This window comes from Pteronotus mesoamericanus, unplaced genomic scaffold (assembly GCF_021234165.1).
Source record: "Pteronotus mesoamericanus isolate MK-2021 breed Mesoamerican mustached bat unplaced genomic scaffold, CSHL_Meso_final scaffold_31, whole genome shotgun sequence".
In the NCBI taxonomy this organism is placed as follows: Eukaryota; Metazoa; Chordata; class Mammalia; order Chiroptera; family Mormoopidae; genus Pteronotus; species Pteronotus mesoamericanus.
The window spans coordinates 34,900,699-35,022,594 of NW_026555312.1; the positions used below are offsets into that span (position 1 = coordinate 34,900,699).

General features: G+C 38.2%; 1 protein-coding gene and 1 pseudogene across 1 annotated transcript; one reads left to right on the forward strand and one right to left on the reverse strand.

The window, feature by feature from the left end:
* The first annotated feature begins 11,653 nt into the window (after window positions 1-11,653).
* Window positions 11,654-111,006, forward strand: GCC2 (GRIP and coiled-coil domain containing 2). Its single transcript, XM_054592012.1, has 23 exons — window positions 11,654-11,797; window positions 12,163-12,219; window positions 13,212-13,296; window positions 14,752-14,819; window positions 21,264-21,368; window positions 22,872-25,334; window positions 26,011-26,083; window positions 28,724-28,824; window positions 28,921-29,019; window positions 38,817-38,936; window positions 39,382-39,546; window positions 39,844-39,948; window positions 40,599-40,761; window positions 60,790-60,890; window positions 60,981-61,058; window positions 62,444-62,581; window positions 64,390-64,511; window positions 66,191-66,367; window positions 72,299-72,516; window positions 83,589-83,783; window positions 85,090-85,229; window positions 104,127-104,328; window positions 109,457-111,006. Exons 1-23 carry the CDS (start codon window positions 11,792-11,794, stop codon window positions 109,525-109,527), a joined length of 5,052 nt encoding a protein of 1,683 aa, XP_054447987.1. The 5' UTR covers window positions 11,654-11,791; the 3' UTR covers window positions 109,528-111,006.
* Window positions 105,614-106,423, reverse strand: LOC129085605 (40S ribosomal protein S12-like; annotated as a pseudogene).
* Window positions 111,007-121,896: the final 10,890 nt, after the last annotated feature.

Consider the following 121,896-nt stretch of genomic DNA (forward strand, 5'->3'; position numbering starts at 1 on the left):
TTTAATAGGAATTGCATTGAATCTATAGATTGCTTTGTGTAGTATGAACATTTTAATGATGTCAGTTCTTCCAATCCATGAATGTGGTATATGTTTCTATTTCTTTTTATCTTCCTTAATTTCTTTCTTCAGTGTTCAGTAGTTTTCTGAGTACTGGTCATTTACCTCCTTTGTAAAGTTTATTTCTAGGTACCTAGCCAGCCTATGAGAAGGAGAGGGGGTTCCTAGGGTATGCAGTGCACTACAGTTAGGTGGAGTTCTCTGAGCACTTTCTCCAGGCTGCCCTCAGGTGAGCATTTCTTCAGGACAGTCCTCTGGGTTCTGCTGAGACCACGTTTTGTGAGACCTCTTCTGCATAGGGTTTGGGAGTACACTACTACTGAACAAATTGATGGAACAGAATAGGAGATTTAGTAATAGACCCCAATCCATAGGTCAATGATTTTCAACCTTTTTTTTATCTCATGGCACAAATAAACTAATTCCTAAAATTCTGTGGCACACCAAAAACTGTTTTGCCAATCTGACAAAAAAAATGTATGATTTTGATTCATGCATACCAGGTGGCTATTGTGTTGCTGTTCTCATTTCTTTATTTGACAATCTAAAAAGAGGTCAGTGAACCTGACTAAATAGTCAGGTATTGCATGTTTTAAAAATTCTTGTGGAGCACTGGTTGAAAAATCACTGCTTTTGGTGTATTTTGTATGATAAAGATGTCTCCTTAGGTCAGTTTTAAAAATACGCACTATATAATAAATGGGATTAGGACATGAGGTAATGAGCAGGTCACAGATAAAAGTCTAGCAGCAGGGCTCCTTCCTGAGTCAAGAAGTGGGGCCAGGTTGGAGGCAAGGGTTGTGGTTGAGACTTAAGGCCAGAGCTGAGACCAGAAGTGACGTAAGTGATCTGGCTAACCGGAAGTGGTATGTGTAGGAAGCAGAGGGCCTGACTTGAGGGAGAGGGGAGTTGAACCTGAGGGAAGCAGGTTTGTGGACAAGAGGAGAGAAATGTGTTCCAACTTGAGCCTAAATAGGTTTCCAGCAAAAGCTGCCAGACATAAGTTAGGTAGCAGCCTGGGGGTAGTGGGGCCGGGGCCTGAGGTATGAGGCAAGCAGTGGAGAGGAATGGAGGTGAGCGGAGGGTCAGATATGAGGTTTGGGGCAAGGGCCAGGATGAATGGCTAGGGTCCCAACTGAGGTCACCAGTGGTGTGAACATGAGGTGAGCACTCTCTGTAGGACCACTTTTAATGAGCACATACTTGAGAACAAAAACCATATTTGGGAATGCGCTAGGTAAGGTCCCAGTTTACTTGAGCCCTGTGAAGTCCAACCTCACAACTTATTGAGGAGACCCAAGGCCTAGGCCTAGGTCTTTTAGCAATGCATGCTTAAAAATGGGGAATGTTACAAGAGTCAAAACAAAGACCTGAGAGGTTAGTCCTGGGTTCAAAAGAACAAAGCTTATAAATGGCTAACCCAGGCTCAGATACATTCCAGACACCAAAAGCTTAGGACTTCCCTCTATCAGAACTGCTACAATTGCACATGAACAAATGGAAATTAGAGATGGAGCGACCCTGGGGTAAACAATTAGAAAGCAGCTTTGCCCTGGTCAGATAACTCAGTTGGTTAGTGTCATCTTGATACTCCAAGGTCGAGGATTCTACAAACCTTGTGTGATTCTTGTATGACAGTATGACAAGATGTATGTCAGGACACATACAAGAATCAACTAATGAATGAATAAATGAGACAACAAATTGATGTTTCTCACTCTCTCTCTGTCTGTCTCTCTCTCTAAAATCAGTAATTTTTTTAAAAATTAAAAAAGAAAGAAAAAGAAAGCGGTTTTATTCCTCTCTAACAAGAGACCAAGCTGAGAAAGAAAAGTAAAGGCTTCAGGTGTTGTCACCACAACAGTCTAGATTATTATTATTTTTTAATTATCCCAATATTTTCCTCTTGTACTTTTTTTGTCCAAAATGTAAAATGTTTTTTTGGTTGTTGTTGTTGTAGCTTAAATAAAAAAAATTGAAGTATCTCAAAATCCTATCTAAACAGGTAAGAACTGCTGTCATTTCAAGCATATACCCTTCCAGAAAACTCTACATGCACATTCTCTTTCTTATACTTTCTGTGGTTCTTTTAATACTCTGGGTTCTTAAGAAAGATGCAAGCCTTGGGAATTTTAAGTTTTCCTCCCCTAATATGTGCATTTAAGACTGTACATTTTTCCATAAGTCTTGGTATGTAGTATTTTCATTTTCATTTAGTTCAAATTATTTCCTGACTCCAATTGTAATTTATTTTGGGGGTTATTTAGGAGTATATTTCATAACTCTTAAATATTAGAGGTGTCTAGTTACCTTTTGTTCCTGATTTCTAGATTAACTGCGATGAGAACAAAATATATACTGTTTATAATCCTTTGAAGTTTGTTAAAACTTGCTTTATAGAACATGATCTTTTAAAAAATGATCCCAGTATGCTTTTCTGCTGCCATCTTGTGTGCATCTTGGGAAAAGTTGTTGTGTATAGCAGATTATCTAAGAATGTTGAATCTAATGTTATTTAGAAGTGTACTTTATAACTTTGAAGTATAAGGACTTTATAGTTACCTTTCGCTACTGATTTCCAAATTATCTGAAATTAGAGCAAGAAACGTATTTTAAATAATTTAAATTTTTGAAGTTTTTAAAAACTTGCTTTATAGTACAATATAGTCAGTTTTTAAAATATTCCAAGTGTGCCTCTCTGCTGCCATCTCAGGAGCTTCTTGGGAATAACACCCTGGAGCATGCCGACAAAACTTGGGTAGAGTGGATTGTCTAGGAATGTTGAATACAATTTGTTGCTTCATGTTAACTTTTTTATATCCTTACTGAGTTTTCTGAAGGGGTCTATTGTTTCTAAAGAGGTATGCACTATCCATGAATGAAATAGGTGTGTTAAATCTATTATGATTATAAATTTGTCTCTTTTTCCTTGTAGCTCTGTTTTATATCATTTGGGTTTATATTTTTAAGTCCATTTGAATTACAAACTTCCTAGTACATTGAACTTACTGATATGATATTCTCTTCATTTCTAGTAATGCCTTTTTGCTTTCAAGTCTATTTTATGTCATTTTTTTCATTTGGTTTATGTTTGCATAATACAGGGTGGGGTAAAAGTATGTTTAGAGTTGTTCATATGGAAAATAACACAATAATTAATAAATAATAATATGACAATAAACTGTTTCTCACTGTGGGGTTATACTGGTCATGGCCCATCTTTCTCCCATGACTGAGTGCTTGTCAGATGGCTGCTGGCCAGAAGGAATGTGTACTGTTTTGTGAATGTATTGTAACTCCCTCCTTTTTGGAGTGGATTCTTATCCTGTGACTGCTTCTTGACCTCTTCTTTTTGTATGCACACACTGTGGTACTGTAGTTTAAAGTCACAAGTAGGACAAGTGATTCCTATATCTGGGACTCTTTAAAATGAGTGTCAGACTCAGGAATGCAGTCCTACTTCACTGACATGCTGCTGCTGTTGGTGCTCCCTGTAATATGAGTAGTAAGGGCTATGTCTGCTCCATCAGGTCCTCCTTGTGGTTTTTTGGATTATCTGAACAAGTGGTCAAGATCCCTGGGCTCCACCTCCTGTTTTACACTCATACTCACAACTGTAAACATACTTTTGCCCCAACCTGTATATTTTTTCCCCTTTAATCACTTTCAATCTCTTTGTACCCTCAATGTTTTAGGTAATTCGGATTTTCTCTGTTTGTGCTTTGTCTTTTTATTCTCTGAACTAAGCTACAGAACAACCATTATTCAGAACCTCCAAAAAATTAAGCTGAATGGAAGCCCTACAACTACAGAATTAAGGAAGAAACCACATCAAGACTGGCAGGAGGAGCAGAGATGAGGAACAGGCTGGTCCCAAACCCATATGTAGTACATAAAAATCAGGAGGGACAAATATCTTGGCTTTAGGGGTCCCCTTAAAGAAGCAAGGGGTCCCAGCCCCACGCCAGGCCCCCCCAGCCCAGACAGGATTCCAGTGCTGGAAAGAGAAGTCCCTGTAACTTCTGGCTGTAAAAACCAGTGGAGATTGAGGCTGAGTGAGATGAAACCTTCTTGAGTCCCACGTAGTTCCTCTTAAAGGGCCCACACATGAACCTACTTGAACCACCCCCCTCCAAACTCCATCTTGGGGGCAGCAGTTTGAAAGGCACAAGAGACATTCAGGGAGAAACTGAATTGTTTGGCCTCAAGGCAAGAACTGGAGGGCCAGCTTTCTCCCAGAGAGAATCGCTGCCATAGGCCATTGGTCCTTGGATGAGCCCTTTCCTGACAGAGTCGCAGAGCCACAAAGCCACAGAGCTAGCAGGTGGGAGCCATATCTGAGACTCCATCAACTAGACTTGCACTGTTTGCCCCACCCTGGTGCTACCCTATAGCTCTGCCCCACCCAAAAGGACAAATAAAGAGCTTCTCAGACAAGAAAAAGCTAAAGGAGTTCATTACCACCAAACCAGTATTATGATATGTTAAAGGGTCTTTAAGAAGATCAAAAGTACGAACAATAAAATGGCAATAAATATATATCTATCAACAATTGAATCTAAAAAACAAAATAAACAAGCAGAACAGAAACCATGATCGATACAGAGAATGGTTCAATGGTTGCCAGATGGGAGGGGCGTTGGGGGAATGGGTGACAAAGGTGAAGGGACTAAGAACTACCAGTTTATTGTTACAGAACAGTCATGGGGATGTACAATGCAGCATAAGGAATATAGTCAATAATAGTCTAATACTTATGTATGGTGTCAGATGGGTATGAGATTTATTGGGATGGTCAGTTATTAAGTTATGTAATGTTTAATCACTGGAGTGTACACCGGATACTAATATAATAATGTATGTCAACTGTAACTGAAAATTAAAAAATGATGAAAAGATAAAAATTAAACAAAAAAGAACACAGGAAAGAGCTTGAAAGGTCTCCCATTGATCAAATCTAGTACAATTCAACCATCAAAATAAATAACACAATAAGCAAGCATAACCCTTGTAATAAGAACCCATGAATCTACAATTTTAGAATAAATAAATAAGGGAGAGATTTTTTTCTCACAGTAGAGTGACCAAAAAATGTAGGAAAAATAATGGAATTAGAAACCCCCATAGAAGTAATCAGTGTTTCAAGCAAGAATTGTCACTGGGTGGTAAAATTGGTGAGTGAAAATTTAATAAGATGCAGGTTATTTACATAGTTTCAAAGCATCTCCCGAAATATTTATCAATTACAAAGGGAAAAAATAGTAACTTTCCAAATGGTCAAAGTTAATGTCACTAGCAATGAGACATATCAACATCATATGACTCACAGTATGACACACATGGCTTTATTGATATTCCTTGCAAAACTGCACAACCTGCAAACCCAAATTCAGGGAGATCCTACAAAACTACTAACCTATAATCTTCAAAAATGTCAAGGTCATGAAAGACAAAAAGCGCCATCATCACTTCTGTTTCCTCCCGTTTCCTTAGAAACATAATTTTTCTGAATCTCGTAAGTTTGGAGTTTGGTATATGTGCCTTTTTAATTGTTAGAGGATGATTGTGCCCCCAACCCCAAATTCATATTAAAGTCCTACGCTCAGAACCTCAGAATGGGACCTTATTTGGAGAAAGGGTCTTTACAGAGGCAATCGACTTAAAATGAAGCTTCTTACGGTGGGCCCTGATACAGTATGACTGGTGTCCTCATAAACAAATGGAAATTTGGCCACTGAGACAGACATAGAGGGAACACATTGTGAAGAGACACAGGGAGAAGATGGCCATCTACAAGCCGAAGAAAGGGGCCTAAAACGCATCCTTTCCTCACTGCCCTCAGAAGGAACCAACACTGCTGACAGCTTCATTTTGGATTTCTAGCCTCCAGGACTGTGAGACAATAAGTTTCCCCTATTTAAGCCATCCTGGCTGTGGTACTTTGTTACAGAAGCCCTAGAAAAATCCATGAATTGTATAATCTGATACACTAAATGTATTGAAGCTCACCTTAACTTAAAGTACAATCAAGATTTACCAACAAGAATCACCCAAATATCATGATAAGTTGTTTTCAGAATTTTTATAAAAACTTAATAAATTAAAATGTAATGCTGGTTGGCTATAGTATATTCATGTGACTCTATAATGTAACAGCATGTAGGTAATATTTTTGTGTGATGGAGGAAACAGTATTGGACTAAAGGCCAGGAATCCTCAGTTCTGGTAGTTGCTCTGCCACTAACAACTTTAGGGCCTTTAACAAGTACCTTAAACTCTGGCCTAGATTCTCATCTGTATTATGAATAACATAATACAGCATGTATTATGAGGGGGCAAGATCCATACTTAAAGAGCTACACTTGAAGCTCTAAAGAGCCAATAATTGAGTTTCCTGAACAAACACTTGTAAATAAACTAACAAAAAATGTCAGGTGTCTCTCAGGACTCAAAGTAACAGATGCATTGTATGAGGCTTTTCTGGGGATAATGCCCCACCTTATTCACATAAGGAAGGAATGGTGGCACCATGCCAAGCTGGCAAAGATATTTTCACTTAGGCAGGGCTTTGTAACATCCTCAAACTATATTATGTGAGTCCTACTGGTTAACACAAAGCAGTCTCCATCTGGCACACAATGTATCCAGCAACATAGCACACTGACAAGTGTTCCTATTTTCTGTTTCTATAAGGTGTTCAAAGTTTTTTTTTAATTTTATTTTTGAGATCTCCCTCTATTTTCCAGATGTTCTACAATGAACCTGTGTTACTTCTACATTTGGGAAAAAACATATTCATTCAACTGGTCATAGCTCGGCTCATTACACTAATATAAATCTTAAAAACATGAACTAATGAATTAATCAGCAGTTCAAAGAATGTGAAATATAAAAAAGATAATCTTCCAAAATCTAAATAAAGGTATATTTGTAATGGGGCACAGCCAGGCCCCCCCGCCAAGGGTATTTGTAACAAGGTCCAGAGATTGGGGTGTCCAAGAAAAATATATTCTCCCCACCCCAGGGCGGGCCGCCATGGGGGATGGGAGCTTTGAGCAGGGCCACTGAGAGTCATTTTGCATGTCAATAACAGGATGGCATCATTCCTCATATGCAAAAATGGTTATTTTGCATATCACCAAAGCTAATCAGGAAGGTTTAAAAGACTCCACGAAGAAGGTAACTGGAGAGGAGGGAAGGAGGAGAGACTGGTGCCCACGGGAGAGATAGAGAGACACAGGGAGATCGCGGCAACGCAGAGGATGGTGCTGAGAACCGCGAGAGACCTACCCAGCCGAGTCCCGGACTTCTGTTCTTTTTTCTTTCTGAAGGACGGTAACCCTGACAGGCCTGACTGGCCTAACTGGGCAAAGCCGGGGAAGGCAGGACGGTGTGTGTGCTGGTGATTGTTATAAAGGGATTTTGAGGTTTAAGGGTGACATTTAGCCATTAATCAAACCTGTATAACTTTTGAATAAATAGTTCCTTTCCTTTTCACCAAACTCTGCCATTCAGAGCCATAATTCCAAGGGTGGCAGGCAAAGGACCTACAACAGAGGGACCCGGGGGAAGGGGGGTGTCGTTTCGGTAATAGCATCTGGGCACAATCCCCCCACCCCCTTGGGTCCGTTTGTTCGGTAACATTAGCTATAAGTTTAATAATATCAGGAGGCCGCACGGTCTCCTGATATTATTAAACTTATAGCTAATCAAGTCATATATATTCTTTAATTTACTTATGAAAAGAAGACAATAAATATGTTTAGGGGACTTCAACGCTCACTGTAATTAGTGACATAAGAAATAAAATAATTTTATTTTTTGATGAATGATTTTGTTGATGAGAGGCTCTAGGGAAGCGAAGCAGCCCTCACCTGGAAGGACCCCTGAGGGTTTGGACTCAGTGCATCCCTGGGATAGTTACCAGATATATCACTTTCGAAAAGCAGTGATCAGCTTGCTACAGAGCTCTTTTATAAAAATTGAGAGATAACTGATCTATGTAGGCCTTGTGAATCTCTGGCCTGATATTCCCATTTTTGGGTGGCTCAGCTCAGATTCTGTGACTGATATGTAAGGGCTCACAAAACCTTGCTTGTCGAATGAAAATAGGCATCTGGGCATTACATGAAAAAGAGGCAGCTATCTCTCTGGGGAAACTTTTGCCCCTCACTCAGCCATTTCAGGCATTTCATAGATTACCCTAAATCATGAACCTAGTTGGGCTAAGCTAAAACTTGGTTTCACTGGACTGCAGCAGTTGTTCAACGTCAGTGCCAGCTCTGCAACATTGAAAACAGACACAGCACCTCCACTCAGAGGAAAGAATTCAAGGCCCTTCTCAGAGATGTGGTTAATACCTGCCTTGATGAACCTTACTATGTGTTTACTGACTACTTGGGCTTTTCGCCAGTGACTTCACTATTTGATCTGCCACTTTCAAAATTACAGACTGGCTGACTAAAGACAATTGTCTCAGGGGCCGTAAAATGTGGAAACAAATTACAGCTGCTGACTAAACTTTCTGGGGCCTCATGTAGATGCCCACAAAAAAGACCCATTCTCTGATGAAACTGACTGGAATCAAACTATTCATTGAGGCTACATTGCCCTAGTTGCTAATAGCCTGTTGCCTGGATCTATCATCACATCCCACAGGACAATACTTCCACCATCACAGAAAAAAAACAAAGTGAAGGGCTCTGATACTGCAGAGGCTGCCATTGCATTGCAGACTTGTGACTCCTGCCCGAAGTCAGTCTGGTCTCTCCTGGCAGACTACTGACCACCTCCCCCAAAGCTATTTATTGTTGGTGCCTCATCACTTTTTCAGGTTACAGTGCTATTGTTTCAGTCCAATCAGCCAACTGTAGTTGCACTCTTGTGGGCCCTGAAACTAATGTGTCATGTGTTTGGTTTTCTGGAAAATTTGCAACCAAACCATAGTATACCTTTTATTAAAAAAGCTATTCAATAGTGGACTGATAAGGTATTCAATGGGATTTCTATACTCCCTGCCATCTGCATTTGGTTTTGTTAAGCACTGAAATAACCTCCATAAAGGTCAACGCAAAACTGTTTATGACTGCCTCCCTCATATCCTGTTCTGCATACCTTACTAAGGCAGTTGGTCACTAAATGTGACTGTCCCCAGAAAGAACACTTATATTCACCCAAAAACCTGTGCATCAATGTTTATAGTAGCTCTATGCATAATTACTCTAAACTGGACAGAAACCTAAATGTCTTGCAACTGGTAAATGAATAAACAAATGATGGTACAGTACATCTATATGAAGTATGGTACTTAGCAGTACAAAGGAACAAATTTTTTTTTATTGTTCAATTACAGTTGTCCAACATTTTTCCTCATTGCTCTCCCCTGCCCCCCACACCCCCACAACTTGGGTGAATCTGAAAGGCATTTTGCTGAGGAAAAGAAGTTAGTTTCAAAAGGCAACTATATGTTTCCATTTATATGAATTCATGAAAGGACAAAACTACTGTGACAAAGAACAGATAGCGGTTGCAGGTTACTAGGCATAGGACAAGTGTCTGGCTACAATGGAGCAGTATGGAGGAGTATTCAGGGGATAATAAAACTGTTCTAAAACCGGATTATGGCAGTGGCTACATGAATTTGCGTATGTATTAAAATTCAAAGATGTATGCCAAGTAAAAAGTCAATTTTACTGAATGTTAATTGAAAAAATAAAATATAAGGTAGGAAGGACTATGTAATTTTCAAAAATGTCCATTTTTTAGTTCTTTTTAAAAAATTGATATATAACTGACATATAACATTAGTTACAGCTGTAAAATATAATTATTCAATACTTGATATATTGAGAAATAATCACTGAAAGGACAAAGTCAGCCCCATTTGTTATTATGGCATCATTTGCCTAGCAGGCCCATGACTGTCATTTTACTCTTCTGAGCTTGTCCCCAGGACTGGAAATTACTGGCATCAAGTCCAGAACTAAGTACACCCTACAGCCACAGGCAGAATATAACACTGGAACAAACTGCAGACTTGTGTTACAACGCGTCAACAGCCCAGTGGACATACAAGTGTGACCACCCCCGCTCACCCTATTTTAACCCAATTATAATCCAATAAAAATTCAAAGCTCCCACCCCTCAAGGCTGGTGAATCTCTCTACACCACGCCCCTCTCCTTTCTTGGAGAGTGAATAAAAACTTTATTCTCTACACTTTATCTTCTTTGTGAATTCTTTCACAGGCTGTGTCACTGCCCACCTTAACAATCACCACAATAAGTCTAGTTGATATCCATTGCAACAGTTACAAAAAAATTATTTTCTTGTGATGAGAACTTTTAAAATCTACTCTTATTTTCAAATATTCAATTTTCAAATATTCAATACAACATTATTAACTATAGTCACCATGCTGTGTATTACATCCCTGTGACTCATTTATTTTATAACTGGAAGTTTGTATCTTTTTGACCCTTTCACCAATTTTGCCCCCTCCCCCAACTCTGCGCTTCTGGCAACCACCAATCTGCTGCTCTCTGTACCTATGAGCTCAATTGTTTGGTTTTGTTTGTTTGTTTGGACAAAGTATCAAAAATGTCAATTTTATAAAAGGCCAAGAAAGGCTCTGGAAATGTTCCAGATTGCACAAGCCTAGAGAGATAGGAAAATTAAATGTAATATCTGATTTCAGACTGGATCCCATACTGGAAAAAAATGCCATAAAGTCATTTATATTAATAGATAGAACCAAATATCCCTGTAGCTTCAGTTCTAAGCTAACTCCAAACCTCAAATAATTGACTAGCGATGTGTAATACTGATGGGGAACTCAAATGTTGGAAAAACCTTAGTTTCAGGTTAGCTAATAAGCTTAGTAATCAATGTATGTAAAAAGCTACTGTTTTAGGCACTGAGGGTATGACCCACCTTGACTCCAGGAGGCCATAAGCTGTTCCACCTTTGTGCCTCAGGAGAACTGCAAGCAACCAGGATGGTATCTGAGCCATTCATGGTACTCCAGGATCAGATGCCCACTGCCCAGGACACAGATGCAAGAATGCTGCAGCTTTTTCTCTGATTAACTTTTTCCCTGAATTCCAAATCCCTCACCTACACTTTCCTTCTCCTTATAAAAAAGGTCAGTTTAAAATGGAATTTAAGACGTTCAGTTGGGGTTCATAACCCGCCATCTTCTCAGATCTGGAGGGCCGTCTGAATGAATAAAGCGCCCATAGAGATGCAGTCTCTGTCACTGTTTATCGGGTCTGGTAGGTGACAGCACAAAAGTTGACTTTTCCGGTTTCAATACCATTACAAGCAACAGCACCCCCCTGTGCTAACTGGCTAACTTACCGAAGGGAAATTATTGACTCACTCGCCATGTTGAGCAGGCCCCCGGCTTCTTTCCTCCCTGACTGGGCTCTACAGCGCGCTCCTCCTTTGTCCTGCAGCAGGACCACGCACTGCTGCGGGAGGAGCCTGACCGACAAGGAACTGCCTACGGCTGCAGGAGCGGAAGCGGAAACGCTGGGCGGTAGCCATGGAGACGCGTGAGCTGGGGCCGCAGGAGAAGCGCCACCTTTGACCTGCAATTGGGGCCACGTCAGAAGCAGCCGCAGACGCAAGTTAGGAGGCGACATCCGAGCTGTGGGCCAGCGGGCTGTGTGGTTGTAGTGGCCTCCGGGCTGCCAGGCTGCGGACTACGGGGCTACAGTAGGCTAGCTGCCATGGAGGTAACGCGGCCGGCCGGAGCGGCGGTCTGGGGCTGAGGCCCCACCATCTTCCCCGCGAGTCTTCCAGCACCGGGGTTAGATGCGGATATAGGCCACATTGAGAGCTCAGCACCGTAGCCTCTCGCTGCCTCTCGCTGCCCCGTCTCTCCCACCTTCCCCAAATTCCGTCCCTCGCCAGTACCCGGCCCCTCAGAGCCACTTATATAAGCTTGGTCCCAGTGACAGACACCTCCTCCCCCAGGTCTCTTTGGCATGTTGAAGGTTTCCTGCACTTGACCGCAGGAAGAGTATTTACCTCTCAAGTTTCCGCGTTCTGCTCGGGGCTAGGAAAAGGGTTCTTCTGACATCCTGGGTTTGTTTTGCAGGATCCTGTTCAAGATGGGGTGGCTTCATCAGCAACCTCTGGAACCGGGAAATCTAAGGTGAAGCGAATACTTGACTAGCATGCTCCCTGAAGAGTGGAAGGGTGATGAATTGGAGAACTTCGGCATAGGGAAAGGGGTGACCTATTTTTTTTTTAAATAGCCTTTCTCCAAGGAATCTCACTTTTAATTTATACAGTGGCCCATTTATTTCCTTTTTAAGTTTCCTGGTATGAAAAAAAGATTGACTTTTTGTTTACCTTCTGCTGCTTGTTAGCACAGCTGATTCTGCAATTTTTCAGACATGAAACAAATCAGTCTTATTTATGAGGATTTATATAGTGTAGTGGAAAGAGCAAAGACATAAGTTGGTAGGAATTAAGAGACTCTATTCTGAGTGCTTCTCTTCTATACTGTGAGGATAGAATTGAATCAGGTAATTTTTATGACCCTGTATGGCAGTTTACAATTAAACAGTACTCAAAGATCGTGGTGTACTGCATGCATTTCAAGTTTCAGGCACTTTACTAAACACGCAGTTACTTCATTTCAGCTTCATGGTAACTATGAGATAACTACTATTGTTATCCCAATTTTATAGGGGAGAGCAGTAAGTTAAGTATTTTACCTGACTTTTTAGCTAAAGCCTAGATGCAACATGATTCATCTTACTGCTGTAAGAATTATGCTTACTTATTTGCATGTAGCCAAAGACTTGCCTTGGATAGAGTGAAATAATTTTAGAGCTCTAAAGAACTTGAAGTGAAAGTAGTCTCAGTTCCTTACTGTTTCAATTAATGAAATCAAAACCTAGAAAGTGTCAACAATATCTGACAACAATATCTGTAAGAGGATATGAGCTATTTTTACATTTCCTAGTAGTTGCTTAACTAATAATTGAAGTTGCATTTTCTATTTTCTAAAAATGTGGCGTTTGGTTGACATAAAGATTTATTCAATAGGATTTTTATATTTTGGCAGACGTGATGTTCATTTTTTGCAATATAGTAGAAATATGAGTTACAACAAATTGGTATCACTACATCTTTCAGCTGGAAACATTGCCCAAGGAAGAGCTTATCAAGTTTGCCAAGAAGCAGATGATGCTAATACAGAAAGCTAATTCAAGATGTACAGGTATTGGGTTGAAAATATTGATCTTGACCATAATATCATTTAAGCATGGTTAAAAATTAGTTTTTTAATAGTACATTGACTTATTTTGTTTACTGGTGAATCCACTATAATCTTAGTGTAGTGGAATCTATTATTATTTAGCATTCTAACCATTTGCCTCTGCATTATTAAAGTCAGGGAGGAGGATTTTTAAAAAACAATTTGTTAAAATTAAGCACATTTTTTAACTTCATTTAGATTGTATGTTCTTCTGAATCAAGCATTTTTTCTAGGCTAGTTAACTGAAATGTTAATAGTCATAAGGTTGTAAGCCAAAGAAGTAAAAGAGGTCTAAGTAATAAAAGATTTCCATTTCTAGGATTTTGAATTATATTTATTTGCTGAAGTTGACTGATTCCCTAGTTTCCCTTTCTTTATATTCCAAAAGGATGAAGATATTAGTATCCTATTTACTATGTGTGGGTTAGTGTTTGAATTTCCAATGACTTAACGAATGTTAACTGCCCATCCTAAAAGCCAAGACTGGCTTTTTACCTGAAAGGTCAAATTGTATTTTGGAAGGTTGGGTCAGTTTGTAATAGGTGTTCTAGGACCCAGACCTAGACAGGAGTTGATGAAATGAATGAGGTTAGCTGTTGCTCTAAGATTCTACAGTAAGAAGTTGTTTACAGCCCTGACTCTGTGGCTTAGTTGGTTGGAGTATCATCTTGTACTCTAAAAGTTTGTGGATTCGATCGCCATTTGGGGCACATACAGGAGGCAACCAATAGATGTTTCTCTTTCACATCAATGTTTCTCTCTTACACTCTCTCCCTTCCTCTTTCTCTAAAATTAATGAACATATCCTTAGGTGAGGATTAAATTTAAATGAAAAATGCCCCTGGCCAATGTGGCTTAATTGATTGGAGAGTAGTCCCATAAACCAAAAGGTCATGAGTTCAATTCCCAGTCAGGGTACATACCCAGAGTACAGGTTTGAGCTCCAGTCAGGGTACATACAAGAAGGCAACTAATTCATCATTTCTCTCACCCCAATTCCCTCTCTAAAAGCACTGGAAAAAAAAAGTGTCCGTGGATAAGGATAAAAATTTTTTTTTTTAAATGTTGCTTATAACTGAAATAACATAATTTCTGGTATTTGCTTCAAAATTTGAAAGAAAGGAGAAAGTGAGTACAGGTCAGGATGAAACAAGACTGGCCTTATAACAATTGTTAAATCAGGGTGATGTGTACATGCAAACTACTTATATTATCTTTTATTTGTTTGGAGTTTTTCATAATGAAAAGGAAAATAAAAGGTAATACTGGGTGAAGTTAATGCTTTCATAAAATATCGGCTGCTTCTTAAATGTATTCTAAGTTATAGTGGGGTTTTTTTAAAGAATGTACTTACAACTTTAGCCAGTTATTTTTCATTTCTCAAATGGAATCCTTTCTTTTTAAATAATTGTTTAGAATTAGAGAAAGAAATTGAAGAACTCAAATCAAAATCTGTTGCTGGAGGAACTGATGAAATTATTAAGGTAATGAAATAGTTGTGGATACTCCTTTAATTTTCATTTATTTACTTAGAGGGAACGTCTAATGGTAAATCAAATTTCCTTAAGGGCTGTCAGCCTCCTAGAGTGCTATCTCGCTTTTTGTCCCTGTTTTTTTTTTTTTTATTTTTCTTTGCCCTTAGATAAGTTTTCAGTCACTTTGGTTGACTGTAAAAAGAGAGGATTAAATGACTTCGAGGTCCCTTCAGTTCTGAAATGAGTATTGTTGTCTCTCCTTTTCATCCAGCACACTCTATAACTATGGTTATTGGCTCAATCTCAGCCCTGCTCTTCCCTCTTCTCCTCAGAAAACCCAGCTATGCTCAGGACTTTGATGATGATTTGGGGGCTGATCATTTATACATACATATAATCTACACATCAATATGTATTTCTGGACATGACTACCAACCCCGATCTCACAGTTGAATTTCTAGCTATTTGGGGGAAAAATCTTTACCCATTACTTTTGTCATCGCCTCAAAATGACCAAATCCTCTTCTCTGGACAACAAGAAGCAGCACTATTTTTCAGGCCTTTAACATGAGAGACTATTCACCTTTCCTGTGTCCTTTATCATCTGCGTGTGTCATTCAGTCACCAGAGACCTGTTGTTTTCTCAAGATAATGCTGCAGTTTATCCTCATCTCTATTTCATGGCTCTGTGAAATGCCGCACGTCATACATGACTTATCTTAATAATAAACCCCAGCTAGGCTTCCTTTCTCTTTTTACTCTTCAATCCAAATACCAGATCACAGAATATTATTTTTGTCTTGTTAATCTGTTGAAGATCCTGAGTTGCTTATTCTTACATGCCCTTAAATGCTAACTAAATGCTTTTTCCTTCTCCCACTTGACCTAACCTTATTGAAAATTTCTTTTGCTTCACAAAACTCTAAAATAATTTTTTTCTTGTTTTTTCATATTTATTATTTGAGTTTTGTGATCTGTTCTTTTACTATGTATTGTCTTACACTCTTATCAGTTGTCTCCAAACTTAGGAGCATTGGACAATTGAAGGACTCAGGAAGTTACTACGCGGCATCTCAAATCCCTGTGCAATATCATTTTGGTTTTTTTTTTTTTTTTAGCTAAAATAGTATATGAGGCATGAATGGCATGCACAAATACCATTAGGATTCATAATGAATTGATTTATTTAAGCATCACTGAATTTACAGTACTTTTCTTTGTTTATTGGGTCATTGTGTATTTTCTTGATGAGTTCTAGTCAGAGTACAACTACCTGATAACTAAATACTGACTCTGGGGCCAGATTTCCTGTTAGACCTTCAGATCTCTGCTCTGCCACTTACCAGCTAGCTATGTGACCATGGCTAAGTTTCTTCATTCTCCGTGACTCCTTTCCTTCATCTGTGTAGTAGAGATAATAATTCCTACTTTTGCCCTAGCTGATGTGGCTCTGTTGGTTGGAACGTTATCCTGTAGACTGAAAGGTCTTTGGTTTGATTTCTAGTCAGGGCCAATGTCTAGGTTGTGGGTTCAATCCCCAGTCAGGGCACATAGGAGGGGCAACCAATCAATGTTTCTCTCTGTCTCTAAAAGCAATCAAAAAATGTCCACAAGTGACGATAAAAAAATTAAATAAATAACAATAATTATAATTCCTACTTTTCATAGGGTTTTGAGTATTATGAGTAAATACGTGTACAGCATTTAGAACTGGGTCTGTCACATACATGCTCAATAATTGTTCATTATCACTGTTATTACCATAATTTGTGGGGATATTTTATACACATGCATATATACACATTCACGTGCAAGTGCACATGAACACATACACACCAGAAGGAAGCTTTTGTTTTTGAAAAGAAAACCACAAAGATTCTTTTCTAATTTGGTATCAATCCTTAGCCCTTAAAATGCTTTTCATACAAATCCATTTCAGAATATATAAATATCTGCCCTTTATTTCTTATCACCAATCAATGTATTCTCCCATTCTGTCAAATCTCCTAAGTATGAGATTAGAAAGTTTCCCTTAAGTTAGCCAACTTGACCTTTCAGGTTATTAGTTTAATATTAATGCCTGTTATCCTAACCACTCAAGTCTCAGAAACTAAAGGTTTGGTAAAATTAAGTGAGAATGATATCTTTGATTTCCAGTTCTGATGAGGAAATTACTCTGGGGAGTGACTGGGAAAGATGTGCATCAGTTATTCAACTGTTGTAAGTTAGTTTACTGTTATAGGAAAATCATGTACTATAATATAATAAGTCCTCTACACTGCTGGAAAACTGAAAAGACATTCTTGCTAAATTTTCTTTAATTGGAAAACTATACTGGGAAAAACATGGCTTTGAATATAAAGTTTTCTGTTCTTAATATAACATTAAAAATTGATGACTTTTTACAAGTGTTAATTACAATAAAAATTTCTGCTATTCATTTTCTAGTGCATTGAAATACATCTGAAGTTTTATTGCAAAACTTACATATTGACTATTTTTGTTTATATTTTTACACTTATTTATCTTATAGATTATGCTATTACAGTTTTCCCATTTTTTTCTCCCCTTTATTCCTCTCTGCCCTGCACCCTCCCGCTCACCCACATCCCCTCTGACCCCACTTAATTCATGTCCATGGCTTGTTCATATAAGTCCTTTGGCTTATCCACTTCCTATACTATTCTTAACTTCCCCGTCTATTTTGTACCTCCTATTTATGTTTCTTATTCCCTGTACCTTTCCCCCCATTCTTACCCCCGCCCTTCCCCTCTGATCTCCATTTCTGTGATTCTGTTCCTGTTCTAGTTGTCTGCTTATTTTGTTTTTGTTTTTTTTAGGTTCAGTTGTGGATAGTTGTGAGATTGTTGTCATTTTACTGTTCATAGTTTTGATCTTCTTTTTCTTAGATAAATCCCTTTAACATTTCATGTAATAAGGGCTTGGTGATGATGAACTCCTTTAACTTCACCTTATGTGGCAAGCACTTTATCTGCCCTTCCATTCAAAATGATAGCTTTGCTGGATGCAGTAATCTTAGATGTAGGTCCTTGCCTTTCATGACTTTGAATACTTCTTGCCAGCCCATTCTTGCCTGCAAGGTTTCTTTTGAGAAATCAGCTGACAGTCTTATGGGAACTTCTTTGTAGGTAATGGTCTCCTTTTCTCTTGCTGCTCTTAAGATTCTCTCCTTATCTTTAATCTTGGGCAATTTAATTATGATGTGCCTTGGTGTGTACTTCCTTGGGTCCAACTTCTTTGGGACTCTCTGAGCTTCCTGGACTTCCTGGAAGACTATTTGTTCTCCAGGTTGGGGAAGTTCTCCTTCATTATTTTTTCTAATAAGTTTTCAATTTCTTGCTCTTCTTCTTCTTCTGGCACCCCTATGATGCAGATGTTGGAATGTTTAATGTTGTCCCAGAGGTTCCTAAGCCTCCTCATTTTTTTGAATTCGTGTTTTTTCATTCTATTTTGGTTGAATGTTGATCTCTTCCTTCTGCTCCAAATCGTTGATTTGAGTCCCAGTTTCCATCCCTTTGTGGTTGGTTCCCTGTATGTTTTTCTTTATTTCACTTTGCATAGCCTTCACTTTTTCCTCCATTTTGCAACCGTACTCAGTCATTTCTGTGAGCATCCTGATTACCAGTGTTTTGAACTGTGTATCTGATAGGTTGGCTATCTGTTCATTGCTTAGTTCTATTTTTGGTGCTTTGATCTGTTCTTTCATTTGAGCCATATATCTCAGCATTTCTGTTACGTTGGAAGGGACAGAGCCTTATGTATTCACCAGGGCGGGGCAACATAGGTTGCTGCGTTGTGACACTATATGTGGGGGAGGGGTCCACTTGCTTAGCTCTCACCAGCTTTTTGTCACTTCCCCTGCTACCCTCAAGCAAATTGGGCTGTTCTAGTGCTGAATCCCAGGTGAGTGGGTTTGTGTACATTCTAGAACCCTGTGGGTCTCTCCAACAGACTCTCATGTGAGACTGGGAGTTTCTCCCATTGCCACATTCCCCACAGATTTTTACAGCCAGATGTTTGGAGGCTTTCTTTTCCTGCACTGGAACCCTGGATTGCGCAGTTTGTCTCACTCCCCTGCTTTTCCTCCTGGCTTATCTGCACGCAAATGTGAGACCACCCAATCCACCAACTGCCACATTTCTGTAAGACCTTTCAGCCCAGCTGTCTGTCTCTACCCCTCCTTCCAATCTGGATGAATGTTTCTTCTTTAACTCCTTGGCTGTTGGTCTTCCTTAAAGTTCAGTTTTCTGGCAGTTCTGGTAATTTTTGTTTTTAAATTTGTTGTCCTTTTGTTGCTTGTGCGAGGAGGCAAAGTGTGTTTACCTAAGCCTCCATCTTGGCTGGAAGTCCCTGACTTTTGAAAAAAGAGTAATAAAAAGCCATATTTCCCATGTCAAAATTTGAGGTATGTGGTATTACAGTGAATTTATATCCTGCTTCCAAATGCAAGAGAAAGGTGAAAATTGTGTGTTAAGATGCTAGAATTTCTAATACATATCACTCTTGTCATTTTTACTTTGCTGGAATCAAATTTTTTTCCTAAGAAATAACTGTCCATTCTGTGCCTCTTATCTATGAGGTTTTTTTCAGTTAATGACCTCTATTATGGCTCCTAAAATTAATTAATGTTTTGAGTCTACCCCTGATATTTACCAATCAGAAGTTTATATTGTAGTAATGTGAAAAAAACTAATTTTAAAATTAAAATTGTTTAACCATTTGAAAAAATAAATAATTTTTTTTTAAAAAAACTAAAATTGTTTAACCAAAGCAGTATATGCCCATGATTTAGAAATAATACTAATGACTAAATAGCTTATTATTATGCTACATGACTTCTGGAAATTATCTCTGTATTTCTAAATAATATGTTTATCGTGGTATTTCTTAATTTATCCATTTTAAACATTTAGGTATTAACTTCCAGTTAAAGCAAGCAAAACTTTAGCCATCTTTCACAATGAGTTCTTCTTTACAAATGGTCAGATTTGTGCTCTCCTCATGCTCTAATTTGTTGTGGTTGTTCTCTAGTAGGTTCATTGCAGTTTTCTTAAGACATGGCCTTTTACCCTGGTCCTGTGAATTTCTATACTGCTTTTCTGTGTTGGTCCCCCTGTTTGCCAGGTCCTGTGTCATTCACCTTTTTGGTTAACCCTCTCATTTTGGTGGTATAGCATGCCCTTCTGTAGCTTCCTAAGAATGGATGCATGGGAGGAATGTTTTTGTCATATTACATATTAAAATCCCTTTGTTTGAATAATAGGTATAACTTATATAGAACTAAACTTTGTGCATCTGTGTATTTTTTAAAGCAATAAAGTTTTCCTTTGTGATTTCACATAAGTTTATTGGTAGACAATTCAAGGGGATGGTGGACTAATGTTTACTTAGGATTTTAACATTCATCTACACTTTAACATTAAGGATTAAACTTATATTTGTGATTAAATGGGTCTGTGATTTTCCTGTCTGTGAAGTCCCTGGGTATGGGAATCAAGTTATACTAATTTTGTATAATAATTTGGAAATTCTTCTTGCTTTTTGTTTTGTCTGACAAGTTCATATGTAATTGGGATAATCTATTCTTTTAAAATGTGATGCAACTCACCAGTAAAACTATCTGTTTCTCCTTTTTCTTTGGTAGACAATTTTAAATAACTGGTTTTATTTTTAAGTAGATATAATGTTAATAATGCTGTATAATTATTTTTCTTGAGTTAGTAAAGTTATATTTTTCTAGAAGTTTTTATTTCAGTTTTCAATATTATTGCCAAATAATTGTTCATAATACTCTCTTTATTAAGCTCTGATTTACATGTAGATACTTTTCCCTTTTTATTTATAATGTTTTTATTACTTCAGGCCTCCCTTGAACAATCTTGCTAGAGGTTGTCTGCTTTGTTAGCTTTTTTAAAAAGAACTGACCCTTGAATTGTTAATCTTCATTTTATTAACTTCCTTTCCTATTTAATTTCTGCAGAGAATAAACCTGTCTTTGCGGGAGACAGGACAACAGGACATGGGTAGATTCCTTACCTATTATTCTAACCACTCCCTATTCATACTGTCACCCAATCTCCAGTTTTTGAACACCATATATATCATACCTTCCTCAACAATATCTTGTGCCTTTAGTTCCTATAATTCTCTAAAAAGTATTTCTAGTTCTCACAAGTGTTTCTCTGTGTAGGCCCTTAGGTTGTAGCTTTCTTCCTCTAATTCAGTTTCTCCTTTCACTTTCAGTTTTCCAAAAATATGTTGAAATTTCTCTTATTCTCATATCTTTTCTCCCTTCTCTTTGTTCTTATCTATATACCTTCTTAAATTTGTTATTCTTACTTTAGTATTGTTTGGGAAAGATGAGATAATTATGCATATGGTCAATCCACAATTTTTAACTTGAGGCAAACAAATCATCTTGTTTCGAAACAGGCATTGACTGAACGTCTAGATACTATTCTTCTGGAAAAGGCAGAGACTGAACAACACTGTCTTTCTCTGAAAAAGGAAAATATTAAAATTAAACAACAGGTTGAGGTAAGGCAATATTTTAATTTTTTTTATTAACTTATATAGTGTGGTCATGAGTTTTAGACCTAAGACCTTAGAAAGCTGATTTTAACAATTTACAAATAAGGAAACAAATTTATATTTAAAAGGAAAAATAACATAAATCACTCAGCTGCACATAGACAGAGTGTGGGGGACCCCATCCCACGAAGTCCCCTGGTTTGCTGTGGATGAAATAACGAGTCATTCCATACACCAATTGCCTGTCAAGTAAAGAGGGGGGCAATTCCCTCTAGTGGGGAATTCCCTGAGCCCTTCTCTGAAATGGCTTTTATTGAGAATGATATGTGCAGGGGTATACAGCATACATGCAAAGCTTATCAATCCACATCAGAGGGCTATAGATAACAATAAGAGGAATACATGGATCAGCCTTGGGTTAGGGTCTGTTAGACATACTGATGCCAGATGATTATTAAATTAAGGTTCAGGGGCTCGGGAATATTTTCTCCTGCTTTAAGACTAAACACTTGATTTTTCCTTATCAGGACAGGGCGAAACAGAGCAAGCTTCAGTAAATATAACGCATTCTTTAGGCCAGATTTCCCAGGGTACCCCCAGTGCCAGTATGAGGTCCTGTCTGCCACCCAGCATTTCCGGTTTTCCAGCCAAGACTTTCAGGCCCTTTCAAGGCCTGGCTCACGCAGGCCTACAATTCCCAATACCACAGAAAGTGGTCCCCAACAGCAGAGCTAACATCTCTTTGTAGCATTGTTTAATCTTCCTTGTTGCTAATGTCATTCTTTAATAAAAATGAAAGAAAAATAGTTATTTTATGGAAAAGTGTTTATTCAAGTAATTAGAGTCTCACAAACACTCTGTATACTCTATATACTATTACCTGCTCAGTTTGAGGATATTCAGTTGCCTCTTGGGACTGGGCAAATTTCTCCGAAAAGTGTTTTATTAATCTACTCAGAAGATAGTCATTAAAACCTTGTGACTTAATACAACTTACATAATTTGTCCTTTAAAAAAAATTCAGACGTTTCCGCCCTGGCCTGGTGGCTCAGTTATTTGGAGTATTGTCCTCAAACACCAAGGTTGTGGGTTCAGTTGCTAGTCGGGCACACACGAGTCAGCAAATGAATGAATAAATGAGTGGAACAACAAATTGATGTTTATCTTTTCCCCCCTCCCTCCTTCCCTTTCTCTCTCGCTCTCTCACTCCTTCCTTTCTCCCCCTCTACCTTCCTCCCTCTCTCTTGCAAATAAATTTCAAAAAAAGAAAAGAAATTTCCTAGCTTTTAGTTATTACTTTGGATAATATTAGTACTGCTGATATATATTGCCATACTTAAGGTAGTCAGAACCTAAGTAGAACTCTTGGAATATCAGTATCCTGTTTCTCAATGTATCTTTCTGCTCATTTCTCTTTCTCTCTAGATAGCTTGTGGATAATACTTTTTGTGAGGGTAGGGGTTTTTTTAGTCTTAATTAAATAATTTTGTGTGCTTATTTTTATAATAGGATTCTGTAACTAAGATGGAAAACATGCACAAGGAATTTGAACAATCACAAAAAAACTGTATGAAACAAATTGAAAATTTGAAAAATGAATTAATGGAAGTACATTTCAGACATAATGAAGATAAAGCTAGATTGAAAAAGGAATTAGAAGAAGCAAAAAAACAATTAGAACAACTTAAATTTCAGAGTGACTGTGAAGATAATGTTAGAAAACTACAAGAAGAGATTCAGAAAATTAGGCCAGCCTATGAGGAGCAAATTTTATATCTACAAAAGCAGTTAGAAGCTGCCACGAATGAAAAGGAGCAAGAAATTACTCATCTCCAAAATGTCATTGAGGCTAATTTTCAACATTACCAAAAAGATATTAATAGTTTACAAGGAGAACTTATGCAGCTCAAAGCTACATACCAAGAAGAGGTGAAAAAATTAATGTGCCAGTTAGCAGCATCTGCTGAAGAACATGAAGCAGAAGTAAATAATTTAAACCAGCTAAAGGAGAACTTAGTCAAACAATGTGAGGCAAGTGAGAAGAACACACAGGAGAAATGTGAATGTGAATTAGAAAACTTAGGGACAGCCTCAAATGCAAACCAAGAAAATCAGATGTGTTCTTTGCTCTTACAGGAAGATACTTTTGTAGAACAAGTAGTAAACGAAAAGGTCAAACACTTAGAAGATACCTTAAAAGAACTAGAGTCTCAACATAATATCTTAAAAGATGAGGTAATTTATATGAATAATCTTAAATTAAAACTTGAAATCGATGCCCAACATATAAAGGATGAGTTTTTTCATGAACGGGAAGACTTAGAATTTAAAATTAATGAATTATTACTAGCTAAAGAAGAACAGAGCTGTGTAATTGAAAAATTAAAATCTGAGCTAGAAGATTCAAATAAACAATTTTGCTATACTGTAGAACAGCATAACAAAGAAGTACAGCATCTTCAGGAACAACATCAAAAAGAAATATCAGAGCTACATGAGACATTTTTGTCAGATTCAGAAAAAGAAAAATTAACATTATTGTTTGAAATACAGTGTCTTAAGGAGCAATGCGAAAACCTACAGCAAGAAAAGCAAGAAGCAGTATTAAATTATGAGAGTTTGCGAGAGATTATGGAAATTTTACAAACAGAACTAGGGGAATCTGCTGGAAAAATAAGTCAAGAATTTGAATCAATGAAGCAACAGCAAGCATCTGATGTTAATGAACTTCAGCAGAAGCTCAGAACTGCTTTTAACGAAAAAGATGCTCTTCTTGAAACTGTGAATCATCTCCAAAGAGAAAACGAAAAGTTGTTATCACAAAAAGAACTTGTACCAGAACTGGAAAATGCCATAAAAAACCTTCAAGAAAAGAATGAAGTGTATTTAGTTAGTCTAAGGCAGAGAGATTCCATGTTACAAGAATTTGAAGCAAAGATAAGTTCTCTTGCTGAGGAAAAAGATGATTTCTTAAGTAAAATAAAAAATTCTCATGAAGAGATGGATAACCTCCACATAAAATGTAAGAAGGAAGAAAGATTAATTACAGAACTTAAGGAGAAAGTGCAGCAAACTACCCAGTACAACAGTGAACTAGAACAAAAGGTAAATGAATTGACAAGAAGACTAGAAGAAACTTTAGAAGAAAAGAATCAAAGTAACCAAAAACTTGAAAAGCTTCTGGTTCAATTGAAAACTCTCTCTGAAGACCAGGAAGCACTGTCAACTGAAATGAAGTCTCTTTATGAGGAAAACAATAGACTAAGTACAGAAAAGAATCAGTTGAGTAGGGATTTGGAAGATCTCCTGTCTCAAAAAGAAGGATATTTTATGCTTAAGGAACACATTTCTGAATTAGAAAAGAAACTTCAGTTAACACTTGAAGAGAGAGATAATTTAAGTAAACAGTTTGAAAGTGAGCAAGTTCAGAAGTTATTTGTCATAACTCAGTTGTATGGTTTTCTTAAGCAAATGGAGTCCGAAGTTTCAGAAGAAAATGAAGAGCAAGATGTTGCAAATGTCCTACAAGCCGTAGGTAAATCCTTAGCTAAAATAAATGAGGAAAAACACAATTTTCTTTCTCAATATGATAAAAAGATAGTAGAGTTAGAAAAAAATATTAAGTGCCTTCAAGAGGTAAATAAAGTTCAGTGTGAGGAACTTAGGTCTTTACTAAGAGACTATGAACAAGAGAAAGTTCTCTTAAGGAAAGAGTTAGAAGAAACCAAATCAGAAAAAGAGGCCCTGCAGTCTGATATTCTAGAAATGAAGAATGCTAATGAAAAAACAAGGCTTGACAATAAGGAACTTTCAATTCAGGTTGAAGAAATGTCGAAAAATTTGCATAGCAAAATTGAAATTCATAATGAAAAAGAAAAATCTTTTATAAAGGAACTTGAAAACCTAAGGGTAGCACTGCAACAAAAAGAGTCTGAATTGCAAGAAGTAAAAGCAGAGTTGATATTATTAAAGGTACTATTAATTTGTATTATATTGATTTAAGTAAATTCTTAGTTCCTGTTATAAACTCTAGAAAATTTGTAAAGTTGTTTATACTTTGATGTCAAATAAATTATTAGCATTTAAGCTCAAGTGGGAAATTTCTGGAAAAATACATTAAACTTTTCCATGCTGTGTATTCTGTTATCACATTGATGGCTTTTGGCTTAAGATCATTTTAGAATTATGATCTTACGTAAGATTAAATGATTAAAGAGTTAAATGTTTTGGTCAGTATTGTATAACTTAACAGCAAAACTGCAAGTAAACTTGAAAAATTTGAATTTCATTCTTATGTGATGGACATATTACCTTAAAGAACACTATTGAACAAAACAGGCAGTAGTGGTAATTAGCTAAAATTTTAGATTTTTCTTAAAATTTGTGACATGATAAATTAATCAGTTAATCTTTTTCTTATGTATTTGATGTGTGTCAGGTTGTCTATCTTGGCTTTGGACGCTACTGTTTGTTTATAGTAAATGCTATTCTGTGTAAGTCAGTATTATCTGGTCTATCAAGGGAAGAAAAAGACTGTACACCAAACTGCTTTTTGTATGAATTCTTCAATAATTATTTTCTCATGCTTAACATTATGGCCAGTTCATCATCAGAAATGATTCTGTTTTTCTCCCCCTATAAAACCTAGGATTGCTTAGAGAAATCACCTTTGGTAAAAAATGACCAACCACCTTCGGTAAAAGAACTAGAAGAAAAAATAGGTAAGTAGTTTTGCATATACTGTCACAATTATACAAATTCTTAGTGTTAAAATAGATTGGGAAATAGTAGCCAATTAATGAGTCTTTAAATCATAAAGCTGTCTCTTAATGTCCCCATTCTTGCCTCTCTGCCATCTGTTTGCTTTTCCTTTTAAAACTTAACTTTCTTTCTAATCCAAGCAGAGGACTGATGTGATTTTATGTATGAATAATTCCATGATTGTTTTGGATATTTTACTTTGCAAAGTATTTGAATGCCCAGATACCTAGGCACTAGTAATAGAAAGGTGATAAAGATACAGACCATGTCTTCAAAGAGCTTATTGCCAGAGGGGACTGTTAATACAGTAGTTTGATGCGTGCGCATGGTACAGTGCCAGTACAAAAAGTAACTACCTGTTTTAAGTTAGTAAAACATCACAGGATAGGCTGTACTTTTCTTCTGTCTTAAAGAATGAAAAATTTGTAACAAGAGGAAAGATATTTTAGCAACAGGAAATGGCAGTTACTTGTATGTTAACATATATAACATCCAGTCCATTCTGGAAAGATCCTGGAAAGGCCGAAGTCTGAGCATAGAAGCACCAGTATCACATGCAGAGGAGTTGGGACTTTATTTTACCCATTTATTATTCACAGTAACATTATAGGGTAGCTTTTTTAAAGATGAAGAAACAAATACTTAGCATTATGTAATATGCCCATAATTCTTCATTTTAGTGCCCACTTAGATTGGCAGAGGAAATGGGAGAGAGTAGTTGAAAGAGTTTAGAATGACTCCCAATTTTCTGTAATGGATGATTGGGGCAAGTCAGGTTAGGGAGATCATCCACTCAGTTTTAGATAAACTAAGTGTAAATACTAATGCAAGTGGAGATGTCAAACAGACTGCTAACTATGCAAATCTGAAACTGAGAAAAGCTAGCTCAGAGATAAAAAATTTGTAATCGACATAATAGTTGGCATTAAAAGCCATGAGATTGAGATCACCAAGGAAATGAGTGTAGGGGGAAAAAAAAAATGAGGACCAGAGACAGTTCTCCATCGTTTAAAATCAGAAAGATAGAAACAGCAAAAGAGATTGAGAAGGATCAGCCAATGAGGCAGGAAGACCCAGAGTACAGAAAGTCTTGGAAACTAAGGCAAATGAAGTGCAAGTGAAGGAAATATTTCAAGAGGGAAAATGGTTGACCATAGTGAATGTTATGATAGGTCAAGTAACATCGGTATGAAGAACTGACCATTGGACTAAGCAACCTAGATGTCAGTAATAACTTGGCAGTAACAGATCCCATGATATGCCAAAGCCAGAGCCTGATTAAAATGAGTTCAAGAAGCAAATGGAGGAAGAGAAATTTGAGAGCATGTATAAGCAACTTTTACAAGGCGTTTTGCTGTAAACCAAAGATGAGATGGGACAATATCTAGAAGGAACATGTGGTTTGCCTTTTTGCATGTGTGTATGATGTTTCACCTATCCTGTTGTGATCTCTCTGCAACCCTCTTTGACTGTTTCCGTTATGTATTCCTGACCTTGGTCTCTTGATATTTTTCTTGTTGTATGTTTATAAATTGGAAAAAAACTAATAGAGAAGGAGATATGCTGCACAAAAAAAGGGAATGGGGGGAATTGCTAGACTGATGCCTGAGTAGGTGAGAAGATATAGAATGAAATGCAGAATATAAACAGTTGGCCTGTGCCAGACACACACACACACACACACACACTCTCTCTCTCTCTCTCTCTCTCTCTCTCTCTCTCTCTCTCTCTCTCTCTCTCTCCATCTGAAGCAGCCAGACAAAGAGTGTATATGGGGACAGGTGCAACTAAGTTAATAAGTGGGAAAGTAGGGATATAACTTCAAGTCATAACTGAAGTTAAGCAATGATACCATCAAGAAGTAACATGAAACAGTGGCATTTATATAGGGAAGACAGATGAAGCTTTTAAGGGGAGAGATCAAGATTGGACCTATAGAACATACTATAGGTTTAGTCATAAAACTAAGACCCACCAACCAAGAGGAGTGTGCCTAGGGAGCATAAATACCTAACTTCATCTGGTATCTCTTCTATTTGATCCTTCTTTCCAAATTACCACCTAAAATCTTGGCATACTTGTGTTTCAGTGAGTCTTCTCAGGTTAAAAGTGTCCCAACAGCGTCTCCAATTCCTAGACACTTTTGAAACGGGTTTTTATTTTAAAGGCTATTTTGGAGAACTGAAGAAAATGGAAATTTTTTACATTGTTTGCCTCACTTAGATAGGGAATAATTAAGCTGTCACTTAATAAAAATACATACTGCCCTGTCCCAGTAACTCCACTGGCCAGAGCATCATCCAGATGCACCAAGATTGTGAGTTCAGTCCAGTTGGGGCACATTCAAGAGTCAACCAATGAGTGCACAAATAAGTGGAACACCAAATTGATGTTTTTCTCTCCCCCTTGTTCTGTCTCTCTAAAATTAATAAATTTTTTAAAAATAGATATTAATGTTTTTGGTACTTTATTTTAATTACAAATTGCAGATTTTGTGTTCCAGATTAAAGATCAATTTCTAAGGCTAAAATAAATAATTTGAATGTTTTCCCTTTTTTCCTTTTGAGTTCATATATAATCTATTCATTTTATGTTTTTAGAATATCTAGAAAAAGAATCCAAAGAGAAAGAGGAGAAAATAAATAAGATAAAACTAGTTGCTGTGAAAGCAAAGAAAGAGCTAGATTCCAGCAGAAGAGAGGTAAGGTGACTTAAAAATTCAAGATTAAAGAACCTTATGTTTTAGAAAAACAAGTTTTTCAGTTCATAAAAACTTTCTATTGTATATTTAAAATAGACCCAGACCCTAAAGGAGGAACTCCAATTTGTTCAATCAGAAAAGGATCAGTTGTCTACTTCCATGAGAGATCTCATTCAAGGTGCAGAAAACTATAAGGTAAAAAGTTATTTTAATAAGAATTTATATTTGTGACCTCTAAGTTAGGAAATATACTAGAAACATGAAACTTTTGTACATAACACAATTACCTTGTGTTTTTTAGTAAGTAGTTTTTACTATGTTTTTGTATGATGTGTTATCATTCTAGGGTCAATATTTTAAACAGCTAAGCTTTAAATAGTGCCTTATTTTTTTTAACTAAAATTCCATTTTGAGGTTTCATAATAAAATTGGTAACAATAAAAGATGGCTATTATTACTGTTATTATTTAATATTGTTTTGGCCAAAGGAATAAAACTGAAGCTTAAATAGCAGGTCTGACAAGAAAATGAAAGCATTATTACATGGAGGTAATATGCCTCTCTACCTAAATAACCTGAGACTGTATTTAAAAAATATAAGAATTAAAAATGGGAGTACAACAAAATTACCGAATGCGAGATAAATACCATTGTATTTCTGTGCCTATTTATTCAGTAAATATCTTTACAGCTGGGCTGAGTTTTGAGTGCTGGTGAGATGGTGGTCAACCAAATAGACTAAGTTACTGCCCTCTTAGGACCTACATTCCAATGACAGTAACAAACAGAAAAAAAACCCCACAAAATACAAACTATATAGAAAAGTAAAGGTAGATAGGGAGAAGAGAGTGAGCCATAATCAAGTGGGATTTAATTGAAAGAAAAAAACCCCAAAATAGCCTAAAATAAAATTTTCGGAAGAACTTTAGTGAGAAAATTTGGTACTAAATGAGAAAACTGCAAAACATACAGGGTCTAGCACAAATAACACCCCTTTTTCATTACAAAATCATCACCATGTATTTCTGTAACATAATATCACACTCAGGTACACCATATGATAGGTGAAATGTTCAAATTAAAACTATAAATTATTATACCCATATTATTGCCCTACCAACTACACTCAAACAGGCCTTACTTCTGCCAGACCCTGTATATAGGATGACTGAGTATTATCTGAAATATTAGTTCTCAGTTTGGTTTACAAATTTGAAAACAATTTCGCTAAAAATTCTAGGGTTTTTTGGTAGGGTGATCCTGACAAGCTAGCAAAAAGTGAAACATGACATCTTGCTCTAGCAGACAATAAAATTTATTACAAAACTACAATAATGTGATATAGTTCTTATGTAAAAATAAAACAGATTAATGTAACAGAAAATATAGAGGCTTATGCATAACAACAGGCACTTACAGGACAGGCTTTTTTATGCACTTTACATATCTTATGGCACTTAATTGTCAAAAAAAACCCCAAAAGGAAGTATGTTATTAACATTGCCAATTTACAAGTGATGAATCTGAGGTTCAAAGAGATTAAGGGACTCAAGGTCACAGAACAGGTAACATAGCAGAGGTAGGATTGGATTCAGGCAGTCTGATTTTAGATCTGTTCTTTCACCAAATAAGCTATACTACTACGGTGAGATTTGAAAACACAGAAACCAATGAAGAGAGAATTAAAAAGCTATTTCAGAAATATCTACTTAGATTTTTACTTAATTCCGTACACCAAAGTAAATTCTGGATAGGTTAAAGAGTATTGTCAAAATAAAAATGATTTTTTAAAATATAGAATAAAATACTGACTCACTAGACTTCAGAATATGAAATACTTTTCTAAACTTAAAAGCAATTAAAGAAGTTACAAAGGGAAAAATACTGAACTATACAAAATATAAAATTAGCATGAAAATATGATAAGGGATTAGTTTCCTTAATATATACAGATATCTCATAAATCCATTTTTAAACACACTTATTTGAAATTTATATATGACTTATCTTTTATGAGCTATTAGGAGCTTGCTTCTGTACATACCAGTTTATTAATTTTCTCCAGAGGTAGATCAGGTATGCCAATATATTTGTTTAAAATGTAGATTTCAAAAGACTGAACACAAGAAGAATGAATATTCAATAACTATGAGATAAGTATAAAAGGTATAACATGCGTAATGAGAATGCCATAAGGAAAGGAAAGAGAGAAGGGAACAAAAGAAATATTTCATACCGTAGTGACTGAGAGTTTTCCCAAATTAACATCAGATACCAAACCTCAGATCCAGGAAGCTTGGGAACACCAAGCATAATAAACACCAAAAAATTCACACCTAGGCATATAATTTGTAAACTTCAGAACATCAAAGATTTTAAAAATCCTGGAAAAAGCCATAAGAGGAAAAACACCTTACCTGTAAGAATTGCATCCAACTTCTGGTCAAGATTCCAGCACAGGTAACGGTGGCACTCATATCCTCCCACAGCCACATCAAAATCACAACTAAATTATAGAACAACCATCATTTAGAACCACCTGAAATCTGGCTGAATGAAAGTCCTGCAACTGGGGAATTAAAGCAGAAGCCACATCAAGACTGGTAGGACAGAGACACGGAATCAGCTGGTCCTTCACCCACATGTGGTGGATAAAAATCGGGAGGAATATCTCAGTTTTGGAGGTCCCCCAAGGAGCAAAGGGTTCCAGTACCAAACCTGGTCCTCCAACCCAGGATTCCAGTGCCGGAAGAGAAGTTCCCCTAATTTCTGACTGTTAAAACCAGTGTAGGTTGAGGCTGAGTGAGACAGACTTCTGCAGTCCAGGGCAGTTTCTCCTAAAGGGCCTGCACATACACTTACTCAGACTTATTTGCTCTGAACTCTAATGCTAGGCAGTACTTCAAGATGCACCAGAGACATACAAGGAGGAACTGCATAGTCTGGCCTCAGAGTGAGAGTCAGGGGGCCAGCTTTCTCCCAGAAAGAAGAGCTGGCAGAGGCAATTATTCCTTTAATGAGCCCCCCTCCACCACAGAGCAGTCAGGTGGGCTACATATCAAGAGTCCATCAAGCTGGTTCATACTGTTTGTCCTGTCCTGCTAATTCCCTTAGGACCTGCCCCACCCAACTTTTGGACCCACCCAAGTGGTTGCCAGTGGCTTTTCCATAAGAATGGCTTGTCTCCTGCTTCAGATTTTTCTAAAATCTCTCAAACACACAGCTCCTGGCCTTAGCATGCCCATACCTCTTACTAAGTGACCCCAACCCTGGAACTAGCAGCAGACAGCCTTGTTTCATAGCTTGGCCTCACCTTGGCAACTCCATGCCCAGCACAAGAAGTAGCCATCTGCAGATCTCTTTGTAGCTTATGCTGGGTGGGCTCAGCATACAGAATACCAGAACACCGGTGGAGGCTGACTTTGGCCTGCACCTCTTGGGCAGCCTCAGAGCCAGTGCACCCAGTCAACAGCTTCAGACCACATTGAAGCACAAGCAACCAACCACCTCCACAAGTGACACACTCCAGGAGAGGATTCAGCAGGCACCAGAACCCAGCTGAAATAAGTCCTGCTCTGTGGGATGGGCCCCTGCACAGGTGATCCTATATGGCAGTCCACCTGGGACAATGCCAAACATACCAACATTCACATGATGGAGGTGCCAGAAGGAGAAGAGAAAGGCCAAGAAATTGAAAATCTATTTGAAAAAAGCACAGAAGACATTCTTAACTTGGTGGGAAATAGACATACAAGTCCAGGAAGCACAGAGAGTCCCAAACAAAATGAACACAAAGAGGCCCACACTAAGACACACCATAATTAAAATGTCAAAGGTTAAAGACAAAGAGAGAATCTTAAAAGCAGCAAGAGAAAAGCAGTTAGTTACCTACAAGGGAGCTTCCATAAGAGTGTCAGCTGATTTCTCAACAAAAACTTCACATGCTGGAAGGGACTGGCAAGAATTATTCAAAGTAATGAAAAGCAAGGACCTAGAACCAAGATTACTCTACCCAGCAAAGCTATCATTTAGAATCAAATGACAGATAAAGAGCTTCCTAGACAATAAAAAACTAAAGGAGTTCATCACCACGAAATCAGTATAGATAAATAGACATATCTCTTCTTTAAGAAAAGATTAAAATCTGAACAATAAGAACATCACTCAGCAATTGAATCTATAAACCAAAATAAAGAAGCAGAACAGAAGCAGACTCATAGATACAGAGAACATTTTGACAGTTACCAGATTGGAGGGGGTTGGGAGGATGGGTGAAAAAGGTGAATGGATTAAGAAGTACGTATTTGTTGTTGCAGAATAGTCATGCAGATGTAAAGTGCAGCATAGGGAATATAGTCAATAATATTCTAATAACTGTGCATGGTGTTAGATGGGTGCACGATTTATCAGGTTGACTACTTAGTAAGTTATGTAATGTCTAATCACTGGAGTTTACACCTGAAACTAATATAATAATGTATGACACCTATAATTGAAAAATTCAGAAAATTATTAAAGATAAATTTAAATGAAGTATTCCATCCAACCTCTCAGAAACCATACAAGAAATGAGTGTGGAATGAAATAAATTGTTGAGAGAAAAATATTCATTAACTAGACTTCTGTGCCTGCAAAATTATCCTCCAATAAGTGAGGCTGAAATAAAGACTTTATCAGATAAACTGAGGGGATTAGTCGACATACCTTTCAACAATTGTTAAAAGTTCTTTAGAGAGAAGGAAAACAATGCATGTCAGCCCACAACAGGCATACTGAAGAAGAACAAAGTGGGAGAATTAACACAATATAATTTCAAGACTTATAAAGCCACAGCAATTAAGATTGTGGTACAGCTGAAAGAATAGATAGATCTATGGAACAGAATAGAAAGCCTAGAAACAGACCTATATGGATATAGTCAACAAATCTTTGGCAATGGAGGAAAGATAATCTTCAACAAATGGTGCTGGAACAAGTAGACATCCACATGCAAAAAAAAAAAAAAAAAAAGTATCTAGCCCTGGCCACGTAGCTTAGTTGGTTAGAGCATTGACCTAATACACAAAGTTTGCACGTTCAGTCTGGTCAAGGCACATACAAGAAGCAACCAATGAATGCATCAATACATAAAACAACAAATCAATGTTTTTCTCCTCTCTCTCTCTTCCTCTCTTTCTCTTTCTCTCCCCCATCCTTCTCTCTCTCCCTTCCCACCTCCATCTCCTTCTCCCTCTCCCTCTTCCTTTCTTTCTCTAGATCGAGTAAAAATTTTTTAGAAAGTCAATAAATTTATTAAAATAAATCTAGACTTTTAACCCCGCAAAAATTAACTCAAAATGGATCAGAGAGCTAAATGTAAAACATAATGCTATTAAACTCCTCGAAGATAACACAGGAAAAAACCTAGATGACCTTGGGTATGGCGATTGCTTTTAAGATAGATTATTATAGGCATGACCCATGAAAGAATTAATAAACTGTACTTAATTAAAATTTTTCTGTGTTAAAGTTAACATCAAAAGAATGAGAAGCCACAGACCAGAAGAAAATATTTGCAGAGGACAGGTGTCTGATAAAGGACTATTCTCCAACATACATAAAGAACTATTAAAACTCTACAATAAGAAAACAAAACAAAACAAAAAAACCCTGATTTTAAAAGTGGGCTGAAGTCCTTAACAGACACCTCACTAAAGAAACTAGACAGGTTGCAAATAACAATATGGAAAGATACTCCATGTCATATATCATCAGGGAAATGCAAATTAAAATGAGATACCAATTAGAATGGTCCAAATCCAAAAAGACAACACTACCAAATGTAGGCAAGGATATGGAGCAACACAACTCTTTTGTTGCTGGTGGGAAGGCAAAATGATGCAGCCACTTTGGAAGAAATTTGGCAGTAGCTTACAAAACTAAACATACTCTTACTATATGATTTAGCAGCCATGCTCCTTGGTATTTACCCAAAGGATTTGAAAATTTGTATCCAAACAAAAACCTACACACAGATGTTTGTAGCAACTTTATTTATAATTACCAAAACTTGAAACTAATCAGATGGCCTTCTAGATGAATGGATAAATAAACCATGGTACATTTAGACAATTGAATATTACAGTCATGCACCACATAACATATGATGATGGTCCCATAAGATTATAATGGAGCTGAATATCCTGTAAGAAATAGAAGAATATGTGGTTCAGAAGGATTTTTTTTTTCCCTGATGGGAGCAATATTGTGGGGCTTGGCATTAGATTTACTCACAGCACCTCAATTTTGAGTGCACCAGTTACTCCTAGTGACTAACCTGTTTCAGATAACAGGAGCCTATCCTCCAAATGCTATGTATTCAGGGGGCATTACAGCTCTCTTAGATCTAGCTTGATGGTTTTCAGGGCCTACTGCTGTAAATTCTTTGTTGAGGACTTAAGATCTTGTACAGTGACAGAGATCCAGAGGAGCTCTGGATTGACAAGGATTGAGTGCCACTCGCACTTTAGGAAAAGCTTTTGGTGGTAGTGTGGAGCCAGCCTGTCCCTGTTCTTTGGAAATATTTTCAGGTCTTAATGATGTAAAGCATAGATAAATTTTATTCTATCAGTTCAATCCCAGAAAGAGCTCTTTGTGCTAGATTGGGTTGATGGAACTAAAAACAAACTTCCAGAGTCAAAATACTGAATCCTCAGTTCTATGCCCTCTCCATGTTAAATACCCTCTTTTTTTTGTTTTTTTTTTTTATGGATACCACAAAGCTACTTGACCCGACCACTGCTCCAGCATGCAATAGCCAAAACCACATTGCCATGACAATTCCTATGTTCCTTTATCTCCCCATCTTGATTTCTTATTCCTACTGATCTTCAGGCCATCTTTCCTTCCTGACGTTATTATGGCCTATGCCTTTACTAGCCAGCTTTTCCTCTGTATTTCCAGTCATTACAGCACATATCCCTGTTCATGGAGCAGCACTGACACCTTTATGTTTTAGTTTTGACTCTCCAGTGGAAACAGGTAAAGGGCTTTTGGGACAGTATTTATAAAGTCTACCAGATTTTACAGTAATGTCATAGGACTTCATATTCACTTACCATTCACTGACTGACTCACTCAAAGCAACGTCCAGTCCCCTAAGCTCCATGAGTGGTCATGGTAAGGACCCTGTACAGGTGTAACATTTTTAAATCTTTTATACCATATTTTTATTATACCTTTTTTATGTTAGATACACAAATATTTACTATTGTTACAGTTGCCTACAGTACTAAGTACTGTAACATGCTATACAGGCTTATAGCCCAGGAGTCCAAGTGTACAGTAGGTTAGACCATCAAGGTTTAGGTAAGTACCTCCATGATGTTCCTGCAGTGAAAGCACCTAATGCATTTCTCAGAACATATTCCCATCAGTAAGTGATACATGATTGTATTCAGCACTAAAATAAGCTATCAAGCTCTGAAAAGACTTTGGAGAAACTTAAATGTGTATCACTACTAAATGAAAGAAGCCAATAATGACAGATCTATATAATGTATAATTCCAACTCTATGATGTTTTGGAAACAGCAAAACTATGGAGACAGTAAAATAAATAATCCATGGTTCTAAGGGCTTGTAGAGGGAAAGGGATGAATAGGTGGGACACAGGATTTTTAGGGCAGTGAAACTGCTCTGTAATAGTGAATACATGTCATTATACATTTGTCCAAACCTATAGAATGTACAGCACCAAGAATGAAACCTAATGTAAACTATGGACTTTGAGTGAGGATGTTGTTCATCAATGATGAGTCAATGTAGGTTTATCAGTTGTAATAAATTTATTACCCTGGCAGTGAATGTTGATAATGAAATAGTTCTGCATTGGAAGGAGAGAGGGAGGAAGGGAGGGAGAGTGGTAATGGAAATTCTCTATACTTTACCCTCAGTTTTGGAGAGAACCTAAAACTGCTTTTAAAAATAAAATCAGTTAAAACATTTTTTAAAGTAGATTTTATAGTTATAAAATTTTTCCCAATATTTTAGTAAGTTGGAGATCCCATTTGTGATGAAACAACAGGATTTAGGTCAAAACAGAGGTACTCATATGTTTAAGAATGATGATCACTTTTAGTAAAAACAGTCATATAAATAAGCTCCATTACATTCCTCAGGGAGCATCACTGTTAAGATGCTGAGTAAATTTGTAGGTTACTTATGAATTTAGCTAGATAGTTTCTTTTCAGTGTTTATATTACTTACAATAATAAGTTTTACCAGTATTTTTTAAAGAGATCTGAATGTGCAACAGTTCTGAAGTTACAGTAATCAGTTATTATTCATTTGCTTAGAAGTATCAGCATACCCATCACAGAAAGAAGATTGTTGCATGTATGGCATAAATTTTTTGTTCCAAAGCTATTGTTAGGAATAATATATGAGAATTTCCTGTAGGGGTCCATTATTTACTAGAGTCAGCCTTGGTATAGCAATTCAATATTTGCAGCTATTCACAGTTATTAGAACCATATGAGTAAAAACAAAAATGACCAGTCTAAGAGGTCATTTTTGTTTTTACTCATTAGTCTTTGATTTTTGGAGTTAGATCCACATAAATAAAAAACAAGGATGGCATCTATGGAAAAGAAGGCATGATTTCTCAGCCCCATATTTATCTATGCCAGGAAGTATCAGAATCCTCAAATAAACATGGACAAATTTACGAGCTAGATTCTACATGCCCAGTTCCTGCCTTTTGCCAATTACTAAATGGGTAGAATGTAAAATAGAAATTAAGATTCTAACAGTAACCAGTGTAAACAATAATTGATAATGCATAGGCCCTGGCCGGGTAGCTCAGTTTGTTAGAGTGTCATCCTGATATACCAAGGTTGCGGGTTCAATCTTGGGTCAGGCACATAAAAGAGTCAACCAACGAATTCATAAATAAGTGGAACAACAAATCTCTCTCCCTCTCTCCCTGTGTTCCCCTCACCCTCTCTCACCCTCTCCTTCTCTCCCCCTCCTCCCTCTTTCCCTCCCTGAAATCAATAAATAAAACAATTTTTAAAAAATAATGAACTATGCATAAATCAGAATTAGAAACAAAATTAGATTTGGTTAAGAGTAAGAATTGGCAAGGAAAAACATAAAATTGCCATGCATGAGACCACCAGAGGAGCCTGAGAAGGTGGATCCAAGGATTCAAGAGGTCCAGAGCTGGATGAAGGTCACTTTTCTGGGTTCCCAAAATAAACTCTCAAAGAAAACCCAGAAATATTTTCTTAGTTATTTTGCATACAAATTCATTTATGTGAAGGCGAACAACCAGTAGTTGTCCAGGAACAAAGGCAACAAAGGATTTAGAAAATGGGTGAGAGAGGAAAAACTATAGATAATCTGGAAACAGTGAGTCTCATTTATGTGTTTTTGGAAGTAACCTGATTGGCTGGTAGGTAGCAAAAAGGTCAGTCTGGGCATTCTGTCCCTGAATAGGGGGCAACTGGGAATATCAAAAAAAATTCAGTTGGTTTCCAAGTATTTAGAAAATACTGAATTTTTTGCCATAAGATTAGAGTCTGTATTTATATAACATCTTCTCATGGTTTTCTGTTAGCACCTCTACTTTATATTAGAGTAGGCCTGAAACATTTCATCATCAGGCGGAAATAATAAGTGACCATGTTAAACTTTTTCTCCTTAAATTTTGTTTATACTTCAGAAGTTTATTTTTGTTGATGACTCAAGTATTTGACTTGGAAATATATCGTATACATTTAAAATCCTCTTTCCCTTTCACAGATCACCTCCTACTTAAAATCATCTGTATTATACTTATTTTATTATATAATGCCAGTTAGATATTCTGTCAAATGTTGAATTGAGACAAATATTTAAGCTTCAAGAATGGACTCATAAACCTTATATCAAAATGGCTTGATGATTTAGTGTGACTGGTTGAATGTATCATAATATCCTAAAGGTAAATTATTTTGTCTTTTATTGAAGAATCTTTTACTAGAATATGATAAGCAATCAGAAAAGTTGGATATAGAAAAAGAGCGTGCTAATAACTTTGAGCATCATATAGAAGAACTTACAAGACAATTAAGGAATTCAACTTTTCAGGTAATGTGCAGACATGAACACTTTTTTTAGACATGAAAATTTTAATAAGTAAATTTCAATTTCAGTATTTTTGTATAAAATAAAATTAAATACAGAGACAGAAACTTAATTTCATTTTCTTTTCCCGCCCTGTTGGGGCAAAAACTAGCAATTACTCTATCTTACTTATTGCTCTAATCTGAATGCCCCTGGAGTTTTTGTATTATTTTTGCCTTTTCCTCTTCCAGTGTTCCTGGTCCCTTGTAATGTTTGCCAAATTAATATCAATGACGATCATGTCTAAAACTTATCCTCAATTTAACACTGTCATTCTTTGGAATATATTTTGAAATCTTCTTTGAAATTTTTTTATACTATACCAACATTCTCATTAGTGTATCATTTTCTTCTTCCACTCCTGTATATTTTATGTGTGTTTATAGCAATGAATCATTTGTCATTTTAGTGTGAAAAATTAAATTCTGATAAAGATGATCTCCTGGCTCTTGTTGAAACACTGCAATCTAATGCCAAGTTATTAGAAGAACAGATTTTAGAAATCCAAAAAGCAAAAGCAATGGCAGACAAAGACTTGGAAGCTGAAAAACTTAAGAAAGAGCAAAAGATAAAGGTAAAAACAGTCTAGTGGGATTAATTTATATATTAATGTTTTTTTGTCAAGGTATTATTTAAAAGATGGAAAGATTAACCAGCAGCATTTTGTGAATACAGCAGCGTTCATTAATTTCTTAATGTGTGCTATGAATTTGAGAATCCAAACAATGATTTTTGAGTGTAGATTGTTTTAATATTGAAAGATTTCAAGAATTTTGTATTTTATTATGTCAGATTTATAATTTCCTTCAAATACCTTTGTTTTAATGTTGGTTGTCTTGGGGTGGGGTGGCATTTTTATTTCTAATTTTAGGAGCATGCCAGTTCTGTAAAGGAACTCGAAGAACTTCAGCTACAACTTCAAAAGGAAAAGAAACAGCTACAGAAAACCATGCAAGAATTAGAGCTGGTTAAAAAGGTAAAATAAAACATCAGACTCAAAACTGAAGTCAGTATTTATATTTGTTAAACTATTCTATAAACATTGAAAAGAAATGTTCCAAAAACAATATTAGTTGGTACTAAATTAATCATTTATAAATTGCTTGCCTCAAAATACTAAAAATATAACTTACTTTTTTGAGTGCCTATCCCACCAGAAGAATCTAAGCTCATGAATTACTAGATTTTGGTGTGATATTTTATTTTTGTATCTGGTCGTTTTATGACAAATGAAGGTTTCATATCAAAAGTTGAAATTTATAATTACAACTTCGGCTTACTTTTCTCAACTTTTTTAAAGAGGAGCCTAAAATAAAAGGTACTATACAAGCTGCTTAAAATATTAGTGTTTGTAAATACGAGCCTAACAAGAGAAGAATTACCAATTATAATGAGATATGATGAAACTGAGGAAATTGGATTAAACTATTAGAAAGTACTTTGAAATTACAAAATAGAAAGTACCCGACTTCTTGTTTCATTATTATATAAACTTTATTTCAGAAAAGCATAATAGAATCTATTTATTCCTATGGCATCATTTTAGCAATTTTACAAATGAAATTAACTTATCTAGTGTTTTGTGGATCTTTTTATAATATTAAATTTATATTATAATACATGCAGGATGCGCAACAAACTACGTTGATGAATATGGAAATAGCTGATTATGAACGTTTGATGAAAGAACTAAATCAGAAGTTAACAAATAAAAACAGCAAGGTAGAAGATTTGGAACAAGAAATAAAAATTCAAAAACAAAAGAAAGAAACCCTGCAAGAAAAATTGAGTGAGTAAAATACAGTTCATTTTAACTGAACAATAATTTCATCATAACAGAATATAGTGGAGCAACATTAATTTATTTCACCAGTTTTTGACTGCCAGCCAGATGTTTCACACAGTGCTAACCATTATTAAGGACCTGAAAGGTTGTAAAACCATTTGTGGTTCAGACGTTTACAGTCCATTATGGTGCATAATGTATTCACTTAAACTTTTAAGTACCTGCTGTGTGAGTAATACAAAGATAAAAAAGGGTCTTTGTCAATGATTTTTTGATTGTCAGCAGAGTGGGATAATTTAAATAGCAGTGAAATTTTTTTTAAGGTGTCTATATTCAATTTTATCCATAAAGTAATTTCTAATATAAGCATCTAAAGCTATAAGTATCCCTGAAAACCTAGCTTGTTCAGCTATATCCCCCAGATTGATGTGTTGTGTTTTTATTTTAATTCAGCCCAGAATATTTTTTAATTTTCTCTGCATTTTTCCTTTGACCCATGGTTTATTTAGAAGTGTGTTGTTTAATTCCTGACTACTTAAAGGAATTTTTAGATGTTTCTGTTAATGATTTCTCATCAAATTCTTTTGTAGTTAGAGAACATACTCTGTATGATTTTGTCCTTTTAAATTTATTGAGTTTTGTTTTATGGCCCAGAATATGATTTCTTTGCATAAGTATTCCTCATCCACTTGAAAATAATGAATTAGACTGTATTAGTCATTAGATTGTTCTATCTAATTAATGTCAATTAAGCAAGTCAGTTGACAGGGTTAAGTTTTCTATATCCATAGTGATTTTCTGACTACTGTTCTACCAAGTACCGAAAAAATTATATTGAATTCTCTGACCATAATTCTGAATTTCTTTTTGGTGCTATCAGGTTTGCTTCATGTTATTTAGAAACTCTGGAATTAGCTCCATATACATTTAGTATTGTTAGTCATTTTTAGTGATTTGATCTCTCTATTGTGAAATGTTTTCTTTTTTATCACTTTTTTGTAGTCCTTTTTCTAAAGTCCACTTTGATATTAATATTAATATAACCATTCCTCCTTTCTTTCGTTTCCTATTTACATGGCATATCTCTTCCCATTCTTTGGCTTTCAAACTGTGTAAATCTGCAGTGTTTCTTTTATTTATTTTTCCTAGCTTTTGCATTTTTTTTTAAGATTTTATTTATTTATTTCTTAGAAGGAAGGAAGAAAGAGAAGGAGAGAAACATGGTTGTGTGACAGAAACATTCATCGGTTGTCTCCCGCACGCCTTCAACTGGGCATGTTGACCAGGGCAGCATGCAACCCAGGCATGTACCCTGACCAGGAATTAAACCCACAGCCTTTCAGTTTACAGGCCAGTGCTCAACCCACTGAGCCACACTATCCAGCATTATTTAATAGACCAAGTTATTTTTTTATTCTATTTATTTTAACTTTTATTCTATTAACTTTTGTATTGTTTTTGCTGTTACAGTTGGCCCAATTTTCCCATCACCACCCTACATCCCGCCTCCACATTTCCAGAGTCAGTCCCCACACTGTTGCCCATGTCCATGGGTCCTTCATATATGTTCTTTGACTAATCCCTTCCCCTTCTTTGCATCATTACCACCTCCCCCCTTTCTTCTGGCAGCTTTCAGTCTGTTCCCTGTTTACATGTCTCTGGTTTTGTTTTGCTTGTTAGTTTATTCTGTTCATTAGATACCTCTTGTAAGTGAGATCATATGGTATTTGTCTTTCACCGACTGGCTTATTTCATAGAGCATAATACTCTCTAGTTCCATCTATGCTGTCAGAAAGGATAGGAATTCTTTATTCTTTCTTTGTGCTGAATAGTATTCCATTATGTTTACGTACCACAGTTTTTCAAACCATTCACCTACTGATGGGCACTGAGGATGTTTCCAACACTTGGCTATTGTAAACAGCACTGCAGTGAACATTGGGGTGCATAAATTCTTTTGAATTGATGTTTCAGGATTCTTAGGGTATATTCCAGGCAGTGGAACTGCTGGGTCAAAAGGCACTTCCATTTTTAGTTTTTTTGAGGAATTCCGTACTGTTTTCCACAGTGGTTGTACAAGTCTGCATTCCCATGAACAGTGCACTAGGGTTCCCTTTCCTCCACATCTTTGCCAGCACTTGTTTGTTGACTTACTAATTAAAGCCATTCTGACAGATGTGGGGTGATATCTAATAGTGGTTTTAATGTGCATCTTTCTGATGGCTAGTGAGGTTGAGCATTTCTTCATATATCTATGGGCCCTCTGTATATCCTCCTTGGAAAAGTGTTTGTTTAATTCTTTTGCCCATTTTTAAATTGGATTGTTTGTCTTCCTGATGCTGAGTCATATGAGTTCTTTATATATTTTGGAGATTAAACCTTTGTCCGATGTATTATTGGCAAATATATTTTCCCATACATTTGGTTCCCTTTTCATTTTGATGATGGTTTCTTTAGGGTACAGAAGCTTTTTAATTTGATGTAATCCCATTTCTTTATTTTTTCCTTTAATTCCCTTGCCCTAAGAGACATATTAGCATAAATATTGCTACATGGGATGTTTGAAATTTTCATATATTTTTTGCTCAGACTTTTTATGGTATCACAACTTAATATTTAAGTCTTTTATACATTTTAAGTTTATTCTGGTATATGGTGTAAGTTGGTGTTCTAGATTCATTTTTTGGCATGTACCAGTCCAATTCCCCAAAAACCATCTGTTGAAGAGGCGATTTTTACTCCATTGTATGCTCCTGCCCCATTTATGAAAAATTAATTGGCCATAGAGACATGGGTTTATTTCTGGCCTCTCTAGTCTGTTCCATTGATCTTATGCCAGCACCAGACTGTCTTGATTACAGTAGCCTTGTAGTATAGTTTGGTATCAGGTATTGTGATCTCTCAAACAGTGTTCTTGTTTCTCAAGGTTGCTGTGGCTATTCTGGGTCTTTTTTGATTCTATATAAATTTTTGAAGTATTTGTTCAAGATCTGTGAAATACTGCTTTGGGTAGTATGGACATTTTAATGATGTTAGTTCTTCCAATCCATGAACTGGGTATATGTTTCCATTTGTTTGTGTCTTCCTTAATTTCTTCCTTCAGTGTTGTATAGCTTTCCGAGTATGGGTCTTTTACCTCCTTGGTTAACTTTATTCCTAGGTACTTTATTTTTTTGTTGTTGTTGTTATAGTAAATGGGATTTTTTTCTTAATTTCTGTCTCATTTTATTGTTGGTGTACAAAAATGCCATCAATTTCTGAATGTTGATGTGATATCCCACTGCTTTGCCAAATTCACTTATTAAGTTGAGCACATTCTGGTGGAGCCTTTAGGGTTTTCCTTGTGCACTATCATGTCATCTGCAAACAACGACAATTTTACTTCCTCCTTTTCAATTTGGATGTCTTTTATTTCTTCTTGTCTGATCACAAAGGTTAGGACCTCCAGTATTATGTTGAATAAGAGAGGTGAAAGCAGACTCCTTTGTTTTGGTTCTGATTTTAAGGGAAATGCTTTCAGTTTTGCTCTTTGAGTATGATGTTGGCAGTAGGTTTTTCATATATGGCCTTTATAATGTTGAAGTATGGTCCCTCTATTCCCAATTTGCTGAGTGTTTTTATCATAAATGGGTGCTGGATTTTATCACATGCTTTTACAACATCTATTGATGTGATCACGTGATTTTTGTCCTTCATTTTGTTTATGTTATGTATCACATTTATTGGTTGGTAAATTTTCTCCCATCCTTGCAACCTGAAATAAATTCCACTTGATCATGGTGTAAGATGTTTTTAATGTTTTATTGGATTTGGTTTGCTAGTATTTTGTTGAGGATATTAGCATATATGTTCAACAGAGATATTGGCCTATAATTTTATTTCTTTTTGTGTCATTACCTGGCTTTGGAATTAGGATAATACTGGCCTCATAGAAAGAGTTTGGGAGTCTTCTCTGTTCTTGAACTTTTTGGAATAGTTTGAGAAGGATAGGTGTTAGTTTTTCTTTGAATGTTTGGTAAAATATGCCTGTGAATCCATCTGGTCCAGGGCTTTTGTGTGTCTGTAGTTTTTTGATTACTGCTTCAATTTCGCTAGTTGTTGCTGGTCTATTCATGTTTTCTGCTTCTTCATGATTCAACTTTAGAAGATTCTGTGTTTCTAGAAATTTATCCATTTCACCAAGATTGTCAAATTTCTTTACATATATTTGTTCATAGTAATTTCTTACTATCCTTTGTATCCTATAGTCAGTTGCTACCACTCCCCTTTCATTTCTAATTTTATTTATTTGGATCCTCTCTTTTTTTTCTTGATGAGAGTGGTTAAAGATTTGTCAATATGGTTTATCTTTTCAAAGAACCAGCTCCTGGATTCTTTGATCCTTTGAATTGTTTTTTTTTTCTTTAAGCTATGTGTCATTCGGTTCTGCTCTGATCTTGATTATTTCCTTCCTTATACTCTCCCAGGGCTTGCTTTGTTGTTGTTTCTCTAATTCTTGAAGCTGGAGGGATAGGTCATTTATTGGAAATATTTTTATCTTTTTGAGGCAGACCTGTATTGCTATGAACTTCCCTCTCAGAACTGCCTTCACTGTGTCCCATAGGTTTTGGGTTGTTATGTGTTCATTTAAATTTGTTTCCAGAAGCTTTTTGATTTCTTCTTTGATCTCATTATTGACCCATTCATTATTTAATAGAATGCTATTCAATCTCCATGAGTTTGAATGCTTTTGAGTTTTTTCCTTGAGGTTGGTTTCTAGTTTCAAGTCATTGTGATCTGGGAAGATACTTGTTATGATTTCAATTTTCTTGTATTTGTTGAGGCTTGTTCTGCGTCCTACCATATTGTTTATCTTTGAGAATGATCCACGTGCATTTGAGAATAATGTATATTTTGCTTCTTTGGGGTGAAATGTTCTTTAAATATCAATTAAGGCCATTTGATCTAGAGTGTCATTTAATGCCACTATCCTTGTTGATTGTAAAGTGTTTCTTTTACATAGTATGTAGTTGAGTCTTGCTTTTCTCTCCAAGCTGACAATCTCTGCTATTTAATTGGAATGACTAAACCATTTATTCTTAACATAATTATTTATGTAATTAGGTTAAATCTACCACCATACTGACTGTTTGCTATTTATCTTGTAACTTCTTTCCTTTTTATTCTCTTTCTCCCTTTTTTGAATTAATCGGTTATTTTATTTTTAAAATTTTTATTTATCTATTTTTAAAGAGCGGTAAAGGGAGGGAGAAAGAGAGGGAAGGAAACATCAGTGTGTGGTAGACTCTCACACGCCCCCTACTGGACACCTGGCCCGCAACCTATCATGTGCCCTGACTGGCGAGCGCACCCTTTGGTTCGCAGGCTGGCACACTCGATCCACCAAGCCACACCAGCCAGGGTTAACTGGGTATTTTATATGGTACCATTTTATATCCTTTATTAGCTATACTGATTTGTTTTTATTGGCTGCTTTATGGTTTATAGTATATATCTGGAACTTAACAGAGATTACTTTCAGGTCGATTATACCACTTTATATATAGTATAAGAATCTTATAGTATAAGAGTCTTATTTGACTCCCCTTTTGTCCTTTGTCATATATTTTACTTCTAAATGAGTTACAAACATAAATGTTGTTATTTTTGTTTGAAGCAGAGGTCAGTAATGGCCCACAGACAGCTGTCCATTTTTATAAATAAAGGCTTTGTTCAAACACAACCATATTCATTTGTTTGTATCATTCATGACTACTTTCATGCTACAAAAGCATAGTTGAGAAGTTGTAACAGAGACTGCATGGCTTACAAGCCTGTAATATTTATTATCTGACCATTTTAAGTGTTTACCAACCCATTTTAAAGATATGAAAAACCAGAGAATTTGTATTTCATATTTACCAACATGTTTATCATTTCTGGTGCTCTTCATTCTTTCATGTGTATCCAAATTCCATGAGGTATGATTTTCTTTTTGCCTGAAGAACTTCTTTTAATATATCTTTTGATATAAACTACATGCATTGAATTCTCTCAGTGTTTTGTTTGTCTAAAAAAGTCTTTAACATGCCTCCTTTTTGAAAGATATTTTTGTTGGGTATAGTTTTATGATGAGGCTTTCTGTATTTTTTCCTTGTTTGTATCTTGTTTGGGGTATGTTTAGCTTCTCTAATGTATGGAGTTTTGATAGTTTTCTTCAACTTTGTCATATTTTTCACAATTTCCCTTAGTATTTCATACCAAAACCTCCCTTTATTTCCTTTCCCAAGGACTCTAATAATACACATTAGACCGCTGATACAGTCCTAGAACTCAGTCATACTCTTCTTTTTTTCAATTGTCTTTTTTTCCTTTTTTTTTACATTCTGAGCTTCTTTATGGATAGTTTACATTACTATGTCTTTAAAATCTCTCCTCTGCAGTCTAATCTGTTAATCCCACCTGGTGATACCCTCACTTTAAATAATGTATTTTGTGTTTTGGGGTTTTTTTTTTACTCTCTAGAAGCTAGAAGTCCCATTTGCCTTGTTTGTTTTTTAATTTTTAGTTTTATTTTTTTCTTTATGTTCATGTTTTTCTCCAAATCCTTAAGAATATATTGTAGCTATTTTAATTTCATTGTTTACCAGTTTCACTACTTCTATAATTTCTGGTTCTGTTTATTGATTGGGTTTTTTCCTTCTGTTTATGAGAAATATTTTCCTGAATCTTTGCATGGGAAATAACTTTTTAATTGGATATGAATTTGACATTTTGGAATGCTGGGTTTATTTTTTTAGCTCATTAATAAGTTTTTATTGTGTACACATTAAATAGATAAAATTTTGTGTATGTTGGGTTAAATATATTATTAAAATTAATTTCATCTGTATCTTTTTTTTTTTTTAATGTGGCTACTAGAAAACTTTAAGTGACATTTGTGGCTTGCATTCTGTTTTTGTTGGACAGCACTAAGCTGTAGTTTAACTGTTAATCTTGTATCAGGCATTAGTTCCCAGTAAACCACTTGATTCAAGTTATTTTTTTCCCTGTTTTTTTTTTTCTTTCTACCCTGTACCTTTTCCCCCATTCTCTCCTCACCCCCTCCCTGCTTCTAACCCTCCATGTGATCTCCATTTCTGTGATTCTGTTCCTGTTCTAGTTGTTTGTTTACTTTGTCTTTGTTTTTGTTTTCTAGGTTTAGTTGTTGATAGTTGTGGATTTGTTGTCATTTTACTGTTTATATTTTGATCATCTTCTTTTTCTCAGATAAATTCTCTGAATGTTTCATATAATAAGGGCTTGGTGATGATGAACTCCTTTAACTTTACCTTATCTGGGAAGCACTTTATCTGCTCTTCCATTCTAAATGATAGCTTTGCTGGATACAGTAATCTTGGATGTAGGTCCTTGCCTTTCATGACTTTGAATACTTGTTTGCAACCCCTTCTTGCCTGTAAGGTTTCTTTTAAAAAATCAGCTGATAGTCTTATGGGAACTCTTTTGTAAGTAACTCTCTCCTTTTGCTGTTTTTAATATTCTCTCCTTATCTTTAATCTTGGGTAATTTAATTATGATGTGCCTTGGTGTGTGTTTTCTTAGATCCAACTTCTTGGGGACTCTGAGCTTCCTAGATTTCCTGGAATTCTATTTCCTTTGCCAGATTGGGGAAGTTTTCCTTCATTATTTTTTCAAATAAGTTTTCAATTTCTTGCTCTTCCCCTTCTCCTTCTGGCACCCCTATGATTCAGATGTTCGAATGTTTAATGTTGTCCCAGAGGTTCCTCAGCCTCTCCTCATTTTTTTGAATTCTTATTTCTTCATCCTCTTGCAGTTGAATGTTTATTTTCTTCCTTCTGTTCCAAATCGTTGATTTGAGTCCCAGTTTCCTTCCCCTCACTGTTGGTTCCCTGTATATTTTCCTTTATTTCACTTCATTATAGCATTCATTGTTTTCCTGTTTTGCGGCTGTACTCAACTATTTCTGTGAGCATTTTGATTATCAGTGTTTTCAATTCTGCATCTGGAAGGTTGGCTATCTCCTCATTGCTTCGTTCTTTTTTTTGGAGTTTTTATCTGTTCTTTCATTTGGGCCATACTTCTTTGTCTTGGCGCACCTGTTTCGTTGTAAGGGGCAGAGCCTTAGGTATTCACCAGGGCCGGGCAACCCAAGTCACTCTGTTGTGATGCTGTATGTGGGGGAAGGGTCAGAGAGGGATAAATGCTACTTGCTCAGCTCTTCCCCACTTTCAGTCACTTCCCCTGCTACCCACAAGCAAATTGGGCTCTTTTGGTGCTGATTCCCAGATGGGTGGGTTTGTGTATGTTCAAGGACCCCTTTGAGTCTCTCTAGCAGACTCTTCTGTGATACTGGGAGTACCTCCCTCTGCTGTAACCTCCACAGGTTTTTACATCCAGAGGTTTTTAAGCTTTAGTTTTCTGCACTGGAGCCCTAGGTTATGCAGTCTGTCTTGCTCCCTAGTTGTTCCTTCCACCTTATCCACACGGAAATGTGGGACCACCTGGTCCACCAGCTGCTGCCTCACCCACCTGGTCCACTGCCTTGCCACTGACCTCTCCGACCCTGCTGCCCATATCCATCCCTCCTACCAGTCTGGATGACTGTTTCTTCTTTAACTCCTTGGTTGTCAGACTTCCTTACAGTTTGATTTTCTGGCATTCCTGGTTGTTTTTTGTTTTTAAATTGGCTGTTACCCTTCTTTTGGTTGTGTGAGGAAGCAAAACATATCTACCTGCATCTCCATCATGGCCGGAAGTCATGAAAACTTTTCTTGCCCAGTTGGCTGTGGTCATTGTCCTGGAATGCTAGATTTTTTTTTAATATTCTTTTGAAGAGTTAAACTTTGTATGACAGGAAGTCCAGTTATATTTGGATGAGTTTTATCTTTTGTGGCTTGTTTTTCATCTCCTTTAAGATAAGTGTAGAGTAGCCTTTCCTATAGATCTAGTTCAGTCCCACTGCTAAGGTAGGAATCTTCTGAGATCTACTGAGTGCCCACGTATTCACCAAAGTGTCTTACTGTATCTGATGGGAATATGAACAATTTATAGTCCTGTGTAAATACTGGGAATTGTTCAGATTACAGCTCTGTATGCATTGTTCTTTTCCCTATTACTTTTTGCAACTTAGTAAAAACTCTCCTCTGTTTGGGATTCCCCTCCTGCAACAAGTCTAAAAATTGCCTTCAGTCCTAGACAGATATCTCAGTTGGTTGGAGCATTGTCCAGATACACCAAGGATGAGGGTTCCTCTCTCAGGACACAAACAGGAATCAACCAATGAATGCATAAATAAGTGGAACAACAAGTCGCTGTTTCCCTCTCTTGCTCTTTCATCCTTCCTCTCTAAAATCAATAAATACTTTTTAAAAATTTAAAAATTCCCTTCATGCAGAAAGCAGGGGCTGTGGAGCTCACTTCCTTCCTTCCTTCCTTCCTTCCTTCCTTTATTTATTTATTTATTTATTTATTTATTTAGAGAGGAAAAGGGAGAAAGAAAGAGAGAGAAACAGCAATATGATAGAGAAACATCGATTGGTTGACTGTCTCTTTCAGGCTTGACCAGTGACCAGATCCACAACCTTGGTGTGTTCGCTGACCGGGAATCAAACCAGCTACCTTTTACTATGTGTACAATGCCCAACCAACTGAGCCACACTGATCAGGGCTCACCTTGTTTGTTTGTTTGTTTGCTTACCTCCTTTCAGGGATCACAAATACTGTACTGTTTTACTGTCCAATGTCAGAGGACAGTTTTTTTCATATATTTGTTATTTTTCTTCTCTTTTTATTTAAGAAAGAAATTAAAGTTATTAAATGTCATTGTCTCATTTTTTTCCCCATCACTCCATCCAAACCCTTTGCAATTATCAGCTTGTTCTCTATATCTGTGTGTCTGTTTATGGGTCTTTTGTTTACTCGTTTGATTATTTTTTATATCACATATAAGTGAAATCAAATGGTATTTATCTTTCTTTGTCTGCCTTATTGCACTTAGCACGACACTGTCTAGGTCCATCAGTGTTGTCACAAATGACAGAATTTTGTTCCCTTTTATTGCTGAATAATATTCCATTGTAAATATAAATCAAATCTTCTTTATCCCTTTATGTAATGATGGACATCTAGGCTGCTTCCATATCTTAGCTGTTCCTAGTAATGCTGCAGTGAACATTAGGGTGCATATATCTTTCCAAATTATTGTTTTTGTTGTCATTGGAGAAATACCCAGAAGTGAAATTGCTATATTGTATGACAGCTCTACTTTTAATTTTTTAAGGATTTCCATACTGTTTTCCATAATGGTTACACCACTTTACAATCCCACCAACAGTGCACAAGGATTCCCTTTTGTCCATATCCTCACCAAAATTTGTTTTTTGATTATAGATGATAGCCATTCTTATAGGTGGACGGTGATATCTGATTGTGGTTTTAATTTGCATTTCCCTGATGTTTAGTGATATTGAGCATCTTTTCATATTCTCTTGGCCACCTGTATACCCTCTTTGGACTTTTTTTTTAAAATCCCATTTCGAAATTGGATTATTTGTTTTTTGGTGTTAAATTATGAGTTCCTTATATATTTAGGATGTTCATATACATCCAAATGATGCTAATGCTAAGTCCCCTTATCAAATGTTTCATTTGTGAATACCTTCTCCCACTCAGTAGGTTGTCTTTTTATTTTTTTGGTGGTTTCCTTTATTGTGTAAACACTTTTTGTTTAATGCAATCCTATCTGTTTGATTTTGCTGTTTTGTGTTTTTACCAAAGATCAATTTTTTTAAATTTATAAATCATGTTTATTCTATTACAGTTGTCTCTATTTTTCCTCCTTTATCTCCCTCCACCCATCCCACCACCACCCTCCGCTCCCACAGTCAATTCCCACTCTGTTCTCCATGACCATGGGTCATTCATACATGTTTTTGTCTAGTCCCTTCCCCTTCTTTCCACCATTGTCCTCTTTCCTCATCCCCTCTGGTCACTTTCAGTCTGCTCCATGTTTCCATGCCTGTGGTTTATTTTGTTTGTTAGTTTATTTTGTTGAATACAGTCCACTTATAGGTGAGATCATATGGTATTTGTCTTTCATCAGCTGGTTTATTTCACTTAGCTTAATATTCTCCAGTTCTATCCATGTTGTCACAAAAAGTAGGAGTTCCATCTCTCTCTTTCTTTTTCTTTCTTCCTTAAATGCAGATTGATTTTATTTTTTAAATGTCAAAATTAATTATAAAATATTTTAAAAATTTAACACCCTTATAAAGTCTAAGCAAATAACCAACATGACACCAGCACAGAAATAATCAAATAGATCAACGAAATATAGTGAGTATTCTAGAGACAAACGTATATATCTGTCTGACAGTGTAATAGATGATTAAATTGATATTTCAAATCAATGGGGAAAATAAGGCTTATTCGACAAATAAGGTGCCTGGACCAGTATTACTTGAAATAAAAGAAACATAGAGCCCTATTTCACACACTTTACAAGAAATATTCAGGTGAGTTAAAAATCAATATATAGAATCTAAGGAGTTTTGGGAGAAAATACAACTAATATTTTTCTCACCCTGAAGTAAAATAATTCAAACCCAGGAGCTATAAAGTAAAATATTGACAGTATGACTATATTAAACATTTAAGACTGTACAGTAATATACATATAAAAAGTTCAAGGACAAGTAATAGAATGGGAAAGTATCTGCTACACATCTAAAAAAGGGTTAATAGTTTGGGTTTTTTTTTAGGGAAAAAAAATTCTACAAATTTTTAATCAATAAATGGATAAATACCAAAAAGCCATTTAAATCTTTTTAAAAATAATAGAAATTGGCAAGAAATACACAAAAACAGGTTTAGTTTCAACAAATAATAAAGGAACAATGAAAATAACACATTGTCACAGTCACATAAATATACATTAAAAATATTGGTAATATCAACTGTTGATGACTATGAAAGGAACTGCGTATTCATAGATTCTTTCTCTTCATCTTAAAGCAGTCCCTTTAGCATCTTTTGCAGTGCTGGTTTGGTGGAGGTGTATTCATTTACCCTTCTTTTGTCTGGGAAACTCCTTATTTCACCTTCCATTTTAATTGAGAGCCTTGCTGGATAGGGCAGTCTTGGTTGCAGGCCTTTGCTTTTCATCACTTGGAATATTTCTTGCCACTCCCTTCTGGATTGCAGCGTTTCTGTTGAGAAGTCAGCTGCCAGCCGTATCGGGGCTCCCTTATATGTTTCTACCTTTCTCTTGCTGCCTTGAGGATTCTCTGTTTGTCTTTGATATTTGCCATTTTAATGATGATGTGTCTTGGAGTGGGCCTCATTGGGTTCCTTTTGAGAACCAATGGGACCCTCTGTGCTTCCTGGACTTGTGTGACTTTTTCTCTCCTCAAATTAGAGAAGTCTTCCATCATTACTTTCTCAAACAGATTCTCTATCCCTTCCTCTTTCTCTTCTCCTTCTGGCATCCCTATTATACGGATAGTATTATGTTTCAGGTTGTCTTGCATTTCCCTCAATGCCTCTTCATTCTTCTTGAGTCTTTTTTCATTTTCTTGCTCTTTCTGGGAACTTTTTTCTACGTAGTCCTCCAGCTCACTGATTCGGTCCTCGGCCTCATCTAGCCTGCTTTTGACTCCTTCTGCTGTGTTCTTCAATTCAGAAATTGTATTCTTCATTTCCTCTTGTGTCTTATTGATAGTTTCTGCATCCTTTTTCATGCTGATATAGTTTGCAGTAAGTTCCTCATAGTTTCCCTATAGGTTTTTGTAATTCTCTCTGAGCTCACTGAGCTTCCTTAGAACCGTTGTTTGGAACTCAATATCTGATAGCTTACTTGCCTCTGTTTCATTTAGTTTTCTTTCTGGGGATTCCTCCTTTCCCTTCAAGTGGGGAGCATTTCTTAATCTTCCCATTATTTGTGAGACTCTTCTCTTTTACTTCTGCTGCTTAAATTGATCTGCCTTGATTTCCCGACTTTGTGGTGTGAACTTCTGTGGTAGGAGACCGCTGTTTTTACTTTCTGGATCTGCCTCTGATGATGTCAGATGTTGACCCTGTCTGACCTTCAGCAGTCTTTTCGAGACTTTCAGGAACTACTGCCTGTGGCTGTCTCCTTCACGTGTTAATCTGATCACTCAGCATTTAGCAGGGATGGCTTAGACAGCTAAGGACGGGGCTATTGTGTCCTCGGACACTGCTGCTGCCCAGGGGAATGGTCTCTGCCTGAGCAAAATGGCTGCTGCTGCATGGGGAATGAGTCAACACCGAGATCCCGCCATGCTCCTCTCTCAGTATTCTCCCCAAAGCCTCCATCCCCACTCTCTCCTCAGGAGTCTCTAGCCCACTCTTCCCCTGCCTTTGCCAGAGACCAGGGTGAGTGGCTGCAAATAAAAATTTATGGATTGGCCCTTTAAGTGGCTCTTTGTGTCTCCAGTACCTGTCTCTGGCAGAGAGCAACCCTGCCGCTTTTCACAGGTGGCTGTTTTCTGTGTACTTCTTGGGCTCTAGTGCTATAGGCTGGAGATCTCTGCTCTTGGTGTAGACCCCGCTCTTCTCAGGGCGATCCAACTGGCCCTTTTAATATCCTTCTGGTGCTGACACCCATGGGCGCCCCACCCACCTTCTCAGGTCTCTACCACCCTTCTTACCAGTTAGATTGCCCTAAAGCTGATTCTTCTTTCTCTGAGGTTATCAGGCTCCTCTCTCGCTATTGTTCAGTTGTTTGTTCCAGGTGATTTCTCCACAATTTAGTTGTAATTCCAGGTTGGTCCTGGGAGGAGGTCAGTGTGACTTCCACTCACTCTTTCGCCATCTTGATTTTCCAATGGTGTACTATCCTTTTAATGTATCGTTGAATCTCATTTGCTAATAACTTTGTTGAAAATTTTTGCATCTGTATTCATCAGGGATGTTGACCTATAGTTATCCTTTTCTGAAATGTCGTTGTCTGGTTTTCATATCAGAATAATACTCCATGCTTTATGTTATTGGTGTCATATTTTAAATCTTTTTGTGTCATGTATCTTCTACTACTTTTTGTAATTTGAGTTGAGTTTATTTTTTTCTGATCTTCATAGTTGCTTTTTAAATGTCTGATTTGCTCTATTTATTAAATATTTGATGTTACCTGTGAGATATTTTTCCTCTTCATATTTACTTATTTCTACATATAGCCTTTCTTTTCTGCTTAAAGAAGACCCTTTACCATCTCTTGTAAAATGGATTTAATGGTGATGAGCTTCTTTAGCTTTTATTTGTCTGGGAAAGTCTTTATTTCTCACTTAATTCTGAATGCTAGATAAAATGTTGGGTGAATTATTCTCAGTTGTAGGTTCCTTTCTTTCAGCATTTTAAAGATGTGCTGCCACTGTCTTCTGGCCTATAAAGTTGCTGCTAAAAAACTAGCTAATCCTCTTACATGGTTTCCCTTGGTATGTAAGTCATTATTTTTCTCTTGCTTCCTTCAAGATTATCTCTTTAACTTTTATCATTTTAATTACAATATGTTTTGGTGTGGGGCTCTTTGCGTTCATCTTATTTGGCACTCTGTGCTTCCTGGACCTGGATATCTGCTTCCTTTCCCTGATTTGGAACATTTTCAGCCATTATTTCTTTAAATAAGTTTCTGGTTTTTGTTCTGTTTCTCTTCCTTCTGGGATACCTATAATGTGAATATTCAAACATTTGATGTTATCCCAAAGATCCCTTATCTGTGTTGTTTTTAATTCAGTTCTTTTTTTTTTTTTTTCTTTTTCTAATCAGTTGATTCCCCTTACTGTCTTCCAGGTTTCTAATTCATTCTGTTATTAGCAAATCGGCTATTGATTCTTCCTAGTGTATTTTTAATTTTAGTTACTGCATTATTCAGGTCTGCCTGTGTCTTATTATATTTACTTGTTGAAGTTCTCACTAAATTCCTCTATTCCACTCACAAGTTCAGTGAGTATCCTTATGACTCTCTTTGAATTCTTTATCAGGTATATTACTTATCTTTGTTTCCTTGTTTCTGGGGATTTTTCTTGTTCCTTCATTTGAGAGATACTTGTTTGACTTTCTATATTAGTTTATATGAATTCAGCAAAAATAGCTCTCTCTCCTAGTCATGAAAATGTGCTCTTATGTGTAGAAGAAAACACTGTGAGACTGTGTGCTGGATGATTTTTGGCAGGCAGATAGGAGGCAAGCAGGCACCTAAAGGCACTGCCCTACAAAGCTGAGTGACTGAGTGGGGAGTCCACACACATGGAGTAATGCCCTGTCGATCGTGCTTCCTCCCTTTGTTTTGGGCCATAATGGGTTCTGGTGATATTTCTGGGAGTATGCTGAATGAACTTAAAGGGAGACCTGAGCACCCAGATGGAGTCCCCACCCACTCTGTGGAAGTAGATGGGGACATAAACAATAGCACTCACTATCACCTCCAACCCTGGAGAATTCCTCAGTCTTAAGAGAGCCCCTGTGATTCCCTAGCTTTCTCTATACAGCCTTTGTCTTCTTTATTGTACAGAACGTTGTCTTGTGTAGAAGTGGGTCTATGTAGACTCTACATGCTAGGTAGTTTGAGGAAGCTGGGCTGGATCTGGGCAAGCCTGTGGCACTGACTTGCTGGGCTGGAGTGGCTCCAAGGACAATGGAGGCCATGTGAGGAAGGGAGGCCATTTGCATGTGATGATGCCATTTTGTTCGTGCTTGCTCATTGTGATCAGAGGCAAAAAGCTCCAGGCAGTATAGCTGTAACACCCTGTGGGGGAATAGAGAGAGCTCTAGCCTACCTTATTCAGGTGGAAGGAGCCATAAAAAATGGTGCTCACTGCCTCCTCTAGACTGGGAAAATTCCTGCAGTCTCCCAGCCTTCTCTTTCTGGTCTGTTTTCTTGTTTGTTGTTCAGAAATTGTCCAGCAGGAGTAATTGCTGTCTCTATATGTGTATAGTTGAGTATTTCCATGGGAGGGGGCAAGTTCAGCATCTTCCTGTGTCACTGCCATCTTTGGCCTCTTCAGTTTTCTAATTTTTATAAGAACATAAGTCTAGATTCTGTTACTCCTTCATGGCCAGAAGCAGAACTTCCAAAAAAATAATTTGAGGTAGGTTCAAAGATATTATAGTTCAACAAGATTTTAAATATATGAATGATGAGGAAATTGGATAAAAGGAAATATTGAGGTGTAGAACTATACAGTAAAGTCAGACAGAAGATGAAGACATAAAGTGTGTGTTCTTTGTATCTTTGTTGTTCTCAGAAGCGTGAATAAAGACAGGAATATTACCAGTTACAAGGTTTACATTATCCCCAATAGTAGAACAAATGTGATGCTTCCAAGAAACAGCTTTTCCTGGTATTAAGATGTGTGAGAACATTTTTTTAGGCATTTCTATAAAAGGAGCAGTATGTCATATGGGACCAATGACCCCAGAATTGACTTGAATATCATACAACATCCAGAGACCTTTTTAGAAAGCCCAGGCACAGAACCTTAAAGGTTGGGGCCCTGAAATCTGTTTTTTCAAAGCCTCATAAGTCATTTTATAGTTAATGCTAGCTTAGGAGTGTCAAACAGCCAGAAATAGCAAAATTAAAACTACCACTTCAATAAATGTAAAAATTTATTGTGTATTTAAGAACAGTTCATACCTGGGAGTTTCAAATTCAAAGACTGGTAACTCAAGGCATGATATCATAAGACGGCTTATAAAGTAAAAACGAGGAAGTCATTTAACCTTTACAATATTTGTTTATTACAGTGGGGATTTCCAGCCCACAAAGGATTAGTTAATAATGATTATCTTATATCATTTTAGGGAGATGACTTAAGTTTTTTTATGATTATCAGAAGCAGTTAACAAGAAGCACCCAAGTTAACACGTTAACTTGTTTTGCAGAATAAGCTAAAATTTAAGTTTAACTTATGTGGCTTAAATGGTTTTGTTCGATCAGGGAATTTTCAAGTCCATTCTCTATTTTGTATTTAACTTTAATAGGAACCACAGAAAATCTGGACTCATAGTCTCAGTGGGATCCCCACAATAAATGAAATAGCAAATTTTCTATGACTGTTTTGTAATGCATGCTTCATTCAGCCTGTGGCCAAATCCCAACTCAATAAAGGTGATTCCATGGATGAATAAAATAATAAAGTCCAAGTGTGCAGAGTTCTGATGACCTACCTATATCCAGGGATAAATTTTAGATTATTCATATAATTAAACACATCATCTGAATACTTCCAGACAATTCAGTATACATATACCATTAACAATGCATGTACCGTGTCTTCCAGCTACGTTCTTGATGCAAATAGGAGAGCTCTAGATTATATTCCCACAATGCAAACATTTGGTTTTGTGAATATGTATACTTTTGACAGTCAACTACAAGAGAGGCTGATACCTTGGAAGGGGGTGAAAGTGCTTATTCAGGGCCACCCACCTCTCGCTGATAAGTAAGTACAGAAATGAGTGGTACAGGCAGTGAGTGCTAAGAGTTCAGAGAGGAGAGAGATTTTGTGAACTGAGACATTTATAGTTTGGGGCTGGAGTCGAGCTTTGAAGTTAGAGTTTGTAGAGAAAAAGCAGATTGAGAAGGGTATTCCTTTCTGAGCTGTGGTATGAGCAAAAATTGAATAATTTTGGAAGACTTGACTAGTTGGAATGAAGGCTTGACCTTTTAGGGAGAAGTGACGTATAATTAGGAAGATATTTTTCATCCAGTTCATAAAGTACCTGAATATTTGGGCCGTTTCTAAAGACAGTGGAGAAGATTTACCTGCGTAGTATATCGGAATAATTAGAATGGGGTAGAATCTTGGAAAAGCCACCAGCCTCGAGACAGCAAAGGCCTTAGGAGTCTGGGCTAGGGAGCTGTGGTAGAGTAGATAAGAAGATAAGGAAGCATGAGGACAATGTTCCAGACAAATAAAAGAAAATCGTGTGGCTCATTTTGCCTAATGAATTAGGAATGCCAACCTTAATCTCAAACCCCTATAATACCTGACCCCAGTCTAACTTTTCAATTTAATTCTCATTACTCTATCACAGGAAAAGAGGACTATTCATTTTTCCTGAGACATGATTTAACTGTATATTTCATCTGCTGCTACTCTTTCTTCCATGCCTTTGCCCTTCCACCTTTATGCTCACCTTTTTAAATCCTTCCTAATCTTGAATGTTTCCTGTGCTATGAAATCTTCCTTGTCTCATGCAAACTGTATATAGCCTTGTCCATGTGAGTCCCCATAGCCAATTGTATTTCTTTCTAAACATTTATATTTTGCTTTACTTTATCATGTAAAACGTTGTCCCCTTATTTCGTTCTATATATTCTTTGATTTCAAGGACTTACTATGTCTTTTTTATCATAATTCCTAGAGCACTTAACAAGAACTTTGTATGTAATTTTTGCTTTGTAAACTGCTTTTTAGAACTGGGTAAACAGTTACTTGGAAATAACTGAATAGATTTATTATAAAAAGGGCATAGTTAAGATATATTCTTGCAGTACACCTGTTCATATTTACCAAGTAATGCAATGTGTATGTGTGGATTTAACTTCATAAAGTTAATCATTGCTTGTAAGAGCTTTTAGCAGCATGGTTACAGAGTGTCTGTGTAACTGGTCTAGATCAGAGGTCAAGCATACCTTTTCTGTGAAGGATCAGATAGTAAGTCTTTGTGACTTCCAAATGGTCTTTATCATATATTCTTTGCTTGTTTTACAATAGGCCATGGCCAGATATGGCCTACTGGTTGTAGATGCGTACCTGTGATCCAGACAATGAATCCACTTATTCTTATTTGATATTTGTTTCTTCTTTACCTCTGTTAGCGTGAAAGTTTTTGGTTTTCTTACATTTTAGTTTGTTCCTTAGTGAACTATTTTTCACTGCCAATACTGTCAAAACAGTATCACAAAAATAGAAAACCACACATGTGCCTCTGATATGATACAATTGGAAATATACAGTACCTATTTTGAGGTATCTCTTAAAGTCTTTATCTTTTAGATACACCATAAGTATATACCTTTTTTTTTGTAGAGATACAGGGTGAGACAAAAGTAAATTTAGTTATAGGTACGCTAAGCACAGTTTATTCTTGTATTATTATTTATTAATTATTGTAGTATTTTCCATAAGAACAGCATGTTTATATTAAATATATATTTTCCCATCCATTTACAAATGCGCTGGCTGGTGTGGCTCAGTGGTTGGGGCATCCCCAGTAACTGAAAGCTTGCGGGTTTGATCCCTGGCCAGGGCACGTGCCTAAGGTCCATGTTCATCCCCATTGGCATGGGTGCATGCGACCCAGGGTCCGGGTGACCCTGGTCCTGTTGCATACAGTCTGTGGTCCCAGAGTGGATCCCTGGTCTTGATGCATAGGAAGATATACCAATCAGTGCTTCTCTTGCATCCATGTTTCTCTCTTTCCTTTCATTTCTTCCTTCCTCTCTCTCTAAAAAAGCAAATGAAAATGTCTGCAGGCGAGGATTTTAAAAAATTTACAAATGAATGAATATCTTGTAAAAAAAGAAAAAGTGGGGACACAGGGAGTAGGTGAGGGTATAGGTCAGGGGTTAGCAAACTTGTTTCATAAAGGGCCAGGCCATAAGTATTTTAAGCTTTGCAGACCATATTCTCTATCACCATTAGTCATATCTACTACTGTTACACTAAAGCAGTCTGAAACAATATGTAAATAAATGAGCCTGACTGTATATTAATAAAATTATTCACAGGAACAGGTGGCAGCCAGATTTGGCCTGTGAGTCTGACTCCTGGTCTGGGTAGAATAAGATTGGGCATGTGTTGGTAATGTTAAAACCAGGTAATGGGCACAGAGGGTTTATTGCAGTATCATCACTAATGTCATTTATGTTTGAAATATTCTATAATGAAAAGCTAAGAGAAGTTTCTTTAAAAGAAAGGTTAGTACAAAGAAAAGACTCATCATTTGTTTATTTAAGTTCATTCATAAATATTGTTTCATCTTTTCTGAAATTTTCTCTTATGCTAGCTTCACTACAGACTTCATTGCAGCAGTGTGAGGAAAAAAACACCAAAATCAAGCAATTGCTTATGAAAACCAAGAAAGAACTGGCAGATTCAAAGCAAGCAGTATGTTAATTCTTCAGTTTCACATTCAATACTTATTTATATAGTGTATTTATGAGAAACTTTTTTTGACTTAAGATTCTTATTCTCTAGGAAACTGATCACTTAATGCTTCAAGCATCTTTAAAAGGCGAGCTAGAGGCATGTCAGCAGCAACTAGAATTCTATAAAGTAAGATTCTTTTTGCTTTTAAAGATTTAGAAAAATTTCCCCCATGTAAAGTAATACTATTTAGAGATTTTTCTAAATATCATTGGATATATATGAGGTCTGTCCAGAAGGTATCCAGCCATGTACTATGAAAAATAGAGATGTTTATTGGAGAAGACACAAGATAAGAAAACTTTGTGCGTAGGCTACAGATGCCTCAGTCCCCTTCAAGTGGGCACCTTGGGACCTCATACAGTTCTCCCAATCAACATCAGATGCCGTCACATTTTTCTGAATCTCATTAACGGTCCAAAATCTCTTTCCTTTCAAAGGTGATTTTAGTTTTGGGAAAAGCCAGAAGTTGCAGGATGCCAAATCTGGGCTGTAGAGGGACTGAGACACCTGGGTAATTGGATGTTTTGCCAAAAAACTCTGCACAAGACATGATGCAGGTGTGTTGTCATGATATAGCTGCCAATCACCAGTTACCCATAGCTGTGGCCTTCTGAATCATCTGAATAGTTTACCTGGAGGAATGTTCAAGCTTAATGCAAAATTTGATGCAGATTCATTGCTCTACTCGCTCACTTTGAATGTGACGGCCACACAGAACACATGCTTACTCAACAGTGTCTCCAGCCCCTACTGACTAGTACAGTGAAATGATCATTGTTCATGCATGCGCATTCCAGTTCACTTTCCTTGCCTGCCAAGTTACATCAATGTCACGCAAACCATTCTTATCATATTAACAATGGCTGAAGTTTTTCCTGACAGACCTCATATGTATATGTAAATATGTATATATGTGTAAATAAGTATATATGAAATATACGTACTATATGTACACACACACACACACACACACACACACACATCAATCATATACACAGTCAGCCCTTCATAGGTTCTGGTTTCACATCCTTGGATTCAACCAACCAAGGATGAAAATGGTATTTTCGATCCACAGTTGGGAATCTGCAGATGCGGAGAGGCAAGTATATGCATTGTTCTGTGCCATTTTATATAAGGATCTTGCACATGTGTGGATTATTGTATCCACAGGGTTCTTGGAGCCAATCCCTTGCAGACACCGAGGGTTGATTTTATGTTTTTTCCCTAAATATTCTTCCTCTACAGATGTTTAATTACACATTGATCTATAACATGTAGTTCGGAACTTTTTCATGACTGATTTTTTTAATTGATTTTAAGTAAAACTAATTAAGAAAAATATTCTTTATTGTCTCTACCCTTTCAGTAATAACAGATAATTTTCATATTTAATTATGTCCATTAATTATTTGATACTCATGTCTCCAAATTCAAGTTTATGTTTAAGAAAAACTTGTTTAACTAGTAATGATCATATTGACTAGAGCTTAATCAAAAGATTTTGCCTCCAGATTCGGCTGGCTGAGATAACATCTGAGAAACACAATGTTCACGAGCACCTGAAGACCTCTGCAGACCAGCATCAGCGTACACTGAGTGCGTACCAGCAGAAAGTGACAGCTCTTCAGGAAGAGTGCCGTGCTGCCAAGGTTTGTTCTTCACACAGAAGCAGCATGTCACAGATGTTATTATCAACTAGATAACAGTTTACTTGAGGGCTATGCTCTTGCTTCTTAGTGTTTTCTGTTATTTAAGAATACTTACTAGATGAACACCAGGTTCGGCTCATCTGACCCTAACCCCAGCTCAACTGTAACCCTGTCACTTTGGATAACTTTTTTTTCTTTCTTTTTTTTCTTTTCTTTTCTTTTTTTTTCTTTTCTTTTCTTTTTTTTTTTTTTTTGCTAAAAGGAAAGGCATGGGTATATGTTGTTTTCATTACAGCCTTGTTTGCAATTTCAGTGTGTAAGAAAGTCACTGTTTTAAAGTTTTTATTAGAGAAGTGTTACAGTTCTTTGTGAGAGCTAAATGATTATAAAATAATATTCTAACAGAATGGCAGCTGAGGCCTACTTACCTACTTTAGCTTTGTTAGAGGTGCAGCTCTTATCTAAGCAATCTTGGCAGAAGGGTCATGGGAGTACACATCAGGAAAACGGGAGGCCTAGAATTTAATTTTCTCACTTTCTTTTGAAAACTGAACTTGAAGTAACTTAATTTCTTTGAATTATATTTTCTTTTATTTATTTATTTTTTTAAAGGATATATCATACTTGAAAGTCTTCCTAAATTTCCAAAGGCAAATAGTGCCCTGACTGGTGTGGCTTATCGGTTGGTGTTGTCCCCCAAACCATAAAGTTTGCTCCTGGTTCGATTCCCTGTCAGGTCACATGTCTGAGTAGCAGGCCAGGCGCCCAGTTGGTGGCATGTGAGAAGGCAGCCAATCGATGTGTCTCTCGCACATTAAAGTTTCTCTCCCTCTCTTCCTCTCTTCCCTTCTCTCTAAAATAAATAAATAAAAGACATGAAATTTATAGGTAGTAAATTAATGTACCAGATGTCAATCCATGGTTGTTGGTGCCAATTCAATGCCAACAGGAGTCCCCACTTTGGGGTGCGGTAAAAAAGGAAACTGCAGTGCAAAACAGCTCATCTGTGATTAAGCACAGCTGTGAAAACAGCATGGCTGTGAGGCAGCCCTGGGGTCAAGTGACACTGGCCCATGCTGCTTTATTGCTAGACAGCTCTGCTTCAGGGAGGCATTTTCAGTGTTTCAGCTCAGCCAGGGGAGGTGGCTTATATAAAGAGTCTCTGCTGCTGATCCCTGATTGGTCCATTCTCATGCAAATGAGGACTCCAAAGCTTTGCAGTTTGATTAGTCCAAAAGGCAATGTTCTAATTGGTCAGATTAAGCCCCTCTCATTGAAGAAGCTGATGGGCATATAGCTGTGCAGCTTCAACTGGATGGGGAAAGCCTCAGTCCTACTGGTTGAAATAGGATTCCAGGAACTCCTTTCTAAGGGCTGTCTCACATGACAGAAACACATTGCAGGCAGGCAGTTCAGTGCAGTCTTCTCCCTGAAGTGCTGTTTGTGTAAGAAGTCTCTATGTAAAAATGGCTGCTAGGCTTTGTTTTTTAAAACTTGAGCCCAGTTAATCACCAGAAGCCCTTCTTATTAGCAGGTATCTTCTTTGTCAGGGCCCACACAGAGAATAAAACATGGTGGAAGCATATGTCTTGTCAGACAAAATTGTATCATTCCAAATCTTTTAAAAAGTACAAGACCAAGCATAGTTTTTAGGTAAAGTTAATCAGAGGACTAAAGAGTGTTAATCATTTTCCTAATTTTAAAAAACATATTTTCATCTTAATTTATTAATCTCTGAAAGACAGTAGAGAATCATGTTACAATAGAAAATGCAACAGAAAAGTTTTTCTCTCTTTTAAATGTTATAGGTGGAACAAGCTGCTATAACCTCTGAATTTGAGAGCTACAAAGTCCGAGTTCATAATGTTCTAAAACAACAGAAAAATAAATCTGTGTCTCAGGCTGAAACTGAGGAAGCTAAACAAGAAAGGTAAAGTCTGAACTATAAGAAATATGCAGGGTTTTTCTCTCCAAGCCAAGTTCTTCACCACGTAGATTGAAAATCCTAATTTGATTTCTTTTGACTATGGAATTTTACGTGTAATTATCAACAAGAACAGTGTTTTTGGTTTCACTGTGACCTCAGACAGCACCAGGGAAACGAAATAATGAAGGGAACAGTAACAAATTGAAAACTATGTGTAAAGTGAACAGTGAAACCAGGATATAGTCTTTGAGATGTAGGCATAATAATTTCCTCTTGTAGTAGGATCTGGTTGTACTGGAAATATAGACAAAATTATATTATGATTAGGTTTTCTAATTTTTTTAATTTAGAAGTAGAAGAATAAAAATGGTCCCTCCCACAATGTACTTAATCACTATTAATTATGCTAAATAGAAGTTTCTTAACATTTTATTTATTTTGAAAAGTTTATAAAAAATACTAACTTTGGGTCTAGAATTAATTTTTTTTAAGTTCATGACCCTCTCAATTACTATTTCAACAGTATTGTTTAATGCTTCTTTAAAACTACCATACAAATTACATTTGTAATTTTAAAATGTACTGGAAATAAGGCATTCTACAGCATGTGTGTTGTGTTCTTATAAGTAGAAGTTCAATGTTAATCTGGATCTTACTGTTCTAAGTAGGACTGTATATCAATATTTGTATATTTATGCTTATTTTTTGTTTGGGTGTCTATTAACTAAGGAACTGTAAGATGAAAATGATGAGATATTTTCTCCATCAATAGCTCATCTTAAACCTGAAAGCTGAATATTGACAAAATATAAAAATATCACCATTTGTAAGACTTAAACTTTTTAATTGTGCCAGAATTTGGGTTCAAGTTATTTTAATGTAAATGTTTTATTTCCTTCTGCTTTCATATACATTACTAAAAAGAAAAAAAGCTAATAGCGTATTTTGCCCTGACCAGTGTGGCTCAGTTGGTTGGGCATCATCCCATGAACCAAAGGGTCACTGGTTCGATTTCCAATCAGGGCCCCTGCCTGAGTTGTGGGTTCTGTCCCCAGCTGAGGCCCAAACAAGAGGCAGCTGATCCATGCTTCTCTCATCAATGTTTCTCTCCTGCTCTCTCTCTAAAAAAAGTAAATAAAAATAAAATCTATTTAAAAAAAGAAATAAAACTAACAAATTTATACTAGTTGTTGCAGAATTACTGGTTGAAATTCAAGATCTAGCAACAAAGTCCACATTCTCCAGGGACTTTATTTTACCTAAGGACTTTCTGTGTGTGTTTTTCGCCAGAGACATGTTTTACTATAACTTAGTCTAACCTACCATTCTCATAATGATTAGCTTTACAACTGTCTGATTTTTCTTTTTAAATTAATGGCATAGAGTTACAACATAAAATAAGTTATTTTAATGCCTTTTAATGGTCCTCTCTATTTGAATATGAAATTTATAAGTTCAAAGACTTTTTATAAATCTGTAGTGTCTGAGATTTAAAAAAAAAACATATAATGTCTTTTGTATTACATTTAACCCTAGTCTCTGAATTCTTCTGATTATTATATTTTCTTTAGGATCATCAATAACAATAGTAGGAATATGACATTGAAAGATTAAAAGTAGAATTTACTTGAAACCACAAAATTATGTTCACCTCTTTCAAAAATTTTTTTTTTCTGTTTTAGAGAACACTTGGAAATGCTGGTTGACCAACTAAAAATCAAATTACAAGATACCCAAAATAATTTACAGATCAATGTTTCTGAACTTCAAACATTACAGTCTGAACACGATACTCTACTAGAAAGGCACAACAAGATGCTACAGGAAACCGTGTCCAAAGAGGCAGAACTCAGGGAAAAGTACGGTAGCTAATAGCAATAACAGTGTTTGTGCCAGTGTTTGGAACTCCTAATGTGTTGCTCCTTGGGATAAATACAAATTGAAAATAAGAAATAGATATTTCTAAAGGTTTGGTAACTGTGTTTTCTACCTTACAACTCCCCTTGGATTGTTTTTGTACTTAGTTTTTTTAAGACAGTGTACTCATCCAATACTTTTGTCTTTCCTATGGCCTTCATGGCCAGAATGTTTCAATTTAAAAAAAAAAAAAAGCTTTCCTAACAAGGTATCAAAAGCATGTTCCTTTTTTTGATGGTTTTTTTTTAATTTTTAAGTCATGTTTATTCTATTACACTTGTCTCAATTTATCCCCATTTGCCCCCGTTCACCCATCCCACACCCCACCCCCAACCTCCACTCCCACAGTCAGTTCCCACTCTGTTGTCCATGTCCATGGGTCATTCATACATGTTCTTTCCCTAGTTCTTTCCCCTTCTTTCCACCATTGTCCTCTTTCCACATCCCCTCTGGTCACTTTCAATCTGCTCCATGTTTTCATGCCTGTGGTTTATTTTGTTTGTTAGTTTATTTTGTTAATAGATTCCACTTATAGGTGAGATCATATGGTATTTGTCTTTCACCAACTGACTTATTTCACTTAGCATAATATTTTCAAGTTCCATTCACATTGTCGCAAATGGTAGGAGTTCCATCTTTCTTTCTTCCTCTCTCTCACTCTCTCTTTCTTTCTTTCTTTCTTTCATGCAGATCAATTTTATTTATTTTTTAAATGTCAAAATCAATGATAAAATACTAAAAAAATTAAAACCATTATAAAGTCTTAGCAATTATACCAACATGACACCAGCACAGAAATAATCAAGCAGATCATTGAAATAGAATGAACATTCTAGAAACAAATGTATCTATTGGTCTAATAATGTAATATATGATTAAATTGATATTTCAAACCAATGGGGAAAATAAGGCTCATTCGACAAGTAAGGTGCATGGACCACTATAACTTGAGATAAAACAAATATAAAGCCCTATTTCACACACTACACAAGAAATATTCAGGTGAGTTAAAAATCAATATGTAGAATCTAAGGAGTTTTAGGAGAAAATACAACTAATATTTTTCTCACCCTGAAGTAAAATAATTCAAACCCAGGAGCTATAAAGTAAAATATTGACAGTATGACTATATTAAACATTTAAGACTGTACAGTAATATACATATAAAAAGTTCAAGGACAAGTAATAGAATGGGAAAGTATCTGCTACACATCTAAAAAAGGGTTAATAGTTTGGTGGGTTTTTTTTAGGGAAAAAAAATTCTACAAATTTTTAATCAATAAATGGATAAATACCAAAAAGCCATTTAAATCTTTTTAAAAATAATAGAAATTGGCAAGAAATACACAAAAACAGGTTTAGTTTCAACAAATAATAAAGGAACAATGAAAATAATACATTGTCACAGTCACATAAATATACATTAAAAATATTGGTAATATCAACTGTTGATGACTATGAAAGGAACTGCGTATTCATAGATTCTTTCTCTTCATCTTAAAGCAGTCCCTTTAGCATCTTTTGCAGTGCTGGTTTGGTGGAGGTGTATTCATTTACCCTTCTTTTGTCTGGGAAACTCCTTATTTCACCTTCCATTTTAATTGAGAGCCTTGCTGGATAGGGCAGTCTTGGTTGCAGGCCTTTGCTTTTCATCACTTGGAATATTTCTTGCCACTCCCTTCTGGATTGCAGCGTTTCTGTTGAGAAGTCAGCTGCCAGCCGTATCGGGGCTCCCTTATATGTTTCTACCTTTCTCTTGCTGCCTTGAGGATTCTCTGTTTGTCTTTGATATTTGCCATTTTAATGATGATGTGTCTTGGAGTGGGCCTCATTGGGTTCCTTTTGAGAACCAATGGGACCCTCTGTGCTTCCTGGACTTGTGTGACTTTTTCTCTCCTCAAATTAGAGGAGTCTTCCATCATTACTTTCTCAAACAGATTCTCTATCCCTTCCTCTTTCTCTTCTCCTTCTGGCATCCCTATTATACGGATAGTATTATGTTTCAGGTTGTCTTGCATTTCCCTCAATGCCTCTTCATTCTTCTTGAGTCTTTTTTCATTTTCTTGCTCTTTCTGGGAACTTTTTTCTACGTAGTCCTCCAGCTCACTGATTCGGTCCTCGGCCTCATCTAGCCTGCTTTTGACTCCTTCTGCTGTGTTCTTCAATTCAGAAATTGTATTCTTCATTTCCTCTTGTGTCTTATTGATAGTTTCTGCATCCTTTTTCATGCTGATATAGTTTGCAGTAAGTTCCTCATAGTTTCCCTATAGGTTTTTGTAATTCTCTCTGAGCTCACTGAGCTTCCTTAGAACCGTTGTTTGGAACTCAATATCTGATAGCTTACTTGCCTCTGTTTCATTTAGTTTTCTTTCTGGGGATTCCTCCTTTCCCTTCAAGTGGGGAGCATTTCTTAATCTTCCCATTATTTGTGAGACTCTTCTCTTTTACTTCTGCTGCTTAAATTGATCTGCCTTGATTTCCCGACTTTGTGGTGTGAACTTCTGTGGTAGGAGACCGCTGTTTTTACTTTCTGGATCTGCCTCTGATGATGTCAGATGTTGACCCTGTCTGACCTTCAGCAGTCTTTTCGAGACTTTCAGGAACTACTGCCTGTGGCTGTCTCCTTCACGTGTTAATCTGGTCACTCTGCATTCAGCAGGCCAGCTTAGTCAGCTCAGGACCTGGCAGAGACCTTCCTGGAGGTGGGGTTTTTGGGTCCTCTCATGTTGCTGCCACTCAGGGAATGGTCTCTGCCTGAGCAAAATGGCTGCTGCTGCATGGGGAATGAGTCAACACCGAGATCCCGCCAGCTCCTCTCTCAGTATTCTCCCCAAAGCCTCCACCCCCAGTCTCTCCTCAGGTGTCTCCAGACCACTCTGTGTTCCCTTTAGCCAGGCATCTATTATCTGTGGCTGCCACTCTGCACTCAGGATGCAGCTTAGATGGTAAAGGGCAGGGTGGAATCCCACCTGAGGGCGGGGCTTTTGGGTCCTTTGACGCTGCTGCTGCTCAGGGGGAGTGGTCTCTGCCTGAGTAAGATGGCTGCTGCCACATGGGGGATGAGTCAACACCAAGATCCCGCCAGCTACTCTCTCAGTATTCTCCCCAAAGCCTCTATCCCCAGTCTCTCCTCAGGAGTGTCTAGCCCACTCTACCCCGACCTTTGCTGGAGTCCAGGGTGAGTGGCTGCAAATAAAAGTTTATGCATTGGCCCTTTAAACAGCTCTTTGCATCTCCAGCAGCCTGTCTCTGGCAGAGAGCAACGTTGCCGTTTTTCGCAGGTGGTGGTTATCTGTGTACTTTTTAGGCTCTGGTGCTGTACGCTGGAGATCCCTGCTTTTTGTTTAGACCCCGCTCTTCTCAAGGGGATCCAACTGGCCCTTTCAATATCCCACGGACTCCCAACAAGCCTTCTTGAGTCTCTACCACACTTCTTACCAGTTAGACTGCGCTAAAGCTTATTCTTCTGTCTGAGGTTATAATGCTCGTCTGTCGCTATTGTTCAGTTGTTTGTTCCAGGTAATTTCTCCACATTTTAGTTGTAATTCCAGGTTGGTCCTGGGAGGAGGTCAGTGTGACTTCCACTGACTCCTCCACCATCTTGATTCCTCTATAAGCTTTTTTTGTTCTCTCTAGAGGAAAGCCTGCAAACAGCTCCTAACAATGAAAAGAATACACAACCTACCCTTGCAACTCTATCTCTAACTTACCCACTCTTGCAACTCTGTCTCTAACTTGTTAGGCTTTTGCTCGTAGTACTTTAAATAGACATTAGGGATTTTGGCAGAACAAATGGGTTATTGTGAACAAGAAACTTTGAATTCCTGTTGTGATGAAATTGGGTGATGATGTAAGTTGCATCTTAGATTGAGGGAAAGAATTCTTCATTGAACATCTTTCATCAAGGATGTTAGGATACTATACATATCTCTGGTGTGTTTATAATACATGTCCAATCTTATACCAATCTTAAAAGTGAAAACACTTCATTTTCTTGGCTTTTTAACAGTTTGACTTATATATATGTTATTTTCATAAATCAAAAGTTTCAGGGAGGGTCTATCAATTTTCTAGCTCTCACCAGGGTTTACCAGGAGACTTATATATAAGGATGCAGACTTGTTGTTTACATCAGAAATTTCCAATATTTATTCTTTACTCTGGAAAATTTATTGCAAAGTATACTGCTAGCACAAAAAAGTGCAAGAAATGCTTCTGAAGTAATTCAGTCACACTCTAAGTATTTATTGAGCACCTACGATGTGCCAGTCACTCTTCTGAGAGCTGGTTGGTGTTCATAGCATTTTGAGATATCTATAGGGGTCTTCCACCTAAATATTAAAAGCTAATGATATTGTTGCCCTCTGTGCCCTGGTATTCTCTTTTTAAAACATTTTAATATTCATACTTTCCATGTATGAGATTTTTTAAATGGCTGGAGAGGAATAAATAGGGTGACCATCTAATACCTGCATTGCCCAGAACACTCCAGTAATAGCTGGGACAGAACAGTGAACTTTAATCATTATAGTTGCGCCAGTTCCAGGTGGGTGTTTAAACTTCTAATTCTCTCAAATAAGTAAATTCAGAAGTGTCATTGATATCATCTGAAAACTAGAAGCATTACCCTAGCTCTAAAATGTAGCTTTTATCTTCCTTAGAAATTGTTGTGATAACTGATGATTCTTCTTTTACTTCCTTGGTAGATATTGAACAAAACGCTTGAAGAAAAAAATGCAGGTTTGAGAGGTAGCATATATACTAGCATTCAATAAACTCATTAATTGATATGAATTTGGCATACCTTTTCAAAGCATGATATTTTTATTGCATATGTCTCCCTTTAGACATTAAATCTTGTTTTAAAACCATATATGACGTGCATATCTGTAGCACATACAAAACAGATCTTAGAAAGCTACATGCTAAACCATTGATGATGTTTATACCTGGAGTTGGAGTTTTACACTGTAAGAGTAGGGAGGAGTGGATAAAAGAGGGCTTTATGTTTTCCTCAATTGCTTCTGTATTGTTTGATTTTTTTTTTATGATAGTGTACTTGTGCATCCCTTATAAAAAGAAAATGTTTTGTTTTGTTTTACCAAAACCAAATACATAGAACATCAACACTACAACTGAGCCATGAAAAATAAGTAGTTTCCAATGATAGGCCCCTTGCTAGAATCAGCTGACTACATAAAAATCACATGGAAAACTGCTAAAAGTAGGCCATTTCTAGAACCACCTTTGGAGATTTTGATTCAGTGGCTCAAGGATGAGAAATAGATGTCTGTATTTTTAATATGGTACCCCAGTGAGTCTGCAGTGCTGTGAAATTCAGAAACAACTATATAGTAAGCTAAGTTTTTGTGTTTCAGAGTGACATGTTAATTGGCTCAAAAGGAGATACTTTTCCTTTAAGTCTTTCTTTATGAATCAAAAGATAGTGTTGTTTTTTGAGTGTTTTCAGAGTAATAGAGAAAAAAATATAGTAATCCTGTATTTATGTGAGCTATCACATAAGATAACTAAATGTGCATTAATTAAAAGTATAATTTTTTATGCTCTAAATACAGTGCCATTTTCTGATAAACTATGAAGGAAGTTTCTCATCTGAACCATACAAGATAGTTTCTCACTGAAGTTTCCTCATCTGAACTATGGAACACAGAATAGGATTTGAACTAGATGACAGCCAGTGTCATTTCTCCCCAGGTTGTTAAACAACTAATCCATATAAATGCATAGGAGAGAAGTTAATTCATATGTTCAGTGGATATCTCAGGGCTAATTCTCTTGCAGTACCCAGCTGAAAAAGGCTGAGTCAACATCTTAAGTTGAAAGATCTCATATGAATTAAGTTCCTCTTTCAGGTTATATTCAATACAATCAGAGAATATGATGATGAAGTCTGAACATGTACAGACTGTGGGTCACCTGGCATCCCAGAATGAGGTCCTCCGTAACAGCTTCCGAGATCAAGTAAGACATTTGCAGGAAGAGCACAGAAAGACAGTGGAAACGCTGCAGCAGCAGCTCTCCAAGGTGGAGGCTCAGCTTTTCCAGCTGAAGAGTGAACCAGCCACAAAAAGTATGTATCTACACATGGAAACAGGGTTTTTCATGTTATCATATATTTATGTCACTCAAATACATTCTTCAAAAATTCTTAGGAGAATAGAAAATTTAGTAGGTAACAATCAATGTTAATTCTGTGATTAATAAATTTTGGATTTGCTCGCTGAGAAGATATTTGAACCATTGGAACCCTTCTAGAATGTACTCACACCAGCCTATGTAACCTGATAATACTAATTTTCATGTATTTTTCAGCCTCCATCTACTAGAGTATTTTCTTTCTCTGACTCCAGCATACTGTATCAGTCTTATGACATGTGTCCGAATTCCAGTATTCACTGGATCTCTTTGGGGTTCTTCATTCTTATTCATCAAAATACATCTATTTTTAAGTTAGAAATATTAGAGAGCAAAAGGCTTGGAAACACTCAAGCACTGCTGAACTTGTAGGATTGCTTAGACAATACAGCTTTTTCCCTTTCAAATTTCTGATTAGTTGTAGTTTTAGGTCAACCACACCCAGATCATCCATTCTGTTTTCTGGAAGAGATGGGAATATGTCAGCCAAGATGAGGTTACATTTTATTATTAAGTATCAGGTTTATTTTTTCTTTTTATTAAATTTTTTGGGGTCATACTGGTTAACAAAAGGTTTTAGGTGCACAGTTCCACATGTCATTTGTACATTGTATTATTTGTTTATTGCCCCAAGTAAAGTCTCTGTCCATCACCATTTACCTCCCCTATACCTTCCTCGACCTATCCCCAATTCACTATCCCTCTGCCCGTGGCAGTCACCGTGCTATTGTCTATGTCCATGAGTTGGTTCTTTTTTTTTCTTCTTTTTTTGCTTAATCCATCCATCCCCTACACCCAGCCTCCAACTTGTTCTCCCCAACAGCTATCAGCCTGCTCTCTCTGAGTCAGTTTCTGTTTTGCTTGTTAGTTCATTTTGTTATTTTTTTTTAATTTATGTATTTATTTTTTCAAATACATTTATCTCTGCCCACCCCCCAACACTTTCCCTTGCCCCTTCCCTCTCTCCTGCCCTCCCTCCCTCAACTCTTCGCCTTTGCTTTTGTCCATGAGACCTTGCTATATGTTCCTTGACTTTCCCCTTCCCTTCCTTTTCCCCCGCCCCGCCTCCCTCCTTCACTCTTGTCTCTGTTGGTTGCTTTTTTCTTCCAGCATTGCTGTTCTTATTTTCCTTGCATCTTTGTATTGTTGGTTAGGTTCCACTTATAAGTGAGATCATATGGTATTTATCTTTCGCCCCCTGGCTTATTTCGCTTAGCATAATGCACTCAAGTTCCATCCGTGCTGTCTTGAAGTTTAGTAGTTCTTTTTTTCTTTCAGCTGCGTAGTATTCCATTGTGTAACTGTACCATAATTTTTTGATCCAATCATTTACTGATGGGCATTTAGGTTGCTTCCAACACTTGGCTATTGTAAATTGTGCTGCTACGAACATTGGGGTGCACAGGTTCTTTTGAATTGGCGATTTGGGATTCTTAGGGTGTAGTCCCAGCAGGGGAATCACTGGATTAAAAGGCAGTTCCATTTTCAGCTTTTTGAGGAAATTCCACACCACTTTCCACAATGGCTGCACCAGTCTGCATTCCCACGAACAGTGTACTAGGGTTCCCTTTTCTCCACAGCCTCGCCAGCACCTGTTGTTTGTGGATCTGTTTATGATGGCCATTCTGACCGGTGTGGGGTGGTACCTCATGGTGGTTTTGATCTGCATTTCTCTGATGGCTAGTGATGCTGAGCTTCCTTTCAAATGTCTCTGGGCCCTCTGTATCTCTTCCTTGGAAAAGCATCTGCCCAGGTCCTTTGCCCATTTTTTGATTGTATCGTTTGTCTTCTTGGAGTGGAGTCGAGTGAGTTCTTTATGTATCTTGGAGATCAAACCTCTATCTGATGTATCATTAGCGAATATATTTTCCCATAGGGTTGACTCCCTTTTCATTTTGCTGATGTTTTCTTTAGCTGTGCAGAAACTTCTTATTTTGATGAGATCCCGCTTGTTTATTCTTTCCTTTATGTCCCTTGCTTTAGGAGACATATCAGTGAAAAAATTGCTGCTTGGGATATCTGAGAGTTTCCTGCCAATGTTCTCCTCTAGGACTCTTATGGTGTTACGACTTATATTTAAGTCTTTTCTCCATCTTCAGTTTATTTTTGTGTATGGTGTCAGCTGATGATCCAATTTCAATTTTTTGCATGTGGCTGTCCAGCTCTCCCAACACCATTTGTTAAAGAGGCCATCATGGCTCAATTTTATGCTTCTGCCCGCTTTGTCAAATATTAGGTGCCCATACAGACCTGGGCTTGTTTCTGGTCTTTCTATTCTGTTCCCCTGGTCTATGGATCTGTTCTTGTGCGAGTACCAGATTGTTTTGAGTATAGTGGCTTTCTAGTATAGTTTGATGTCCGATATTGTGAACCCTCCTACTTTGTTATTTGTTCTCAAAATTGCTACGGCTATTCGGGGTCATTTATACTTCCATATAAATTTTTGAAATGTCTGTTCTATTTCTGTGAAATATGTCATTGGTATCTTAATAGGGATTGCGTTGAATCTATAAATTGCTTTGAGTAGTATAGACATTTTGCTGATATTAATTCTTCCAATCCATGAGCACAGTATATGCTTCCATTTATTTGTGTCTTCCTTAATCTCTTTCTTCAATCGTATAGTTTTCTGCGTACAGGTCTTTAACCTCTTTGGTTAAATTTATTCCTAGGTATTTTATTTTTCTTCTTGCTATATCGAATCGTATTTTTTTTTTCTGATTTCTTCTTCTTCTGTTTCATTGCTGGTGTACAAAAGTGCCTTTGATTTCTGAATATTGACTTTGTACCCTGCTGTTTTGCCAAATTCACTTACTAGGTTGAAGAGTTTTTCGGTAGAGTCTACAGGGTTTTCTGTGGACACTATCATGTCATCTGCAAACAATGATAGCTTTACTTCCTCCTTTCCTATTTGGATGCCTTTTATTTCTTTTTCTTGTCTGACTCTGTGGCTATGACTTCCAATACGATGTTGAAAAGAAGCGGTGAAAGCGGACATCCTTGTCGTGTTCCCGATATTAGTGGGAAAGCTTTCGGTTTTTGCCCGTTGAGTATGATGTTGGCTGTAGGCTTTTCATATATGGCCTTTAATTACATTGAGGAATACCCTATTTATTCCCATTTTGCTGAGTGTTTTGATCATAAATGGGTGGTGGACCTTATCAGATGCTTTTTCTGCGTCTGTTGAGATGATCAAGTGGTTTTTGTCTTGTCTTTTATTTTTGCGATGTATTACGTTTATTGACTTGCATATATTGAACCATCCCTGCATCCTTGGGATCAGTCCCACTTGATCGTGGTGGATAATCTTTTTAATGTATTGCTGGATGCGGTTTGCTTATTTCTGGGCTTTCTATTCTGTTCCCCTGGTCTATGGATCTGTTCTTGCCAATATTTTGTTGAGGATTTTAGCATCTATGTTCATCAGCAAAATTGGCCTGTAGTTTTCTTTCTTGGTACGGTGTTTATATGGTTTTGGGATTAGGGTGATGCTGGCCCCATAAAAAGAGTCTGGGAGTCTTCCCTCCTCTTGGATTTTTTGGAATAGTCTGAGAAGGACAGGGGTTAGCTCTTCCTGAAATGTTTTGTAAAATTCTTCCGTGAAAGCATCCGGCCCTGGCCTTTAGTGTGCCGGGAGATTCTTGATTACTGCTCAATTTCCCCAGCTGTTACCGGTCTGTTCAAGCTTTCTATTTCTTCCTCCTTCAGTGTTGGAAGATTATACTTTTCTAAAAATTTGTCCATTTCATCCAGGTTTTCACATTTCTTGGCATATAATTGTTCATAGTAGTTTCTGACAACCCTTTGTATTTCTGTGGTATCAGTTGTTATTTGTCCTCTTCCATTTCTGATAGTATTAATTTGGGTCCTCTCCCTTTTTTTCTTGATGAGTCTGCTTAAAGGCTTGTCAATTTTATTTATCTTTTCAAAGAACCAGCTCCTGGATTGGTTGATCTTTTGAATTGTTCTTTTCATCTTCATGTCCTTCAGTTCTGCTCTAATCTTGACTATTTCCTTCCTTCTACTTGCTCTGGGATTTATTTGTTGTTTCTCCAGTTCTTGAAGTTGTAATGTTAGGTCTTTTGTTTGAAATGTTTCTATCTTTTTTAGGGAAGCCTGTATTGCTATGAACTTCCCTCTGAGGACTGCCTTTGCTGTGTCCAATAGGTTTTGGACTATTGTCTGTTCATTTTCATTTGTTTCCAGAAATTTTCTGATTTCTTCTCTTTTCTCATTATTGACGCATTCATTGTTTCATAGTCTACTGTTCAGTCTCTATGAGTTTGCAAGTTTTTGAAGTTTCTCTTTGAGGTTGATTTCCAGTTTCAAGCCCTTGTGTTCCGAGAAAAAGTTTGGTATTATTTCAGTTTTCCTGAATTTGCTGAGGTTTGCTTTGTGTCCTATCATGTGGTGTATCTTTGAAAAACTGCCGTGAGCATTTGAAAAGAATGTGTATTTTGCTTCTTTGGGATGTAAGGTTCTATATTTGTCAGTTAAGTCTATTTGATTCAGTGTGTCATTCAGCTGCACAATATGTTTATTAATGTTTTGTTTGGAAGATCTGTCCATTTTTGACAGGGGGGTGTTGAAATCCCCTACTCTCAGTGTGTTGCTGTCTATATCTTTTTTGAAGTCCTCCAACAATTTCCTTATATACTTGGGGGCTCCTATATTGGGAGCATAGAAGTTTACAATGTTGATGTCTTCTTGATAGATTCCTCCTTTAAGTATTATAAAGTGCCCCTCTGGGTCTCTTTTTATGGCCTTTGTTTTGAAATCTACTTTGTCTGATACAAGTATGGCATCCCAGGCCTTTTTCTCTTGCCCATTTGCTTGGAATATTTTTTTCCATCCATTTACTTTCAATCTGTGTAGGTCTTTTGCTCTGAGGTGGGTCTTTTGTAGGCAGCATATGTGTGGGTCGTGTTTTCTTTTCCATTCAGCTACCCTGTGTCTCTTGATTGGGGCATTTAGTCCATTTACATTGAGAGTTGTTACTGATAGAAAGTTATTCATTTTTTCTCTTTGTACCTGTGTTTTTCTCTTTCTCACTCTTTTCCTTCATCTTCTTAAACCAGTCCCTTTAGCATGTCTTGGAGTGCTGGTTTGGTAGATGTGTATTCTTTTAGCCTTCTTTTGTCTGGGAAACTCCTTATTTCCCCTTCTATTTTAATGGAGAACCTTGCTGGGTAGAGCAGCCTTGGTTGTAGGCCCCTGCTTTTCATTACTTGGAATATTTGTTGCCATTCCCTCCTGGCTTGTAGTGTTTCTGTTGAGAAGTCTGCTCCTAGGCGAATTGGGGCCCCCTTGTATGTTACTTTCTCCTTCTCCCTTGCTGCCTTAAGGATTCTCTCTTTGCCTTTGATAGTTGCCATTTTCATGATGATGTGTCTTGGAGTGGACCTCCTTGGGTCCCTATTGAGTGGGGTCGTCTGTGCCTCCTGGATCCACGAGACCCTTCCTCTCCTCAAATTGGGGAAATTTTCCATCATTACTTTTTCGAGGAGGTTCTCTATCCCTGCTCCTCTTCTTCTCCTTCTGGTATACCTATTACGCGGATATTATTGCGTTTCAGGTTGTCCTGCATTTCCCTAAATGCCTCTTCCTTCTTTTTGAGTCTTTTTTCCATTTCTTGTTCTTTCTGGGAGCTTCTTTCTACCTTATCCTCCATCTCACTGATTCGATCCTTGGCTTCATCCAGCCTGCTTTGGATTCCTTCTACTGTGTTCTTCAATTCAGAAATAGTATTCTTCATATCCTTTTGTGTCTTCTTGATGGTTTCTATGTCTTTTTCCAGGTTGATATAGTGTGCTGTAAGATCCTGCTAGTTTCTCTGCAGTTTCTCATAGTTCTCTTTGAGCTGGCTGAGCTCATTGAGCTTCCTTAGAACCATTGTTTTGAATTCAGTATCTGATAGTTCCCTTGCCTCTATTTCATTCAGCTCTCTCTGTGCGGAGTCCCCTTTTGCAGTCATTTGGGGGGAACTTCTTTTTCTTCCCATTTTTGTGAGAGTCTGTTAAGTAAGTAAGTAATTTATTTATTTACCCTTTTTCTTTCTGGGCCTGCCTCTGATGATGTCAGTTGTTGACCCTATATGGCCTTGGGTCGTTTGTTTGAGCCTTCCATGAGTCTACTGTATGTGTCTGACTCCTGCTTTGGTCAGCTCTGTGACCCCTTCGCCCAGGGATCGACTATTTCTGTGGATCTTTTCAAAGAACCAGCTCCTGGATTGGTTCTCTGCACTCTCTGCACTCTCCGCACTCTCACGCTGGCTCCTTGATTGCGCTCCCGAGCCCGGCAGGATCCCCCGCCCGCCGGGGCTCGCGTGCCTGCCCCAGCCCAGGGGGCTTTTTCGAGACCTCGCATACTCGTCTGGCCCTGCAGGGTGGCGGGCACCCCGGCACTGGTCCGTTTAGGGTCTTCTATTGTGTGCTTTCCCCGCTTTGGGCGCTTTGGAGGCGTTGCCTGCCCTCGCCAAAAGGAGACTATGGAAATGGGAGGAAGTCAGCTCCAGGTCTCTCTAGTTAATCCTGTCTCCAGTTTCTCCTCCAGGGATTCTGGGCAGCTCTGTGACCCCTTCGGCCCGGGATCCACTATTTCTGCAGACTGCTCTGCACTCGCGGGGCTGCGCGGTCGATTTACGCCTGCCCCCACCGATCTGCACACTCTCTCGCAAGCCCCATCGGTTCTAACCTGTGGGAGGCCTTGCCAGCCCGCGCGGGTCCACACATGTGCTCGCCAACCCTAGCCGGCCACTTGGCGCGAGTGTGCACGCCTGCACTGGGTGGTTTTGGGCTGTCTATTGTGTGCTTTTCAGCTTTTGGCTCTTTAGGGGTGTGGCTTCTTCCCACACAATGGGGACTACGGAAAGGAGGAGTCGGGACTCCCCGGTTCCTCTTCCTGTTCTTTCCCCAATGCCTCTGTTTCCAGTCTCTGCTCAGGGGTCTCTGTGCAGTTCTGTGACCCCTTCGGCCAAGGATCCACCACTTGTGCGGAAGGCGTTTCAATGGCGGGCAGTCTGTTTCGCGCACGCCCCGCTTCTGCCTCTTTGGGGGCACGCTTTGCCTGCCCAGAATGGAGACTACAGCATGGGGAGGGAGTCGGAACTCCCCGGTTCCTCCTCCTGTTCTTTCCCCAACGCCTCCATCTCTCCGCAAGGCTCTCAATGCAGCTGTGTGACCCCTTTGGCCAGGGATCCTCTATTTCCTCCAGCCAGTCTGCACTTAGCCCCCCAGCTCACACGCGCACAAGCTGTGTGCGGAGCACCCAAAGGGAGGTTAATTGATTCCCTTATGCCTGAGCGAGATGGTAGCAGCAGAGCGGGAGGTGCGTTATCACCGGGGCTCCACCAGCCGCCGTCTCAGTTCTCTTCACAAAGTTTTTCTCTGGTTTTTCAAACTTTTCCCAGGCACCAGCCCACTCTGCTGCCAACTCTGCCCAAGAGATCAAGGAGGGTGGCTGCCACTGCAATTTTTGCGTTGGCCCTTTGAATGTCTCTTTGCCTCCCCAGCCACCTGACTCTGGCAGAGAGTGCCCCTAAGCTTTTCGGGGTTGCGTTTTGTCTGTATTTTCCTGGTTTTTACTGCTGTAGTTTAGAGGTCCCTGTTTATGATTGAGACCCCGTTCTTCTCGGGGGGAGCTAACTGGCCGTCTCAATGTCCCTCTGGTGCTGGTGCCCGTGGGCACCCAGCCCACCCTCTCGAGCCTCCACCACAATTCTCACCCGCTGGGATGTGTGAGAGTTGAATCCACTGTGTGTCCGTGGCTCCAAGGCTCCTCTCCCACTATCGTTCCATTGTTTTCCAGGTGATTACTCTACTATTTAGTCGCAATTCCAGTTTGGTCTTGGGAGGAGGATGTCAGCGTGACTCCCATTCAATCCTCCGCCATCTTTTTTCCCTCATTTTGTTATTTAGAATCCATGTATGAGTGAAATCATATACTTGTCTTTTTCTGACTGGCAATGTCACTCAGTATAATACTCTCCAGGTCCAGCGACGTTGTCACAAAAGGTAAGGTTTCATGTTTTGTTACAACCAAGTAGTATTCCATTGTGTAAATAATTGTACCTTAGCTGTTTTATCCACTCATCTACTGATGGACACTTAGGCTGCTTCCAAATCTTGGCATTTATAAATAACACTGCAATAAACATAGGGGTGCATATATTCTTTTGAATTAGTGTTTCAGATATCTTTGGATAAGTTCCCAGAAGTGGAATCTCTGGGTCATAAGACAATTCCATTTTTAATTTTTTAAGTAACGCCATATTGTTTTCCACAGTGGCTGCACCATTCTGCATTACCACCAATGGTGCAATGAAGATTCCCTTTTCTCCACATCCTCACCAACAATTGCTATTTGTTGATTTATTGTTGATAACCATTCCATCTGGTATGAGATGGTATCTCACTGTGGTTTTCATTTGCATTTCTCTGATGATTAGTGACTTTAAGCATCTTTTCATATGTCTATAACCATGAGTTTGTCCTCTTTGGAGAAGTGTCTATTTAGATCTTTTGCCCATTTTTTAAGTGGATTATTTTACTGTTGTTGAATTGTATAGGTTCTTTATAAATTTTGGATGTTAACCCCTTATCAGATGTATCATTGGCAAATATGTCCCCCCATTCAGTGGATTGTCTTCATTGTGTTGATGTTTCCATTGCTTTGCAACAACCTTTTAGTTTGATGTAGTCCCATTTGTTTATTTTTTTTCATTTGTTTCTTTTGCCTGAAGAGGTAGAAAAAATATTGCTGGAAGAAATGTTTGAGATTTTACTACCTGTTTTCTTCTAGGATTTTTATGGTTTTGAGTCTTACATTTAAGTCTTTAATCCATTTTGAGTTTATTGTTGTGTACATTGTAAGAAGGTGGTCTAGTTTCTTTTGTTTTTTTATTTGCAGATACCTGTCCAGTTTTCTCAACACTATTTATTAAATAGACTATCTTTACTCCATTGTATGTTTTTGCCTCCTTCGTCAAATGTTAATTGACTATAAAGGTGTGGGTTTATTTCTGGGCTTTCTATTCTGTTCCATTGATTATATGGCTTTTTTCATGCCAGTACCATTCTGTTTGATTTCCATGGCCTTGAAGTATAGTTTGATAGCAGGTAACATGATTCCTCCAACTTTATTCTTCTTTCTCAAGATTGCTGTGTCTATTTGGAGTCTTTGGTGGTTCCATATAAATTTTTGAAATATTAGTTCTAGTTCTGTGAAATACGCCATTGGTATCTAAATAGGAATTGCACTGAATCTATAGATTGCTTTGGATAATATGGACATTTTAATGATGTTAATTCTTCCTATCCATAAACAGCATATATATCTCCACTTATTTGTATCTTCTTCAGTGTCGTAATTGTCAGAGTACAAGCCTTTACATCCTTGGTTAGGTGTTTAATTCTTTTTGAAGCAATTGTAAATGGGATTGTCTTCTTAGTTTCCCTTTCTGATAGTTCATTATTCATGTATAAAAATGCACCTGATTTCTGGATATTTATTTTGTATCCTGCAACTTTACTGAATTCACTTACCAGTTCTAGTAGTTTTTGATGGAATCTTTAGGATTCTTTATACTCAGTATCATGTCATCTGCAAATAATGACAGCTTTACTTCTTCCTTTCCTGTTTGGACGTCTTATATTTCTTCTCCTCTGATTACTATGGTTAGGATTTCCAGTACTATACTGAATAAGAGTGAAAGCAAATATCCCTGTCTCATTCCTGATTTTAAGGGAAACACTTGTAGTTTTTTGCCCATTGGGTATTTTGTTGGCTCTGGGTTTGTCATATATGACTTTTATTAGATTAAGGTTATGTTCCCTCTGTTCCCACTTTGCTGAGAGTTTTTATCATAAATGGGTGCTAGATTTTATCAAATGCTTTTTCTGTATCTTTTGATACAATCATGTGGTTTTTATCTTTCATTTTATTTATGTGGTCTATCATGTTTATTGATTTCCAGATATTGTACCACCCTTGCATCCCCAGAATAAATCCCTAAGTATCAGCTATATACTTAATACTGTTTCCCATGGAAGAATGTCACCAGGAAATTGGAGGTTATAAGTCACTTGTCAGGGTCAGAGACCAGCTTCAAGAAAATTTAACATATGCCATGCATCAATACAGGAAGTAATCAGCCAGAGAAACACTGGTTGCAAAAGAGATTGTACTCTAGGAATCAGCAGTAAATAAGCAGTTAGCAAATATCACAAATCCAGAAAAATGCCCCAACAAATGTACCCCGAGGGCTAATGTTTGAAAGGAAATGAGAGGCAACTTTATGGGTGTTAAAAGACCTGGGTTAGAATTCTGGTCCCTAAATCAGCTATGAGACCCTGGGAAAAGTCATTTAATTTCTCTGAATTTCAGGTTTCTTGGGATTAATAAAATAATTTGTTTAAAAATCTCTTACTAACCATATATTTCTATGCAAGTGTTCATTACCAGCAAGCAGGAAAGCCTTGCCCATGAATTATGACTGACTAGTTCCATGCCCTTGATTCTTCCTGCCTGAACACTGCAGAGTGAGCAGACAATGGTAGGAACCAGTAGAGGTAAATGTGTAAAGGTAGTGCTCAATAAGAACATCTGCTGAACAGATGATAGCAAGTGTGTTGTGTCAGAAAGTATGCAGCTATCTGAAATAACTAATCCTCAAAAATAGCTGAAATCTAGTTTTAGAATTTCTACCAATATGAACTCTTTATATTGTGAATTTTGTGTTATCTAATAGTTTATCTTATCTAGCTAGTAACAATTAATGTGAAGCTTCTACTGAAATGACTTCAGTGGTTAAAAGTCCAGTAACCAAATTTTTGGTACTGTTTTTAGAAATTCTCTTTTACACACCATTTACTTTTTTTCCTATTCTGGTTCTTTATCATATCATTTGACATCCCTAGGATTATTTTAATTTTATGGTATATCTCTGTTAATGCTAAATTTACCAATTTTGAACACTCGCTTCCCCTTTTTAAAAAAAAAAACTAATAGGCCCAGCTTCTTCCCACCAACCTGTGAAGAACCTTCGAGAAAAGAGAAACACGGACCTCCCCCATCTGGACCTGCATTGTGTAACCCGGGAGGAGGGAGAAGGAATGGAGACAACTGATACAGAGTCTGTATCTTCCACGGGCACTCACATGCAGTCCTTAGAGCAGCTTCTTAATTCTTCTGAAACTAAACTTGGTATGTTTCTCTGCTTAATTGTTTTTCTTGTTTAATTCTGTTTTGGTTTATTAGTATTACTCTTAAGTTATAAATGCTTCTTTTATCTACTCCTGTAAAATTCCTTTCAGTATTCCACCCCTGTTCAAATGGAAAACTTTACTGCTGGATGAAAGAATTTTAAAAATTATTTATTTTATCTTTTATTTTATTTACTTTTATTTTATTTTATTTTATTTTTATACTTGATGTTAGGAAGAGGGGAAGGGAGAGGGAAGAAGAGGGAGAGAAATAGCAATGTAAAAGAGAAAAATCAGTCGGCTGCTTTATGTATGCACCCCAGCTGGGGACCAAACCTGCAACCCAGGCATGTGCCTTGACTGGCAATCAAACCTTTGACCATTCAGTTTGCTGGATGACACACAACCAGCTGAACCCCTCCCCCCATTTTTTTTTTAATTAAAATTAGTTCAACCATAAGCTTGAACCAGAAACATGTGGTTGGACATTCTATAGTGGTATTAGAAAGCATGATAAATATTCTCTTACCATTCCAAGAAATAATTTTATTCCTCTTGATGAAGTAGTTGTGCCGAATTTGCATTCTTAAATAATAATGAAGTTTTGGTATATATTATTCTTACCTATAATGAATACTAATGTTCATAATTCAGGAGGAATCTTGTCTTTCTGAAGTTTCCAGATCTGGAGTAGTAAACACTGTATCCACAGTCATTGATTATGATGTGGGTGAAAACTGCAATCATGGTTCCTTCAAATGAAGTTAATAGTGGTGAGAGATGGAGGTACCACTGTACAGTGACAGTAGACCCCAGAATTGGACTTGACTTTGTGATTTTGCCAAAATTACTTGTTGACTCTGAACTTGTTTTGTCATCTGTAAAATTTGAATAATGATGCCTACTCTGCCTCATATAAAATTCTTATGAGAGTCCATGATAGAAGTGATGAGTAAATGTTAAGACTTTCTTTATAAGTAAAATGACACAAGCTCTTGGAACATTAATAGAGGAGGATGGGTGCTAAAACTAATAAAACAATTTACAAACAAAAGCCTAACAAATTGCAGAATTGGGTCTCATAGAGCTTATATTCGATTAGATTACATGCCGTACAACAGAAATTGTCTTATTTGTGTTACATTCAACATGTAGCTTTTTAATTGTGTTGTGTTGACCAGAGGGATGGCAAAGAATGGAGCTATGTAATATGGCAGGGTAAACTATATATCCTAAGATATTTGTCTTATTTACAGTCTTCATCAGTAATCCTGATTTTGAAAATTAATTATTGGAACATTTTGTAGAGTCTCCTTTGTGGCATGCTGAATTTACCAAAGAAGAATTGATGCAAAAGCTCAGTTCCACCACAAAAAGTGCTGATCACTTAAATGGCCTGCTCAGGGAAACAGAAGCAACCAATGCAATCCTTATGGAGCAAATTAAGGTAAGGTCCCAACGCTGCTAATAAGAAAATACGCCAATTTGGGTTTCTTGGCCCTCTTCACATATCAGATATATCCATAACATCTTGATTCTTAATGGTTTTATGTTCCTGAAATCAAGAAATATTAATTGCTTTTATATCTCTTATATAAATACTATTTTAACTCCTACTTTGTCAGCAAAACTGTAATAGATTTAAAAATTAAATGTTCAGAACTCATTATTCTACATTTGCTTAAATAAAACTTAAATAGGCCCCAGGCTGAGTGGTTCAGTTGGTTGGAGCATCATCTTATACATGAAAAGGTTGTGGCTTTGATTCCTGGTCGGGGTACATACAAGAAGGCCGTCTATCGAAGTGTCTCACATCAGTGTTTGTATCGCATCCTCTCTCTCTAAAATCAGGGGTTTTTTTCTTTTAATTTCTTTCTTTTTTTTTTTTTCCTAATTTTTCACATATATTTCTCTTCATTTACCTGGCACAACTTTCCCCTGCCTCATGCACCCCACCTTGCCCGCTCAACCCTACTCCACCTTGGATTCGTCCATTTGTCCTTCACCCTTGTTCCTTGATCTGACCCGTCCCCTTCTCCTCCCTGCGACTATCCTCCTTCCTTCCCTCCATCCCTTCCTCTTGTCCCCATCGGTTTCTTCTTTTTTTCAGTGTTGCTAGTCTTATTCTCCTTGCCTGCTTGCTTTGCTGAATAGGTTCCACTTATTGGTGAGATCATATGATATTTGTCCTTCCCTGCCTGGCTTATTTCACTTAGCATAATGCTCTCCAGTTCCATCCATGCTGTCACAAAGAGTAATAGCTCCTTCTTTCTGCTGTGTAGTATTCCATTGTGTAAATATACCATAGTTTTTTGATCCACTCATTTACTGATGGGCATTTAGGCTGCTTCTAGCACTTGGCTATTATAAATTGTACTGCTATGAACATTGGGGTGCATAGGTTCTTTAGAATTGGTGTTTTGGGATTCTTAAGGTATAGTCTCAGCAGTGGAATCACTTGGTCAAAAGGGAGTTCCATTGTTAGGTTTCTGAGGAAATTCCAAACTGTTTTACACAGAGGCTGCGCCAGTCTGCATACCCACCAACAGTGTACTAGGGTTCCCTTTTCTCCGCAACCTTGCCAGAGCCATTGTTTGTTGATTTGTTTATGATGGCCATTCTGACCAGTGTGAAATGGTATCTCATTGTGGTTTTAATTTGCATTTCTCTGATGGTTAGTGATGATGAGCATCCTTTCATACGTCTCTGGAGACGTATGTCCTCCTTGGAGAAGTGTCTGTTCAGGTTCTTTGCCCAGTTTTTCATTGGATTGTTTGTCTTCCTGGAGTGGAGTCATGTGAGTTCTTTATATATTTTGGAGATTAAACCCCCATCTGAGGTATCATTGGCAAATATATTTTCCCATACGGTTGGCTCCCTTTTCATTTTGCTGATGTTTCTTTAGCCATGCAGAAGCTTCTTATTTTGATGAAGTCCCATTTGTTTATTGTTTCCTTTATGTCCATTGCTGTATAGGACATATCAATGAAAATATTGCTGTGTGGGATATCTGAGAGTTTCCTGCCTATGTTGTCCTCTAGCACTTTTATGGTGTCGCGACTTATATTTTAAGTCTTTTATCCATCTTGAGTTTATTTTTGTGTATGGTATAAGTTGGTGGTCGAATTTCAACTTTTTGCATATAGCTGCCTAGCTCTCCCAACACCATTTGTTCAAGAGGCTACTTTTACTCCATTTTATGCTTCTGCGTCCTTTATTGACTATTAATTGACCATAGAGCCATGCCTTTATTTCTGAGCTCTCTTCCCTGTTCCACTGGTCTATGTGTCTGTTCTTATGCCAGTACCAGACTGTTTTGATTACAGTGGCCTTGTAATATAGTTTGAGGTCAGGTATTGTGATCCCTCCTACTTTGTTTTTCCTTCTCAAAATTGCTGCGGCTATTTGGGCTTGTTTATGGTTCCATGTGAACTTTTTAAATGTTTGTTCTATGTCTGTGAAATACAACTTGGTATTTTAATAGGGATTGTGTTGAATATATAAATTGCTTTGGATAGTATGGATATTTTGATGATGTGAATTCTTCCAATCCATAAACATGGTATATGCTTCCATTTATATGTCTTCCTTAATTTCTTCACTGTTGTATAGTTTTCTGCGTACAGGTCTTTTACTTTCTTGGTTAAGTTTATTCCTAGGTACTTTATTTTTCTTGTTGCTAAAGCAAAGGGAATTTTCTTCCTGATTTCTGATTCTGATACAAAAATGCCTTCAATTTCTGAATATTGACTTTGTATCCTGCTGTTTTGCCAAATTCATTTATTCAGTCGAATAGTTTTTTGTAGGAGTCTATGGGGTTTTCCATGTATACTATCATGTCATCTGTAAACAATGACAGTTTTACTTCCTCCTTTCCAATTTGGATGCCTTTGATTTCTTCTTCTTGCCTGATCACTCTGGTTAACACTTCGAATACTATGTTGAATAGAAGTGGTGAAAGCGGACATCCTTGTCTTGTTCCCAATCTTAGTGGGAAAGCTTCTGGTTTTTGCCCATTGACTATGAGGTTGGCTGTAGGTTTTTCATATATGACCTTTATTACGTTGAGGTATGCCCCCTTTATTCCCACCTTGCTGAGTGCTTTTATCATAAATGGGAGCTGTACCTTATCAAATGCTTTTTCCGCATCTATTGATATGATCAGATGGTTTTTGTCTTTACTTTTGTTTATGTGAAGTATTACATTTACTGATTTGTGACTATTGAACCATCCTTGCATCCCTGGGATGAATCCCACTTGACCACCATGGTGGATGATCTTTTTAATGTATTGCTGGATGCGGTTTGCCAATATTTAGTTAAGGATTTTAGTGTCTATGTTCATCAGCAGTATTGGCCTGTAGTTTTCTTTCTCAGTTGTGTCTTTATCTGATTTTTGGATTAGGATGATGCTGGCCTCATAAAAAGAGTTTGGGAGTCTTCCTTCCTCTTGGGTGTTTTGAAATAGTGTGAGAAACACAAGGGTTAGCTCTTCCTTAAAAATTTTCCAAAATTCTCCTGTGAAACCGTCCAGGCCAGGGCTTTTTTTGTGCTGGCAGGTTTTTTATTACTGCTTCAGTTTCCCCAGGTGTTATCGGTCTGTTCAGGCTGTCTGCTTCCTCTTTATTCAGTGCTGTAAGGTTTTATTTTTCTAGAAATTTGTCCATTTCATCAAGGTTTTCAAAATTCTTGGCATACAATTGTTCATAGTAATTTCTTACAGTCCTTTGTATTTCTGTGGTATCAGTTGTTGTTTCTCCTCTTTCATTTCTGATATTATTAATTTGGGTCCTCTCCCTTCTCTTCTTGATGAGCCTGCTTAGAGGCTTGTCGATTTTGTTTATCTTTTCAAGCAACCAGCTCCTGGATTGGTTGATCCTTTGAATTCTTCTTTTGGTGTCTATGTCATTCAGTTCTGCTCTGATCTTGATTATTTCCTTTCTTCTACTCACTCTGAGCTTTGTTTGTTGTTGCTTCTCCAGTTCTTGGAGCTATAGGGTAAGGTCATTATTTGAAACGTTTATCTTTTTTATGTCAGCCTGTATTGCTATGAACTTCCCTCTCAGGACTGCCTTCACTGTGTCCCAAAGGTTTTGGACTGTTGTGTATTCATTTTCATTTGTTTCCAGAAACTGTTTGATTTCTTCTTTGATCTCATTATTGACCCATTCATTGTTTAATAGTGTACTATTCAGTCTCCATGAGTTTGAATGTTTTTGAATTTTTTCCTTGAGATTGATTTCTAGTTTCAATCCCTTAAGTCTGAGAAAATGCTTGTTATGATTTCAATTTTGCTGAATTTGTTGAGGCTTATGTTGTGCCCTATCATGTGGTCTGTCTTTGAAGATGTTCCATGTGCATTTGCAAAGAATATGTATTTTGCTTCCTTGGGATGAAAGGTTCTATAAATGTTAGTTAAGCGCATTTGATCTAAAGTGTCATTCAGTTTCACAATATACTTGTTGATTTTCTTTTGTTTGGAACATTATCCATTTTTGACAATGCAGTGTTAAAATCCACTACTATCAATGTGTTTCTATATCTTTCTTGAAATCCACCAAGATTTTCCTTATATGTTGGGGTGCTCCTATGTTGCATGCATATAGGCTGACAATATTTATGTCTTGATGGAGTCTTCATTTGCATATTATAAAGTGTCCTGGGTCTCTTTTTATGGCCTTTGTTTTGAAATCTATTTTGTCTGATACAAGTATTGCTACCCCTGCTTTTTTTTCCTGTCCATTTGCTTGGAATATTTTTTTTCCAACCCTTTACTCTCAGTCTCTGTAGGTCCTTTGTTCTGAGGTGGGTCTCTTGTAGGCAACATATGTGTGGGTCATGTTTTCTTACCCACGTGGCCCCTCTATGTCTTTTGATTGGGGCATTTAATCCATTTACATTTAAAATTATTACTGATAGGAACTTACTCATTTTTTCCCTTAGTACCTGTGATCCTCTCTCACTCTTTTTCTTTATCTTCTTGAAGCAGTCACTTTAGCATATCTTGGAGAGTGCTGGTTTGGTGGCGGTGTATTCTTTTAGCTTTCTTTTGTTTGGGAAACTCCTTACTTCACTTTCCATTTTAATTGAGAGTCTTGCTAGGGAGAGCAGACTTGGTTGCAGGCCTTTGCTTTTCACTGCTTGGAATATTTCTTGCCACTCCCTTCTCACTTGTGTTTCTGTTGAGATCAGCTGCTAGCTGTATCAGGGCTCCCTTGTATGTTACTACCTGTTTCTCTGCCTTTTAGCTTCTCCCTTTGTCTTTGATATTTGCCATTGAATTATGATGTGTCTTGGAGTGAGCCTCATTTGGTTCCTGTTAAATGGGACCCTCTATGCTTCCTGGACTTGCGTGACTTTTTTTTCTCCTCCAGTTAGGGAAGTTTTCCATCTTTCAAACAGGTTCTCTATCCCTTGTTCCTCTTTTCCTTCTGGTATCCCTATTATACGGATGTTATTACATTTCACATTGTCCTGTATTTCCCTCAATGCCTCTTCATTCTTTTTGAGTCTGTTTTCCTTTTCTTGCTCTTTCTGAGAGCTTTTTTCTACCTTGTCCTCTAGCTCAGTGATTCTATCCTCTGCTTCATCGAGCCTGCTTTTGATTTCTTCTGCGTTCTTCAATTCAGAAATTGTATTCTTCATTTCCTCTTGCCTGTTATTGATAGTTTCTATGACTTTTTTCATGCTGATATAGTTTGCAGTAAGTTACTCATAGTTTCCCTGTAGTTTTTGGTAATTCTCTTTGAGCTTCACTGAGCTTCCTTGTAACTCTTGTTTGGAACTCAATATCTGATCATTGACTTGCCTCTATTTCATGTAGTTCTCTTTGTGGGGATTCCTCCCATCCCTTCAAGGAGGGGGAGTGTTTTTTTTTTCTCCCCATTATTTGTGAGACTCTTCTTTTTTGCCTCTGCTTATTAAATTGATCTGTCTTGACTTCCTGACTTTGTGTATGAACTTCTCTGGTAGGATACTGCCTTTTCTTTCTTTCTTTCTTTCTTTCTTTCTTTCCTTTCTTTCTTTCCTTTCTTTCCTTTCTTTCCTTTATTTCTAGATCTGCCTCTGATGATGTCAGCTGTTGACCTCATCTGAACTTAAGCAGTCTTAAGGAGACTTCCAGGAATCTACTGTCTGTGTCTGTCTCCTCCAGTTGTTAACCTAGTCACTCTGCCCTCAGCAATCAGGGCAGGGCAGAGTCCCTCCTGTGGGCAGGGCTGTTGTGTTCTTTCATGCTGCTGCTACTCAGGAAATAGTTTGCCTGAGCAATATACGTACTGCCATATGGGGAAGGAGTAAGCACCGGGGTCCCCGCCGGCTACTCCCTCAGTTCTCTCCCCAACGCCTCTGTCACCAGGCTTTCCTCAAACGTCTCTAGAGCACTCTGCGTCCCCATTAGCCAGGGACCTACTCTCTGTTACTGCCATTCTATACTCAGCAATTGGGCTTCCCCAATCCTTGGCCAGGCTGAGCCACCTGGGGACAGGGCTGTTGTGTCCCTTCACAAGCTGCTGCTCCGGGAAAGTGGTCTGTCAGAGCAAAATGGCAGCTGCAGAATGGGACACGAGTCAGCACCTGGACCCCACCGTCCACTCTCTCTGTTCTTTCCCCCAAGCCTCCTTCTCCAGTGTCTCCTCAGGCAGTTCCAGCCCACTCTGCCCCCACCTCCGCCAGAGCCCAGGGAAAGTGGCTGCCACTACAAGTTTTTGTTTTGGCCATTTAAATGGCTCCTTGCGTCTCCAGCCCACTGTCTCTGGCAAAGAGCAACCCTGCTGCTTTTTGGAGCTGGCTGTTATCTGTGTGCTTTTTGTCCTCTGGTGCTGTAGACTGGACATCCCTGCCTGTAGTTTGGACCCTGCTCTTCTCAGGGGGATCCAACTGGCCGTTCCACTATCCCTCTGGCGCTGCCACCAATGGGTGCCTATTCCATCTTCTCAAGCCGCTACCGCACTCCTTACCAGTTAGGCTGTGCTAAAGCTGATTCTTCTGTCTGAGGTTTTAAGGCTCCTCTCTCACTATTGTTCAGTTGTTTTCCAGGTGATTTCTCCACAATTTAGTTGTAATTCCAGGTTTGTCCTGGGAGGAGGTCAGTGTGACTTCCACTCACTCCTTCGCCATCTTGAAGTCCCTCTCTAAAATCAATTTTTTGAAAAAAATATGTTTGAGTGAGGATTAAAAAAAAAATGAGTATGGGTCTGAAACTGGAGGGCAACTGAGGCTGAGGCTCATGCTGCCTGCCACCACTCAACCAAAAAGCAGAGATAGGGATTGGATTATAATTGCATTTTTTTTTTTAATAACAGAGGCCACACACCTGAGAGGGTAGCAGGTAAAAACCCTAACATCCACATTCTGCTTGAGTTTTCAGAAGTAAGTTTATATAAGGGAAACGCGGGAATCTGGGAAGAGGAGATTCCTAGGGGCAGCTCAGAGGTGCCCCATTCCCTTGGGACTAGGAGAAGGAAAAGCTGAAAGGCGGGTTGAAGCTTTTTCCCAAGCTCCCTTTGTTCAGCTATTCTCTCACCATTTAAATTGTCATTCCTCTCTTCCCCTGACACCTGTGGTTTATGGCCTTTGCCAGTGCCACCACTCTCTCAGCTTCAAGGAGAAGTGTCAAAGGAAGTCTTTGATAAATGTCTTTATTACTAGGCCTGTACCATGATGGTCAGCCTCCAGATTCCTGGTGGCTGGATGCTCCAGGGTTGAGGTCAGATTAAATGTATCTGTGTTCTTTTTTGTCAACTGTTACTGTAAAAGATCTCAGCCAGAACATAAGGTTTAAATATACACTTGATTAATTGGTTATAGACTCTGTTAGTAATTATCTAAGGTTATTATAGGGTTATCTTAGGGCTCTGTCAGATCCTTAAATTTTAAAGATAAACCATGGAGCATGTCTTATTCAGATCATTCTGCTGATATTTATGGCACTAAACTACTTTCACAAGTGACAAAATGACATAAGAAGCTTTGCCTTCTTAGAGGTACCAGAAACATGTAGGTAGATTGTGGAGCAGTTGAGGACTACACAAATGAGATATTTTTACTCTGGCTCAATGATATATCAACTCTCCAAATATATCATACTATTTACTGAGTAGTTCTAATGAGCCAGGACCTGGGTTTTACAATTATTTAATCCTCATAATTGTTAGCCAATTCATGGAGTTCACCTTGGGATACTCCATTCAAAAAAGGAGAAGTGGTTGTTGCAAGGTAGTTTTATTTACTTGCAGCCAGGGATTTATATCCAAAGCTCTGTCTTTCAAAGGGAAGTTTAACCATTGTGTTGCTGTTGGGCACAGGTAACCAGGTTCTTGGTGATCACAAACAATGAATTGAACTGAACACACAGAGAGTATATATAGCAGAGAGGGAACAGATTGATTAAGTTAGTACACTCAACAGAACATGGGACTAGGTCAACTCCAAGCAGAAATTCACCCTCAGTGGTCGGAGGGATTCTGTTCTTACAGGACAGATATTTCCTAGCTAGTTTTGATGGACTTTTATTGTGCATTTAAAAGTAGTTATATCACTTTTAAGTGACTGCACATGCGGTAGTCACTTACGATTTTCCTTGATTACCCACCAGGGGAGGGGTGGCTCCCATAATGCTAATTTATTATAATGAAGTAGGTGTCATTTAGCACCTTCTGTGCAGATGCAGTCATGATTCACCATGATTCACTACTTTTCCAGAAAGCGGGGACAACCAGTGTTACAACAGGGTCTCTGTCCTCTATTGATATCCCTTGTCTTAGTCTGGGACACCTCTGGAGTTTCCTCCCTCCTCTCTCCTGCCTCAGCTTCCTCCTGAGAGATGTGGTTCTCAAAAATCTTTTTGGAATTGTTGAAAGACAAAGATCATTCCTCTGTAATTTCTTCCGGCTTAGACAGGGCAGCAGTCCCTCCCTATCAAGAGCCACAGAGCTCTCTCTCTATTCTGTCTAGGGGTTGAAGAGGAACTCCTGAGGCCATCACAGATGCTGTATGTTGGTCAGCTTTAACATCATCCTTAGGGATTGGTTGGAAACCCTGGAGTATCATCATTTTGATGTGGAGCTGCTTTAGTCTAGAAAATACAAATTGAACAAGTAAATTAAACAAAAAGGTCCTAAAAGTAGTAAGAGCAGCAATGTTATTAAGGGACCTAGGAGGAGGAGTAGCCATGTTAAGCTAGGGAGCCAGGAGGTCAGGGTATCCCTAATTCCTTGGCCCTGTTTGTTGTATTTACATAGCCACTCTGCCTGTTCATAAATTTTCCTTATATTTTAACCATTCTGGAGTTATTTACCTAGGTGCAGCATATTTTATTGATAACAGCACATATCCCACCTTGTTCTGCTAGAAGATAGTCAAGGGCAAGGTGGTTATCCATGACTACACTTGCTACTGAGTCTACTGATCTTGATAGTCCACCTGGAGTATCAGTGATATCTTTGGAGACTGCTTCTGTAATCTTAGTGAGTTCCCTCAGAGTGGCCTCATGGTAGGCGAAGCCTCCCCGGGGGGCTGCAGCAGCTATGATAACAGCAGCTCCAGCTACTACTGAACCAAAAGCTCACTTTTTCCTGCTGAGAGACTGACTTCCAGGACTCTGGGTTATGTTTATATAACCCTTGGGTATTGCCTTGAGGTGCCAACGTCCCTAAGGTACAGTCACACCTATGTTTAGAGTTGCTGAGCTGTGTATAAGCGATAGCTTCTTGAAATTCTGAATGGTCTGTTACCTGGTTATTAGGAGTTCCACACAGCTAGACAAGGCCCAGGGGTGCTGCAATAACTGTGGCATTGGTGGAGTTATATTTGATAAGGACTTATGGCAAGGGGGAAGGACAATCCTTAAGGGGGTTTAAGCTATTTCCCTGATCTTCCCCTCCCACAGGAGACGGTAGAAATTTTGCCAATACCCCTTGAAGGGGATGGCTGAATTTTCAACCAACATATTCTATAGTATCGATGATATCTGCATTATGCATTTTGTCAAAGCACATATGGGTACTATTAGGAATGCAGTTAGAATCATAATTCAGGTAGCATACTGTATGTGACCAATTCAAAGGTTTGAAAATTTCTCCCTCAGAAAGGTTCTCTAGAGAGCTGGAACTCTGGGTTAATGGCCCCAGTATGAGTATTACTATAACATGGGGTGCATACTATAGTCCTGTCGCACTTAAGTGAGGTTGGAGTAATGAAATGACTTTAATTCTAGTGGGGTCATACGGAAGCACACAGAGGGTTCTGCTCCCATTGGTCTCTTAAAGAAAAAGAGGAACATGTGTAACTAGCGGAAAAATTTAAAGCATTAATTAAGGATTCATTAGATATTGGGTAGGTTTCTATATGAGTATTATAGCTGGAAGGAGTTTCTGGGTTAGAATGACATAGCCAACATTGGGCCAGATTTCTCTGACTGCTAAAGTTCAAGAAGCATTTCCTAAAAAATTTTCATCCCATTCAGGGTGTCAGTAAGTAGAGAATGGTTAATAGAAACAACAAAGAGATTTTCATTTCAGACACTCATAGATAGGATTCCACCCAGAAGGAAGTAAACAAGCCTTCATACAGAAGACTGGCACTAATAGAAAGATTCCAAGAAGGGTAACTATCCAGAACAATGGTGATTTTTGTACATCATCATCAATCATTACTTATCTTTTAGAGCTTCCTCCTTTGGAACAGAAACCAGAGATCCTCCAGTGGCTCACAGGTATAGTCTAGGCTTTGAGAGTCCAGCTGGTCCTATGCCAGATCTGGATCAGTGGGAGCTGGCTTTACCCTGGAAATATGAACCCAGTTACCAACCCCTAGAAGTTGTATAGCCATAAGGATGCTCAAGACTACCTGGTAGGGCCCTTTCCATTTAGGGTTGAGTTGGTCTGCTAGTGACCCCTCCTTCCAAGTTTTAAGGAGTACCCAAGTCCCTGGAGATAGTTTGAAAGCTCTCTTTCAGGGCTGGTAAAAACCTTGTTTCCATATTCCTGTAAAGCTCTCTGCACTTGCCCTAAGTTTATAATATACTTAATTGCTTGATGGGTCTCTGTACCAAATATTAGATCTAGAGTTAAAAAGGGTTGGCTATATCGCATTTCAAATGTTCTGAGCTTAGTATTGGCCTTAGGGGAGGCCCTAATTCTCATGAAGGCTGTAGTCAGCAACTTAGCCCAGTTCTCAAAAGTTTGATGACAAAGTTTTGATAATGTTCTTTTTAAAGTTTGATTTGCCCGTTCTACCTTTCCAGAGGACTGCAGTCTCCAAGTGGAGTGGAGTTAATATTTTATGCCTAGAGCTTCAGAGACTGCTTGAATGATCCCAGAAGTGAAGAATGGCCCATTATCACTTTGTAGGGATCGTAGGAGACAAAATGGGGTATTATTTCCTTTAGGGCAGCAGTCCCCAACCTTTTAGGCACCAGGGACCGGTTTCAAGGAAGATAATTTTTCCATGAAGGGGGTGGGGGCAGGGGACAGGAGGCAGAGCTCAGGCGGTAATGTGAGTGAAACTTCTTCGCTCCCTCGCCCACAGTGACAGGAGGTTCACTTCTTGCTGTGCAGCCTGGTTCCTAAAAGGCCATGGACCAGTCCTGGTCCACAGCCCAGGGTTGAGGACCCGTGCTGTAGGAGAGCTTTCGCTACTTCTGCGTCCCTCTCTGTTCTTGTAGGAAGAGCCTCAATTCATCCAGTAACGGTATCTATCAGGACTAGCAAGTATTTCTATCCTCTACATGGAGGCATTCTGGTAAAATCAGCCTGCCAGGCCTCTCCCAGATAGGTCCCTCTTTGCTGAATAGGTTCTATTAGCAGGGGCAGGAGTGGCTTTTGCCCAGGGTTATTGTAGGCACAAAGACTACAAACCTGGCAAATATTCTTTATGGTAGTTACTATTACCCTGCCTATGAATAACTTACTAACCATTGTCATGGTAGCTTCCTTCCCAGTGTAGAAGGAGTCATGCAGAGAGCCTTTAAGAATTTCCACTGGGAGGCCTGGGGAAGGAAGAACCTCTGGCCAGTATATATCCAGCATCCTTCATGGACACCTCCTTGCTCCAAAGCCCAAGATATTTCTTCAGATGTATAGTTGGGCTTGATATCTAAGCCACTTAGGGAGAATAAGGTCATTTTTTTTGTCATTCCCTAGTGCCCCTTTCCTTGCTTCTTGATCTGCCGTCCTACTTCCCTGGGAGATAAGGGGACATATCCTTCTGGTGGCCTTTGCAATGCATGACTGCCACTTGCTCAGGGAGCTTAACTGCTTCCAACAGATTTAGTATTTCTGGCCCATGATTAATGGGGGAATTCTTAGCAGTTAGGAGCCCTCCTTTTTTTCCATATGGCAGCATGAGCGTGCAGAACAAGGAAGGCATATTTGGAGTTTGTATAGGTATTAACCCTTTTTCCTTGTAGGATAAGAGCTCAGGTAAAGGCTATAATTTCAGACTTTTGGGCCAAGGTCAAGCGTGGAAGGGTGTCGTGCCTCGATGGTGTTATATAAACTAACTATGCATATCCTGCCTTTCGCTAACCATTCTATGCAACACTGCTTCCATCAGTGAACCATTCTTTATCAGGGTTTTCTAAGGGTTGGTCTAGCAAGTCAGTCCTGCTGGAGTGAGTAAGATTAATAATATCTGAGCAGGAATGGGTCAAATCTGCGGATGGTTCTGTGGTCATTAAAGAGGCTGGATTTAAAGTATTACAGGTTTTTACACTTACTTCAGGATTGTCCAGTAGAAGGGCTTCATATTTGATCAGTCCATTTCCTGTTAGCCAGAGATGTCCTTTCATTTATAATGAAACTCCTTGTACCTGATGTTGAGTTAAGTACTCTAACTTCTGAGAGTTAATTGAGCAGATTCCTTGGTTAGCATGGCTGTGGTTGCAACTGCTCTTAGATACAGAGGCCACCCAGTTGCTACAATGTCTGGCTTTTTAGAGAAATAATGCAGCTGGTTGAGGTTCATTCCCTAGTTGTAGGACTAAGACCCCTAAGGCTGTGTATAGAGAGAAAGGCTTGTTTACATTAGGGAAGAGTAAGGCTGGGGCCTGCTTGATTTTATTAAAAGCCTGATCGTATTCCTTTTCCCAGATAATGGGTTTGGTGTCTGGCCTTTTAGTACCTTTGTACAGATGTTTGGGAAGTAGTCCAAAATTGGGGGTCCAAATCCTAAAGAATCCTGCCATTCCTAAAAAGGAACTAAGCGGCTGTTTTATAGCAGGTGGAGTTAACTCAGTAATGGTTTTAATTCTCTCCTGTGATAATTGCCTAGATCCAGGAGTCAAAATATACCTTAAGTGATATACTCTTTGTTTGGTGATCTGAGTCTTCTTTTTTTGATACCCAATATCCTATTTCAGCTAGGAAATTCAGAGTCTGGATGGTATTTTTATTGGAAGTCTCCTTTGAGGGCCTGCAGATTAGTATGTCATCTACATATTGTTAAAAAGCTCCACCTTGTAACTGTAGCTCTCTAAGATCCTTTTCTAATACCCTAGTAAAGGGGTGCAGACTGTCCCTGAACCCTTGCAGCAGTACTGTCCAAGGGTATTGCTGATGTATCAGCGTCTTTGGATCAGTCCACTAAAAAGCAAATACTGAGAGTCAGGATGCAAAGGGATGCAGAAGAAGGCCTCTTTAAAATCCAACACTGAATACCACTGAACATTGTCAGGTACCTGCGAGAGCAAGGCATAAGGGTTAGCTACTGTTGGATGTAAAGGGACTACTGCTTTATTGACTAACCTTAGATCCTGGACTAACCTATACTCTCCAGTGGGTTTTATCACCAGTAAGATGGCAGTGTTGCAGGGGGACTGACAAGGAACTATGAGCCCATGTGGTATAAGTTTAACTATGCTAGGCTGCCACCCTTCCAAAGCCTCTTGCTTAATAGGATACTGCTTCCTGTCAGGATAATCTGACCTGGGCTTTAACTAGATTTTAACTGGTAATGCAGTCTTTGCTCTTCCCGGAACTCCTGACTCCCAAGCTAGCAGGTTTACTGCGTCCAGAACCAAACTTGAGATCTCCTCCTGGTTTTGACTCCTACTGATTATAGTGACCTTGCTTAACTCAAATGGCTCTTCAGGAAACAACAAGATGGTTCCCATTTGGGCTAAAAGGTCCTGACCTAACAGAGGGATAGGGTCGGAGGAACAATCAAAACGGAGTGTTTGAATATTTGACTCTCAAATTGGCAAGGGATAGGGAGTTTGTAGGCCTTAAGGTTTCCTTCGACCCCCATTATCTTAGCTGATTTGGAGAAGAGAGATCCAGAGCAAGAGTTAAGGACAGAGTAAGTGGCCCCAGTATCAACAAGAAAGTTGATTTTCTTACCTGTCACATCCAGAGTTACCCGGGGCGCCTCTGTAGAGATGGGAATATGAGTGTTCCCTAGGGCCAACCTGTTCCCTGGACACCCTTAATCCTCAAGAGTAGCCCTGGCCTTGGGTGATGACCCCTTTCCACTCTGGGAACGGGGGCAGTCTACCTTCCAGTGCCAGGCCTTGGAACTGATGTTCTTGCATAGAGGACATGGTCCCGGAGGGGGTTGAGTGCCATTCTTTGTCCAGTGTCCTGGGTGCTTACACTTATAACAGGTCTGATCCTTTCACCCCTGATTCATTTGAGGCCTCCCTGAGCTTCCCTGGTGAGGCTGGTTTCCACCAATAGCACTAATAAAGGCTAGAACAGAGAGCTCAACTTGCCCTTTCATTCTTTCCCTGTTTTCTTTTCTCCAAATCCCTATTGTTAACGACCGAAAAGGCCATATCCATGAACTGGCCTAGGGGCATCTATGGGTCCATTTGTAATTTCTGAAGCTTCCTGCAAACATCAGGGACAGACTGGCTTATAAAATGCTGTTCTATTAAGATTCAACCCTCCAGGGAGTATGGATCCATGTTTGTATATTTCTAGAAGGCTTCTAGTAGTCTCTTTCTGAAGGGAGCCAGGTCCCCTTCCTTGCCCTGGGTGATTGATTTCCCTAATCTTTCCATAATTAACACATTTCTTGATGCAGTTTCTCATTCCTGCCAGTAGACAATCTATCATTGCATCCCTACTCCGGATTCCCACCTGAGTATTATATCCCCAGTCAGGATCCTGATCTGGGCAGCAGGCTGGTTAGTGCTGGGCACGTGGTCTGCATGTTTGTGGGCCTCCTCCCAGACCTGCTGTTTCTCATCTGGGGAACAGAAGGTGGTCAGAATTATGAACAAATCCCTCCATGCTGAAGGCTAAAGTAAGTTTGGAAATTACAAGTGTAATGCAAAGGGTCCTCCTAAAAAACTCCCTAGCCTGTTTTTACATTGTTGTGAATCAGTTATAAAGAAGGGCACTTGTACCCTTATAGTGCCTTCAGTGCCTGCTACCTCCCTCAAGGATAAGAGTGTAGGAGTGGTAGGGAGATAGATAAGAAGCTCCATTCTTAGTATGTCCCACTGGGCTGAGTTTTTCCTCAGGGTAGGCCGTAGAGTAAGGTGGTTGGGGAGGTTGATCCTTCTGAGGGAGGAGCAGAGGCTCCCAAACTCTGGGGTCCCCTTAATTCCCCCAAGAGACAGGTAGGAACGAAGGAGGATACCTTCTAATTCATCAACACTTGGGCCCATAAGCTCTGTCCAGGTGGGTCCAGAGCAAAACAAGGAATCTCTGTACAGAGCCATATAAGCCTGCACATAAGGAATGTCAGGCCATTTGCCTTCCCTCTGGCAACATAAATCTAACTGTGGTATAGTATTATAATTCTTGTTCCTGTTCTCAGACCATCTCTCCATCCCCTAATTTATACTGGGGCCAAGCAGTGTTACAAAAAGAAACTAATCTTTTCCTTTTTAAGATTTTAGGGTCAAATTTATCCCAATTGCTAAGAATGCAACCCAGTGGTGATTTGGAAGGGATGGAAGGTATGGTTCCCATCTCGACTGCGCAATCCTAAGGAGAAGGAAAAAAAAACACATACTCCCTTGCAATCTAAAGACATCTCTCTTTTCTTGGCTCAGGAACTGTCCTAGTGGGCCACAGGGCATCCCCCGGGATCCTGCCAACCTACCAGATGTCTCTGTCAAAAGAAATCCTAGTGAGTGCTGGCCGGCAAAAATCTAAAAGACTTGAAAAGATCACCACAGTCTAGCTTTGTTTCTTTTCCTATGTTTAGTTTGGAGGTTCCAAATTCCCTGGACACTCCCCACATAATTCATGGGCCTAGTGAGTGTCCAGGCTGCAAAAAACTGTAAGGAAGGAACCACTCCAGCATCCTTGAGCAATTGCCTATAATCCTAAAGACCCCAGACCCACTACTCTACTCTATCCAGGTAGCCTGAGTACATATCCATTCCTGTATTCTCCATCTGCGGAGACCCTCAACTTCCTATAAGCCTTCAGGTCTGGAGCAAAGGAGGTTTCTTACTAGCAAGGTAGTTTCTGGCCCCATAAACCGCCAAGAGGGGTACTAAGATGACCTTATTATACAATGACCCTTTTCCAAATCACAAAGTCATGTGGGCGTTCTTCTATCTAATTTTTCCAGAGCTTTAACAAATTATAAGAAATTGGGTCTGAAATTTCCCCAGAGGGGACCTCAAGAGGTTTCTAAAGGTCCCCCCTTCATACTAGAGGTGGATCTTATAGAAGGAAGACAGTCTGAGAGAAGTTCAAATACTCCTGCAGAGGCATGTAAACCATTTTAGAGTTTCAGATTCAATAATTGGGTAAGACTGGTTCCACGTGGCCATTTCTGGTAACAAATGACCAGCAGGCGCCTGTTAGGAGTTCTGGCCAATGTTGTTCTTTGCAGTGATCGTATATACATGCCAAAGATGGGAGTGGCTCATTCTTGCAACTGTACTTAGTGATAGGACTATGAGTGACGCGGATATAGATACTCTGGGTACAAATGCAGCAGGAACCTTTACTGCATAACAGGCAAGCGGGGTACAGGCACAGGTATAAAGGCCAAAAGTCATCAGGGGAGGACAAGCGTAAAGGACTACCTGTGGGCCTGACAAGGAGACTGCAAAAGGAAGTCATAGCGCAGACAAGGTGGTGACTGATATCCCCTATGGAAGGTCAAACGATGCCTATGAGGGACTGGCTGCAGGTTGGGGCAGTGTCTTGCAGTTTGCACAGCGTGCCTGACCGGTGTGTGGACATTTTCTTGCACCTGGCAGGGGCTAAAACTAACACTCCTATTACAGGTGCCTTCAAGTGGCCGGCATCCTTGTGGCTTTTAACTGCCTGACCCATGCCCACAATTGAGCAGCTGACCTTCCATCAGGGAACATCAGACTCACCAAAATGGAATAGAAACATACAATCAACTAGATGGCAATGGAAAGGGGACATCCCCAGGCACTGGGGCAGCAAAGGGGGCTTATCACTCCAGCATCTTCTGGCAGTGGCTCGCCAAAAACTGAGCAGATGGGCACAGGTAACCCAGTTCTTAAGGATCTCAAACAATGAATTAAACTGAACACAGAGTTTAGAGCAGAGAGAGAGCAGATTTATTAAGTACACTCAACAGAACATGGGAACAGACCAAATCCAAACAGAGATTAACCCTCAGTAGCTGGAGGGATTCAGTTCTTACTGGGTAGATATTTCCTGGCTAGTTTTGGTGGGCTTCTATTGTACATGTACAAGTAGTTGTATTACTTTTAAGCTACTGTGCATGCTGTCTCCCATGATTTTCCTTCATTGCCTACCAGGGGAGAGGTGTCCCACAATGCTAATTTATTATAATAGTATCATAATGAAGCAGGGGTCAATGTAGCATCTTCTGCATGGGTGCATTCATGATTCACCGTGATTCAGCATTTACCAGAAAGTAGGAACAACCAGTGTTAAAACAGGGTCTTTGTCCTCTATCAATGACCCTAGTCCTAGTCCTGGGGCACTTCCAGAGTTTTCTCATTTCTGAGGAACTGGTCTTAGAACAGGGTCTCTGTTCTGAATCGATGTACTTTGTCTTAGTCCTAGGGCACCTCTGGAGTTTACCCATTCCTAACTATCTTCTGCCTCAATTGCTTATATTGCTATTTGGTCAGTTGCTATTTGGTCAGTTACATGTTGATTTCTTCTTTACACTTGGCTATACTTACCAAGTTAGGTTCTGTCAAGTTTATTGTTTACAGCTGGTCTGCAAAATGCTGTGCTACATTTTAACATTTAGCAAGAACAGTATTTAGTAAGAATGGCCAAAACCTTGAGACTGTAGTTCTATCTAACAAAATCACTGAATGAGAGAAAAACTGAAGCTGGTAAGTGGTGGAACAAAATTCATACTCCTGTCTTTCTGAAAAGCACATGCTTCTGCCCTATACCATGCAGGGCCACCAGCTGTCCTTGTCAAAATAATTTTTAGTACTGAGCTATTCAGTTATTTACAGTATATTATGACATCCGTTCACTAAATACTTTAGTATGCATCTCTATAAAATCATTTTCCCACGTAGTCAAAACATTATCACATTTAACAAATCACCAGTGAACCTGTGACTATTTAAATATTTTATTTCCACAAATATATATTCTCACATGATTTCTTAGACCTTATTGTCACTTTTTTAAAATTACCCTAGGTTTTAAGGACAGAGTTGGCTAACTTTCCAGGTCTAACCTAAAGTGACAAAATGAAAACATCGTATCTTTTTGGTTTGAACCCAGAAATCTTCCTCAAAGACTTAACATCCTGCCATCTTCATATCCTTTGCCCCATTTTTCTGGTAGTATTTTAGATTGTCTTACAATCCAGAGTTTTCACTCCATCTCTACTTGACTTTAGTTTTGGTTATTTGATGTTCATCATGTAAACATAATTTCACTGTGTACATCTTAACTGCCTGGGGTTCTGGGAGCAGGGCAGGGAAAGAGTTTAGTGGTGGGGACTGATGTGCACTTCAGCCCCTGTCTTTAGACTCTGGCCTGCAGTCCTTACAATGTTTAGTAGCCCAGAGCCCTGAGCCAGCTGGCTTAGTTTCTATAGAGTAGAAGGCAGAGGGAGCATCATGGCACCACTATATAGACTTTACGTACTCTTCAGTTTTTATCTCGTTTCCATTATAACCTATACTTCTGAGGCAGGCAGTTTTCTGTGTATCTGTGGGATACATTCTCTCCTCTTGCCTGTGGTACTTGGTCAGCAGCTAAACTGAATCACTTATATTTCATCTCTCCTATCTTGGAATTTCTTGATATTTCTCATCTACATTTTTCTCCTAGGCTCTCCTTTATTGTCATTTCGTGGGCATTTTAGGGGGAAGAGAAAAAAATGCATTTGTTCATTCTGCCATGTTTAACCAGAAGCTCCTAAAACCCTCTTTTTAAAGTCGTTTCTCTAATACCAGCTTCTCAAAAGTGAAATTAGAAGACTGGAAAGAAACCAAGAGAGAGAGAAGTCTTTAGCTAACCTGGAGTACTTGAAGAATGTCTTGCTGCAGTTCATTTTCCTAAAACCAGGTAGTGAAAGAGAAAGGCTTCTTCCTGTCATAGATACTATGTTGCAGCTCAGCCCTGAAGAAAAGGGAAAACTTGCTGCAATTGCTCAAGGTAGGTGAAGCAAAGTTTTAAAACATGTGCTTTATAATTTATATTAAAAATTGTGTCGTGGTTGAGATTTTGTGTGTGTACTTAAAATCCTTATTATAACACTGTGACTTAGATTATAAATTTTAATTGTATTTGGATGAGTTCTACCATATTTGTAAACCTGCAACTAGATTTGAAAAGCTAACTTTTTAACAATGTTCAGCCACTATAGGACATTTATATAATTTTTAACATGCAGCAAAATACAACAGTGTTTAGTTTTGTCAACCTATGGTCATTGGCAACAATTCAGTGCCAACAGGAATCCCCATTTTGGCATATGGTGAAGAAGGAAACTTTACTGAGTACAAAACAGCTCAATTGTCATGCAGCGCAGCTGTGAGACAGCCCTGGGGGTGAGGCCTCTCTCCTGCTAGACAACTTGGCTCTGTTCCTTGCTGGTCTGCTCTGTTGTGCTCCTAGGAGACATCTTCAGAGTTTCAGCTCAACCAGGGAAACAGTCTTCATTCTTCAGTGGAAAGGGAGAGTGTGTTCTCAGAGCCACACGGGACTCAGCTTATCTGGACAAGAAGTCCCTGCCCCTGGTTTCTTTTCTTTTTTTATTTTTTAAAGATTTTATTTATTTATTTTTAGAGAGGGGAAGAGACGGAGAAAGAGAGGGAGAGAAACATCAATGTGTGGTTGCATTTTGCACACCCCCTGCTGGGAGCTGGCCTACGACCCAGGCATATGCCCTACATTGGGAATCAAACCAGTGACCCTTTGGTTCGCAGGCCAGGGCTCAATCCACTGAGCCAACACGGGCTAGGGCTCTGCCCCTTGTCTCTGATCCGTCTGTCTTCATGCACATGAGGACTCCAAATCCTTGCAGTTGATTGAATTTTCCAATTGACCAGCTCCAGTTGGAAAGCCGCAGTCCTATTAGTTGAAATCGGATTCCAGACGCTTCCTTAAAAGAGGAGGCTCAAATGACAGAAACACAGTGCAAGCAGGAGGCCAGCAATTCAGTGTAGGCCCCTTCCTAAAGTCAGATTGTGTGAGAGGAGCCTGTGTAGAAATGGCTGCTAGGCTGTTTGGGTGTTGTTTTGTTTTGTTATAACTTTGGCCCAGTTAGCCACCAGCAGCTCTTCTTAGTAGATGTCTTCTTTCTCAGGGTTCATAGTTTGAGCTTCCAGTACTTTGGAAATTGGATTTATAATCTCTTCGATCAAAGAACATGGTTTTATTTTATATCCTAATTTTTTAACATATGTTGGCTTGTCCTCTTATACTTCCTCCTTTCTTCACCCCTTCTACCCAAAAATAGTCTAGAGACAACAGCCATGGCTTGACACTTTTTCCATGTCATGTACACAGTCCATTTTTCCAGGTTTATATAACTTTAAAGCTACCCTATATTTAACACTTAGATATTCATGTCAATTAGATTTAATACTGTGATTTCATAAACTCCTTTAAAATGATTCACATACAGCTGCTATAGTTACCTGATTTGAAATTACATCTTAAGAGTCATAGTTTCATTTTCGTTTTAGTTGTAGTTTTTCTTCGAGAAACAAAAGCCCAGTGTATTTGTTCATTTTTTGTATATGAAGTACTCCTCAGTGGCATTGTTGGCCTGAGACTCTGCCATAGCCCTTAAGCGTGACACAACTGCAACCAACTACTTTACAGGGTTTTCCCTGTGTCGATTTTAGAGGCCTAGCCAGTTCTCTAGTTTCTTCTTGTCATCGTAATTAGGTTGATATGAGGTTGATATCACACTGGGCCTCGACCAACTTGCCATACCTAGGCTCACCACAGTTTGATACAAGCACACAAATATGAGGTTGGCGTCTTTTCCTAGGATCCCTGTAGAACAATACCATTCAGAACTTTTGTACCAACACTGTGAACTTCACGGTTTCTTCCCCCGGCTGCAGTTTTGTTCCAGTTCCAACCCACATATTGAGATTGAAACACGTATTTGTCTAAGGCGGTTGTCAGCTTCCTGAATTCTGTGTGCTAGGCCATCATGGATGAGGGGTCTTCCACACCTCTGTAAAGCAGTATTAACATCCATTACACCTCCAGAAGCAATGCCTTCCTCAGCCATGGTGGTGGGTTATGAGTGGAGCCAAATCTTAAACACACCCAGCCCTTCCTGAAACTCCACAGTGGCAAGGAATGTGTTTTAGTTTTAAAACATTTGAATTATTGACATTTTCAAGCGTACAGAGAAAATACTATAACAATGCCCCTTGTAGCTGTCCTCTTTAACAATTTTTACCTCCTGGTCATTCTTCTTTTGGTTAGTGTTACCAGGGAGAGACCTGAGTCAGCACCTGACCCCAAGCTTGTTCCTCAGTTCTTGCCTCACTCACAAGAGAATTATTCAACCAAGAGACAAACATGTATAGTGGAAATGAGACAGCAAGTTCATTTATGAAATACATACGAGCATTAAGCTGCACTCAGGCACCCAGCTAGGCTGAATGCCCCATGTGTAGAGGAAATAAAGTTGTTAGCAAGTTTATTAGTATGTTTGTTCTATGCACTAGAGCCCAGGCTACAAGTGGGCACCCAGCTAATCCAACTAATCTGAGTATGCTGACTATTGGGGTTCAAGGGTTATATATTTTAGTTAGCTCTTGGATTCCCCCTCCTTCCCCTTCAAAACCTTGGGAATAATGTACAGCTAGAAAGGCTTTTCTTCTCAGCTAGTAAAGACTCTTTGTCTTAGTGAAATTGCTTCAGAGTCTCCCTTTCTCAGCACAGAGTCTCAAGGACTCCCCTCCTCCTGTTCTGTCCCTGCTTATGATGTTCGAAACACCTGGCAATCTTACTGAACCAGGCTTAGGACCTTTGAATCAATGGGTGAGACAGGACACCCTCCTCCTCCCTGCCTTAGTTCACTATCTATTCTATCTAACAACAGGAAGAGAGTGAACACTGGCAAAATCCCTGTAAGTGCCTGATTTGATTGCAGAGTGTATAGAATCTTATCAGATAAGAACATTGCTCAGGGCAAGAGCAAATACACTGTATCTCAGCACTGCTTTTCCCTCATTCTTATTTACCTAAGGAGGTGAATAGCTGCCAGCAATATTGACTGCACGGAGCAAGGTCCTCCCAGATCTGAGAATATAGCTGATTTTTACTGTGTCACAAGACTTATACTCAAGAGTATACCAGTCATTCCAGATGAATATACAACAATCTCTGCATTTTGTTAGGGGAGTGTTTACAGTCACCTAGCTCTCATTGTTCCTGGAAGCCACCTCCTTCTCTTATGGGAGAAAACAGAGTTAGTGCCCAGTTGTCCATCTTAAAATAAAGAGTATCCCTTCCTTCAGCTTTCTAGAAGCTCTTCTCCTTGCAGATTTTGAAAGACAGACTTCTAAAAGGCCTGCTGCCCCCATTATTCCCTCTCCAGGCATCTTTGCCATGACTTTATGTAATCCTGTCCTCGTAAATGGCCAGTAGGCTGGACCAGTGACTTGTTTTTTACCAGTGGACTACAGCAAAGGTGATAAGATGTCACTTCTATGATTAGGTTGCAAGAGATTGTGACTTCTGTCTTGGTAACAGACTCTGTCTGCTCCACTTACATACTTGATTGATTCAAGGAACTGAATTCTACCATCAGCCATCAGTTTGAAGCAGATCCTTCTCCAGTGTTCCTTCAGATGAGACCCCATCCCTGGCCAATAACTTGATTGTAGACTTTTGACAGACCCTGAGACAGAGGACTCAGCTAAGCCATTCCTGGTCTCCTGCCTCACAGAAACTAAGACAATAAATGTGTGCTGTTTTACCTGATAAGTTTGTAGTAATTTATTATATAGCAGTTCATAACTAATACATGGATAAAACCAGACAATGACAGAAAAAGAAGTGAAATTGGTTTGTAAACTGTAGAAGGAGTTTCTTCGTTTAAAATTTTGAAAATGCTTCTCTGAATGAGACCCACCTGTGTTTATATATATGTCTAAAAACACAGGTGTATAGAAGGCTACATACTCAATGTAATAATGGTTGCTTTTGGAGGGGTGAGCACTAGTGAAGAATAGGACATGTAATTAAAAGTATGCCCACTTTTTTCTAAGGTTTTGAAAGTTCCAAATTATACATATTAATATACAAATTGTATTAAGAAGAAAACAATAAAGGAGACCTTGTTTGAAATTATCTTGGAGGCTCAGAATTTTTCTAAACTTTAACACAGGATTTGTGTTGATCATAAAAAAGATAAAGAGAGAAAATGGAACATTAAATACAAACGATACAACCATCTTGGAAAAGTGTGGTTTTTTTAAATAAGTCTACACATATATTCACTGTACAACAGTCCCATTCCAAGATATTTATCCAAAAGAAACGAAAACCTATGTCTACACACACACAAAACACACAAACCTCATGAACATATTAAAAACCTGAATTATATACTTCAAAGGGGTGAATTTTATGGTACGTGAATTAGTTCTCAAATTTTTTAAATTAGACCCATGCACAAATGTTTATATCACCTTTATTTTAAATGGCTAAAAGCTAGAAACAACTCAGATATCCATCACTGGTAAATGAAGAAACAAACTGGCACAGACATACAATTGAATACTACTCAGCAGTAAAAAAGAATGAACTACAGATACACACAACAACATGGGTGGTCCTTGAATGCATTTTGCAAGTGAAATAAGATTATAAGACTCAGAAAGACTATATGCAATGTAATGCTATTTATGTGAATTTCTGCAGGAAAAAAACACTAAGGATAGAAAAGAAATCAGTGGTTGTGAAGGAGTAGCAAGGATGCTGGCTAAAAAAAGTCATGAGAGAACTTTGACATGGGGTGGTGGTGGCACACCTGAAAAGGCTGAATTTTAAGTAAATTATACTTAAGTAAGCCTGATTTTTAGATGATTAAAACACAGTTGTTTTTGGATTGTTTTGGTTTAGTTCTGAGATTTACCATAAATCTGTTGGCTTTAGGTTCTATGTTATGTAAAGGCTTGTGTTGTAAAAGAATGTAAAAAGTTCCTCTTTTTTTCCAATAATACTTAATTGTGCTGGAGACTTTATTTTGGAATTACCTAATAGAGAAAGACAATGATTAATACTTTTTTTTTTTAACTCCCTAAAGGTGAGGAGGAAAATGGTTCCCGTTCCTCTGGATGGGCATCCTATCTGCATAGTTGGTCCGGGCTTAGATAGATTGATGGAAAGAACATTATTTAAAAACCAAATAGAATCCACTTGGAAAAATGGGTTCACATATATTGCTGTTATTCTTTCGTCAAGAAGTGCATATATATCCATATCTACATGTATTTGTACATATATATGTCACATATACAGGAGCGGAAAAAAGTAGATTTACAGTTGTAATACAAATAAATAATACAAGAATAAACTCTATGTTTAGCATAATCACAACTGTAAGCCTACTTTTGCCCACCCCTGTATTTTAAAAACCTCAGCTTGAAATAAAAGTACAACAGCCTGCACTGTTGATTCCAGTCCGTAGACCTTGACTCTGATCCCCACACATGCTGCAGGTGAAAAACGAAGAATGAGCACTGCCTTCTCAGGAGCCTCAGGATCTGCCTGTTTCTGGGCAGTACTGTGAATTTTGACATTAGACTAAATTTTGGTACTGTTATTAACTAGAATTTAGGCCTTTAAAATAATGTTGCAAGAATATTTATTGCAAGGTCAGACTTGGAGATTGTTATTAGTTGTAAATTGTTAAAGAAATGTGTTAATTAGAACATGAAGGAAAATGCTTTATTGGTAAAGTTGGCATGTTAATTAAGGGACTATAAGATAAATAACGATGAGACCAAGTTAAAATACAATTTATGTAGTATTTACTTTAACATGAACTGTTCTTTTTTCCCTCTGAAGTAAGTTATCTCAAAACTCATTGTGTTCTTGGAGCCCTGTTATTGGCTGGTGTAACACCTTGGGCTGATTTCATGGTGTCTCTCTAAACTGTTGTTACGGTTCAACTACTTCTAAGCCATGAGTCTATCTTGAGAATTCTCTCCATCTCCCCAAATAAAAATTTATTAGAACAGTGACTGTATTGCTCAGCATTTCATTTAAGTATGAAACTGGTGGTTCCCATGTTTCAGCAGATAATGTCATTCTATAAGCGTTTCATTAGAAGAGATTTTAAAGAGACACCTTAGAGATCAATGCTACATTTCAACAGTTCTTGCGAATAACTCCAGATAGTGGTATGACTTGCCTTCAATGCCTCTGAATATATATTATTGACTAGACCAAAATTGTGTCTTAAGTAATAAAAGTGAGAACTCTGTTTTTAATATTTGTTTGTTAAAGTACCACACAGTATGTTCTATGAAGGTATCTCTTAGGCTTTCCAATTTATATTCTAATTTTCAGTCTTAGCTGGTGAACTAACTGTACTGTGGTTACCAGAACATTGGCTTCCAGTTTAGTTTAACCGACATTTGCTGCTGATGTGTTGAGTTTATTCTTTAAAAAATATCTATCTGCCTTTCCCCATTTTAGAAGAACAGACCTAACTAGTGAATGAAAATGCATCTGTTTCAAAGCTGAACTTAAAAGTATAAACTTTTTACTTTATAAACTGTGAATATAAGTCTGCCAGCAGCATAATATGCAACTGTAATAGTATTTAAATAAATTTCACTTTCTCTTTAAATCTAGGCCTTTTTGAAGTCTATAAACTTGTTTTGAAATATAGTTTTTACTTATGAATGTAATAACAAAAATACCTTTCTGCATGATTAAAAAACTATTACTTTGATTACAAAAGGAATGTTTTTTTCATGGTTTTAGCAATGAAAGGAAATGTAGTCATTTTAATTTTTCCATTAAATATGTTTACTATATATTATATTTTTATGCCTACTCTTTCTTTACACACTGTGTCTTTGGAGTTTTAAATTAGTTCATTAATTGGAAGTATAAAGTCCTTTACTAACATCTTTAGACATTTAGGACCTAGAATATCAGGTGTTTGAGAGAACAGAGATTGACCTTTTGGTATATGATGTGTAGATCATGGTGCCTACCATTTCTGACAGCCATCTTCCACCTTATACTGCAAGCCTTGCTTAGCTTTTCTTTGGGCACCTCAGGTTTCAGCCTCTCTGTGATATAAGGCATCTTTTATATACAATGAGCTTTGTTTACATCCTAACAGTATAAGATCAAGAATTATATTGCTTAAACAAACTTTGAAAATTACTCTTTTAAAGAAGCTTTGTTCAGAAATGTAACCAAACTATGTACTAGCAAAGCTAAGGCTTGCTGAAGTCCCACAGTGCCTTGTGTTCTTTTTAAACCTTATGTTAGTTGATTATGTAGCTGGAAATATGTAGTAATATTGAGGAGTGTGATGTTTTCCGTAAAGACACAATATTGGTATTGGGTGAATGGCACAGCACACAAAAAAGTACTCATACTGTATAAGGAAGCTATTCTATATTGATTTGGTGTCTGAATATCCACTACTGCTTTAAAATAAATACAAAAGGAAATCAACCTGATACAACTTTGTAGGTATCTTTGAGCTAATTTTCACCCATGAGTGTCAATCATTTGGCTATTTATGTATAAATTACATATAAAAGGAAAATCTTTTCTACCTGCATTCAAAATACAGATTTCATGGGGAAAATATCAAGTTGTGACCTTCAAATTATTACTTAAAATTAGTTTTGTGTGACTAGAACTCTGAATGTGGTGAGGAAATATAATTGTAGTTTCAATCCCCTCCACCCCTACCTCTCTCCGGGAACTTTTGCCCAAACTACCAATGCAAATATGCAGGTAGGCCCAACTATAATAGGGTCCGGCCAGGAATCACTGGGAGGCAAGAGAGATCCCAGCCCAGGGACACCGCAATCTGCGAGAGCCAGGTTCTCCCCCCACCACAGAAGGGAGTTGCCCAGCACTGGTTGCAAGAAATGGCAGAGGCCACCTGAATTGAAAGCACCCCTGAAACCACAGGACAACCTTACACCCTGGAGCCAAACTATAAACAAAGGCCACATGCTTGTGCAAAGGTGCTGGCAGATGAGCCACTCATACAGCAGCCTGTGTGAGCTGTCGGGGCTGGACACCCCCTCACCCCAGGCAAACAAACACTGTGTGCTTGTGTGCAGCTGGAAAACCTCTGCCCCCTTTCAAAATGGTGGAGAAAAAGGGGCCAAAGACTGGAGAACTGAATGACAGGCACTGACACACCTTGAACAAAGCCTGACGCTCCCTCGCACAGGGATTTCTGAGTCGAGTCTTTAAAATGCCGGGTGCTGGGAAACACGAGGCTTTTTTCGCCTTTCCTGGCTAGCCTGATCAGACACAGGAAGACTGAATTCCTGAGATCAGCAAGTCTCTGAGATGCCATGTGGTCTGGGAACTTTCCCCCTCCTGCACAAAAGGTGGCAGCAGAGCTGACAGTGCTGTTGGGAGGGTAATGGGGGCAGTGGTTGGGGGGTTGGGAAGGGTTCTGCCTGGCCAAGCACACAGACACACTAGTGAACCAACAGCCCCAGAGAAAAAGCAGCTCTAGAGGAAAGAAACTGGCACTGCAGGAAGGACTCAGGCAGGTGCACACAGACTTGTGAGAGATGCCTGGAGAGGAACTGCAACCAGGAATCTTCATTTCTTAAAGCACCATACTTTTGAAATGGAAAAAAGCAGCAGCTTTGCTCACCAAAAATTCAGAGGCAGAGAATACACTGAAGGGACCTGACCCAGCACTGCTTGCAAGCAGAGAGCAGTGCAGAGTGGAGAATTCGGGCCAAGACTCCTGTGAGACAGCAGCAGGCTTGGATCTGCAAGGCAGAAACTGAATGCCTGAGATTTGTGCCTTGAGTTTCTGAGTCAGCCAGAGCCTTTCACAGACAGGCAAACCCAACCCCTCCAACCCCCCCGACCTGCAGGATTGCCGTTGAGGCAAGGCCAGGCCCAGCAGTTTTCTGGTGCATACATTTCTTCAGGGCAAGGAAAAAAAGGATCAGATAGGGCTCTTTGACAGACACTACATGCTACACAGCTCATCGGGCTCTGATTTACTAAACCCGGCAGAGCAGAGAAAATAGGTGCAACAAAACTGTCTTCTCTCCTGCAAAACCATTTAACATTCATTTCATATCCTTCAAAGTTTGGGCATAATATGGCACCAGGTTTTATAATTTATTTCAAATCTCATATTGCTCTTCCCCTTTCTTACTGCATACTACCTCCTTCCTCCCCCTTCATATTTTTGTTTTAAATTCTATTGTCTCTCTTGGTAAGACTTGTTTCTATTCTGAGCTATTATTATTGCTCCCCACTCCAGCCTCTCAAAACCATTTGTGATTGTCATTAATCATCTCACATTCTTTCTCCTGTTAGAAATACCCTTATTCTCTCTCCACCTCTATCAATCTTTACTCATAGGTTGTGTATAAGGTGGTGGTTGTTACAGTTCTTTGATCCTATCTCTAGATAGTGACTATCTTTGTAATTCAAATCTCAAATTTTACTGTTCCCCTCTCCTACCCATTTTACCTTCCTCCTGCCCTTCCCGTTTTTTGTTTTAAACATTAACTTTTCTTTATCTTAGCTGTGTTTTCATCTTGCACTCAGTAGTCCTCCCTCTGTCCTCTCAAAATAACTTGTTTCCTCTCACATCTCTTAAGCTCTTCTTTTGTTCCTTTTGCCCTCTTATTCCCATCACACCTATATAAATCTTAGCTCATTGGTTGATATTTCTGTGGTGGAGCTTTTTCTGCAATTAGGTTCATATTATTTTATGTATTTTTTTGTTGTGGTTGTCTGTTTTTTCTCTCATTAGTAACATACAAATACATGTATTTTCTTTAAATTTTGGATTAACCTAATACTACATGCTACTCTTTCACTCCATTCCACCTTCCTTCCTCCCACTTAAAATAAAATTTATTTTAGTTATGAAATAAATTCTATTTTCTTTCCCATTTCTTTCCCATTGTGTCTATTCCTTACTCTTTTTGCCCCGCCCTCTGCCATCACAAAATCTCCTTTCAGTTAGTGATCTCATATTTGTATTTCCTCTCATAATAATCTTAGTTTCTTTACACCTTTATAATAGTCTTAATTTCTTCACAACTTTATTAATAGTGGCACATAGGCTGTTGGTAGTATCATTGTGGGTGGGGGTTATCTTTGCAGGTGTGGGTCTTTTTTCAGGGCTTTTGGGTTTTAGTTCTGGCAGCACCTGTACAACAGTATACAAGACATGGAGGACTGAGTGACTTTCAGTCAATCATCCAGAGGGTAGAGCCCATCAAAGAATGACCCAACAATGACCAAACCCAGTTACAAGCAGAGAGCCCACATAAAATGCATAAAGGGCAGCACAAGAGCATCAAGCTCAGATGGTCAAGGAGACTGCATCGCTGAGTCCCACAGGTGTCCTGCCACAGAAAATCACACCATGAAGACAGGGAGTCAAAGCAGATAAATCTAACATGCAGAAAAAAGAAGAGTCACCTAAAATGGGGAGATAAAAAAAGAACACAAACTGAAAGGAGGAATCCCCCAAAAGACTCTAAACGAAATTAAGGCAACCAAACTATCAGACATCGATTTCAAAATAATGGTTATAAGAACGTGGGTGGAAGGAGGTAAAGGGGGGAAAATTGAGACAACTGTAATAGAATAAACATGATTTATAAATTTTTTTTTTTAAAAGAAACACTTAGGGAGCTCAGTGAGAACTACAAAGAACTCCAGGGAAGCTTTAAGGAACTTACTGCAAATTACACCAGCGTGAAAAAGAACACAGTAACTATCAATAAGGAGGAGGAAATGAAAAATACAATATCTGAAATGAAGAGCGCAGTAGAAGTAATTAAAAGCAGGTTACATGAAGCAAAGGATCGAATCTGTGAGCTGGAAGACAAGGTAGAAAAAAGTCCTCAGACAGAACAACGAAAAGAAAAAGATTCAAAAAGAATGAAGAGGGGTAAAAGGAGCTGCTGGGCCACGTGAAACATAATAACATCCATGTAATTGTGGTACCAGAAGGAGAAGAAGAGGAGCAAGGTAGAGAAAACCTGTTTGAAAGAGTAATGACAGAAAACTTCCCTAACTTGATGAGACAAAAAGTCATGCAAGTCAAAGAAGCACAGAGCATCCCAATCAAGATGAACCCAGAGAGACCCACTCCAAACACATCATAATAAAATAGAAAAATCCAAAAACAAAGAGAATCTTAAAGACAGCAAGGGAGAAATAGTAACACACAAGGGAGCTCTAATAATGCCACCAGTTGATTTCTCAACTGAAACACTATTAGCCATAAAGGAATGGCAAGAAATACTCCAAGTAATGAACAGCAAAGGCCTGCAACCAAGACTAATCTACCCAAAAAGACTCCCATTTAAAATAGAAGGTGAAACAAGGGGTTTCCCAGACGAAAGAAGGCTGAAATACAACAGCACCAAACTAGAACTGCAAGACATGCTAAAGGGACTGTTTTAAGAAGGTGAAGAAAAAGTGAGAGAGAGAAGAACACAGGTACAAAGGAGAAAAATGGCAATGAATAAGTACCTATCAATAATAACCTTAAATGTAAATGGATTAAATACTCCAATAAAAGGACATAAGGTAGCTGAAGAGATAAGAAAACATGACCCACATAATGCTGTCTACAAGAGACCCATACAGACTGAAAGTGAACCATCGGAAAAAAATATTTCAAGCAAATGGACAGTAAAAAACCCAGGGTACCAGCACTTATCTCAGACAAAATAGATTTCAAAACAAAGGCCATATAAAAACACAGCAAAGGACATGTCAAAATACTCAAGGGAAGAATTAATCAAGAAGACATAAACATTATAAATCTATATGCATCCAACATAGGAGCACCCAAATATATAAAGAAAATCTTGGAGGAGATCAAGAAAGATATACACAGCAACACACTGATCATAGGGGATTTTAACACCCCACTGTCAACAATGGATAGATCTTCCAAACAAAGAATCAACAGGAATATTGTGGCACTGAATGACACATTACATCAAATTAACTGATATATATAGAACCTTTCATCCCAAAGAAGCAAAATACACATTGGTTTCAAAAGCACATGGAACATTTTCAAAGAGAGACCACATGACAGGACACAAAACAAGCCTCAACAAATTCAAGGAAATTGAAATCGTATCAAGCATTTTCTCAGACCACAAAGGCTTGAAACAGGAAACCAATCTCGATGAAAAAACTCAAAACCAGTCAAATTCATGGAGATTGAATAACAAGTTATTGAACAATGAGTGGGTCAACAGTGACATCCAGAAAGAAATCAAAGAATTTCTGGAAACAAATGAAGATAAACACACTAGAATCCAAAACCTATGCTACAGAGAGAAGGCAATATAAGCCTACCCAAAAAAGAGAAACATTTCAAATAAAAAAAACTAACCCTACGTCTACAAGAACTAGAAGAACAAAAAAACAAAGCCCAGAGCAAGTAGAAAGAAGGAAATAATCAAGATCAGAGAAAATTAAATGGCATAAACTAGAAGAACAATCCAAAGGATCAATAAATCCAGGAGCTGGTTCTTTGAAAAGATTTTTCTTAAAAAAGTCAACAAACTCATCAAGAGAATAAGAGAGAGGACTCTAATAAATAAAATCATAAATAAAAGGAGAAATTAAAGCTGATACCACAGAATTACAAAGGACTGTAAGAAATTACTATGAAAAACTATATCCCGAGAAATTTGACAACCAGGATGAAATGGACAAGTTTCTAGAAACATGTAATCTTCTAAAACTGAATCAAAAAGAATCAGAAAGCCTGAATAGACCAATTATAGCTGGTGAAATTGAAGCAGTAATCAAAAAACTCCCAGGACACAAAAGCCCAGGACAGGACAGCTTCACAGAATTTTACAAAACATTTAGGGAAGAGCTAACCCCTATCCTTCTCAAATCCAAAAAAGTCCAAGAAGGGGTAAGATGCCCAAACTCTTTTTATGACAATAGCATCATCCTAATCCCAAAACCAGATAAAGACACAACAAAGGAAACTACAGGCCAATATCACTGATTAACATAGATGCTAAACTCCTCAACAAAATATTGGCAAACTGCACCCATCAATACATTAAAAAGATTACATACCATGATCAAGTGAGATTCATCCCAGGGATGCAAGGAAGGCACCATATTCGCAAATCAATAAACCTAATACATAACATAAACAAAATGTAAGAGAAAAATCACAAGATCCTATCAACACATGCTGAAAAAGCATTTGATAAAGTACAGCACCCATTTATCATAATAACACTCTGCATAGTGGGAATAGGGGAAGCATACTTCAACATAATAAAAGCTATGTACGAGAAACCTACAACCAACATCATACTCAACAGGCAAATCTAAAAGGTTTTCCCCTAAGATTGGGAACAAGATGGGTGTCTGTCTTCCCCACTTCTATTCATCATAGTATTGGAAGTTCTAGCCAGTGATCAGGCAAGAAAAAGAAATTTAAAACATTCAAATTGGAAAGGAGGATGTAAAACTGTTATTGTTTGCAGATGACATGATAGGGTACATAGAAAATCCTATAGACGCCACCAAACACTACTCAACCTAATAAGTGAATGTGGCAAAACTGCGAGATACAAAGTCAACATTCAGAAATTGAAGGTGTTTTGTACACCAACAATGAAATATCAGAAAAGAAATTAGGAAAAGAATCCCATTTACTATATGGGATTTTTCTTGCAACAAGAAAAATAATGTACCTAGGAATAAACTTAACCAAGGAGGTATGTGTTGCAACCCTTCAGGGCCTGAGAGGTTCATGGATTTGTGATTACAGAAGAATTCACAGAGCCATTGGGATCTCTGACATGCCTTTATTTGAGGGAGCCATGGAGGCCACAAGCCCCTGTCTATGTCTGCACACCCACTCAGAATGAGAAGCCCGTACTCCTTAAGAACTAGCACAAACAAAACTGGCCTCAGGCCAAAATTCTTAGGTAACAAAGCATGAGCTGCCCATGTGAGCCAGCTTCATAGTATGGGAACAGTTTATCAGACCCAGTCTCAAGGCTATGAGAACACTAATTTTTCAGACCCCTTCAAGGTTGTGAGAAACTGCTTCCCTTAATTACCCAGACACCTGGGTGAGGAAACAAGACTGCCTCCATTTACCCTACATGATAAAAGACCTATCCTGAGAATACAACAGAACACTGAAGAAAGAAATTAAGAAAGACACAAAAGATGGGAGCATATACCGTGTTAATGGATTGGAAAAACTAACATCATTAAAATGTCCGTAGTAACCAAAGTAATGTATAGATTCAACGCAATCCCTATTGAAATACTGATGACATATTTCACAGATACAAAACAAATATTTCAAAAATTTATATGGAACCAAAATGTCCACGAATAGCTGCAGTAATCTTGAGAAAGAAGAACAATGTAGGAGGGATCACAATACCTGACATCAAACTATATTACAAGGCCACTGTAATCAAAAAAGTTTGATACTGGCATAATAACACACACATCGATCAATGGAACAGAATAGAGAGCCCAGAAGTAAACCCATGTCTCTATGGTCAATTAATATTTGACAAAGGAGGCAGGAGCATAAAATAGAGTAAAATAGCTTTTTCAGTAAATGATGTTGGGAGATCTGGACAGGTACATGCAAAAAAAAAAAAAAAAGAAACTAAACCATCAACTTACACCATACAACAAAATAAACTCTTGATATATAAAAGACATAAACATAAACTATGACACCATAGATGTCCTAGTGGAGAACATAGGCAGGAAAATTTCCGATATACCATGCAGCAATGTTTTCACCAATATGTCCCCTAGGGCAAGGGACATAAAGAAAGAATAGACAAATGAGACTACATCAAAATAAAAAGCTTCTGCACAGCTAAAGAAAACAGCAAAATGAAAAGGGAACCAACCATATGGGAAAACATATTTGCCAGTGATGCTTCAGACAAGGGTATGATCTCCAAAATACATAAACAACTCACATAACTCTACAACAGGAAGACAAACAAATCAAATTAAAAGGTGAGCAAGGGATCTAAATAGATGCTTCTCCAAGGAGGACATACATAGATCCCATAGACCCATGAAAAAATACTCCAGATCACTACCCATCAGAGAGATGCAAAATAAATCCACAATGAGATACCACTTCACATCGGTCAGAACAAGTGCTGGCAACTTTGTGGAGAAAAGGGAACCTTATTACACTCTTGGTGGGAATGTAGACCAGTGCAGCCACTGAGGAAACAGTATGGAATTTCCTCAAAAATCTTAAAATGGAATTGTATTTGATCTAGTGATTGCACTGCTGGGATTATACCCTAAGAATCCAGAAACACCAACTCAAATGTACCTATGCACCCCAATAGTCATAGCAGCATTATTTATAGTAGTATAGTGCTGGAAACAGCCTAATTGCCCACCAGTAAATGAGTGGATCAAAAACTGTGTTACAGGACTTCCACCCAAGATAGAGGTATAGGTAGATACACTTTGCCGCCTCGCACAACCAAAAGAAGGACACCACCAAATTTAAAAACAAAAAAATAACCAGAACAGCCAGAGATTCAAACTATATGGAAGTCCAAAAAACAAGGAGCTAAAGAAAAATAATCAAGAATAAGACGGCAGAGGAGTGAATGGAAGTCATACTGACCTATTCCCAGGATCCATCTGGAATTACAACTAAATTGTAGAGAAATCACCTGAAACAAACAACTGAACAATAGTGAGAGAGGAGCCTTATAACCTCGCACAGATAGAAGAATCAGCATTAGCACAACCTAACTGGTAAGGAGTACAGTAGAGACTATAGAAGGTGGGCGGAGTGCCCACAAGCAGCAGCACCAGAAGGATATTGGAACGGTTGTTGGATCCCCCTGAGAAAAGTGAGGTCTATACCATAAACGGGGATCTCCAGTCTACAGCACTAGAGCTCAACAAGTACACAGATAACAACCAGCTGTGAAAAGCAGAAGGGTTGCTCTCTGCCAGAGAGAGGTAGTTGGAGACACAAACAGCCTTTTAAAGGGCCAACACATAAGTTTTTATTTGCAGTCACTTACCCTGGGCTCCGGCTGGGGCAGAGTAGGTTGAAGACAACGGGGACACTGGGGAGGAGACACTGGGAAGACTTTGGGGAAACAACAGAGAGAGTAGCCCGCAGGATCCCAGTGCTGACTCCTCCATGATACAGCAGCATCCATCTTGCTCAGGCAGGCCACTTCCCTGAATGGCAGAAGCATGAGAGAACACGATAGTCCTGCCCCAGGAAGAACTCCGCCCCACCATGTGGTGCCTAAGCCGGACTTCTGAGTGCAGAGTGACTAGAATTAACACCTGAAGGAAACAGACACAGGCAGTAGATTTCTGGAAGTCTCGAGAAGACTGCTGAAGGTGAGACAGGGCCTACAGCTGACATCATCAGCGTCAGATCCAGAAAGTAAAAACACTAGTCTCCTACCATAGAAGTTCACACCACAACGTAGGCAAGTAAAGACAGATCAATTCAAGAAGCTGAAGCAGAAAAGAAAAGTCTCACAATTAATGGGAAGACAAAGAAACACCCCCCAATCAAAGAGAAAGGAGGAATCCCCAGAAAGAGAACTAAGTGAAATAGAGGCAAGTCAACTATCAGATGTTGAGTTCAAAACAATTTTTCTAAGGTAGCTCAGTGAGCTCTGTGAGCTCAGAGAGAATTACAAAAAACTACAGGGAAACTACGAGGAACTTACTGCAAACTATATCAGCATTAAAAAAGTCATAGAAACTATCGATAAGAGGCAAGAAGAAGTGAAGAATACAATTTCTGAATTGAAGAACACAGTAGAAGGAATCAGAAGCAGGCTAGATGAAGCAGAGTATCATATCAGTGAGCTGGAGGACAAGGTAGGAAAAAACTCCCAGAAAGAGCAAGAATATGAAAAAAGACTCAAAAAGAATGAAGAGGTTTTTTGGGAAACGTGTGATAACTGAAACATCATAATATCCATATAATAGAGACAGCCAATGGAGAAGGGGAGGAGCAAGGGATAGAGAACCTGTTTGAAAAAGGAATGAGGGAAAACTTCCCTAATTGGAGGAGAGAAAAAGTCACACATGTCCAGGAAGCACTGAGGATCCCACTCAAGAGGAACCCAATGAGGTCCACACCAGGACGCATCATAACTAAAATGGCAAATATCAAAGACAAAGAGAGAATCTAAAAGGTAGCAAGGGAGAAACAGTTGGTAACGTACAATGGGGCCTTGATATGGCTAGCAGTGGACGTCTCAACAGAAATACTACAAGGCTGAAGGGAATGGCAAGAAATATTCCAAGTAATGAAAAGCAAAGGCCAGCAATCAAGAAGCTCTACCCAGCAAGGCTCTCAAATAATATGGAAGGCGAAAGGTGTTTCCCAGAAAAAGAATGTTAAAAGAATACACCTCCACCAAGCCAGCACTACAAGATATGCTAAAGGGACTCCTTTAAGAAGATGAAGAAAAAGAACAAGAAAGAGAGATACAC

Bases quoted from the DNA above. Each gene is read 5' to 3' on its own strand.
- GCC2 (XM_054592012.1), top strand. The intron at 62,582-64,389 runs GTTTGTTCTTCA...TAAATGTTATAG, and splicing joins AAGAGTGCCGTGCTGCCAAG to GTGGAACAAGCTGCTATAAC. The intron at 85,230-104,126 runs GTAAGGTCCCAA...CTCTAATACCAG, and splicing joins TCCTTATGGAGCAAATTAAG to CTTCTCAAAAGTGAAATTAG.